General features: G+C 42.0%; 1 protein-coding gene across 1 annotated transcript; it reads left to right on the top strand.

Moving 5' to 3' along the window:
- The first annotated feature begins 22,071 nt into the window (after positions 1 to 22,071).
- hs6st1a (heparan sulfate 6-O-sulfotransferase 1a) lies at positions 22,072 to 109,777 on the top strand. Its single transcript, XM_054797645.1, has 4 exons — positions 22,072 to 22,938; positions 98,522 to 98,744; positions 102,049 to 102,297; positions 103,853 to 109,777. The coding sequence occupies exons 1-4, from the start codon at positions 22,439 to 22,441 to the stop codon at positions 104,216 to 104,218; spliced, it is 1,338 nt and encodes a 445-aa protein (XP_054653620.1). The 5' UTR covers positions 22,072 to 22,438; the 3' UTR covers positions 104,219 to 109,777.
- The last annotated feature ends 252 nt before the right edge of the window (positions 109,778 to 110,029 follow it).

Here is a 110,029-nt window from a genome sequence, read left to right as displayed (position 1 = left end):
TGCCACTGAGTGTTCCTGAGGTGCAGACACCACTTTGTGATGATGTCTCCATGACGTCATGAGGTATCATCCCCTTGCACTGAGCATCTTCACCTGTTTAAAATGCACCAACATGGGCTGCTTACCCACCCGCCAGCAGCCGCCTCTTGCCCTTCCCGGCTTTGCCTGGAAAACTGTTTCATGCTCTGTACTTACCCCTCCCAAACCCACTTCTTCTTTTTTTTTTTTTTTTTTTTTAATCTGTCCTACACAGACACTTACTTTCACAGAAACATCTTTGCAACCAACCGGCGTCGTCACCATTCCTGCATATCTCAGTCCGCCCACAGCACGATTCCCGTAACAAGCCTAACTGATTTGTCTTTGCGCCTCACTCAGCGCTTTTTCTGCCTCAACTCAAGTGAAATTGCGTCTTGATGACAACTAATTTAGCGCCTTTTGGGCCCCCCGCCCCTCGCCGCCAGCATGTAGCGGCACCAATTAGGTGAGACGGGAGCATTGTTAGGAGGAGGCGAAAGAGACGGATATGAATATTTTAAAGTCCAGTGGAAGTCATTTCCTCATTGTAGAGTCATTGATGCTGTGTGTGTGTGTGTGTGTGTGTGTGTGTGTGCGCGTGTCTGTGCGTGTGTGTGTGTTTGAGGTGAGCTTTGCATGATGATGAGTGCACACGGGGGTGGTTGAGTGTTGACATGCAAAGCACAACAAGGACATAATACATGCATTTGGGCTCCCACGTTCAAACGCAACAAGCCAAGCTGTTTACTCGTCTCTCCACAGACGATGTTTCTCTGATTTTCTCATTTCCTCAGACAAGTAGTCCACCAGGTGTGTGAACGAGTGGGCGCAAGTGTTCTGCTAAGTGTGTGTGTATCTGTGTCTGTACAGAGCTGCAAGGCACACAAACTCATTTAGGTTCCAGCCGCAGTTCCGTTGAAGCCCACGGCACCGCTTCCTCCAGGCGAGCCTTTTTAGTCCAGTTATCCAAGCCACCCCTCCCCTTCTGGGTTGACCCCTGCGTGGGAGGAACGGCGGCGGCCTTGTCGCTCCTCCAGGCAAAAGGAAAAAAAAAAAAACGATAGCAAAGCCATCACAGGCATCAAAGAGACTGCTTAGCCCACGGCTTTTACTGCAGACTCGCATTAGCATAGCCAGGTGCGCGCTAATAATCATGCAGCAGCGATACTGGCCGCATGCGTGTGTTAGCACACGCTGGTCTTCATGCAGCAACATCATTTCATCATCCCACCTTCATCGTGGGGACATTTTTCTTTGAGAGGCTGCTTGGCAGAAGGACAATGCGAGGCTCGACCATGGCCACACATACAGTTGTCCCTCGTTTATCGCGGTTTATTGGTTGCAGACACAATCGGCATAAGTGAATTTACGCAAAGTAGGATTCAATATTAATAAACAGAATATTTTCATAGTTAGGGCATAGAAAACCTGTTTAGGACTTTTTAAATACAGTTTTTACCGTTATTAGAGCCGTCTAGACATGAAATAACAATTTTATAGTTACTTCTACACTACGATTGTTTTTTCTTTACACCACATTGTGCAACACCTATGCGCAGGCTATGGGATCACTGTAGGGACATAAGCAACGGCCACCACTCATAGCATGTGGCAAGCTACCGAGCTAACTACTTAGCCTCCAGTTTATTTGTTCTAAACTTGAAGTGTTTCAAATGGCACAGGGAAGAAGGACAAAGTAAGAAGCCAAAAACATACCACTTCCACATGGAACGGGAGAACTTTTTTTCAGGCAGGTAATGTCTTATGAATGGAACAATACTGACACCTATAGTGATAACAACACAGCAGGGTTTCCACTACACGTAATGGATTGTTGCTGAGCGCCACGGCAAAGCCGTAACTCCTTGGAAATGAGTTTTTGTTGTTTTTTTTCACGTGAAAAGCAATATAGTGTGGACATATATGCTATATCAGGGGTGCCCATGGCTGCGCTTTGCGTCATGAACTCTACAATTTGACGAAGAATTGTAAAATGTGCCCATTGCTGAAAGCTTTTTAATATGTTGCCTTGACTAGCTGCATTGTAATTTCTCCTGTACAGTATGTGCATTGTTGCACAGCACATGCTAACTGGACGTAATCCACCATGAACGCTACTTAGCTATTTTCACTGACCTTTTACCCAGTTTATGCACACAACTATTCAGCATTTATGTGTAATTATCTTTATCACCACATTGATTTAAATTGTGAATTGCTGACTGATATCAACTTTTGATGACGTGTAAACTTTGAGACTGTGAATGTGAAATACTAATCATTAGTATTTAGCATCGTACTTGCAAAGTTTACCGCTTAAATTTGATATATGCTATAGGTTTTATAGTAAGAGGTAGATCATTTTGATTGTGTGCACCTGTGATATACTGTACATGTACAACGTACATACATACTCCTATTTATAAATACATACATGTAATAATACATGTGTTTATATATTCTCTAGGTTCATAGCAGGAGGTAGATCTTTTGGACAAAGTAGCCCACAGGGTGAAAAGGTGTGAGCACCCCTGTGCAGTATAGATATGTGTAGCCTGTTATTTACATGTTGACAACTGATTTGAAATAAAATATATATCAAATACCATAAAAACCTTTCACTGTACTTTATTTTGAAAAACACGCACCGGAATCACCTGTCTGGCGCTGTTGGGAAAAGTGCGAGAGAAAGGCATTTAAAAATTCATGAATGCATTTGTTGTTCAAGCCTGTGGAAACGACCCTAATGTTGACATTATTACCGACAGTAAATTTAAATAAATAAAAAAAATAAATCCTACCACAGCGGCGGCAGTCTGCCTCCCATGCAGCCCACCACCACAGCTTCAAAAACCCTGAACAGCAACAAGTATTTCAATATGTTTTGACTAACAAGGGGCCATAGTCTACCACGAAACAGCAAGAATTAAATAATTCATTATTTGTTTGTTTTAAAAACGTGATGGAGCGAGGGAGCGATGCTCGAACCGCGATGTAGCGAGGGACGACTCCACTCAAGGTTTTTCACCATTCGCTGGTGGTGCCGGAATGTAAGCACGTGAAAAGCGAGGACGTACTTGATAGGCTGGGGCTGACGCTGTTGGCCATTTTATTATCCGAACCACATTTATTCCTTCAACGTCGGCGCTGCAGGCATGTGATTTCCTGCATCGTGAAGAAAACGTTTGTACACAGCCTTAATCATGGTAGCTTGTGTATGATTCATGTGAAAATGACTACAGTAGCATCAACACGGCGTGACGTTGTAGCTACAGTACATACACGCAGCCCGCCATCGCGTTTATGACTGCGGGACGTGACGCCAAGGGGATATCGGACTTTCCTTTTTTCAGTTATCAATGTTTCCCCTCCTGATTGATGACCTCTATTGTAATTATTTATTGAAAGGCGAGGGAGCGGGATAATTAGAAAAAGGTCTGCGAGGGGAAGGAAAAGTGCTGATCCAGTGGGAATTCCAGGGGAGGAAACTGGAACGCTGAAGGTGATAAAGTTCGCGGATCTCTTCAGAATTCAGTGTCAGCGAACAAAGGGGAAGAAGGGGGCAGGAATCAATAATCAGAGCTAATGGCATACTAATGATGTGACCGCTCAACTATACAATACAAGGAAGGAAGCAAAGAAGCTGCTGCCTATTTCAAGGTTACTTTTCACCAACGGCCATGTTTCGCCAAACCTGAACCTCCATTTTATGACCAATACAAGCTGCTTTTGCTTTCTATTATTGTTATTAATATTAGTAGTAGTGCAAATGTTTCTGCATTAGCTTACTCATGTGACAGACATAGAGCATCATGGGATGCATCTGGCCCACGGGCCGCCTACTGGGGGTGGTCATGGCTTTATTTGTTTCGGAAGCCGTTTGAATGACCTGGTTTCATAACAGTGCAAACCCGGCGGCTCGTATTCAAATTGCTTGGGACATGCTCACAGGGAATGTGCGGCACTCACCCCAAATCACTCCAAATTCCAAACCAAAAAATATAACACCAGCACCACCACTGGCTGGGCACAGGGGTCGGCAACCTTTAGCATCAAAAGAGCCATTTGGGTTAGTTTCCACGAACTTAAAACCCATTTGGAGCCACAAAACCTTTGTGAGCACTAAATTATAGGTAACGCTACATACACAGTTTACTTAAACGTATTTCCTTAAGCACATTCCTTTCCCGTCTTCCTGTGAGGAGCCACACCTGTTGCCACCTGGCAATAGGTGAGATTTCGTCATGTTAAATGAAAAATGGTAAAAATAGAGCAAAAGGCACAATGACAATGTTGAATCCAACAACATTAAATGCATTTAAAGGGGGCAACATGGCAGTGGTGGAGTGGTCGTCTCCAAACCTGAAGGTTGTGGGTTCCATCCTCCGTCCTCCCTTGGTCATGTCGAAGTGTCCTTGGGCTGAAGATACTGAACCCCCAGTTGCTCCTGATGCTGCGTCATCAGTATGTAAACGGTGTGTCAACGTGCTTTGAGTGCCTTGGAGGTGGAAAATATACAAGTGGAAGACCGTTTACAGAGCTTTAAGTAGCAAATGTATTGGATTTTTTTTTTCTAGGCACACATATCCTGGGGGGGCTCAAAAAGTTTGGTGACCACTGATTTACAGTAAGTTTCAGTGTTTAAAAGTTGCGTAACAGATATGACAACACAATGCAGTGACGCTCACGCCTGTTGTCCCTGGGTCATTGTCGTTATTGTTTTTAATGATGCTGATGGACTTACTTGTTCAGTTGTGCACTTACTTTAACAATAAATGTCTTATGATACCGTTTGACCCGTGAACTAATTTTCCTTTTTTCATTATTCTGGAAAAACTTGTTAGGAAATCCAAACAAAGAAATCAGAAAAACCAGGTAAACTGCAGTTAAACATGGCTGCTAAAATGGTAATTTCCCTGCATGGTGCTGAATCTTTTCGTGTTTCAGCTTCCCGTTTATTAAGATGGGCTGAATACATCACTTTCCCGTAATTTACCGGCACAAGTACAGAGTCGTGAGTATTATTAATAATGGAAACATAAAATCAAGAGTAATGCAGTTGTCATGGCTGCTCGCGGAGCATTGATTGATGTCACATTGGCAGTGCTGAACTGTAACTGTGATAGCTATTTGGATATGCGGGAAGAACGCGCTTCTATCGCACGGTCGCAATGAAAAGTGGAAAGAAATAAAGTGCACACACGCGCAATCGAATGAGATTAAAACAATCGCTGGTCTTTAGAAAGACAACCAGCTCGTAGGACTCATGGAGAAATGTTCTACTTCAGATACAAATAGCCACTGAGTTCAAAGGATTTGTAGTGCACAGTCACAATAATAGGTACACCCAGTCAATCGAAAGATCCAGTGCAAAAAATTCATCCTTTAGGAAGATGTTGATCGGACTCTCTTTATAGGAATACTGCAGATGTGTTTGACTTTGACAAATAGTCCTAATGTTCAGCTTAAACCCGATTACTGTATTCCAATGTCACTTATATTCAAACTTCAGGCCTTTTCCTTCATCAAAGGCACTTTTACAAGTCTTTGTCTCGTGCATACATTATGTTCTACATCACCTTTCAATGTGCAGGAATTTCTAGAAGACTGTCATGTTGCCCTTGCAATTATGTGACCCTGGTTCTGCCTTCAAGTAGACTAAATGTTGGAGAAAACAGCACATTACAAATGCAAGCGTACAGTACACGTGACATCTGAGCGACAAATCCGCGAGCGCCGCAGACGTGTCGCCGTGGGGTTGCACTATTATGAAGCCAGGTTGTTCATTTTCCTGACACTTAATAAAGCAGGTTCCAACAGGGGCCTGACAATACGTTACATAAAAATTACTCACTCTGTGTGCAGTACACCAGTGCCCCGTTACTCGTCCAGCTTACGGCTTGAGCAAACATGGTCAACGTTTGCACGTTTTTTATTTGGAATTCCATACTTTACCACTTAGAGTAGCATAAAAATCATCCGTTCTTCGACACAATGAGTTTTACGCAGCTCTTCCAATGCAGAACACAGAAACAAAGGGCTAAAAATGTCAGGAGGCCAGACATTAAAGGTAAGAATACTTAACAATGAACCATAAGAACTTCAAAAGATACAGTATATTTTTGGCAAGGTTTCTGGCTGTTTTATTGTACTTCAAAGTATGTACAGTTTATCTTATATTTATCAATAATTTTTTATTTATAGTGTATACATATTTTAAAAAAATATATTTATTGATGCATGTCTGTTATATGATGTATTTAGTGTTTGTATTATGAATTTATGAATGTATTTTATTAATATAAATATATTGCAGGGAAAGTTTTTATCATTTTATATTTTTTTAAATACATACTTTTAAAAAATATATTTGTAAAAATAATACTCCGGTTTCCTCCCACATCCAAAAGTCAGCCCGAAGTCAGCTGGGATAGGCTCCAGCATGCCCCCCGCGACCCTCAAGAGGAGGAAATGGATGGATGGATAATATCATTTGTGAAACTGTAAAACATTCGCTATTGTAGACCTACAAAAAAAATCTTTATAATTTTTATAATGAATCCTTATAATGCTACCAAAGTGAACGATGACAGAAACGAGCATGCTGGACTCTTGATCGAGCCTTTTGGACCTCACCCTGTGCGAAAGGCGAGAACGTCGCCAATCTGGTTATGAAATGAACTTTCCTCCGTTGATGTAAAGAGCCTCATTTGCTTGATCCACGGGGGTGCTGTCGTTTTGATTATGTCCTTATTTCTTCCAGAATGAAAAAGTGTCACTTCTTGCTGTTTAATCATACAGTATGATGGTATATAGACTGTCGTCACACACACGGGCACACACACACACACACACACACACACACACACACACACGTACGTAAGATGCTAAAATTAGCAGCTTACTTTCCCGCTGTATTCAGAATAAGCAATAATACAATGCAAACAGTAATTTCCTTTGTGAAGCAGGAAGGTTCCAATGATGATACGAGGAGATACAGCAGAGACTAAACAATACAATATCCTTCAGGATTCATCGAAAAAAAGACACTTTTTAAAGCTTACTTTGCACTGAACAAGATGTCACTGTGTGCACATTTTAACGCTGTGCAACTAAACCAGGGGTCACAAGCTCGACTTAGCCAGGTCTGGTTGGCTAGTGTCTGGGTGCGGCTGGGCTGCATCACGTCATGTCAGACAAAACAAAAAAACAACAACATTAAAAGTACGATATGTTGTGGTGTCACTGGGAGTGCTCTGTAAAAAGTTGCAGAAGTTGCATGTTTAGAGATAACGGAATGTGGATCATGATAACGCAACGTTGCTGATTACTCACCATAGTAGTAGTTGTTTACTTACAGTACCTGTTGCATGTCGTTGTGTATGCACCGTGATTGTCGTGAGTGCTTGTGCCCCCAAGCTCACTGGGAGTTCTGTTTCGTTGTCAATGATAAGTAGCGCTGTCTTCCACTCGGGATTTCCATGGTTGAATCTGATTTGTTAGTTTTTGTCCATAACCGACTAATTATCGAATATTGTTTTGTTTTTTGTTGTTTTAAGAGCACCGCTAATGGCGAGCCCTACAAATAAACAGATCTCAACAACTGTACCTTTATTTTTATTTATTTACAGACACAGAAAGCACTTCACAGAGATGGTTTCAAAAGTTTCTCTCCAAGTTTTATCACCCACGGTTCTGTGGGTGATGTGGAGTCGTAACTTGTCCATTTTATTCACAAAAGACGACACATTAGCAAGGGAAAATGCCCGGTAACGAGATTGTGTGGTGTTATCTTGAGCTTAACTCATATCCCTCCACGCCCTCCTTGCCTTTGTTTACGCTGTCGACGCCGCTTGCGAGCACCTCTGCCCGGCTAGGTGCTGTGTGTGGACCGCGGTGCTCTGGAGAGCTCAGGGACACGTTGGTAAAACATTGGTACTGCGTGTAAGATGATAAATCAGACTTGATATAAGCAAAATAATAAGTACATAACTGCAAATCTGATGCTGGGCTTTGCTGTGTCTATGTGCCACCATCTTGCGTTTTCAGTTCTTTATTAACACACAAGGCTGAATTTGGGTCAAAATAGGCCATTTATGACAAAAACAAAGACATTCTATGTCAAAATATATGCCCAGCAGCAGCCGTGGGCACCCCCCCATGTAGTCAACATGGTACAATCTTGATCACATGACATTTTCATATGATCCAGCGGCGAGAATGATAGTCGAATCAGACTCCTCTGACTATTCTAAGACACTCCTAATGATAAGTTAACAATACTACAGCACGACGACATAAAAACGGACCGATTTTACCCCTTTGGGTCTCAACTTAAGCGGACAGTTTTTAGAAATAAGAAAACAGTGGACCAGGACCTGAGTTGGTCGGCATAGACGAGTTGTCAACATTACCGGGACCAAATGATGGAATGTGTCGGCTAACTTTCACAACTTGCGAGGAGTGATCGCATTACACTGGCCCACCTCTTCCACTCGCACCAAAGGACTGAAAGTGGATTGAATTTGAGCGTGGTTCACAGTGGGCTCACACTCGTATTGGCATTGTATTGTATAACATATTGGACTGTAGTTGTGAAGTGGGCCCGCCCACGGTTCCAATGGTCTAATGTGAGTACGCTCTTAGCGAGCGAGTGAGGAAAATGAAAGTGCTTTCAACTCAGCGGGCTCACAGGGAGGATGAGGAGCGTTTTAAAATGCAGCAAAGAAATTAGATGAGACGTCCCCCCCCCTAATTTAGGTCAGCTCAATTCAATGACTGCTTATCCTCAGTCAACACAGGTTGAAGACGAGCGCTGAGAGAAGAAAAAAATATTCATCGGGGGTGAATTTAATTCCTCAATCTCCAAATTGATTTAGTCGAACTCTCTGCACTGGAGGCGGCACGAGTCGACCTTCTGAATGGAGCTTATTGTGCGTCTGCCGAACGCCCGTCTGAACAGACGGGATTTCAGATCAGCGCAGAGTTATGACCTGACTAAACTAAGATGATAAGATGATTAAATATCTAATTCACTTTAGATCATTTATTTTAATCTGCTTATACTTAGGAGGCAGAGGCGGCGAGCGTAGGGGGGGAAAGGGTGGGGCGGGGGGGGTTCCGGTATTCCGTCTTTCATCATCCATCCTGCTTGTGAGAAAAAATATTAAATTGATCCGTGTCAACAATAGAGAGCCGGGATACACTTTATGAATTGTTTTCTGTTTCCCAGCGATCCATCTGCTTTTGGCTGCGCTGTGCGGATAAGAGGATGCTGGTACAAATAAGCCTTCATCATAGTAGACTTTTAACCCAAATACTGTCAAGCTGCACTCTCAGCAGACATCCAAGTATTGATGGTACATCCCGGAAAACGATTTGCAGTGGAAGTCATTATTGATGTGCTGTGTGCAAAATATGCACACAATTTCTGCTACACAGATAATATTGATCAAGTGCAGGAACTTTGGAAGTCCAATCAAAATAGTTTCCGTAACTTCCGGACTCACCGGTGCGCTAAATATGCGTAAGCCGCAACCACAAAATTTAAAGAGAGAAAAGATTTGTACATTTTTAGGCCACACGGGTCTAAAAGCCACAGGTGTCCACGTTGTAACATCGGATACTGAGTACACAGAGTACACAGACGCTTTTTTTTTCTTTTAATTAAATACAATCAGCCCTTGTTTATAGCGGTTAATTGGTTCTAGACCCGACCGTGATAAATGAATATCCGCGATATAGGATTCAGTGTTAATGAATAGAATGTTTTCATAGTTAGAGCATAGAAATGTTTAGGACTTTCTAAATATGGTTTATAACATTATTACAGTCCCTTCGACATGAAATAACACCCCTATAGTCACCTTTACACTCCTATTATTCACTGTTTACACCACATTGCGCAACTCTTATGCTGTAGGGGAGGGGTGCCCATTACGTCGATCGTGAGCAACTTGTAGATCACCAAGGCTTCCCTGCGGTGTTTGAGCTACACACGGAGATGCAACTTCCAACTTTAGTATTCTGATTACGGATAAACTAACTCAGTGGTAAGATGCCTAAAAGTTACCCATTCACTTGTAGCGGCTGGTAATGTAGAAATAAACGTGTATTGTTGATGGCTTTTCGTGTCCTAAAGTCCACAACAGAAACGAGTGTTTCTACGCTTCCATTTCTTAAACTATTATTTCAGGATGAATTGGAATAAGTGGCCATTGCTAAAAACGTTTTAATATGATGCCTTGACTTCGGCTGCACTGTCTTTTGCATGAGCGTTTTAATTTCTTGTACATCTGTAATGTTTGATAGCAAATGCTAGCTGGACGTAACATGAACGCTACGTCGCGATTTTCACTGACATATTACCGCTACTCAGGTTATGTACACAACTATTGTGGAATTATCTTTATTGCCATATTGAATATACTTATGATAGAAAGTACTTTGATTACCTGTACATTTTGAAAATGTGATTGTGAAATACTAATCATGAAATATTTACAATAGTATTTCAAAGTTTATATATATATACTGTATATATATATGTTTTATAGAAAGTGGTAGGTTATTTAGACTTGCAACTTGCATGCTGAAAAAGTGTGTGCACCCCTGATATACAGTACATGTATACCGGACATAAGTACTTTTTTATGCTATATGATATGAAAGGCGAACCATAAAATTTAGACAAAAACATATTTGACTTATTTTTCAAAATCACTGGTGAAACTTAGAGGATCAGACGCCTTCTTTAAGGAGACTTTGGATGCGAGAGAAGCTTGATGGAGCTCCAGCAGGACACCGGGGCAGTCGGCAAACCCGGTGTCTTCCACTGCCGCCGACGGCCAACCAGTCAGACGAATCCAGCCACTTTTCAGGCTATCCGCCTTTGACCTCCAACTGCCACGCACACACGTGTATGAGACACACCCTCCCAAGTACCCGCCCCCCAAATGCTGCACCAAACTAAAGTTTTTAAGGCTGCAATGGGGGTGGAGCTGATCGACGAAGGTGATCGGCGTAAAAAAGCAAGTATGGGCATATGCCGATCCCGTGCTTTTTCACGGAAATCGGCCGATCAATCGGAGCACCCCAACTGTCTCCATAAAAACACGTTCAACAGCTGTCAAGTGCATTTTGTCCCAGCCTGAAAACTGAAAACGTAACCAAAGCTGACCGGTGCTGTTCAAATCCTGGCACTGCGTAGGTGTGTGCGCTGATGATGCATATGAGTGTGCTCCATTCACCAGTTCTCTTGGTTCAATGGACAAGAAGGCTTTTAACACTTTCAATAAGTGTTCGACATTTCAGGATAAATAATAAGAAAGATTACAAAGTTGGGGTGTCGAGGATGGGGTTGCCCTCTTCGGCCACGCAACCTAAAGTCGGCTTTAAGTTTTGGCCCCCTGTGGAATTGACTGACACCCCTTGAGAAGATCTACTGTATGAGTTTGGATGAGTCAGGTTGGCCCTCTCCATTTGTCAAATCAAACTGATGTTTGCGACCTGCATTCGATGAGACCGCGTCTTTCCCCCCTACTTCTTTCCTCCTTAAAGATTATCCCAACGCGACCTGTGTGTGTGTGTGTGTGTGTGTGTTGAGTGGCTAAAGGCTGTCTTGAAGGCTTCCCCTGCTTATTTACATGTTCTTTACTTACAGTGAAGCAGCATCTGCCTGTCACGGCGCTGTTAAACACATTCATGATTACGGCTTGTGTGCCTCGCCTCTGGCATCACCACTTGTGTGAAGCGCTGCAAAGACTTCCTCTCTGCAACACACGACACAAAGCCGCTGCGACTATTAATATGGTGTTGTCTGTTTTATGCGTTTCCGCCTGTATTTTGTGTGTGTGTGTGTGTGTGTGTGTGTGTGTGTGTGTGTGTGTGTGCATGTGTGAGTTTGTTCCATAATGAGCAGCGTTGCCTAAAGAAAATGGATTTCACCGGGTGCATTGCCCTCTGGCTCCGGTATGAAGAAGTGACAGTTTGTGTATCATCAGTTACTAGTTTATTGTTGCTTCTGCATAATGATCCAGCTTGGATGTGTTTTTCATCCAGTTTGCAGCAGCGTATTATCTTCTGCCTCCAACCAGACTTACACATGCTATTTGTCGTTCTTAATACTGACACCATTGTTTTTTCCTAATTAGGGCCAGGCATATTCATCATCGATGAAGAGATGGCCAAGTGTGTCTTGAATCAGTCGAGACAAAATGGAATGCACTACATGTCTGCAACCAGCGGTCTTTAGTTTACCCAAACTTTTCACAACTCCTTCAGACGTTTATAAATGAAATCTTCAAAAGTAAACACTCTTAATGCACAAAATAATCATCAAACTTACTGATTTGGGCATAAAAATGCACACACAACAATGAAGAAATTTGTGTCTGTTTCCTTTCGTACATACTCCCTTTGCTGGGCAGGCGGCGTTCACATGAGGCGTTCAAGTGCACTACGTAACGGTGTTAGGCACACCAATGCAGTCACGCGTTTTTCAATTTTTATTGGTGTACTCCCTAAGAAACTTTGTACGTACTCCACTTAGGATGTTAGTGATGTGAAGTTACATCCACGCAGACACTTAATATTTAGCATTTTTCTGCCATCTTTCTTCCATTTAACTCATTCAAGACGTCGTTATGTGTTTTTATAAAGCCAAACGCCCGATCCCAACAACGTACTTATACGTCTTTTACATTTTTTTGCGAGAGAGGCAAAAAGAGGCGATGACGCAAATCTCCACTAATCCATTTGGCTATTTTAAGCCATAAAAACGGCCACTAGGTGGCAGAAGTGCATTTTATTAGAGCTCGGCAGAGATCATGTGGCTGGAAATAACACACGACAGGAAGGAGGAAGTGGGAGAGCTATCGGGAGAGTTATTATATTTTGTAGAGCACGAACCCGGAGGCTTATTGAATAGAGGAGTTCATTGGAGAATTTGCAGTAAAAAGTTGACTACACACACAAAAAGTTGACTTTTTTATATAGTAAGTGGTACACAAAAGTACACAACATTCCTGTCTCTGTTGCTTCAATGGACTCTTAATATTTCTACATCCTGGAAAGGGGACTATAACCAGAAGTGGGGACGGTAAATGTTTTCCTGGCTTAAACTTAAGACAAGTATGCAGCCTCAAAGTTAATGATCGCAGGGACTTGGAAGCGAGTCCCCTCAGTGTAAACGATCCCCGCAACACAGTCAATATTCAGTACACACATTTTTCACGGTAGCGTGACTCTTTGCAAGTTCCTCGGCGGCGGCACCAAGATATTTGTTTGTTCTACGTAAACAGACAAACGTTGCGTCCAACGAATTAGCAATCTGCTTTTCATCACCAAGCCCCGCAAAATTAAAATTCCCAGAGCTCGCACCCGTTTCAGACGCAAATATTTTCTTTGGATGTGCCCAGAGGTGGGAAGTTAGTAAGAAAACTACCGGCCGGCGTGTATTTCCGACATTCCACAGTCTGTTCCTGTTTGACTTAGTGTGTGTGTGTGTGTGTGTGTGTGTGTGTGTTTGCGTGTTATGTGAGGATGTTTTGGAATGTTTGTGTATGTTTGCATGTCTGTGTGGATGTACAGTGTGTTTAGTAGTATGCCACCGAGCTAACGTCACCCACCCACTACTGTCATTACAGACATTATCTGTCTGGCCGTGTATCCATGGAGAGTCACATAATTGCCACCAGCTTGTGTATAACGCAAAAATAATTTTGTACCTCTAAGAAGAAAGTTTGCATGTCTGCTGATGTGTTTCTTAGCAACATTGTGAGGGTCACTTAAATTAGTGGCAGGCTTAGGCAGGGTTTAGACTAATTTGGTGGAGAGGCGGATTACTCACCAATGAAAATCCAATCTCGGAAATTAAATCTATGCATTTTTGGGGGGTTGTTTTGTTAGTAGTTATCATTTTCATAGTAGCTGTACAATGTTCACTTCACAAAAAATAGTGGCAAATAAAACCTTGCACTCACTGAAATACGTCAGTGGTAGCACTCATGATGACTGGATACCACATGATTTGTAGATATCCATAAATAATTAACTCAAGGTTGTATTCACATGGAGTAATTTGGCCCCATAACTATGGCCTACAGTAGCTTCTTGCTTTGCAGCTGGTGTGCCGCAAAACAGAATGCATTCAAGGCGCTTCCCACGCTAATTAACACACGGAAATGAAATTGTTATTGGATTTATATAATTTCACATAATAGTTTCACAATTATTATATTAGGTCTGCCTTATGCAATAGTGGTTATGGGTGAATGTATATTGAGTAAACATGTTTTCAAAGGTTTACTCACTCTTATTTCAAACTTCCATTAGATGAAAAGCGATGCAAATAAATGTAGGTTGACTGGAGGTTCTGAAATATAATATCACGGACATTGTTTCCACTTTTGAATCAACTAAAAGTACCGTAATTTCTGTACTATAGATCAGTGGTCCCCAACCTCTTTTGACCCACGGACCGGCTTGTGTTCCCACCAATCTCCTGCGGATCGGGGGGTGGTTCCTACATTATAGCAATGTAATTGATCTTATTTATTATGTATTGTGTAAAACGAAGACATGAATAACATCAAATTAAAAGCATAACATGAATGCCGACCCACCATCCACCAGTTCCAGCCAAGTTTTTCCAGAAAGATTATTACATCTGTTTGACGTGTGTGGGAAAAGGCAGTACGCTAGCATGAATTCACTTGAGACAAATGTGCACATTAGCACTCAATAAGTCATCAAGACTTACCTTTATGCATTCCCACATAGTATCAGCATTTGACACCAAATATGAGGTGAAAGAAAAAAGGTAAAAATACAGTAGTAGTCTATCTGTGCGGCATGAGATAAAGTTAGCACACCCACAATGGACATGCGTCAAGTGAGACGGATGGAACAGAGAGAATCCGGCCACTTTTCAAAATAAAACATTAAAAAAATGAAATAATGGAAATTATTTTTTTTTTTCTGTGCGGCCTGGTACCAAATGACCCCCGGCCCGGGGGTTGGGAACCACTGCTATAGAGCACACTGGCAAATAAGCTGCACCCACTAAACTTAAAGAGAAAAAAAGATTTGTACATACAGTACATATAGGCATATATATACATATATATATATACACGTATATATATATATATATACGTATATACAGTATATATATATATATATATATATATACGTATATATATATACGTATATATAGGCCACACTGACCGGTCGATAAGCCGCAGGTGTCCACGCTGTAATGTGGGATATTTAGTACACACAAAGATGTTACACAGCAAGATTTTTTCAACTTTTGATGAAATAAATGCTTTGATTGCTTTGATAAATGCATGATTTTTTTAAACTTTTGATTTTGATTTTTCCAAACAGTTAAACAGTAGCCTACCAGAGAAGTCATTCATCGCCGTCTTCATCCTCCTGGCAATTAAAACCACTAAAGTTTTCACACTACAAAACATTCCACGAAAAATATCTTGCGGGCAAAGCACGTTAAAAAGCTTTGATTGAATACGGCATTTCAAGAACAAACAGCTGACGGAGCACGGTGAGCGTTTTGCAGTTGTATTGTATGCACATGGAACACTATTCATTACACATAATGATAGCATAGCATACACACAAAAGCGCTGAAATGAATCAGCACATTTGGACTTTTTCACCCCACCTTCGTGTTTTTAAACGACATTAGAACGCCACACCGAGTTCATTGCAAAATCATCCCCCCGGGCTCAACCCCTCCCCTCGTGTGATTCGTGTAACACCACTGGAACATTCCTCAGTGTTTATGCGTGTGTGTGTGTGTGTGTGTGTGTGTGTGTGTGTGTGTGCAGTCGTGTACTTTCCACCCCTGCCGCCTTGTTATTTTCTAATGACAAGATGACCTTTGAACCTTTTTTGTTTTTGTTTTTGCCAGAGGACATATGTTTTCAACGGGCGTGTCGACTCTTCCACTTAATTCTCTCACACAGACATGAGGGATTAAAGTCCATCGGCCAGTGGCCTTCGGGGAATTGGATTATCATGAGTTGTTAATGATTAAGGCTTTATTTCAAATGCTGTGCAGAACCACTGTCTACTGCACGCTGGCCCCTCAGCGACTCCTGGTTATGTGGGGATTACTCAGGCTCGGTGTCGGATGAATGTGTTGTAAAAATGTCCAAATCAAAGATTACAGTTGCTTGATCTTCAGTACCGTGGAAACGCCCCACGTGTTGTTGGATAGTTTGAAGTTTGATATGAAATGTCCGCAAATCTTGTGACACTACAGCTGAGTGTACACTTAAACGGAGGCGGGGGCCATTTTCGGCCCCAGCTGTTTTTTTCTTTTTTTATTGGCCCTCCACATGTTCTAAAACTAAAATGAATGAATTATTAATGATTAGGGGAGTCACTAGCCACACGAGACAAGACGATACACAAGATTGGCTCGACGAGTTGAGATTTTAACATGACTTTTAAGAAAAGTACAATGAAAATATACTACAAATATACTGTATGACAATGTACTGCAATCTACTAATATAATTGCTACTACGTTACACTCTTCTGCACGCCATGTGTATGCTACCGGCCCAGCCTCCACCCACCGAGACAAAGAGACTGTGTGACTGACAAAAGGGTTCACTCCATTCATGCCGTTGTTCTATGGAACAAACGTGCCAAGGCGCTGAAGCCAACACACAGAGTGAATCCTCTGGAGACGAGGAAAACAGACTCATGCACATGGCAATGTATTGAGGCCGGCAAAATGATCAAATTCATTTTCATTTGTTGTGTGGTTAATTTAATTTATTATCGTCCCAAGCCTAGTGCCCACGAGTCAGGTTTTTCTGAACCAGAAATCTCGTCATGTTTTAATCTCATGAGATCTTGTGACACCCCTATTAATGATGCATTATTAGATATGGCACTGATTTGCCACTCATAGGTATGAATGTGAGTGTGAATGGTTGTTTGTCTAAATGTGCCCTGCCATTGGCTGGCAACCAGTCCAGGGTGTACCCCGCCTCCTGCCTCTCGCCCATAAGTCACCTCCTTTTCTTTAACATTTCAACTTTATGCTACAAAAATTACATTATCCATCCATCCATCTTCTATGCCGCTTATCCTCACTAGGCTCATGGGCATGCTGGAGCCTATCCCAGCTGACTTTGGGCGAGAGGCGGGGTACACCCTGGACTGGTCGCCAGCCAATGGCAGGGCACATATAGACAAACAACCATTCACTCTCACATTCATACCTATGGACAATTTAGAGTCATCAGTTAACCTAACATGCGTGTTTTTGGAATGTGGGAGGAAGCCGGAGTACCCGGAGAAAACCCACACACGCACGGCGAGAACATGCAAACTCCACACAGAGAATACCAACGGAGATTCGAGATTCGAACCCAGATCTTCCCGATCTCCTGACTCCTGGCCAACATGCTAACCACTAGGCCCCCGTTATTCACGTAAAAATGACTACTTTTTCTCATTAGATTACAACTTTTTTTTTCTCTTAATGTATGGCAGCTTTTTTTCCATTTCTGTTGTGGTGGGGTTATTTTTATTTTCCACATATTTCAACATTCCTCTTGTAAATCTTCTTCTCATAATTATGACTTCATCCCTGTAACATTCTTACTTTATTCCTGTAATATTATAACTTTTTCCACAACCTCAGAAACAACAACTTCATTTCTCATAATATTATGACTTACAAAAAAAAACATATTTTTTCTTTAATATTTCAAATTTCTGCTTTTTGCTTTACCTCATAATATTATGACGTTTTCTCTTAATATTCTTGTAAAATTACTATTTATTTTTCCAATTTTTCTGTTTTCTTTTTTTTTACTTTTATTGTTACATTATATTTTTAGAATGTGCTGTCGGCCATTTAAAAAAAACGAAAAAAAAAACAGCCGCAGACCACAAATGGCCCTGATCTGCACTTTGGACAACCCTGCTTAAAAAGTGTTGGTCAAACTCTAAAAATTGTATAATTTTTGGGGCATTTTATCAGCCTAATTCTCCGATATGACGTCAATGTATGCACTCTTCAAGCTCATATTAATGTGGTTATGGTTGAAGCATTGTGTAGAATCGTGTCATTCATGCTCAGTATCAATTTTCTTTGTCAGCGTTTGCCTGGGGAGCTGCAAGCTGTGACAATGCAAGAGTACTCGAATAACCAAAGCTCTTTGTCTGAAGCGAGTGCAATCTGATCTCAACGGCCGCACCGCTTCTTGGAAGACAACCACGGGCTAATGGAAGTAACCTCACACTCTCCGTCTGTCCTCTTTTCTCTTTTCATTTCCACCACCTTCCGTCTTTCATCGCGAGCCACACGGCATCAGGTTCTTACCGCAGAGAAATCCACGCCATACTCCATCAAAAACACTTAAAAAAAAAAAAAAACAGTAATTACAGGTCTGTTGGTGGTGTTTACCTCAAGCATCCCATCGTAGCCGTCACTCGTGTCAACTTCACTTGTTTCATCAAGAGAACCACCCCCCCCAAACCCGTCACCCTTTTCTGACCGCCATCTCAACTCTCCCACTTGCTCAATATTGGCAGGGCTTGTTCAAAAATACATTATTGTTCCTTAGATAGCTCCAGGATCTGGCTTGGAGATTGTGTGTGTGTGTGTGTGTGTGTGTGTGTGTGTGCCATTAGGAGATTGCAGATTGTAAAAGAAGCTCATGTTTCATGAGAGAGGAACTGATGGGTGGCGAGATAAAGTGCACCTTTACATTTCAGCAAGCGCTTCCTATTACTGTATATTTTCTCAAGGGAGGATGTTACAGACTGCAATCTTGGAAAAAACTTCAGAGTAGTCAGTGTACAGTTTGTTGAGCCGTATACCTTTACTATCCACTGCAAATGAGTCAACACACAGCCATTATTGTCTAAATAGCTAGACAATTGGTGGGGAGGCTACGTGAGTGCTCCCAGCACTAGGGTAGCTGCGGTTCATTGAGGAAATTGTGAAGCGGATGTGGGGCCAAATGGCAGTTTTTTAACATTATAAAGAGCCCAAATGCCTCCAAGACGACAAGTGCCTCGCTGGGGAAGGTGAAGGTGGTGGGGTGGCCAAGCATGTCTCCTCCACACTGTAGTTTTCAGCCCTGAATTCTCATTTGCCCTCAGTGAACCGCTGCTCCCAACTGCCAGCAGCACTCACTCAGCCCCAGCTACCACCGCCAAGACACAGCTATCCTACTACACACACGTGTGGTGCCATCTGCTTAGACAGTGGCTGCCTGTTGAGTTATTTTCAGTGGATGGTAGATCTACACTGCAAGCTGTACACTGAGTACTCTAAAGCAGGGGTTCTCAACTGGTCTCATCCTGGGACCCACATTTACCCATAGACGTTAAAGTGTGATTAAAGCATGCTAATTTAGCTTTAGTTAAAATTTGCACCATAACACATGCATGTTGGGTTTTTTTTTAAACCAAAATACACTCAATTATATGTGCACAATGTATTTCAGAGCACAATATTAAGGGGAGGAATGTCAATTACAAACATCATATCATATTTGTACAGTGTATACCACGCCAGATGCCAAGCTAATATATTCTCAAAATATTTGTATTTCAAAATCAAATGAAATGACATTATTTTACTACAATTTAAATACATTACAAAATTAATTTAATTAATTCAATTAGTCTGAATGTGTTTTTATATTTTGAAATACAAATATTTTGAATTCTTTTCATTTTAAAATACAAATGCATCAAAATTCTAAGCAAATTTTGTAGTGTATAGTAATTATATTAAAATATTTCATGTAATTGTGTGACAGTCCTACGTATTTTTTTTATTTTGAAATACAAATATTTTGAAAATCTTAACATTTAAACTAAAAAATACAGTTCAGACTATCAGAAAATTATATTAAAATATAATACAATATTGTAATGTACTGTATTTGTTTATTTTTAAATACAAATATTTTCAAAATTTGTTATTTTGAAATACAAATTTTAAATTACTTTAAATATTTTAATGTAATTATCTGATAATCTGAGGCATGTTTGTATGTTATTACTTAATCTTATAGTTGAATTTATTACTTAATCTTATAGTTGAATTTAAAATAATTTATTTTATTTTAATATATAAATATTATGAATTAAATACAAATATTGTAGGAATATATCTTTCATTTTTGGGTCCCAACCCACTAGTTGAGAATCACTGCTATAGAACGTAAACTTGTATCTACTTTAAAGCAGTGTTTCTCAACTGGTGGGTTGAGACCTAAAAGTGGGTCACAGAGGTGTTTTCAGTGGGCTGCGGGGTCTATGCCTGGGCAAAAAAAATGTATTGACCTGATGTCTGTAAATGCACCTCACGTTCTTGTCTGTGCTATTGACCTGCTAAGCCGCCACGGGGTGCATAACATGTTTCTGGGCGACTCTGTCAATCTTGAGCGAACGTGTTGCCTGTCTGACACACAGCTACAGATACCTGCAAGAGATGTTTTTTTTCCAACTGATTGATTGTCAATTGTCTTTTAGATGAGTATATTGGCATCCTGCCATTCAGTTGATTGATTAGAGTTGATTGATTAAGCATTAAATGACCAGGTGCAACAACCAGTTGTTGTGTTCAAATGTATTGACTGTATATGGTAACACGTTTACATCCTGGCCACGTTTGTGCAAACTGGTCTTCTCAAGCAAACTGGAGCGTTGTGGAAACTGTTGGATTGTACAAAGGCCTTCCATGACAGCCAGACCAAACACACACCACCATCAAACAAGTACACAGGAAGTATAAATACTATGCATTCATTTGAAATCAGCCACAAACACTTGGCATTTGCAGGGATAAACAATATGGCGTCAGCTCCTTCAAGTTCACAACACTAATGTTGCCCCCATGTTCAACCACAACATATGCAAACACACGGAGGGTGAGAATCTGTCCCCCAACCTTCAGTGGCAGCAGGACACGCTGTTAACTCGACTGAGGTGACTTTTATCTGAACGTCTATTGCGTGAAAGGCTGATTAGAAGCCAAAAGATGCCCAGCGTCAACAGTAATGACTGCCAAAGCTTCTAGCCAAAGCTACTCACTGCTGACTACCAGCGGCAGCAAACAGAAGTGCAGGCTTGGAAGGTGGACTGGTAGCGGAGGGGTTGATCTCATGGATGTCTGTCGTTTGGGCTTAGCAGTTAAATCAAGGATAGAGTTGCGAGTAAAATGTGGAAAAGAAAAACACAATTACGTAGATATAAAAAAAACAAAACAAAACTATATGACAGAAGCACTGTGTTGTTTTTAAGCATCTACTGCAAAAACACGACCAGAGATCCTCCATGTGACAGGAATGCTCTGCTGTTTGTCTGCTGCAAGACCTACTGTAAAAAGTAAGTCAAAGAGCATCTATAGTAGATACAGTTCTTAAAAACAGCAGAGCATTCATGTCAAGGAGACTCTATATAACAGGAAACCCCTGCTGTTCTTAAGAACAAACTGCAAAAAAACGAGTCAAAGATCCTCTGTGTGACAAAGCGCTGTGCTGTTTTTAAGTACCTACTGCCAAAACACAAGTCAGATATCCTCTACATGACAGGGGCTTTTAGGCACATAGTACAAAAAATTGTTAGTCCAAGACCCTCCATAAAACAGGAGTGCACTGCTGTTTTTGAGAACCCACTACAATAAACGCCAGTTAAAGATCCTCGATATTACAAAAGTGCTCTAATACAATGAAAACAGCTTACAATAATCAAAATGTATGTTTTTTTTTTCAAATCAATAACGCAATGTGATAACTACATGAGAATGTAGTTTGGGTTAAATGGAAATATATAGTGCAGGAAATACAGTAGTTAAGCTCTGTAAAGACATAAATGCCATGTATTGGTTGTAATGAGAGCTGAGTGTGTTGTTGCCATTTTGGTTAATGGGTTTTTACAGGTTGGTTACGTAAAAGGGGCGGTCGTTGCATATGAACCAATAAATTAAATAAAGAGAGCGAGTGAGGAGGGGTCGAGAGAGGTTGAAAAGGCTGGAGGCGTGTGCCTCCATCCGGGGAACACACAGCTCCATAGAGATGCGGCGAGCCAGTTGTGCTGGCCGGCCGAGCAAAGTCAAGTAACCCCGGGGAGGGTCGCCAGTCTGAGCGGTGAGAGAGAGGCTAAGGGGGGGGAGCTCGCCTTTGAGTTACAATGCGTCTTTCACATGCTATCCAACGATGAGACAACTTCGCAGGGAGCTTCTTCGACGCCGTACGAGCCACTCCTGAGCCCCGGGAAACGAGTCTCTACAGGCGGCGACGGTGGTGGGCAGGCGGGCGTTTGCGAGCGAGCATGAAGAAGCCGAGCGCCCTGCTCCCTGCTGGCGCCGTGACCGGGAAATGGTAGCGTACTGTGGGTGCAACTGGGAAGGAACATGGTCGAGAGGAGCAGCAAATTCTTGTTGATCGTGGTCGGATCTGTGTGTTTTATGCTGATTCTTTATCAGTACGTGGCGCCCGGGGTCATCAATTTCGGATCCCCGCACGGCTACTTCACGGAGGAGGACGAGGGGGACATCTTCCCCACTCCGGACCCCCACTACGTCAAGAAATACTTCTTCCCGGTGAGAGACCTGGAGAGGACCATTGATTTCCAAATCAAAGGGGAGGACGTGATCGTGTTCCTGCACATCCAAAAGACCGGCGGGACAACCTTCGGACGGCACCTAGTGCAGAATGTCCGCCTGGAGGTTCCCTGCGACTGCAGACCGGGCCAGAAGAAGTGTACCTGCTACCGGCCCAACCGCAAGGAGACCTGGCTCTTTTCTCGGTTCTCCACCGGCTGGAGCTGCGGCTTGCACGCCGACTGGACCGAGCTCACCAACTGCGTGCCAGGGGTCCTCAACAAGAAGGAGAGCAAGCAGAAGAATCTAAGGTAAGACCTGGAACTATTTGTTTTGTTATTAGACTACAAAAACCGACAGTGGTAGATGACTTATCTGCCTTGATTACATCACTGTAACTTTTCCAGGTGATAAGGCGATTGTTATCTGATGGAACACTCAGGGCTTCTTTAAACCATTGTCTAACATACTTGAACTGCAATTATATCGAAATATGTATTGTTTGTAGCTTTATCTATAGCTTTTACACAGCAAACACAGCGTTGCATGTTTACTCATCTTTTTTGCTCAAATTTAGCACCTACTGAAAAAACGTTGGTCCAAGATTCTCTGTAAGACCGGGGAACTCTGCTGTGTTTATGCCTTAATACTAAAACTCAAGTCGGTGATATGGCAGGAGCCCTCTGCTGTTTTTAAGCATCTACTGCAAAACACTAGTCAAAGATCCTCTATACAATATGACAGGGGCATGCTGCTGTTTTTAAGCACTTGCTGCAAAATCACTACTCAAAGGTCATCTATACATCAGGAGTGTTTTGCTGTCTTTAAGCATGTACTGCAAAACCACGAGTCAAAATGTGACAGGAGCTCTCTGCTGTTTTTTAAGCATCTATTGCAAAAACACTATCCAAAGATCCTCTATATCTGACAGCAGTGCTCAGCTGTTTTTAGGGCACCGACTGCAAAAATGCTCGTCAAAGATCCCCAATATAGCAGGAGCGTTCTGCTGTTTTTAAGCATCGACTACAAAAATGATAGTCAAATATCCTATATACTGTATGACAGGAGTGCTCTGCTGTTTTTAAGAATTGATTGCAAAAATACTTGAAAAGATCCTCTACGGTATATATGACAGCAGTGCTATGCTGTTTTTAAGCACCAACTCCAAAAACGCTAGTCAAAGATTCTCTAAATGACATGAGTGTTTTTCATGATCTCATGCAAAAGTGCTCGTCAAAGATCCCCTATGTCAGCGGACCGCTGCTGTTTTTAAGGATCTTCTGCAAAAATAAATCCTCCATATGAAAGGGGGTCTCTGATTTATTTCTTTTAAGTACAGACTGCAAAAATGCTAGTCTAAGTCCTTTGTATGACCGTGTGTGATCCCAAGTGTTCAACAGATTTTTGCCCCACGTCGAAAAGCCCTGGCATAGACTCATAACTGTTGGCCAGCTCAAATCCAATGTGGAGCAGCACAAAACACAGGAGAATCCTTTTCACCGCAAGGGTGCTGTGGAATGGAAGTTGATATGACTGTCAATACTGTATGTCTGCAAGAGGGAAGCAATGAGTTGGGATTATTTGTCACTATAAGGCCTGACTGGATCTCCCCTCAGAGGGCGGGCCCCCCTGGATGCTGGCACCCATCAACAATTGTCAGCGACACTGCGGAGCTCTCGAGGCATTTGTGACAGCTCACTGTTGAAATGTCAATCACAGTTTGCCTCCCAGGGTCTATTATCTGCACACTATTTTTGAGGCAAACAGCCATCCTTCTTGCCATTCCTTTTTATTTAAATGACGCTACCAACCACCCGTTTGTTAGATTGATGTATTTGAACATTTGAGCATGTTCATTTCACTTCAGTATACATCACATATCACAAATCCACATGTTCAAAAGGAGTAGGAAGAAGCAGAGCTTAGTCACACCCATGTATGACAATGTGGACATCAACAGACGTTTGCAACTTCATATATCATAAAAAGGGGTACATTTTATGCCAACTAATGGGAACATTAAAAACAGCAGCAGGTTCTTGTCATATAAAAAATGCTTGACAAGCATTTTTGCAGTACTTTCTCAAAAACAGCAGAGCATTCATGTCATATAGAGGATATTTGACTAGCATGTTTGCCTTTGATACTTAAAAACGGCGGCGCACTCCTGCCATGTAAAGGATCTTTTGACTAGCGTTTTTGCATTAGATCCTTTAAAAACAGCTGGGTGCTCTTGCCCTTATGGAGGATCTTTGGCTAACACTTTGCTGCTTTTGTGCTTAAAAATAACAGCGCACTCCTCGTACGCAGGATCTTTGGCTCGTGTGTTTGCAGTATATCCTCAAAAACAGCAGAGCGCTCACATCACATAGATGATTTTTGACTAGCATTTTTGTATTTGATCCTTAAAAACAGCAGAGTGCTTACATCATAGAGGAGCTTTGAGTAGCATTTTTGCATTTGATGCTTAAAAACAGCGGAGTGCTCATGTCATATACAGAACCTTTGTAAGTGTTAAGAAGTGTTTTTGTAGTAAGTCCTTAAGTCCTTAATGTTTGACAAGCATTTGTGCAGTAGGTCCTCAAAAACAGCAGTGTTCATGTCATACAGAGAATCTTTGACTAGCATGTTTGCCATTGATGCTTAAAAAACGCAGATCGATCCTGCCATACAAAGGATCTTTTTATCTAGCGTTTTTGGAGCAGATCCTATAAAAACAGCAGGGTGCTCTTGTCATACGGAGGTTTTTTGACAGGCACCTTTGCAATATGTGCTTAAGCAGCAGCGCATTCCTCGTACAAAGAGGATCTTTGGCGAGTGTTTTTGTTGCATATCCTCAAAAACAGCAAAGCGCTTCTGTCATAAAAATTATCTTTGACAAGCATTTTTGCATTTGATCCTTTAAAAACAGCAGGGCGCTCTTGTCGTATGGAGGACCTTTGACGAGCATATGTGCTTAAGAAAAGCCAAGTGCTTCTCACACAGTATAGTGGATCTTTGCACGTCTCCATATGGAGAGACTCTTTGGCTCGCATTTTTGCAGTAGAGCCTTTTAAAACCAGCAAAGTGCTCTTGTTCTACAGAGGATCTGTGACTAGCATAAACATGTGGCTTTTGTTTAAATGCCTAACATTGTCATAAATAACAATGTTAGGCATTTGGTACAAATGTAACAGTATGGCTGAGCTTTGCATCGACATTATACTTTGTACACAAATTAAGAATAATAGCGAAGGAATAAATAAGTCCACTACACCTGGCCCTTGGCTTCAAGGACTACACCCTCGTGGTGAAAAGGATTCTCCTGTTGGGTGTTTTCTTTGTGTTGCTCTATGTTGTATTTAGGCTGATCAATAGGACAAAGGGGAGAGGACAAAAACAACCCCCCCAAAAAAGTGTCCTGTCTGTGTGCCTCGCAGCCAAACGAGGCGTCGTCCGGCTGTTCCGCTTCCCATGGCTTTCCCAAAGTAGGGTATCAGGGCTGACGCTTCGGCAGGACCAGGCAGGGGTGAGGCGAGGCGATGCAGGCAGGCAGGGGTGGTTGTGGGGGTGCCCTGCAGGGGTTTGGCTCCGCTCTAATCCGGGTGATTATTACTGCTGGGACACACACACACATACACTAATGCTGCTGGCGTCAGTCCTCACTCCCCCCTCATGCCGGTTGGAGGTGATAACGTGATAAGCGACCATTGGAGCTGAGATATCAGCGTGGATGCAGGATAATTGGCCTATATACTTGTTTTCTGAGGAGATGTCCAGGTGTGCGCGTGAGAGCTATAGGCTCACTATATGCTTGTAATGGACCATCCTATATGTCCTGACAGGGCAAACACTGGACTCTAAGCTTAATGGGAAGAAAAATGACTTCAACAGGAAGATAAATGAGCGCTTTCAATTCCTGTTTTTTGTTGTTTTTTTTAGCTTTTCATGTATGGTTACCTCTTCCTGGCTACTTTTTTGAGATTTTATACTGGGGTTTTTTATGGTTCAAGGTTTCTTTATTTGTCCCATGCATGTCTATAATGGACTCTAATAATGCGCAGTGATATGCAGCCTCTGTGTTTTGGTTCCTGGGTCAGTTTTTTTATTGGTTCGCCCATTGTGCAAAGTAAAATGAAAGCTTATTGAGGCACGCATTTTTCATGGCCAAATTGGAGTCTTTTATTGAGAGGTAATATGAATAATTATGCCATTGCATTATGTATTTTTTTCCTGAGAGGGATCACATTTTGTAATTGGAGTCTTTTAGTAGTGCATTTGACTTTATTTCCTTAATCAACAATTGGGAAAAATGAGCAATTAATTAATGTATTAATTGCAATTAAAATTTTAAAAAAAAGATTGTTTCTAGAGGGTTGAGGGAATCTTACTTTGATTGTTCTGAAGTCGTGTGTGAAGTTCAGTGTTATTTGAGGAACTGAAGCTGACTTGTGTTCTCCAGACTTCTTTAGCATCAGTCAGTCTAGCATTCTATTTTGCCCCATTTCAAGATGTGATTAATCATCATCGATAATGAGCAAATAATCAGTTAAGCCTCATGTAATGTTTTTGTTCTTCAGACAGCAAACAAGTTGCAACTGAATCAGCAGCGCCTCTGCTGGTTACAGCCAAGTACTGCGTTGCCCCATTATGTCCCAACTGCATCAAGATGTGATTAATCAATGCCGACAGCCACTAATTAATCGATTTCATCTGCTATTATATAACTGACAATAGCTAAAGTCATGTTATTCTACTTCTTTAGACAAACAGTGCCTCTGCTGGTTGCAGCCAAGTATTGCACTGCTCCATTTTGACTCAAATGCTTCCAGACATGATTAATCAATCGATTCCACACATTCGACCAAATTCTTCAATTAATCGATTATGCCCATCCTTTGTGAGATGTCATAACAAAGTAAAAAAAAAAAAAAAAATTATATACTGTATTATAAGCATCTGTTTGTAATTTGTCATGCTCCTGCCGGATCCTATTATACAGGGTAATTTATATTCAGTGCTGGATGAAAGAAAGTCTATCCCCTTTAGAACTTTTAAGACTGTGGATCATAGCTGTTCACGCATTGATCTTTGCAGGTGGAAGCGGAAGTCTGTGTCCCTCTTTTGCCACGTGTGTTTTCCACATGTGCATCCATCTGCAGCATATGTGGGTGTTCGCATTTCTTTTTCCTCACATCTTTTGTGTACAGGAACATTCGTCCTCAGGGTACTCACACCAGAGTGGTAGAGACCAGGCCAAAGTGTGACAAAGTTCCTGTGTGTTTACACAGCGAGCAGCAAGGGATTTCTTGGCACATCGTTGTCGTCCGCATAGTTTTTAGCTTCTCAGCCGGGCGTATGTTCAGCGGGGCGGCGTTAAAAACAACCCTGCGGGCAAGGTGACTGGTCTTTTTTGCTGTCCAAGACGTATAGTAGCTAAAATGTTTCCGAGCTGCTTCATTGTCTGCGATGGAGCTTCAGAAGTAGTGGCAGCTGGCCTCGCTGTCCAGTTTTCACTCGCAGCCGCTGTTCTCATCCGGCTGTCAAAGTAGATTTTACACACAACCTTGCAGAGATGCTGCAAAACTAACATGAATTACTGCCATCTTCAGTATGTCAGTTGAATGGGGGCACATGAAAGGGGCCTCCTTGAAGGTTTAAAAGGAAGAAAAATGTCCTTTTTCAGTGTGCAGTAATACAGTAATACAGTGTACAGTAATATGTGCTTTTATTTGCGCATATAACAGAAATTTGCAGAAATGGAGAAGTACAGTAATCCCTCATTTATCACGGTTAATTGATTCCAGACCGGACTGTAATTTTACGTGAAGTGGAATTTCTTCTTTATAAATGGAATATTTTCATAGTTAAAGCATAGAAATCCCGTTTACGACCTTGTACATATAGGTTTTAACATTAGAGCCCTCTAGACATGAAATAACACCCCTACACTGTAGTCACCTTTTACACTTGTATTACCCAATGTAGTAGATGCAATCAGAGAAAATAAGCCATCCATCCATCTTCTATACCGCTTCTCCTCTTTAGGCTCGCGGGGGCATGCTGGCGACACGCCAGGCACATATAGACAAACAACCATTCACACTCACATTCATACCTATGGACATATTAGAGTCTCCAATTAACCTAACATGCATGTTTTTGGATGTGGGAGGAAACCGGAGTACCCGGAGAAAACCCACGCGGACACGGGGAGAACATGCAAACTCCACACCGAAATGCCCGGGGGAGAATTGAACCCAGGTCTTCCCGATCGCCAGGCTGTTACTGTGTTGGCCAACATGCTAACCACTACAAAGAAAATAAGAGAAAATAAGCCATTTAATTAAATAAGACTAATATCAGTAGTAGTTGTTGTTGTTGTTATTATTATTATGCCTGCTGTGAGATAATTCAAAGCTGCCTGTTGTTCCAGCGTTCAAGTCTGGTGCTTGTGTTACGAGTTACCTAATGACCAGTGCAGAAAACTACATTTCGTGAACATCCTTTTAAAGGAAAACTGCACTGCACTTTTTTGGAATTTGGCCCATCATCCACAATCCTTATGTGGGACATGAACACATGTCTTTCTCTTTTCTGCGCGTACTAATGATATAAAAATAGACGGTACGAGCAGCTCCATTCATGATAACATGTAAGTGTTTCCGGACGCTTGCAGCGGGTGCGGTTCGGAGTTTACGCTCAGCCATTTTGGTAGCGTCTTACACTTAGGTGCACCACCATAAACTGTCCGGGCGGCACTTCCGCTTTCCGTCTATTTCGTTTTTTTTGTTCCGTCAGCATCGACTATTGACATTTATGAATCGATTAATAATCATCAATGTCCGCATCGTGATGCATGTAAGAATTGATTATTTCCCCACCCGCAATATACATACCTTTTTAAATTATAAAAATGATTGCAGGGCAGTTTACATAAACTCAAGAAGACGAGGCGTTAATTGGAAGCAGGCACTAGAATATATATGTTTTTTTAATAACGATTTGACCTGTGTGAGCAAGTGGGAGGAAAGCGTAGCTGTCTTTCGCCACATGGTAATTTACTAACAAGCATACTGCACAACACAGCAGGAACAGAACCAAATTTGTAATAGCAGTCAGGAGCACACTGCTCAGCCAACATTCATTGTAAACAATTGTACAACATGTCTGACACCAACAGCTGAGTTAAAGTGCAACCAACTTTTTAACGTGCTTGTAGAGGTAAATACAGCTGCTGAATGCTGACCACTTATGATAATTAAAATGTAGCCACTGCCATCCTGTGGAGTTCATAAAAAAACACACACACAACCACAGCTGTTAATGCCAATGTTTTCTGCTAATTGGAGACCCTGATGGTTATGGACCCGTTCGCTAATTGAATAGAAGCGTTAATTGGAACATGAATGGTAATCTATCATAGACAGTTGGCTCATGTCTGCTGGGATACATTGTGGTTGTCTACATGCAATTCTAGCTTTCTAGGGGCTGTGTTTGCTCGCCATTTGCCCTTATAATGACAGGAGTAAGACTGGCACCGTGACATTTGCGAGATTGTCTAAAGACGAGCATTGATCTGTTGGCTATTGAAGTTGTAACAATTACGACCTTTAAAGGGCTTTATTGTTTATTGATTTCCTAAAGACGTCTCTGTTGGAAGAGAGGAGTTTGGGATGAGGACTCTCCTTTTTCTTGGGTCTGACATCAAGTGTGTCAGGCTTATCATATGGGGCTGTGAGTTAGCTAGAGAAAGAGGAGGAGGAGACAGGTCTCTCTTTGATCGCCGTTGATGTGGGGACAGAACGGAACGCTCCGACAGCGCTTACAATTACTTCTTACCTGATCCCTCGGGACCACAATTAATGAACAACATGTATAGCACAACTGCAACAGAGCCAGTGTTGTGCTAGCGGTAAGGAGCAAACTGCTTAGCCAGCATCAATACTTCTGACGAGTTCAGTGTAAACAACACCGACAGCACGTGTGCGTTTCACACCGACAGCTGAGTAGCTCAACTGATTATTAAAGCGCATGCAGAGGTAGATAAAGGTGGTGGGTGCTGACCGTTCATGATATTCATACACGGTAGCGGGAGGAGGAGGAGGAGGGTCCATCTTTGGTTGCCGTTGATATGAGGACTCTGAGCACAACACTTAGAATTTCCCCCTCATCTTATCCCGCAGCACCACAACAAACATATGACATGTACCCTACATATGAATATACTGTATGTAGTAGGGGTGTAACAATTCATTCACTACATCGATGCATCGATTTATCTTCCTATGATCCAACTACATCGTTCTGTGTCCAGCAAGTTTCCATTCCGGACGACATATATCGATCTAACATCGTTTAAAAGGTAATCAATCGATTGAATTGATCCTAGGCAATAAAGCACTGGATTTAAACATGGCAGGCTTTATATGGATGTGTTTTTTTTTTAACACTTTTAATGATAAAGACGTTAAACGTTACTTGTGTAACAGTTTCATTTGGCGTAAGTTGATTAGTCATGTCTGTTGAGTGGGGCGCACGGATGACGTCATGTAAAGGTGACTGTCGTGGTTAACAAGCGTTACAGTGTGGTTTGCACATTGAACAAACGGAGCTGACACGTCTTCTCCAAAGAGCAAAAGTTTGAGTTTTTGTCCAGTAAAGAGTGACTCTGGGCACCCTACACCTCGGATGCTACGCTCGATTTAATCTACCTGTGATGTCATCGCCACGCTTGATACTGGATTTATACTTACATACTTTATATTTATATAGTGTTGGACCACTTCGAGTCACATCCAAAGTTAAGTCCGACTTTAAGCCTTTCAAACTCATAGATCCGACCTTCAGGACACGATAAACGGTATGAAGGATATAAATTCACTTTAGTATCTCTCTGCAGATGAAGTTTCGTTTAAAACTGATGGTGCGAAATACGTTAATTTTGCCCTGGAATTACTGTGTGCGTGCAATTTGGAGTATGGCGTGGGTAGTGAGGCCTACATGAAATGACACTTGATTTTCTTCCCCGGACTTTTTGATTGCAATGCAAATGGCTACTCTGTTGACTTTTAAAACCAATCTCACAGTCTCAGTTATTATATATTTTGTAGTACTGTTGTCCTTGCCAAGGTCCGTGGGTCGATCACAGCTTTTGTCTTGACTCAATGGTAAAGCAATGGGAACCAAAGGCACTATTTCCCGGTATGAAATTTGCTCTAACTTTTTTAATACTCGGGGTAGAGAAGTGAATTAAGTATCAAATTAAAGTTCAAGTCATGTAGATCAGATAGAGTTAATCGCAGACTTGATTTAATTCAACCTGTTAATTTATTTATTGTTAATTCAACCTGAAGTGTTGTTTGCATTTTATTCAAACAAAATGTGAATGCATTTGCCATTAATTGTTGTTTACTCATTTGTTTTTATCCATTAATTAATTGATTTAACTGATTCCCTTGCAAAAAATGTTGGAAACTTCACCTGCACTGTCCACTATGCAGGCATTTATTTCACAGTCAGGCTGATCGACTTAAAGTTAGTGAATCGGATCGGATCGTTCTAAATGAAACAATATCGTCCTTGAATTGAATCGGCAACCACGAATCGTGATACGAATCGAATTGTTGTTAAAACAAATTGTTACACCCCTAGTACATAGTATGTATGGGCCTTTTTTAATTGGTTAAGGAGCTTTCTGTCACTAAACTCAAATCAAAGCCACACTTTCAGATGGACGTTGGACACCATCTGTCCTGTGCATGCATCTCATGCTTGTCTGTGTGTTAATCCCACAAGTAAGATAGGACAGGACTAAATTTTCTTCTCTCCGCCTCATCCTCTCTTCCCGCTGCCTCCATGGCGGTGTCACTCCCTAATCAAACAGCAGGCCCGCTTTTTTCCGCTCCATGGCTTTATGGCTGGGGGGGGGGGGGGCTTTTTCTGTCTCCTTCTTTCACGTTTTTCCCTCCCCCTCTCTCTCTTCCTCCCAAGCGTGGCTACTGCATTAGAGGAAATGTCTTTTTCATGGAAGATTTGCCGCAATTTCTAAAATGTCCGCTTTGCCTAATGGACAAGGGGCTCGGTTCTAATGAATGATTACATGTGAGAGCATGAGGCTGGAGTATGAGTATGAAGGTGGAGATGAAGAAGAGTGGGATGAGGAAGAGAAGGGCTGTCGGAGAGGCGGGGGGGGGGGGGGGGGGGGGGGGGTGGGGTGGGGGGGTGATTGAACATAAAAGCCGGAGGGGCGAAAATGTTTAGTTTCATTGCCGGGGAGGGGGCTAGTCAATTAGCACGGTTGTCAAGCGATGGGCATTACTCTTCTTTCAATGGGTCTCTTTTGGATTCTCAGCACAAATCACTGCACTCGCCTGTGTGTGTATGCATGTGTGTGTGTGTTAGCGCAGCATGGTTCCATCAGCATGGCAGCACATCCCAGAATCCACATGAACTCCAGGAAGCGGCCCCAGCTGATTGGCACGTTGTGTGTGTGTGTTTTGTGTGTGTGTGTATGTATGTAGCCGGGCAGGTCGGTGTTAATCCAATCAGATTAGCTGCGTATAAGCACTGGCGGCCAGCCGTTCCAAAGCTGGTTACGTCCGCTCATCCCGCCAGTGCACGGCATTCCAGCATGGCCGGGTCAACCAGCCGTCTATGGACGGGTCCGTTCAGATTGGGTTGATTGCCAGAGGGTCCAAACACTTGCAAACAACCTGCTTTTTGTGTCTGTTTCATGATGATGAAGTTGGCTCTGGTTAATAGCCTCTAATCCCATTTTTGCAGCATTCTGCAGTACCACTCGTATATATATTTTGGCCACTAATTGGTCAAGGCCAATACTAGAGGCCATGGGTCTCCAAACTTTTTCTAAGGGCCACATACTGAAAAGTCAAAGGATGTGGGGGCCACTTTGATGTTTGTAAATGTAGATTTTTATATTTTGTAAAAAGCTTAAACAAAACATACAGTATTGCAGGCAAAGCTTTGTGTTCTTATTTGTTAACAGTGTCAGCATGCAAGCTTTTCCCCTTTACATAGTTCATTTAGCGCTATTTGCCACATTTTTGCTGAAGTTTTTTTTGTTGTTTATTAATTTTATTTCTACCATGTGCTGCGGGCACGTGTTGTACTAAAAACAGTGCATTGGTTTGTAACTGTTAAGCATCATGTACTGACTGCTTATTAATGTGTGAATTATTGATTTGCATTTTACATAAAATGTCAGTGTTGTGCGCTGCCAGTGTTACTGCTACTACTACGAACACTACCGTACTACTACAGCAACAACTACTGCAGGGTAGGGAAGTGATGCACATGCGCACAAAACAGGACATCGCTCGTGATGCCGTGTGTTTACAGAAGTAAATATGCTTCGATGTGTGCTCTCCTTGACGTGTTTGTGGCAATTTCAAAGATTCTGTGCAACCGGAGTCAGCATTTGCTGAGCCAAATTCTTTTGCAAGGGAGATTAAGAAGGAAGAGGGCAAGAATTTGGGTTGGTGTGGGTGGATGTTAGAGGCAGAGGTGCTGGGAAAATGATGTGAGCGATGTCGCTGACAGATTTTAAAAATCATTTTTGGGTGACAAGAACAACACCCCTGGACATCCCTGCTGTAGGCTCATCAATAGAGGCTAATCCAGATGGAAGAGCCCGTGTATGGGTTATGGTTGATATCTGTAAAATAATCACTACTGTTGTTTAATCGCATCTTGAAACAGTTGAGGCAAAATGAAGTGCACCACACTGGCATCGAAGCAGGAGTTCAGAACATGGGCATTTACTTGGTCAATGAGTCTGGAAAATTAGACGGGAATCAAACAAAAACACATACAGTATATAACATTTTAATGATTGACATAATGATAACAGTCAAGTAATTATGCCTAGAGATGAGCACTTGACAAAATTTCCTTGCTCTATTACTAGGAGCCTTTCTGTGAATGTTCTGAGCTCCTGTTTCCATGTTAGTGTCACACTGAGCCAAACAACGCTGTGGAAATCAACACCATCCAAAGCTGACGCGACGTCCTTCTTTAAACAGCAAACTAGTTGAGACTGAATCAACAGTGCCTCTGCTGCTTGCATTTGACTACATTTTAGTGATTGACTCTTACAAGGCTACATCAAACACTAAATAAAAATTCATTTAAATTGTGCAAAAATGTAATTTTGCTAAGATGGGTATTTCTTGATTGACTATTGGGTTGTAACTGATTGATTAGACAATAAACCAGCTGAGACTGTTCATCACAGCCAAGTGCAATCCATTCAACAATCAATCAATGAATTTATTATTATACCCATACCTAGTAGAAACATGCCACGCATTAATTTTTGGATGCCAATAAATCTTCATTGATACTCACATATTGTAACTGTCAAGGGAAGAAACAACAAAGTCTGAAACATTCCGTTTTCCTTTTCAAAGTCGCCCAGTGTCTCACGACCCTTAACGTTTCTGTCATGACCCCTCGCTGAGGTGCTGACCCAAAGGTTGGGAACCATGACACTAAAACAATAAATTAATCCATTAAAAAAGGGATTGAAACATTTCATAGTGGATCCTTATGGGGTTGAGGACTCCTGAAACTGTGTTTAGCCAATGACTCTACAAGTGTTGCAGCATGTTCTCACATTGTAGTGCAAGGAATGGCCGTGACATGAAAGGGTGAGATAAGACACCCATGTTCCTGCCTGTCAGTATAGCTTGAGGCTGCGTTGACGGGCCTCTGCCGGCTACACGGCTGCTTCATCTCATGGAGTTCAACTCAGGTTCAGCCTCAGGTCACCCACACTTTTAAGGGAGTAAAAGCTCAAGAATGGCTACCACCGTTGCTTGACATTGCAGGCTTTATTTTGACTCTCATTTTGACTTCTGCCCTCTGGAACGATTCCATACACGTACGCAATGTAGCAGAGTCATAAAATGACTTGCAAGTTCTTCATGATGGAACGGACACATTTCATCATAGAAATAAATAGAAAGACTCAAAATAAATGTAAAAAAAATCAAAACCCACGGCACACTCGCTCATCCACGACTACATTTGTGAGCGTACTAAAGAGGTCTCATTTAATTAATGTGAGTAATTACTGACAGTGTCCACCTTGCGCAAAAACAATCAGAACAACACAAAATGAGACTGGAAATAATGCTCTAAATCAGAGAATTGCAGTAGCACAGCACTATGCAAGTGATGACACAAATGTGAGTGTAATGGATGCCATCTGGTCCAGCTGTTCAAAAGTACTTTTGACACTGAGTTGACAGCTCGGGCCTAGCGCTCTTGACTCTCATTCGGTGGACCGTGAATCAAGCCCCGGGCGTACGCCAGATTGGACCAGACGGGTTACATTGGTGTTGTGAAACAAATGAGAGTGAGGTTTATGAGGGTGAGTGTAACGGATGCCAGCTGGTGCAGCTGTACGAAAGTACATTTGTAAACCTGACTCCCTGATGCCTTAAGAGCGGTGGACACTCTTGCGTTCTCGACTCCCAGTCGATGGACCGTGGTTCAAGCCCGTGCGTCGGCAGCCACGGAGCAGACGGGTTACATTGGTACCGTGACCCACATGAGGATGAGGTTTATGAGGGTTAGTGTAACGGATGCCAGCTGGTGCAGCTGTGTGAAAGTACACTGGTAAAACTCACTCCTTGATGTCTTAAGAGTGCCCCGTGCATGGGCAGGGGTGCACCAGACGGGTTATGGTTGTGCCGCGACCTGAATGAGTGAGGTTCAGCGGTGTAAGTGTAACGCTTGGTAACACTTGACACCTTAAGAGTCGCGCTGGACACTCTCACACTCGCACGCTCTCGACTTTCAGTCGGTGGACAGTGGTTTGAACCCCATGCGTGCGCAGGCGTGGACCAGACAGGTTATATGAGTAGGCCTTAAAAGGTAATTGCCGGTGGTAGAAAAAGTTGAGTTGAGCTTGCGGTCAAGTTGAGTTAAGGCCATCATTGATTTTTCTCAGCGGTGTCACCTCAGCGCTTTGTAACGACAGGACAAGCCGGGGAATCCTCTCGGCTTCTGGGGGGGGTTATCTCGACTTGGCCTGCCAGCCTTCACGATTGACTAACCGTTATGGATCTGCACGGCTTTTTCATTGATTGATAAGCCTTGAATGATGCTAACACGGAGCTGAGCCTTTCCTCATCTGAAGAAGAGAGAGAAGGAGAGAGAATGCTGGGAAGAAAAGCAAGAGTGATTTTGTTAATCATTACGCAGCATCCCTGACTCGCTGTGTCACCCTTTCTTGTCCTCCCTCTCCAGCCGCCCGTCAAACTTCCACCCCCGTTGCTCGCACTTCTGAAGCCCCCGTGGACAAATAACAGATGATTAGCAGACGTTTCTATGGTCTGAAATGAGGGGAGCTTCCAACAGGATTAGCCTCTATTGATTAGCCTATCCTAGCATTGGCCATGCAAGTGAAAAGCCACTGATTAGCGGGCATTTCTATAATGGGTAATGAGTGGTGGCGCGGAATGCTACGCTGTGCCATGAGAATGGGATTAGAGAGCTATTAATCAGACAAGAGGTTAGCACAAGTCATTAGCCAGCCCGGCGGCAAAGTCAGCAGATGATTCCAGTCCCCTGTTTCTAAATTAGGGTTGTTGTTGTTTGCTCCCTTGCTACAAAGTCTTTTAATACCCTCATTCCTTGACGCCGCTACCCTGTCCTGCCCCATCTGACATTCCCAGGAACTTTCTACTCGAATCTACACAACGTCTCCGTCTGAGACCCATCTTATTTGCAACCAATTAATTCAACGCATCCATTTAGCGTTCGCGTCTGTTTATGGATAAATACGTCTATTCAAGACGCTGACGGCCAGCGTGGACATGTGAACGCAGAGGGAGAGGCTGACAAGCATGTTAATTGAATTGTGGGAAAAAATGCAAATCCCGCACTGCCTCTTTGAATTAGTGGGAGGAGTTGGAGCTGATTGGGACACAAACACACACAGACAGTATGCTAACTTTAAGCGACTCCCGATTAGGACTTGAATGATAGTGTTGTCTCAGCATCTCACCGTTTTTCTTCCCTATCTTAAGCATTTTTGGCCCGGTGTCTATGCCATTCATGGAAAGACCAGGGATATTTTCATTCTGCTACACTTAGATAGTCAGCCTGGCTCCAGGGCAGAGCCTGTAGTACAGTAGACCAACACAGCTTCAGTCCTCCTTTCAAGCTGCATGCATTGTCTTTGCTTTGTGCATTCAAGCATAGACTGTCTGTCACATAAATGTGCTAGTCACTACAATGTTTTGACGTGTGTGTTTTTCGGTAAACCACAGACTAAATGTGTCCGCCGTGGTTACGTTACTTGCGCAACATTGGTGTTCAGTGGTTTGGTGGAAGGAATTGTGAAAGTGCATTGTCTATCTTGAAAAACATCCTGCTTTTATAGTCTCTGTGCTTCTTTTTGTCCCATTTTTGCTAATCATGCAATGGTGTGGCATTCATACATTTTGTGGCCAAAATGCCTTGGAAGACATGCTAGCATACATGTAATCCAGATATCCTTAATTGTATCATCATTAGACAAATGATCAATACTGTAACTTATGGCCCGTTAGTTACAAAGTTGCAATGTTTTGCTTAATGGCAGCCATGTTTTTCAATACATTTTGCTCAGATTTTAAGCATAGGTCACAACCGGCTGTACGGGCTCCTACGGCCGGTCGGTCTACGTGCAATAAAAAGTAAGAAACGCACAGAGTGCGTGCGTGTAGACTGGCCGCAGACCGACTGCAGACGTTCTTTGTCATGTCAAACATACTCTGGGCGCTTAGGTTTTTTTTCAGGTTGCAAGACAAACTTACGCACTTCGTACGTCTTTGTGAGTTGTCCGTATGGCCAACGTGTGTCTTTCGTACGTTTTGCTGGTGTCAGGCTTGGAAAGAATGTACATTTTTTTATACGTATGTGGGGTGCACATATGTAACTAGTGCACCCAACGCACGTTTAGGTATTTCGTACGACCTCCATGCGTGTTACTCCTTCATGTTCAAAACAACAACATTCGCCACAAACAAACAAAAAAAAACGCAGTGATTTGGGGACCATCAAGAAACGCACGGCCAAAAAAATCGGGACACCCAGTTTTGACCTGGGCTTTACAGATACGTGCTTGTCAATCTCATATCCAAACAAGCAGTTGTTGCAAATGAGTGTAGTAGCGCTTCTGCAATACTACTCTCATTTGCATTTGCATCTACTAGCCCGGCATGCATATTGCAGTTTTCTGTCATTTCTTTGCAGTTCTGTGTCTCTTAAGTCTGTGTTTTTTTAATTTTTCATGTACAAAGTTCCCAAGGTTGTTGTGGTGTAAGTGCACCGTGAGAGCAGTAGATCAGAGCAAATGAGTGTCACATTGTTGAATGAGGGTCATTGTTAACGCTAATCCAGTTATACTATTCTTAGAGTGTCTTTACCTCTTTGTCCCTCCCTGATCTGGCTCCTCACCCCACATGGATCTGTGGCTCCTGGCCTTGGAGGATGTCGATTTTCACCCCCTTTTTGTCGCCCTCACCTCTGCTGCTCGCCCATGCTGTCCTTTTTTTCCTTTTTTTCCTCTCTGTTACTTTCTCCCCAGCGCCTTTTTTTTTTTTTTTTTTTTACACTGTCAAAAACCGCCTCGTCCATCCGCCACGATTGCTGCTGCTGTCATTTTGGGTTCTCGCTGTGTGTCAGCTTCCTCCTGAGAGAGGAAGTGATGTGCCAGGAAATGCTTTTATCCGCCAGTGATCTGATCCGATGTGAGATTGAGATAAGCACGGGAGTGAAGTCGTCTCCTGCTCGCCCTCAGGGAAGTGTATGATGGAGATGCGTCATCCTTCCTCTCCATTTTTTTGGATTTAATATATACAGTATTCGTTTATACTGTATATCTATCTAACAGACATTTAAAATGTCAGTCTTGTGATTGGCTAATTAATAAAAGGAAGACTGGCAATTTGGGCTGTTAAACATTCTGACAGCAAATAATCGACATTAAAGCTGTCCAAGTTAGGGATGCTCCGATCAGGGTTTTATTCTGCCCATTCCGATACCGATTGTCCATGAGTGAAATCTACTGATACCGATACGAATACCAATCACATGGCTTAATTATAAATCAAATTAATAATGTAGTCTTTTGAACGCATATTGTTTTAAGAAGCCAAAGTCTTTACTTAAGTGGCCCCACCAACTAACCGGAACTATGTTCCTCATCACCGAAATCCTACTGGAACTCTGTTGATGGGACGAAGTGGGGGGGGCAAGTCACTGTTGATGCACTACACTGACGATGGGGATGTCATACAACTTCATGCAAAAAAATCCGATCTACCCCTTTAAGGAGACTTTAGATGTGAGGTTGAGTACATTGGTGGAGCGCTAGCAAGACTTCCAGGTAGCACGTAGGTGGGCTCCAAGTAACAGAGCTGTCTGCGAACCTGGTGTATACCACCACTGGCAAGGGCTGGTCATCTCGTTTTCGGGTTATTTGCTTAGCTCTTCTGACTGTCACACACATAAATGGTGAGTGTTGTCCAGCGTTTTGGCTGCGTTAGCTGCCGTTTGACTGATGATCACACCGTGAGCCTCAAAAACTCACCATACTCCGTCAAGTGTTTGTTCTTCAAATACTGTATTCAGTTAAAGGTTTTCACGGTGCTACCCCCACGAGGTGTTTTTCATGGCATGTGTTGGCAGGTAAGTTCCACACGGCAGACATGTTTTTTCTTTTGGCACGCCTGCGCAGTGTGAAGAAAAGTAGGAGGAGGATGCTACCCATGACGTTAGGAGAAGACACCTACACTGCATGCAGGGATCGATCCAGTTGAACTCTTAATTTAAGACAAATATTCTTCATCTGTTGCTGAATAATTAGCACAATTAAGTTTTCAGCTTGCTAAAAGAAAAAAACAAATTTCTGGCAAAAAAAATATCTTCATAAGAATTGATTAGATTTACTTAATATATTTTTTTCTTTTTAGGAAAAAATATTTGAGACTGTTGCTTAAAATGGGACATTTTTACTTTCTTGAAATGTAGTATCATGCTGTATCATATGCACGCATATCGTGATACTATTTGTGCCACTGGCAAAGTGATTCCCACCAAAAGTCTACAAGTTTATGTGCCAGCCTTGATTTGTTTGTGTGTCGACAGCTTTGTATTGTCTATCAAAGAAAGAAAACAAACCTCCACCTGCTCCCATTTTTTTTTTTTGGTTGGGAGAGAAAATGTTTTCCTCGTGACTGCATCAGAACAAGTACACAGAATCGATAAAGATTATGTGAATCTTTCAGAATTTGCCTCACGTTGCCCTAACAACAACATAGATTGTCTATTTTCGATTTTAATAGGAAAGGAAAACCCCGTCCCACTGAGAATAGGAAGCTATTTTCAGGAGCCAATGTAGGATCTATCATCTGAAAGCCTTCTGTCTATTGTAGCAAGGCTAATTCCCATTCATCCACCGCTCAAACCGAGCTACATATCTGGGGGTTTTTTTAAACACAAGATGGTGTTATTAGTGAGGATTCATAATTATCCATGAGATTGCACAGCACAGTGGTGAGTAATATTGTAAGGCATAGCAACTACACCAATGTCTGCATTTAACCCAGAAAAGTTAGGATACAAAAATAGTTATTTAGTGTTGGCATGTGTTTAGTGTGTGTCATGGCTACGGAAATGTCTGATCATGTTTAAATCCCCCCCGGGGGGTTGGGATAGGCTAAGTATGATCACATCCACTGCATAAAGTGGATAAATGTTTAATAATCAGCATTCACTAACCACGAACTATGTTCAGTGTGTTTTCTTTCAAGAGAGCTCTCTATTTCTTGCATCAAGCAAACTCAAAACAGCAATTCCTATGAAGTGGTCCAAAGCAGTTGCCTGTCTAGATGTCTCTGTCCAATTCCGTGAGACTGGTGTCATTCTCCGAAATGTATCACACAGCATAGTGGTTGCTAACACAACTTTCCAGAAAACAACCCCCAGGCAAAGGCTTTTAAATCAATCTGGAGCAAGCGAATGCACGTCAAACTGTTCTTAGATGTGATGGAGTCACTTTGAGGCAGAAAAAAATTGCAAAGTGTGATGATTGTGACAGCTATCTGAGTCACTGCCATGACATAACGGGAGCAGGAACAAGACCCGGGTCACTCCATTACGAAAGCATCCTTGATGAATTGTGTGGCAATTCAACTGCGTGGTCAGCTATAATATAAAAAATAGTAAGTAAAAGTAAAATAGTGAGTCGTCTGAGAACTTGGCACCATAACTACCTCATATGACAATCATCATAGTATAAAATAGACATAACAGAACATAGTTGGATACGCTTTTTACGCTTCTGTGACAAGACGTGTGAGGCCCATCTTCGACGCAAAACAACTTTGTCATTTTCTGATGTATTTTTGTATGACGGTTTCCATTATTTCCAATGGGATAAACAGAGCTGTTGTGTCCTTGCGCTTCTCCTGTGTGAGTAAACTTTCTAAGAACAATTAGAACAGTTCCATCATTGCAAGGCAAATGCATTTAGATGACAAAAACTGAAAGCCACTAAAAGTAATTAAGATAGTCTAGCTTGTTGGCGGCGATGGTGGTGGAATGTGTTTTTGAAAATGCACCCCAGAAGCATTGTATCGATTTTGATGCTCACAACAAAGAACTGTGGGAGGCATGTGAAGCCCCTCAAAAGCCAAAACGCTCCAGGCGGTCCCTACAGCCCATCAAGGGCCTGTACCAGAAAGTCGGGCAAGCAGGACTCGGCTGTCCCCCCCCCCCCCGGTGTAATTTTAGGGTTTTTGCATGTTGAGTGCCGCAATGCAAATACACTCATGCAAAATTGTACACCACACTAACCCCCTCCACCCACTCTTTGCACTTTCCTCTCTGCTGTCCCTCGCTGACTCTATGGATGTTCCCTGTTTGACATTTTGTCTTGTTGAATATACACCCCCCAACCCTCCCTTCTCCTGTCCTCCCCTGCCAACCCCTCTCTCTCGCCGCCGTCTTTTGTCCGGCATCCCTTAACGCTTGACCGGCCGCTGCTGTGACTCTTGACTTCAAAGAGCTACTTCATTCATCATTCACTCATCATGGAGAGAGCGGGACGCTAAAAGAGAGGGAGGATGCAGAAATGGAGTGTATTAAAAAACAAGGAAAGGGGGTGGCAAGTGTTTGAAAAGAGGGCGAGAGAAAGAGGATCCCCTGCAGTCAAAAAGAGACAAGTTATTGTCCTGAAGGGTGTGATGCTGCAAACTTGATCCCTTGCTTTTTTTTTTGTCTTTCCATCTCATCTTTCCCACATTGCCGCACTACAAAGCCTTTCAGCAAGCTGCACCTGGTTGTTGTGCTCACTGACATTCCCACTATGTTTTTCTTTCACATATTGCTCTTTTTCTGAGGTGGCTTGCTGGTTTTCAGGTCATTGGGAATCGCTATTGCTTCCCCTCTCAGCGTCAGTCCGCCTCTCACCAAGAAAAAAACCCACAAATATGTCGCCCTCTTTGTCCGTACGGTGCCTCGTTCTATCCTTTGGTCGCTTTTTTATTATTCTGTGGTTGATTTGTTTCACTCCCTTAAGTAATAAATCAGTCCTTTTCACACTCATTGCACTTTTGTTTTTTTTGTTTTTTTATTTTTGCCGGAGAAAAGCACTGGTCTATGACTCACCGCCTGTTTTCAGAGCAGGTATGCGACCTTTTACCCACGTCTGACCAACTGGAGGGAATTCTTGTTTATTGCTCGCTGGAAGTCTGCTTCATTGTAGGAAAGCATATTCTGATCAGATTGTGAGAATTTTTTTTTCTTTTCCTGTGTGATTTTTAATATAAAAGTAAATACCCACACGTGTCCACCAGTTACAGTATCTCACAAAAATACATATTTCATCATTTTCTTACAGTAAGTGACAATACTAGAGAAGTAAACTTGGGTATACATTAGAGTACTCAGTGTACAGCTTGTATTGCAGTTTTGTATTTATTATGCACTGAAAATGAGTCTACACACACTCACAGTCCAAATTGTGTCCTTGGTGTGAATATTTATTCATTTATTCATTCATTCTGCCCCTTCAGCAAGGCACTTGACGATCTTTGAGGTGTGTTTTGGTTCCTTATCATGTTGCAAAATTGCCACTCAGTTTCCCTTGAGAATGTCAAAGTACATGTTGGAATTCATATTTCCCCTCAATGAACCGCAGCTCCCCAGTACCGGCAGCTCTCATGCAGCACCAGACCAGGACACCTCCAGCACCACCACAATGCTTATCTTGCTACTCACTTGTGTTGTCAGCTACTCAGACAACAATACTTGTTTGACTCATTTTCAATGGATAGCAAATCTGTACTGCTATACAAGCTGTACACTGACGACTCTAAAGTATGTACAAGTTTCCTTACTATATTACTGTACGTTGGGAAGATGTACTATAGTAAAAATGCGTGCTGAAATGTGAGATAATGTTTTTGAAATGTTTTTTGAAATATATGCTCAATTTTCTGCACACATTTTTTGCCCATTCACAACCACAAGAAATATGGCTGCCGGAAGATCTGAAGTTGAATGCCTCCTTAGATGTTAGATTAGATTTTGTGATTGTTATGACTAGGGGTGTAACGATTTGTTAACGATACGATTCGTATCACGGTTTGTGGTTGCCGATACGGTTCAAAGACAATACTGGTTCATTTAGAACGATACGATCCGAAACAATTAGGTAACTTTCAATCGATTCAGTAACTTTTCAGCCAAAAATTCAACCAGTGTGACTGTGAAATAAATACTTGGACAAATACAATAGACAGTGCATGTGAAGTTTCCTCAATTCTCAATGTTTTTTGTAAGGGAATCAGGTATAAATTATTGACGATGCTGACATACTTAAGAATAAATTATCAATGAGTACAAAAAATTTGTTGCAAATGCAATACAAAATCAGGATGAACAGAGGGTGGTATAGCTTGCCATGATTAATTATTTACTTTAAATCGTGCAATCCAGACCTTAAAGAACGGTGCAGCAACTAGCAAGAATACACAAATGACAGATATTTTGCAGCGCACATATGTGTTTTGACCTGGACACGTCGCGCTGGATGATTACATCACTAAGCGTCACTGCTACTAAACTACCGTCTAGAAACGTACAAAACGTCCGTGCTTTGCATATTGTCCCCATAAATGTCACTTAAAAGAAGTTTCAAATAAGGACAGATGAGTTAAATATGAATACTGAATGACGTGAATCAACTGAACAAAAGAAGAAGCAAATCAACTGTATTCCACGGGTCCACTACAACTCCCATGACCAACACAAACCCAGAAGATGATGACGATTACCTTTTAAATGATATTAGATTGATATATGTCGTCTGGAATGGAAACTTGCTAAACACAGATCGATGTAAAAGGAACATCGTAATATAAATCGATGCATCAATGTAGTGAATGAATTGTTACTTATGACCCGCTATTTGCTCTGTGAAAAATTGCTACAAAATCTTTTTTAACAGCAGCACTTTATACTTTACCTGCTTTACCTGGTTTGATTAAAAACAGATTATCCTTGAATTTAAGTAAAACTAAAATAATGCTACAAAATTTGTTCTTGATCAAAAATCACTCCACACTCTTTACTGCTCTCTGGTATTACCATATCTACCTTATTGTGTGGAGATATGGGGTAATAACTATAAAAGCAATCTTTACTCGCTGAATGTACTGCAAAAAAGAAAAAAGGGAGGATAATCCATAATGCCGCGTATAGAGAACACACAAATCCTTTATTTTTAAAATCACAAATATTAAAATTCGCGGATTTAGTACATTTTCAGACAGCTGAAATAATGCATAAAGCTAACAGGCTATTACCCAAAAAAGTCTTACAGTACAATACTTTTGTACAAGAGAGGATAAATATGATCTTAGGGAAAAACTAAACTTGAGACACTTATATTCGAGAACAACACTAAAAACCCACAGCATTTCAGTATGCGGAGTCAAATTATGGAACGGATTGAGTAAGGAACTCAAACAAAGCACCAAGATGAGAAAATTCAAGAAACAATACAAGCAGTTGATGTTTGCAAAATACAGGGAATAAGAGTCATATAGACATCGACCATGGCACAGTGGGGGAAATGTCTACGTTGTATGAGCAAAATCATTTACCTGCAGAGCCTTTTTTTATGGGAGAACATCTTTGGCCATGTGCCACCGCACGCGAGCGGCCGTGAGAAGCTTCGACATTGCAGAGAGAGGGTGCAGCTGTGCATGAATCACAGGTCTTAATTGAGTTGTGGAGGTGTGAAGTAGTTAATGAAACACCTTGTCCCTTTTTTTCCCGTCAAATTGTGATTACCAGAGAGAGGAAAAATTAAGTGTTATTGCTCTTCTTTTGTGGCGACACGTACATATGCTGTAATTACTCACTAGCTGGCTGTGAGCGCCATGTGTCAATTATGTCAGCAGATGAGTTGAGTTGAAAAACTAACTTGCTGCTGCATCTCCACGACACACACAGAACAAATGAATCTTAACAGAGGCAGGATGATGTGGCAACGACGCGATAAAAGAAAATTGTCCTCACAAAAAGGGTGAAAGGCCAGGGAGAGAGAATGGAGACGGACAGACCAGTTGGAGGTCAAGCGTCTGAATGGGAAGCAGTGGACAGAGTGCAAATGGGGAGGGGAAAGAGAGGGCAAGAAGGTGAAGGAAAGTATCTCTGAGTTCCACATCCTCCCCCCTCGATGGAATGTTAATCAGCGCAAAGAGGTCTGGCCTTTTGGTGTTTGAAAAGAGGGAGCGCGGGCACAAGGCAGCAGGTCTTCCTCGTGTTGTGGGGGACATAAAGCTGTTTACACAGGGTCCCCCAGAACGTCAATCATGGAGTGGACATCTCCTTGAAGGCCAGCATTGAGGCAAGTGGCGGTTCAATGTTTTTAAGTGTGGAAGTCAATGCCATAACCGTTCTGTATAAAAGGCACATCCGGATAAATGCTGGATCAACTATGACTTTCTAGTAGAGGCTTCTGATAATACTTGAAATGGGGGAAAAATGCTTGGCCCCCACATGCTGTGTTGGTGCCATTTATACAGAAATGCGACACTGTGTGAAAGGGGATATGGATGTGACATCTTGAAGGTTAACAGGGACCGGGATGTGAAATGTAACACCTGACACTCAATTCTTTTACCGTGTCTACCGTAACTATGTGATTGCTGCATGCCCAGCACTGTGTGATAGCGGACACAGTTGTGGAAATATTCTGTTTCACTGGGTTCTGTATGAAAGGTACTAGCAGTAAATGCCATATCAAATGTAACTTTCTAAAAGAGGCTTCTGATAATACCTCAAATGGCAGAAAAATGCTTGCCCCCCAACATTTATATCGAAATGCGGCAAAAAAAATGTAAAAGGGGCTATGGATATGACGTCTCCTGAAGGCTTGCTTAAGGTTAGCTGGGTTAGGGGTGTGAGGTTTAACACCTGACATTCACTTCTCCTGCCCTATTTACTGTAACTATCGGATAGCGGCATGCCCTTCTCCTGCCCTGTCTACCGTAGTATTCCAAGCGCTGTGTGAAAGCACTAATTTGCGACAATGTCCCACATCACTAGGTTCTGTAGAAAAGGCGCACATGGATAAATGCTGGTTCAGCTTTGACGGCTGTGATGCTGCCGGATCTCCATCCATCCATCCATCCTTTTTCTATGCCGCTTATCCTCACCAGGGTCGCGGGTATGCTGGAGCCTATCCCAGCTGACTTCGAGCGAGAGGCGGGGTACACTCTGGACTGGTCGTCAGCCAATCACAGTGCTGCCGTAGAACATCTGATATCAGAAAGTGGGGGGGGGGGGGGGGGGGGGGGGGGAAGCCTGGTCAGCTCATTTCTACCATTCCACATTGGTGCCATCTATACTGAAAAGTGACACTGTGAATGTTATCATTGATGGAAGTAGTGAATGTAAAGTCCTCTGAAGTGAATCCACACAAGCTTGTGTGTGTGTGTGTGTGTGTGTGTGTGTGTGTGTGTGTGTGTGTTTGTGTATATATTGGGGTGAAAAGGTCAGACATGGTGTCCTGGCTTGTTTGAAAAGCTCAAAGTGAACCAAGTACACATGAGGGTGCATTGTTGTGCCTGTATTCATTACTTTTTCACTGCATTATTGGCGTCATAACTAGGTCTACTAGTAATTTGCTTTCCAGTTGTCCTCTTTTTCTTGTTGCGCCATTAATGTATGCTTTCAGCATTTCAAGGCTGTTTTTGTCGTTTTTTCCCACAGACTTCAGAGGGGGAATTGTGTTGCTGGAGGCTGGCTTTGGCAGGCAAACAAAGGGGGTTTTAGATCACACAACAGGCAAAAAGTCAGAAAGTGTCAAATATTTAGAATGCGTTGTTGTGCAATTCTTGCTTTTATTAAAGCTTTTATCTGAGAGGTTGGCTAGAAAAGGGGCGCCCCACGCTGCATTCACAAAAATTAACATTTGCTCTTAGTTCCGGAATTGGGCAGTCGTCCCAAGTCGGAGCACACTGTGAGCGCAGTTTGCCACTTTCTCGTTAAATTCACTTATTAAAGACAGAGAAAGCCACAAAGACAAACAGGGTGTCATAAATAATAGCCTGCTGAGCTATTAGTTAAATAAGCTCCAGTTGTTTTGGTTGAGGACATTCAGGGCAAAAGCAAGAATCATCTGTACTGCAGCTATGTATGTTTAATATGGTATGTTTTAATGATGCTTTGATCAGTTTGTTGGATAGATTTTGTATCACGCGCAAACTATGCAGCAGATTTCCACAAATATTTATAAACAGGTGAAAGAATCCATTACATGTTGGAGAAAATCGGGATTAAATTAGCATACGAGGGATTCTTTTCTCTTTTTGAAGTTCGTCACAATCGAACCCTTCACAGACTGCAAATGGCCAAATCCATCTGTTTATTTACTACACCATTCTGTATCCCCCATCCTGCAAGTGGTACTGTCCTGTCTGTGTTTTGGTAACATTTTGTTGCATGTTTAATAAGGGTGTCCCAATACAACTTTTTCACTTCCCATACGATACTGACATTACAGCCCTGAATATCGGTCGATACTGATATCAATCCGATCGGATGTCAGCGCCTCCTATACATACTTTTATGACTTATTTGTACTGTGGAATGTTCGAATTGATCAACTATACCTCTGTGGTGTTGCGAGCGTCCTCGTGTTTTTTGTGGTGCTGCAATTTTTTTCACTTTCCATAGAGATGCTACATTTCCGTTTTTGCTGTTTGAGTCACAATGGAACCGCTATTCGTCACCATTCCTTCTGCCTAAGAATCAAAAAAGGTATGGTCCGTCATCTTTGTTTGCCCTTTGTTAACCGAGTAGTGGCTTGCTGATGACTCATCCGAGACAGACATCAAAACAAAGTGTTCCAGTCAACGTTAACAAAAAACATGACCATGACGACCATACTATGTTATTATTCTCACTCCCTAGGACCGCCACTACCACTCCCACTATCAGTTGAAAAAGTCCAGAAACATGACCTACAGCTTCCAAATTTACAGCAGGACAGATCTTTTTTTTTTTTTTTTTTTTTTTTTTTTTTTTTTTTTAATCAGTGGTTCTGAAAGTTCCGGATAATGATAATGATTATTATGACAGGCTGGTGATTTCTGGTCTACAGTAAATATTGACGGAGTAATAAATAACTGTGCAGTCATAACATCACATGTTAGGACTGTTGAAATCACATGATATGATTTAATTTAAGGTGTGTATGATGCCACCAAAGAGGCCTTCCAGAAGCTAGGGACTGAAACAGGGTGGTTAGAGAAGACAGTTGCCATTTATTGTTCAAGTATTTATCAGAAATACAGTGAAACTGAGAGGTAATGTGAATATTTACTTTGCAAGTTAATTTCGTTGTGCGCCCCTAAATTTTCTGCTTGACGCCGATGTTAACACTTATGTTTAGCTAGTACATAAACGTTGAAGCCAAAGAGGGTAAACAGTAGCAAGTAACAACGTCCAAGCAAAGGCAGTGCTGCGTAATCAGATTTATTTATTATTTATTCCCTAATATTGGAATCAGCATCAGCCCCAAAAAATCCATATCGGTGGGACCCTAGTAAATGCAACATGCTACACTTAACAAATAGTTCAAGCTTGACCGAAATGTGCATTCATGTGAGTGTCATTCTCGTTCTATTATGGATAATTGGGAAATATTCTTTGTTAGTGAGCCGCATCACTTCAAACTGTCACTGCGCAAGCATGCCGCTAGCTTGTCCAACTGTGCTCTGGAGGTTGTGTGTGTTACCTTGATGGGACGGTTGCATTTTAATGCGTCGATGCATATGCATGGCACTACACGCGTCGGCTGTCAGCTCGGCCACTCGTCTTTTGATTAATTTAACTTTGGTGGGGGAGAATGAAAAGGCCCCCACCGCATGCTCACCTTACACCGTGCACCCGTACTAACAGGGTAGAAATATGCTTCCTGACAGATTTAACTACCGTCTCGGGGGACACCACCCCCTTGAAGTAAGACAACACCATCTCACCAATCTCTCCCTCGCTCTCTCCATGTCTTACCTTTTCCCCCCACCCACTGTTGTCACATCCCTTGTACGTCTCTCCCGCTCGTCTTCTCCCATCCGTCAGATGGAAGTCGACAGCTGCCAGCAGGCTTCTATCGGTGGCGCTGGCACTCGCACACCCGCCTCGTTCCTCTCTTTTGGCGCCTCCCCTCAGTTTGTCACCTCTTGGTGCAATTTTCGCCATTCCTCCTCGGTTCTGAGCGCCCCTGCCTGTCGGTGCCGCTCCAACTTGGATCGCCATCTAAAAAAGCGCGTCCCCTCCTACCCGCCCGGGGGAAGATTTGGAAAGCAACGAAAGGGGGGAAAGTGGGAATCACTCTTCTGTGCAGTTTCCTGTTTCTACCTGTCCATCTGGTGGCCTCCGCCGAGGGAAGGGCGGGCGTTCTCTCTGTGTTTGTCTCTTTCTCCCCTGAGCTTCAGCTTCTTTGAGCACATAGCTCTCATTCATTTATAATGAGGTGTCAAGCCATCCTCACCACCAACAATACATTTTTTTCCCCCCCCCGTTACACAAAGTCATGGATTTTGGCACGCTGTCTCCATATCAGTCCCAACATGTCATGTATACCTCACCTGCCAATTTATACTCCTCTGTTTGCTGGCCTCCCCATCACACCTTTTGTCAACTAAATAGGTCATCTGCCGTCTTTTTGACCTCCATGTCCACCTCTCCTTGTGTTATTCTGCCAGGTTTAAGCCTGGCCTGTTCATGCTTCATCGCTAGAATGGGCCAAGGCCTCATAGCGATGGGATCGGTGTTGTTTTATTTGTTTTGGATATGCTTAACAAGTTGCACTGAGGAACATCACATACTGTATTTACACTTGCACAATTCAACATATCTGGAAAGGAAGATGAAGGAGAGCATATTGTAGTCTTCTGCGCTATTGGCGCTTCCATGAGGTTAGATTACATGTGTTTGTTATGTACGTTCGACACTAGGGGTGTCACGAGATCTCGTGATACGGGGTTAAAACGTGATGAGATTTCTTGTTAATAAAAACTGTCCCAAGGGCACGAGACTTGGGACAATAATAAATTAATTAATCACACAATTAATGAAAATGAACTCAATAGGTTTGCTGGCCTCGAGATATTGCCAAGTGCAGGCGTGTCTGTTTTCCTCTTCTCTCGCCTCAAAAACAGGCAGGAAGAGGGTTTACTCTGTGCATAACAACGGCATGAACGAAGCAAGACCTCTTGTGTCATACAGTCGCTTTGTCTCTGTGGGGGGAGGCGCGGTCACGAGCATACACACAGCAAAAGAGTGTAGCCTTGTGAGGAGCAATGCAAGGTAACGTTGTAGAAATTTGGAGGAAAAAAGATGCTTACAAAGGCAAATTCCACAGCCCCCTTGCGGGAATATTTTGGCTTCAAACCAAATGATAAAGGTGAGTCCATCAACACCATGAGTCAGTATGCCGAATTTGTCCGAAAGTGGTGGCAACTAAAAGGAAATGCAATGAATTTGCCCATCAAAAACGTAACCACCAAATGGTGTGTGCTTACAGACAGCGTAGTTTACTACATTGCAAAAGAAATGCTGCTCTTTAATACAGTTGAAATGTCAGCATTTCAAGAAATGCTGCAAAAATTTGACAGACAGTAAGGAAATGCATGAGAAAACATGCGACAATAAAATGTCAATACAACTTTACAATAGTGAATGTTGAACAATAAGTGTATATGTATGTATATGTACAGTACGTGTATTTTAGTATTTATTCGTGTGTGTGTGTGTGTGTGTGTGTGTATACAGTATATGTAGATATATTTGTGTGTGTGTATATAATATGATATAATATAATATAGTTACAGATATCCGATATTGGCTTTTTTGCAGATAACCGATATTGTCCAACCCTCAATTTCCAATTCCGATATCAACCGATACCGATATGTGTACCATCACATATATCTGTCATGAAATTAACACATTGTGGTGACCAACAATATTGTTTTACACATTTTAGACATTTCTTTTAGAGAGTAATAAAGTATCCACCAACCAACCAACCATTTTCGGGTAATGAGGTTGTAGCCACTTAGCTATTGCTGAAGAATTGTTGCTTGTTGTTGAGTTGAGTGGAGAGTAAACTGATTGGTGCCACCTACCTCGACTCCTGTCTCCAAATTTGGTGACCTTTGACATTGGTAAAAATGTCGACTGACAACAGTGACAACGAGACCATGCCGGCGTCGCTACACGCTAAGGAGTTAGCTAATGTCGGTGCTCTCTGTGCTCTCTGCGCTCTCTGCGCGAGGAATAACACAGGACGTGACGAAGTATTTCCACGTATTGGCGCCACTGGATGCCTCGATGACGACAAGTACGGGAGCCTATAGGCCTATATACAGCAGCTTTTTACTATCGTTTTTCATTATGGGGAAAAACCCAATACTGATATCAACCAATATTACATTCGATAGATATCGGGCTGATATAAATATATACGCAAGAATTTGCAAGAATTTACTAATCCAGCACAGCGTGGACGCACATTTTTTTCAATCCGCCAAGAAAAAAATCTCCGGATTATTCCCATGCGGACGGGGCCTCACAGCCGTAACAGAGGCATTGCCTGTTAGAAAGCCAGGAGAAGGCAGGACTGCTTAGGCATAACTTCTTTCACAGTGCCTGTAAAAGCCGTAAATGGTGGGAAAGCAGGACTGGGGGGCAATTTTTCCCCATGTTGCAGTTCTTTATAAATGGCACTGACACTAAATTCAGGGATGGAGTTGACCTGGCAATTGTCTTTGTCTTTCTGCTTTGAACTGTCAAGGCAGAAAGGCACAAGTCAGAGCCTTAGCAGAGGTGGGACACTGACTGTGTTCAAGGAAATATCGCAATGCCGACACTCCCTTCTTACCACCGTTTTGCTTTTTGTTAATACGTCACGCATTTAATAACAGTATGTGAATGCTGTGTGAACACTGTGTTTTTGCTGCTTAATTTATTGGTATATATGTTTATGTGTTTATGTTTCTTATGTTCTTATTCATTCTTGTGTTTTCTTTCTTTTTGTGGGAGAATGAACAGAATAAGATTTTCATTGCATGGTATAACTGCTGTTTTACCATGCACATGACGATAAAACTCTCTTGAATCTTGAAAAAAATCCCACCTTAAATGAGGTCTAACATTGAACGCACAAATACATTTTTTCCATCCCTGCATGTGATAGGGAAATGTACCAAGTCAAACAGTAGTTCGGGGTGTCAGTGAACCACCCCCTTTAGTAGCTTAATCCACTCATACAGTATGTATGAGCATTTCAGTCGTGGATTTGCATATTAAAAAAGGCAAGCAATCAATGCTAATGGACGCCTGTGCTATCTGAGCGCCCTTTTAGTTCAGACATGTTTTGCCCGCCCCCTCATCAACGTGCCTCATTATTTACCTTCCATGTTCTCTTCTTTTCTTTTGTCTTTTTCATGGTCGCCGTGCCATCCTTTGCTGAACTCTTCTGCACCAGGTAAGACCTTTTTCTCTCACGGTTCTCTTTGTTTTTTTTTGTTTTTTTATACACACGCTAACTGTGACGGTGTTGATTTACTAAAGTAGTTAAACGTTAGCTTGACTTTTTGAAGGGCCAAAGGTCTTAGTTTTCTTTGTTTGTTCTTTTTACACAGTGTTTGTGTGTGAGAGTGTGTGTGTTTGTTCTCCCCCTGTTGGGACGTCTGTGTTATTCCAGACGGGATTGGCCTCTTCCTTCCTTCCGTCCATTCATGCTGCCCTTAGGCCCGTTTGTATTCTTATGATTTCTTCATAAGTATGAATGTGACTCTTCTACTCCTGAAGCGCTGCACACAAAAGGGTGGAAATTTGTCAAAGCATGCACCCCTACTGTGTGGCCTGTGCTCTTATCTGACAAATACACCACATGGTGGCGCTGTTGTTAAACCCCAAAGCCTGACCCCCCCCCCCCATAAGTCGGATTTAGTTGAAAGTTCTCACACAGCTCAGTGTGCTCAACATTCACTGTAACTTGAATCAATGCAAAATTTGGTATACACCTTTAAGAGGTTGAGAAGCACATGTCTGTAAAATTGAGCAACTAATTGTCCATAAGTCACTGAGCATTTTAGAGCTGCAACAATTAATACGTAGATTAATCAGTGATTAATCGATTATCCAATTAATTGACCACTATTTTGGTTTCCGCCTCTCAAACGTAAATCTTTAAAAATTTCCTTAGTCATCGTGTTTGGTTGATTTTGATCTGGTCCGTCTAGGTCCTAACCAATTACGTGATTAATTGAAACAACAACTTTCAGATTAATTGACTAAGAACATAATCGTAATAATCGTTGCAGCCCTACAGCATTTATCTAATGCTGGGGTGTCCAAAGTGTGGCCCGGGAGCCATTTACAGCCCACGACTGTTTTTTTAATTGGTCCTCGGCACGTTCTTAAAATACAATGCAACAAGAAAATTAAAAACACAACAGCAAAAATGGAAAGAAGAGCAGTAAAGAATAAAGACTAAAGTCACAATATTAAGAGAAAAAATAGTATTACAGTCGTCCCTTGTTTATCATGGTTAATTGGTTCCAGGCCCGACCGTGATGATGGTGAATTTCCAAGAAGTAAGATTAATATTAACGGAAATAACGGAGTATTTTTGTAGTTAGAGCATAGGAAACATGTTTATGTCTTTCCATATATAGTTTCTACCATTATTAGAGCCCTGTGGACATGAAATAACACCCCACAGTCATATTTACACGTTATTCTTTGTTTACACCACATTGCGCATCACTAATGCGCAGGCTACAGGATCCCTGCAGGGACATAAGAGATGTCCGCTGCTCATAGCATATAGCAAGCTACCAAGCTAACCAGTTATCCTCCATTTTATTTGTTCTAAACCTAAAGTGTTTCGAACAGAGTGGCAAAGAACAACAAAGTAAAAAGCCAAAAACCTGCCACTTCCACAGTGAATGGGAGAACTTTTTTTTCACTCAGTCATGTCAGACATGCCATGGCTGACTTCATGACTTCATGCCGTGTCCCAGTGTTAAGGTTGTGTTATTATTGTGACATGAGTTGCAAGATTAAGAACTGCATTTTATTTTCTATTTATTTAGAAATAATTCAATTATATTTTGTTATTTATTTTAAATACATATGTTCCACTTCCATCGTGTTCTATTATATAGTTTAAAAATGGCTGTTCAACATAAAGGTTTTTTCTCTACAACAGTTTAAATGCGTACGCATGCTTAGATAATGCATGCATAAACATAAGCAGCCTCAAGGGCAAGGTGTGTAACATCGACCAGCTCCACCAGTGATGTCATCATGAAGAGGATTCCAGTAACAACCTGTGCAGCTCTGGTGAATTCTATGCCCAAAAGGATTAGGGCAGTGCTAGATAATAATGGTGCTCAATATTCACACCAAGGACTTATCACTTGTGTTGTCAGCTATTTAGACAATAATGTCTGTGTGTGACAGTAACTCTATACTGCTATACAAGCTGTACACTGACTACTCTAAAGTAGAGCCATTTTAACTTTATATAGCATTGTCCCATAGAAAGATAGGCTGTCATAAAAATGCTGAAATGTGAGGCGTGTACTCACTTTTGAGTGATATTGTATATATTTTCAGCTCAGTATGAATATAGGAGCAATGGAGGTTCTAGCATTGGCCCATTATGCATCTGTTCCCCAGTGGTGCGTGTCTGTACCCGCGACCATGTCGCCGAATTTTGTCGTCGTTCCCCAACAAAAGGAAGCACTGGGTCGCCGTTAAATTAGCGAGTTTCATTCCATCAATGTTCATCATTATTTCATGGGTTCCTGAATATTTTATATACTGTGAGGGAGCGTGTGTGTGTGTGTGTGTGTGTGTGTGTGTGTGTGTGTGTGTGTGTGTGTGTGTGCACACGCAAATGTTTATACCTACACAAGCTCTCCTACTCCAACTGTGTGTGTGTCTTTGCTGCAACATTAAGTATTAACTGAGCTAGGGGGCTCAGAGATGAACGTCCGGGTCCTCTTCTCTCCCAGCATGCTCCGCCGCACTCCTGTCTCGCCTTTCCAGGATAGGAGCCTGGGGAGCTGTCAAGGCACACTGCACTGCTTTTGTGTGTGTGCGTGTGTGTGTGCTGTGCATTAAAAGTGTGTGCGTATTGTCTGACAACGCGACACGACTCCAAAACCCAGATGAGTTAATAATGCTGTTTGAGAGTCTCTCTTGAAAACCACTATCAAGCTGACACAAAGGCGCCCCTCCCTGCCTGCTGTGTTCCGTCTGTCCTTTCCTGTTCCCTCGTCCTTTTGTTTCCAAAACAGCGAGAGAGAGCGAGTGAGAGTGAGGAAAAGACAAATTGTGGAGGAAGAGGAAAGAATGTTTTGATGGAGCGCCGACGTCAAACAGGTGTCGGCTTGTAAATCTATCAACCTATCAGCCCCCTGCTCTCTGTCTCTCTCTACATTCATTTTGTCCTATCTGGGTCATCCTTTCTTCTCCTTCCCTGCGGGTGTACAGTAGGGACGGAAAAAAAACATTAAGGATAAAAAGATGGGTTTGGCGTGGGGGGGATAAAAAGGACCTTTGGATTTTTGTCAAAGGATGGCTACAAGTCTCCACAGCTCCTATTAGTGATAAAGTGTGTGTATGTCTGGCTGCTTTTCCACTGCACGGGACCTACTTGGCTTGGGTCTACTCACTCGACAGGGTTCCAAATCTGGCAAGCCGATTCCATTCCGACTGATGCGTTCAAAATGGTGTGGCTTTCGTTTTTGTGCAGCGGAAGTAGTGATGGAAGCGACTCTGTATTGCCTGTGATAGTTGACTTTTTACAAGCTTGGAGCAGAACAAGTAGAAAACTGACTTCAATGTTCGTCAACATCAGTGGTCTCAACGAGCACACACAGCAATGGGACCCCATCTCATGCATCGGAGAACAAGGACACACATTCAGACGCTTTATCCAGACTGATAACTATAAACACACACGCACTTAGTTGTGTGGGAGGAAGCAGGACGCTCGGCTGGAAAGACAGATTTTGAGCAGATTGTGAAGCTTAACGCTGCTTCGGGGAGAGAAGGGGAAGAGGCGTTCAGAGTAAAAGGAAAAAAGGTGCAAAGGCGCGTCAATCATAATCAACGCAAACTTACCAACACTGATTTATAACGTCCCTAGCTTCAATCAAACAACACACTGCTGTTGTGCAATTAGCAACTACCTGCCATGCAGTATCGTCCATATGATTAAACACATGATACATTGGAAAAGGATATGGAGGACAAACCTGAACTCCAGTAATTTCACGAAAGGGAAATAACACTCAGTAGCGAGCAGACCTCAACCAAGGCAAATATTGTCAAAATTCTCTAATCTGGATGAAATAAGTTGGGTTTTCCCACACCTCCACAAAGTCTGGTATAAAGCAGTTGAATAAATGTTGTGGCATTCTGCTAACAGGCAACTAAACAACTGGCAAAAGAAAAAATAATGCAGCAAGGAGAAGAGGCATGGGCCGGTATGAGATTCTGACGGTATGATAACATTGGGCAAAGATATCACAGTTTCACGGTATTAATATGAATTAATATGAATATAATTAGCTAAAAATGATTAGTTAAACTAATGACGGCAGTAGTAGCTGCTACTACTAATCATTTATGTTGATGTGTAATTATGTACAGATTCATGTAAAAGGCATTGCAGTAGATTAGCTTTATGTTTACACTAAAAGACGTAGAGTTCCCATGATGCTTAGAGTGCTAAAGAATAAAGTTGGTCCGAATTAGACTTTACTATCATATGTTTTGATAGAAATCATATGCAGCAATCATGTTTTAATCTGACAAATCTGAAGTAACTTTGATGAAACGTACAATTACTACCGCTTCTGCTTGGACATGTAACAGCGGTAGCTGTTGAACTCCGACGAAACAACAGTCACACATGGCGAGCTAGTGGCGCTGGGAATACTGAGTGCAGGTAGGATTGCAAGGATTATAGTGTGGGTGAAGCACTTAAATGTGTGATTCCAATCCTGCCTGGTGCGCTGCCACTTCCATGTTATGTGTGTTATCATTCACAGTAGTGATGCCATAGCTCACAGTCTGATAGACTTCTGGCTGCCCTCTTCCTGTGAGATAACTTTCTCTAAACGAGAACGATCAGCACATTTTAATCTTGCGAGATCTCGTGACATGAGATCTCGTGACACCCCTAGTATACGTGAGTAAACCCTTGACATGTACTGTAAAAAAAAAAAAAGTGGCTCAAATGTGAGGCATACTCACTTTTTTGCAATACTGCATTTGGTCCACACTGCAAAAGGGTACCCATGATGATCCGACCTGAGTCCCAATCAAGCCATGAATACCAGAACACTGACACACGCCATCAGAGAAGGAATCGCAGTAGGAGTGCAAAAGTGACAGCTTGTATTCACCACTGGGACAGTTTCCGAAACAAAGTGTGTGTTTTTATGAATTTATTTATATATATATGGTATCTGTCCCATCAAGCTTGAAGCATGCTGATATGTGTGAGTATAAGTGTGTATAAATATAATATGCCGTGTAAGTAGGGCAGCAGCCTCGGTGCAACAGAGTGGGGAAATGCAGCCGTATTGCCACAACGATTAATAATGCTGGCTGCTGTTTGTAGTATTGCAATGAAAGTTTTGCTAATCAGTTAATTAAATCAGCTAATGAAATCATTGTTTGGAGGCGAGGGTGTTTTTCACATTCCCACCCCCCCCACCCCCCGACAAGCAGGAGGGAAGACTTGTGAGAGAACACAAGGGACCGTTGATATTTCAACGAACCAAGTGTGCAGGAGGCGAGGAAATGTGTGTGTCATTGCTTGTGTTTGGCTGCGTTCACACTTGTGGTTCGGTAATCTGGTCCGGACCAAAGAAAATTGATAATTGGTACGCACTGATTTTTTTGTCATGGGAATGTGCAGTAGAGAACATATGAATAGAGTAAGGACTGGCCAGCTTTTGTGATTTGCAGGGGTGCTGCCTGCCACCAGGCAAGGCAGGCAACTGCTTGGGACAAACTATGAACTTCTGTAGCAGTGGCACTATGCTATGGGGCCCCCTGTGAATTTTGCCTTGGGCCCCGATAGAGTCTAGAATCGCCCCTGATTACGTGGAGAAGGTTATTTTATATTCTGCTATATTTACCAGCTTAAATTTCACAAAACTTTTTTTCATACGCCCCAGTTTTTGACAAAAATTATTGCCAAAAATATGTCTCTGTTTCTGTCTCTGTTCACGTCTCGGTTATTGTACGGTCAAACAGTGCGCCTAATAAACTGGATGGTGAATGGATAATGGTTGTTTTATAGTCGGGACACTATAGACAGATTCCGGCCATGGCATCTTTTAATCATCTTTACCGTGTGTCCTTATTTGTCTCCTTCTTCTTTCAAGCACTGCGTGCCCTGCGCTGGTGAGGCATTCATGCGCACTGCGTATTTCTGTGTGTTTCGACATTCTGTGCTTTTTCTGTAATTGCGTACGGCTGCGAGTAACCCACTATGGCGCCAGAAAAAGTTGCAAGTGCCAGAACTTGGATAAAAAAGATGAGAAACACTCTTGAATTTAAGAAGGAACTTTTTTTTATCACGGTTAGTTAGTTCCAGACCTGACCTTTTAATATTATTAGAGCCCTGTAGGCATACTATACAATAGGACCCATACAGTTAGGGCCTGATGAAATCCATTTTATTTTTTCCCAAATTCCATTTTATTTTTTTCAAATTCCATTTTTTCCATTTGTGATTTATGGGTTATTGAATAAAATGTCCGTTCATTAAATGCAAAAATCCTTATATTTATTGATACAATACATCAATGGACAATTTTGCACAGTAATTGAGAAATGGATGTAGCCTGACAAACTTCTAAAGGGATGCCCTCCTCTGTACACATTACTACAAAATCATCAAGAAACTGTAATGCCCATGCTTGTGATTAAAGAAGATGTAGTCACCAATGCAATTCCAACAGCATATGTAAGATATTTTTTATGACAATCTTATTTTGTTTACACAGTTAGACGACATGGGGCAAACGGCACTCTGAAGGCCGGAAGTGTGTTCTTGTGTGTGCTGAGAATATCTGTAAGACGAGCCGGGCGCAAGAATAAACATGCTTTTCATCTTTTTTCACTCAGAACCTGCACGTCGTCATCGGGCATTGTAGAACGCTCTTTACATTAAAGCGCTAAAAAATATACTCATCCAGCCCGAGTTGCACACACACAACCGCACTGGCATGCTAAACTAAGCTAACCCCGCTAGCTTTCATTCACGCTCCGTAAGAAAAGGTTCCGCCAACTTTCGCCGGTGTTTATCGCCATTTCAACATGTTTAGTTTGGGAGGAGGCGGGTTAGTGTTTGTAATAAGATTCCGCCACGATTGAGCGGTCCGCTGAGTAAGTATCAAGGACTGGTAAATACTTCCCCACACGAACGTTCCTTCTCCAGCATTAGTTCACATAAGGTCAATTTCTGCAAAATTCCGCTTTCAACAGTAAAGACATTTTTATTGGCCAATTCCGTGATTCCGAGGGTTCGGATGATCGGAGTTCCTAACTGAACTAAACGTGACAAGTGTGAACACACCCTTTGTCAAAGCGTTTTTCTGCAAGTGTGCAGGGATTTTTGCTTGAGTACACTAGCGCACTTGTGCCTGTTCTCATCAGTTTTATGAAGTCATCTGGATTCCTTTCCCCTCGCTCTTACGCACACTTATTCCTGAGCGAGTTTCCAACATCAACATCACATTTCCCAAGTGTCGAATTATAAGCGTGTGTGTGTGTGTGTGTGTGTGTGTGTGTGTGTGTGTGTGTTGCATATTTTCCACTGATGTCAGCATTTGGATGCAAGATGACCGTCTATGGAGCGTTGTTATGGCAGAATGCTTTCTCACCCCGTTAACAATCTGCATTAATGTTGCATTATCCAGCACAGTTTGTGCTCCTCGCCACTTCCAAGCTGCCAGACGCCACCGTCGGCAGGGGCGGACGGGAGTGTTTCTTCTGGTACACGCATGAATTCCAGTCTAAACAATTTACATGACAATTATCTGAATGACTTTCATGGTCGGTGTCAAAACACAGCGAGGCGCTACTAAATGGCAGGGAAAGGAAGACGCCGCGATTGGGAGTGAAATTGCTGCGAGTGAGTTAAAAGCTGGGAAGTATTAAGGCGAGAAGCAGCTGGAATTTTAATAAGAGCAGCACCCAGAAGAGTTCGTATTACCTCCGCCATGGCTTTGTCACTTTTGGTAAACCAGGTCGCGGTCAAAAAGTGGAAAGTTGATGCTGTTCCCCTCCAGTCCTCTAGGAGGCGCTAAGGCACATTATAAATTGTGTTCCAGCTTTCAAGGAGAAAAAGAAGAGTGACCCAGATAAATTTGCACATTAATAAACTAGAGCAGACATCCCCCAAGGCTGAGCAATCGTAAATATGTCCGTCTTTGATTGAAAAGGCTATACAGTTCATAGTCAGCCACATTAGAGCAACCCTCAAACATATCAGGGAGAAGCAGGAGACACGAGACACGAGGCAGTTGTCCATATTTGTGCAATCACTCAAAAATGAGTGTGTTGTTTCATTGAAAAATAATTATGTTCCGGGCCATACAATTCCACTTTGGTCCTGTTGGAGGCCTAAACACGCTTTACGTAATAAAGACGTTTTGGAATATTATTGTGGTTAATTGGTTCCAGACCCAACCGTGATAAGTGGATATCCGCAAAGTAGGATTACTTCTCTATAAATTGAACATTTTCATAGTTTACGACCTCCTACATGCATTCATTTAGCATTGTGAGAGCCCTCTAGGCATGAAATAACACCCCTATAGGCACCTTATACTCGTATTAGCCAATACAGTAGATGTAATAGAAAATATGACATCTTAGACAGAAATAAGACATAACATAGACTCACACGTTAGCATTGACAGCGTATTTCCTGCGGTGGCTATTGTCTTATCAATGTAACTTTACGGACACTTAGTGACCAGTGTATAATACTGTTTGTGGATAAGGAGAGACTCACGATTCACTTCAATTGCTTTATTAACAAGCAGAGAACACATGTACAGCAAACATTCACACAGGAGCTGCTGTCGGACAGAACTCACGCCAGTTACTCGCACTCTCCACACTGCTAAAACTCAGCTAAACACAGTCAGCACAAGCTAGTTGACATCACACACCTTACTTCCCAGGGCCCTCTCCTTAAGGCGCACACAAATCACAGGTATTACACCACATATCACATCTTCTGAATGTCGTATATTTGTATTTTTGTTCATTTAGCCATTTTTATCCTTAAATGCTTAACTTAGCCCAAGAATACTCACAATTTCCTTAAATATGCATACTTTTTTACTAATAATAGGCCATATTTAGGCATGGGCCGGGTACCGGTTTCGAGGTTTACCATGGCATGAAGAAGTCACAGTTTCAAAACAGTAGACCGCACTGAGAACTGCATTTTTATTTTATTTTGTAAGAATTCTGTTATTTTTTTGTTATTTCTCTTAAATACATATGTTCCACTTTCACCGTGTTACATTACGTGGTTTCAAAACGACTGTTTTGACTTGACTTTTTTTTCTCTTTTTAATAAAGTTATTTCAACATAACACATTTTAGAGCTGTAATTATAATACCATGAAACCGTTAAATATATTTTTACCCAAGGGTATCATACTGTCAGAATCCCATACCGGCCCATGCCTAGCCATATTCAACCACGAAACAGCGATCATTTATTAACCGTTTTTTGAAAAACCGCCATAGAGTGAGGGCGTGATGTTCAAATCGCTATGTAGTGAGGGACGACTGTAATGGCATATTCTTATAATATCTTGTAGAATGTGGAATTGTCATGCATAATCAAACAAACTGACTGCTGCTATGCTTGCTAATACGCAGTGCAAATATTAGCTCAACGCAGTGAAGCACATTATTTTTTGGCTTTTGTGGGCCACAGAAAAGATACCCGTGTTTTTTTGTAATGTTTTTACCTAACCAATTAACCAACCAACACAACAACTGTTGATCAAAACATAGCCTCTCCCTTCTCATAGGTTTTTGGGTATTTGATTCAAGAGTTTTTGCATAACATAGTAAAAAAAAAAAACAAAAAACAAAACAACCCTATATGTCAGATGGACTTGAAATTTCTCACACAGACTGATGCAAAATACCCACTATAACCTTTAGGTCAAATAGTCGATTCACTGCAAAATTTGGTACACACTTTAAAGGGCCAGACAACCATGTGTGGGAAAAATTTGAGCAAGATTGATTGGAAAAACATGGCCGCCATCAACCAAAAACTTTTTACGACTTGTAACGTGTATGCTGGGGGCCTCACGGGGGGGCCACAAATGCCTTTCAGCCCTGAATATCGCACTCCGCAGACATTACATCCAGGCCCTAAAGACTTCCTGTTCCAGCTTTGTACACCGCAGCCCAAGTTTAGATAGCAAAGTTTAATTTCCGCATCACTCTGATTTGTTCTGTCAGGACTCAGGGCTGTTTAGCGAGGCCTGGATGGTACGGGAAGAAGAAAATTACGCAACTAGCCTTTTGGTGTAGATGTGATTGTTCATAACAGCGAGACGTGGGAATTTGAAAGAATGTGACATCGCCTCCTGCGCCGACCCCGGATGGATGGAGAAGGATGGTGGGCGGGAGTGGGGTGGGGGGTCCCCTGCTGTTCGGCAGATTGGCACTCCAGATCTCTCATTACTTCTCCCTTTAATCTATGCCCCCCTCCCCCCGCCTCAGTGTTTAATCCCTCCCCTGCGGACCCGCCGCTGACAGGTGGAGGCTACGCTGGGTTGTCCTTGACCACCGTTTCATGGTGGCCTGGTGAGAGACTGGATCAGGCCGGATCAGAGCCGGCTCACCATGAGTCCGCGTAAGGTCTGAGTGCTGGAAGTATCTGCTGGTATCAAGAGAGGCTTTTGGGGGATTTCAGGGTAGTTCTGTAGATATCAGCAGCGCTTTCATACACAAGTATATTTTTCTAAAGGGAAACATTCCAAGCAGTTCTGGTGAAAAATGTTCTTAATCATCACTGTTGTTGCAAACTTTCAGCTTTTTGCAGCCTGAAAGAGCAAACACATGAACCGGGTTTCTAGAGTGGATCTTTTCAAAAAGGATAGCGTTGCCATTTCCATGCAAATAAAGTATGAAGATGTTCCTGTTTTTACGAGGTGGTTGTTGTGCTGAAGGTCCCCGATTATGCAAGAGTGACTTTTTAGTGATGTTCCAATAGTAATATGCATCCCAAGAGCCTGTTTATGAGCACCAAACGTGATAAAAATCTATCATCTCCCTCAACTCTTTGCTCCACCTTTGAGAATGGAGGCTCACAAACGGTCACTTTTGAAGTCGTGGGTTTTCCTAATGTCCTGAAGGGGAAAAAAACGCTTCTTCAAGGACATGATGTCACCTGTGACCCGCCCCATGCAAGATGGGCCCATCCTGTGTATACGCCAGGGGTGTCCAAACTTTTTCCGAGGGCCACATAGTGAAAAATGAAAGGGCCACTTTGATATTTTGTAAAGCAACACATATGCTTCTTAGATATGCTAAGAAGAAAAAAATGCATCTTGCATTTTCCAAAAATTACAACTTTATTTTGTTTTGTTTCTCATATTATGACTTAAAAAATGTTTTTTTTCTTTAATATTTCAACTTTAAGCTAAAGTCTAAAATGTTTTTTTTTCTTTTTCTTGTTAGATTACAACCCTTTTCTTTAATATTTTGACTTTATGCCTGTAAAATGATTTCATTTTTGCTGCTGCTGTTTGTCTTTTTTTTTTTTTTAGCTCTCGTGTTAAATGATATTTTTAGAATATGCAGCGGGCCAATAAAAAAAAATAGCCATGTGCCGCACTTTGGACACCCCTGGTATACGCCCACCACTTCATGAAGGACAGCTTTCTAAAAAAAAAAAAAAAAAAAAAAGGGAAAGAAAGACAGAAAAGGCTTCACTGCAGATCTTAAAATAGAGCTCTGCCAGCTATCCATCAGTTAGTACGACATGGGAGCTGTATGTTTGATCATTTAGCATTTCTTCAGTGAATAAACCAACTTGGCATGATATTGTTGTTAACATGTGAGTTTAATGATAGCACAGTAGCTCACACGGCTATGCTAGTGTTGCTAATGTGTGTGTCCTCCTGTCCCACTCTTTAATGTTATGATGTCGTATGCGATTTACTATGGCATTATGGATTTACTATTCTGTTGCAGAGTTACACTGGATAAAGTGCACAATAGTGCTTCTTGGAGACACACAGCTCATTAGCATTAAAGCTACAGACACACAAAATGGCGTGTTCCCAGTAGGGCTTACTAAAAGCACTTTAAGAATGTCTACATTCCAGCATTGAGGTAAGATTTTAGATAGCACTATTGTGGGCCCTCTGAGACATATTTAAAATTGGTGAAAAATATTATAATATGGGTCCTTGTAACAAAAACACATTCAAGAGCAATTGAAGTCATTTTCACACACTAGTAGCCTGAATTCTCAGTAACAACATCCTTGCCTCGGCTAAATGAAGACATTGACTCTTTACACCTTCATAGAAGAGAGTTAAATGTGCCAGCAGCTAATTTGTTCAAAATACAGCTTTTTGGTACCAAGCCCAGTTCAAGATTTACTCCCCCACTCCGTCCTACCGCCTTAAAGATGCCTCTGTATAAGAAAAGTCGTTTTGCAGTGCGCATGCCTCTTTTCCTGACTCCTGCATTCATGGGAATGTCAAGTGACTGACAGTTAAGCAGGGGAAAGGAATGCGGCGGTCCTCCAAATCTCAGGCACAGTGAAATAACAATAACTTGCAGAAGAGAAGCTGGCAGAATTAAAACCTCATGTTGTTCGTCTCACTCATAAGGAAGGTTGTTTTCCATTCTACGTAAAGTTGAATGGCAGCTAATGGCTTCTGCTGAAGGTAGGGAATTGGGCACTGAATGACTGTATTTTACGCTTGCTGTGCTCACATGTTGGCAGGGGATGTACAAACATTTGAGAAACAGCCACAGTTTACTGACTCGTGAAAGACGAGGCAGCGAGGGCGCCCCCTGCAGGTCTGAAGAAATAAGACATTTAAATGTACGGCTCAACTTCTACCTGCTGCTTACAGTATATGTAAATGTCATGTACTTCAGTGCTACTTTGTTAAGCATATTAGAAATTACCAAAAATTAAAGGAAAACTGCACTTAAAAAAAAAATTTTTTTGCCCATCATCCACAGCCTTATGTGAGACATGAATACACGTCTTTTCCTTTTCTATTCGTTCTAAAGATATAAAAAGAGACACCTCATTACTGAGCATGTAATGGGACACACCTATGCCGCCTATAAAGACCGCTATTAAAACACCTCCAACAAGGTTTTATGGTTTTATGTACATGCTACACAGTGCTACAGGTACATTCATGCTAACATGTAATACATACGGTATTTTGTCGTATTTTGGTCCTTTTTAAGCAGCAGCAGTAGCAGCAGCTCCAATATGTAGCGTTACGTTTTGGTAGTGGCTTGAGGCACTGATGATGTGGCAAAAAGCGGTGTGATGTGGCAAGGTGTCAATGCACCCTTAACGTAGTTTTCTCGCTGTAACAACATTAATAATAATAATAATAATGTCGCTGTAGCTACGCCTTTTAACTCATCCAAACACGACGTGTGAAAGCACCCTGGATGCCTTTGGCTGTCCTGCACCCGATGAGCTGCTGCCACAGCGAAGCCACAGTGCTCCAATCATCACATCGCGCCGCCCCTGAAGCTCAAAAAAAAGAGATCATTAACATTTTCCACATTTCTCAGATATAAGACTCTACGGCTTACCGTGTACTGAGCTTGTGTGGAAGTGAGGATTTTGTCATCGATGCAAAAAAAAAAAAAAGTACATGCTGTCCTCGTAACCTCTGCATTCATCACGTTGCTTGTGCAATAGCACCCTCACACATGCTCTTTGGCCTCATTTCACCACATTGTGCTAACAAATCCCAAAGCACTGCCTCACAGGGGAAACTGGGACTGGGTCGAAACCGCTGTAAAATCTATTAAGAACATCATCACCATCACCCACCCAAGGCCCCTTTAGCCCTCAGAAGATGCCGTTCATCACAGTCGCCATCTATTTTTCCAGCTGGCCTTCTTTTTCTTCCTCTCCCCCTACAGAGCAGTTCCAGTTGCAAGGCAATGAATCTATGCAAGTCTAGTCAATAATATCTGTGGTTCACCTTATGGCCAGACTGTCAAACTTAGTTATCACACTCGGAGACGACCCCGAGCCATCACAGGGAGGGTTTTTTCGATGAGAATGTCACAAGGCAAGGCTGACATCATCTCTGAGCAGAATTTTCCGGACGTTTTTTTTTTTTTTTTTTTAACAACTGATGTAAAATCCATATTTTTTGTGTTTGAAATGCATTCCAGTTTGAGAGTAATCCCTGTGGTATGCCTTCAACTTTGTATTCGTGATTCTTGTCCGCTACCGGGAATAAGTGAAAAGACAGCAGCGGCTCTACTAGAACATACCGTACTGTACGTTCATAAAATGGTAACGCTCACGGTTCTATTTGGTTCTGACATTCTTAACAAGTTACACGGAAGAACAGCACACGCTTCCACTTTTCAACAATTCAACATGTCCAAAAAAGGAGTAGGAAGAAGCAGAGCTGAAAATGAAAATGTCTTAAAATTGACAGTAAAGTCACATTTGTAGTTCATATATACATACTGTCTTGGCTGATTTCAAATTGGAAAATGTCATTTGCTCTTGGCACATTTTTTACAAAGCAGTTGAAAAGAAAAATGTCATAAAGTTGATCAAATACTGAAGCGTGCAAAGATTTTCAACGGTCCACGTTGGTATACGTTTGTTATTGTTGTGTTACGAGAGTCCACGACATTAGTCTGATTATATATATACCGTAAAATATAACCTATGAAATTCTTTTTGTCCCAGCCTATCCTCATATCACAAATCACGTCGTATCGTGAGGTACGTACCCTGAGATTGTCAGCCCTGCTTGTTCGTACTTTTTTCTTGAAAAAACAATTCCCCAGGATTATGCCGTGTTTGTTGAAAACAAAAGTTATTCCTCTAAAATGACTGCTTTTCTTTTTTTTGGGGGGGGGGGGGGGACGACTTCATTGTCGTTATTGTAAGATTGCGCTTTTCGTAACTGTTAACCAAGCACTTTGTTGTCGTTCCTTGTGTCTTTTTTAAATGTGATATTTTTCTTGTCATATTGCAGCTGCAATCTAGGAAGGTTATTTATCGTACAAAACAACTTTTAATGATAAAAAGAACTTTTTTCTTTTTCTTAATTCATTAAAAAGTTTCTTTTTTTTCTTGTAACGTTACAAATTTAGTCTGGTTATGCTTCTTTGAAGTGTAGCCTCTTTTGTACAATTTATCGATTCTAAATCATTTTTGCACTTTTTTTTAAAGATACCCCCAACCCCCTCGTGTTGATATAGTCATGAGATGTTCTCCTCTATTCACAATTTCTTTTCCATCCCATCTGCTTTGGCTTGGAGACGGTGTGCGAAGTTCATGGTCTTCTGTGGAAAGCACTGTTAAGAAAACTAAATATGTCCAATCATAGCAAAACCTGGAACTCAGTGGACGGATCTTTTGAGATGAGCTTGTTTAATCAGCTGCCATTTTGCCAATGAATGTCCACGTAGACGAAAGCTTTGGTTCTAATTCTCATCGCCTCAGGCCTCCAGGTTCTAAGGTAAAAGGTATGAGGTTGATATTTGTTACAACAAAAACTAGGCTAGGATTTGTTTTCAGTGGACGTCGAGGTGTTTGTCTTTCGATATTCCCTGTGTTTCCTTTTAGTGTACTGATTTATCAAGGGAGTATAAAAGAATGGTAGAGATTAGAGATCTACAGTAGAATCCTAATTCTCCCCTTCTAATGGCCTACAGTAGAGGCAGGGTAATATGAAAAGGATTAACGGTGGGGATGAATGCACGAGAGGAGAGAGAAAGGCCGAGATTACAATGAGAGCTTTGTTTCTGCGACTATCGGGCTTAGGTTTCCGCAAAGATCCATTACTCTTGCTTTGATGCCGCTGTCTCAATGAGAAGTGTTCGGCGGCGATGCATTGTTCCAGCGGCAAAGGGGATATCATTGCGGCGCCCGTTCAGCATAATTTATCCCGCGCCCCTTAACTCATTCCCCCCGCAAGCTTCATTGCGCAATTACCTGCCGTGTTCCATCAGTTTGACAGCAGCGACTAAATATGGAGCTTCTTACTCTACCTATCAAACTTTCAGAGGGGATGGAGGCCCCCTGATACACACCCACTTACCACGGACGCCTCTTCTTGTTAACATTTTTTTTGTATAATTACTTTTTTCTGTATTAATGCAACTTTATCCTCATATGATTCAGACTTGTATATAATAAAAAAACATTTCATCCTCATATTGTTTTTTATGATGATTGTAATACAGGGGAACCTCTGTTAGCGTCATTAATCCATTCCAGCAGGTCCAACTCAAACGGAAACGTACTCTAACCTAATCAATGTTATAGAAATATGGAATACGCATAATAATATGCTGAGGGCACCGGAGGAGGATGAGATTCGGCCAGAGTTCCTTAAGGCACTGGATGCTGTGGGCGTGGGCGTAACATCGGGGGCAGTGGCTCGGGATTGGCAGACCAGGGTGCTGCAGAGGTGTGTCACATCCAGCTATCATGGGATCACACTCCCCAGCCTTTCTGGTAAGGTCTATTCAGGGTGTCTGGAGAGGAGGATCGGAGCAGTGTGCTTTTCGTCCTGGTTGTGGAACTCTGGACAAACTCTACACTCTCGGCAGCGTCCTAGAGTGTAGAACTGCTGTATTGCCCGCTCTCCTTATGTCTCTGGCCAAAGTCGCAACTCACAAACAAATGTGCAAGCGGTGGCTAGTTTTGGTTTCGCTTATGTGGACGTGGGCTCAGCCAGTCTGAGAGGCGTCGACATAAACCGGTTCCACAGTAACTGACTGGTGGCGTACGAAGTGAGTTAAGCAATAATATTTAAGCAAAGGAAAAGCCCTCATACCACCACCGGTACTCCTACCATAGCTTGAGAATCAGTGTAAAGCGGGGGTGACCAAACCTTTTCCACAAGATGCTAAAAGCAATCCAATGTAGGTCAATATATGCTAAGCTAAGCTATCTGAACATCTTAGCTGAGGTGACAAAGCAAATTAGCGTCACATCTAATAATGAATTTATTCTATTTTTAGAATATGCCCATAAATACAAGCTGCAGGACCAAAAATGGCCCCCAGGCCACCACTTTGGACAACTTGTCTTGCTGTAGAGTAGGGGTGTCCAAAGTGCGGCCCAGGGGCTATTTACAGCTCGTGTACATGCTGTATGCCGGCGTGAAGATTAATGCCGTTCTGGTCAAGCTTAAGTATACGTTTGACAAACAAGGAACTACAGTAGTCGATGTTTTTGGCACATTGGTGGTGCTCATCATTAGATAGATAGATAGATACTTTCTTTATTACAACTTTATGAGCTGTAATTTGACTATATTTCTTCCCTTGGTTTTACCAAGTGCAATGAAATGTTCTTTCAGTTAAAAACTCCCTGTAAATGTAAGCAACACCATCTGTAAAGGTCGGAGGTAACCACCCTTCCCCAGCTGGAGGTTAAAATCTCCCTTTTAACTTTCCCCCCTTGATGGTCATACAGCTGGAATGTGTGTGGAGACCTGCGTCAGCTCATGCGTGTGTGTGTGTGTGTGTTGGAAAGAAAGAAAGAAAGGAGGTAAACAGCGGTGGAATGATGAGCCTGTGATTTCCCCGGGGGCCACATCTGCCCTGGTTGAGAAGGGCCGCCTCTAAAAGGCCTCCGTCCTGACATTCCGAGAGCATTCCAGCAGCATTCATCACCCCTGCTCTGTGACCCCCTCCTCACAACCTCTCCACTTTGCCTCCACCTCCTCCTTAAGAAGTTGCATCCAGAAATGTCCAGAATGTCTGCAGAGAGACATCCGCGCCGTTCCTTCTGAGGGTCATTGTTCATTTTCATCTCCCTCCCATCCAAGTTTTTCTTGCACATCCATCGCTCATCTCTTTTCTCTACCTCTGCAGGGATTTGCGCCTCTCTAATAGAGGCATCTAGCACATCCCGCTAACTGCTGGAACAGCTGGAGCCGGGATGCGTGCAGAGCTCTGCCCATTATGCGTGCATGCGTGCATGCCGGGCGGTGCGATGGGGGCGTGCACGTGCAAACATCTGCGCTCGCGAGGAGCGATGGGAAATGATGTCGCGAGCGCCACGCCAGGGATATCTGTCATACTCTGTCATATCAAGTCATCGCACAAGGACGCGAGAATCGCGGCGCTGACCCCTCCCAGCTCAAGCCTCTATTGCATGCCATAAATCAGCCATCTTCTAATTGTCCCTGACTTCCCTGCTCTCTGACAATCTGCTCCTTGACAAGCAGCACGTATAATTGACAAACGGTGCCTTGGACAGCAGGCTTCCGGGGTAACTGGGTGTTTATCAGCGGGGGCCCCATCCCTTTTGGACAAGAGTCAGCTTGGCACATCCCACCAAGTTTGATAGTATGATGCCATATCATTAGCTGCTGGCGTCAAACTGATGGAGCAACACAGGTAATTGCGCCAAAAAGCTAGCCAGCTGTGTGGGATAAATTATGACACCCCCAGCAAAAAAAAAAAAAAAAGAAAAATTATATTTAATTATTTTTTTTTTTAAGTCAATACACACAATTGTCACAATAGTATATATATATATATATTTTTTTTTTTACAATGAAAATGGAATATTCCACTTTTTTCAGTTAAAGAAGTAATAATCTTAGAGCAGCCATCACCAAATGGCGGACCTCGGTCTCAGTGATGGCCCCTTTACTGAGCCGTGACCAATTAAAATGAAGGGGAACTATAACAATAACATATAATCATGCTCGCGGACCAATCACAGCACCAAAAAAAGTGTAATCTTATGACAATAAAATCCTCACGTTATAATTGAAAAGTTTCTGTTTTGTGGGGGAAAACCCCACAAAAACATGAGAATAAAGTTTTTCTGATTAAAAAAAAAATTGTGTAATAGTCATGGGCCAGTTACCGGTTTCACGGTATACCATGGTATGAAAAAGTCACTCTTAGAAAACTATTTTTTTCCGTCACACCGGCTCTGCCGTATGAGGGAAAGTGGAGATCCAGCACGGCCACTATGTGGAAATACTTTGTCATGTCACGTGTTATTCCTTCCAGTCGGAACAGGGCTTCAATACGCGTGTGCTGTGTTGTCCAAAGCCGGCCAACTTAACCATCAAGCGGAGCCGGTGTGACGAGACTTGTGCCCTCGCAGAGTTCTGCATCCCGTAGCGTGTGGATTTTGTGTGTATTTCAGTTAGCTTTGCAGCTATCGAACTAACTATAAGTGTAACGATAGATAGATATTTCAAAATACCACACTTTAAAGCTGTAATTATAATATAATCGTGATATTTTTGGTTATCATACAGTCGGAATCTCATACCGGCCCATGCCTAATTGTGTAATCCCATGAGAATAACGTCGCAATATTACAAGAAATACATCATACGACAAGAAAAGGTTGTTGTTTTTTTTATTTTTAAAAACTCTTTTTTTTTTTAAAGCCATTTTTTTTAAGTCATAATTTTACAATGTTACAAGTAAAAATTGTTTTCCACAAATATTAACATTAGAATGTAGTCATTTTTTTATGTTAATAAAGTTCTGAAGATCTTAAAAGTTGTAAAATTACAAGATTCTTAATTATCAAAATTTTGTATTGTTGACTTTTTCCGAGAATTATGTAAAAAAAAATTGATATTGTTATATTATAATATTATTCTCATAAGGTTACAGCTTTTCTTTAAAAAAAAAGTATTCATCCAAAATTATTACCTTCTTGGAGAAAAAGATACTTTTATGACTTTTGTAATTTTTTTTGTAATTTTGTAACTTTCTTCCTGTTATGACTTTTTAATCGTAAAAAAGGCCTTTTTATTATTATGACTTGAACAGGGATTATTTTTTCCTGCTTAAATGACTTTTGTCATGTAATATTATGACTTTATTCTCATAATATTGCACCCTTTTGTTAAAAAATAAATACATAAATAACGTTGTTCCTCTAAGATTATTACATTTTTCCTTGAAAAGAGCTACTTTTTTGTTGTAATATTATGACTTTATTCTCATAAGAGTCCAAGTCCAGCGTTCTTTACTCTGAGATACTATTAGGACTTTTTTCTGAGAAAAGGAACTTTTTCCTTGCTATACTGAAACTTTATTCTCATAAGGTGATGCCTTTTTTGTGTGTGTAAAAACACCCTGGTTGCTGCTGGATAGCTTTCAGCGAGAGTTCTCATGGCCAAACCTCCTCAGACGTTCACGGACATCATCTTTCACTTGCGCAATCCTTCCAGTAATTTGTCTATCGTTTCCTTTTGCGGCCCCATTACTCCCAGAGGTGCGTGAACTTTGCCAGGCGAGATGAGACCACTTTGGGTTAGATGAGCAGACTGGTCCTGCAGGCTTTCTGGACCGGTCTGGAGGTCAGCAGTTTGTGTTTACTGTTATTCTGAGAAGAACCAGTGTGGGTGGGTGAACACATTAGAAGCAGCGGAAAGAAGAATTGGGGGACGGAAACACCAGGTGACCCAGCGTAGGCGGCATGCAGACCGGCCATTCATAAGGGTCAAACAACTAAATGTTTGCTCCACTTCGAGCAGAATGTAAATCAGCACAACACGTGGCTTGCTTCTCTAATTTCCTTTATTGAGCCTCTTCCTTCTCGCCATCCATCTCCATCCTGTTTTCCTTCCCCTCCTATCTCCAACTGAGCAGCACTACATCGCTTTGTGCATTTAGCATGAAAATATGGGGAAAAGCACTGGGCCCTCTGTCAAGGACTCGTTTCTGTGTGTGTTGGCTCCACTCGCCCAATGGAGGAAACTCATTTGCATGGTGTATAGCTCCCCTGGTGCGTGGTCCTTTGTGACGCAATATACCCTGTGACCAGCCTATCATCTTCATCGATCGTCATCTCTGCCTTTCCAAACCCTTTCTGAAGTGTATAGCCCCTGTGCGGCCTGACGTAATACATCATTGGCCAATTTTGCCCAGTATTTCAGAAACTGATGTAGCTTGGCCACCTTTTTTATGGGATGGCAGCCTCTGCACACACAAAATCCTCAAACTACAGTATAATGCCCGTGCTTGTGGTGACGTAGTCCTTATTTCATTCAGAATTTGCACAACGCCAGTGGGAGAAGTAAAACGCTTGTTTAACAAGCGGTAAAAAAAAGTCGCACACACACAGTCGCGCCAGCATGCTCTGCTAAACTAAGCTAACACCGCTAGCTTCCATTCACGCACTGTAAGACGAGAGTCAAAGTTTTTTCGCCAACTCTTGCCGGTGTTTCAGGTCGCTGCTTCGACATGTTTAATTCAGGAAGGGGTGGCCTAGTGTTTGTGATGACAATCGGCACGATTGAGCGGTCCACCGGGGAAATACTTCCACACACAAGCGTTCCTTTTCCTCACAATGACAGCATTTCATTCACATTATGTCAACTTCCGAGAGATCCCGCATTTAACAGTAGATTCCGTTTTTACTGGCCAATTCCATGATTCTGTTAATGCGGAAATCATAGGGCCGTAATCCATGTCTAAATGGCTGGCTACGCAAGGGAGTCGTAAGATTAATTAAAGTGTCTTGGTGGTGGTAGAGTCATGGTCTGGGGCTGCACGAGTGTCGCTGGCACTAGAGGAGCTGTGGTTCATTGAGGTGATACATTATATCCAACATGTGCTGTGGCCTTCCAAAGCAGAAACGGGGCCACATGTCACTTTTACAAGCATGATAATGAGCCCAAACACTGTTGTGACTTGACGAAGTAGTCAAGTAGGTCTCCTCCAGATCTCAAATCTGGGGCTGCATGAGTGCAGCCTGCACTGGCAGAAGCTGCAGTTCGTTCAGAGAAAAATGAAATCCAACTTGGGATGCTCCGATCGATCGGCCACCTATCAGTATCGACCAATTTATTTATATACCAATAAATGCCTTTCAACGCCGATCACAAAAACCGATCACCTGTTGCAGCAGTCAGCGATCCCTGCATTCAGTGTAGTGTCTTGTCCTAACGTCTTGGGTAGCGTCCTCCTCCCACTTTCTTTCACACTACACAGACGTAACAAAACCAACATGGCTGCCTCATGGAACTTACCTACCAACACATGCCACAAAATATATCTCGTGTAGGTAGCTTTAATTTAATACGGCATTTGAAGAACAAACACGTGACAGAGTACGGTGAGTTTTCAAGGCCCACGGTGTGATTAGCGGTCAAACGGCAGCTAATGCAGCCCGTACAACAACACTCGCCCGTATGTGCGTGACAGTCAGAAGGCTAAGCAATTAACCCGAAAAAGAATGTGGTTTGTTGAGCGTCTGACTCATGTGTCAGTCTCTATTGTTATATGTTTGTGATTTGCCAATGCAATTTGACTGGTCCATGTCTTGACTTCTAGAGTTGTGCTCAAGAGACCCGAATCACACCAACAAATCATTAAGCTCCTCTTTTTTTTTTACACCTAATCCCAACATTCTTTGGGCATCTTTTAGATTTCCTCCCTCACTGCGCTGTGTGTGCTGCATTCACACATGTTGGTGTGTTCTTGTTTCTTCTCACTGGGCACATGAGTTTAATTACACATCAGCCTCCGCCCACAACGTCTTTGATTTCTTCTGAGGAGACAAAATCTGCTATTGTTAGCCTCACCGAGACGAAGAATCGCATTAGCACATGTTGCTGTTATTACACTTAATGTATTTATTACATTCAGTAACAGCTCCAAAGCCTTTTAAGGCCTGGGTATGTTGGATAACAGCCAGAGCACCACACACCAGGTGGTGCTTGATAGAGAATGTATGTACTACATGGACGCTTAGTTGTGTTGTTTTCATTCTCAGTCTGAGGTCAAAGCTAATGTACTGTACATGGCCATTAAAGGAACATTTACTTCCTCGGAGTTCTTGCGTCTCTTGATGGAGCGCCCTTGGTTGGGAAATGGCAAAATCCTCCAGCTTCATTTGTGCTGCACGAACAGGGACTGTATGCCTCTTTTGGTTTCATAAGGCAAATGAGTTCATCTCTTGCCAAATCCAACCAGATGGCAAAGATGCTAATTCAGGCTCCGGATTTTTAGATTTATCCCGCTTTTGAATTTTGAGGTAATTTGGTTCCGGTTGGGGGGGGTCCTCAGCCTGAATGACGACATAATGGTGGTTATTAAACATTGCCATGTGTCTTATCCTGCTTGGCAAGTCTCGCTTGGTCGCTGGGCAGTGTTGCCAGGCCAACAGCTGCTCAGACTCCACATTCCTTTGCATGTCTTCCAGGATTGGGGACTAATCTTAGCGCTTTACCTTTTTATATTATGACTTTTCTTCAAAAATAGCTACTTTTTCTTGTAATACTAAGACTTTATTCTATGACTTTTATTGTCATTTCAGTATACTAATGAAAAATAAAGAAATAAATATATCGTTCACTGTAATATTGCGAGTGTCTTCTAGTAAAAGTTAAAGAAGGACTTAATTTGCATATTTTACGTTGTTTTTTTTATTGTATTACAACATCATTTATTTAAATTTGTCTTTAGGGTATTCTCTGTCAGGGCTCGCCGCAGCAAGTCAATCGTATGTTTGATTTGACTGGATGCCCTTCCCAATGCAACCTTCCCAGTTATCCAAACCAGTGACTGGGGGTTGGGGAATTGAACCAACGCCATCTGTACCGTTACAACTATGATAACTTAATTATATACAATAAATACAGTTTACTCATAACATTACACCTTTTTGTTAAAAAAAAAAAAAGAAAAGAAGTCCAAAGATTAATAAAAACCTCTAAGAGTCTTACTTTGTTTTTCCTGAAAGAAAGCAGCTTTTTGTTATAATATTGGGACTTTATTCTTGTAAGATTGTTCAAGTACTATTATGACTTTTTTTTCCTGAAAAACATGTTTTTTTTCTTGCGATATTCCAACTTTATTCTTGTGAGATTATGCCTTTTTTTTTTGTGCAAAAACCCCAAATCTCCTCCGACCTTTGCAGACATCATCATCATCATCATCATCAACCGTTCCGGTTGGGGGTTCTTCAGTCTGAATGATGACATAATGGTCCTTATTAAACGTCGGCGTGTATCTAATCCTGCTTGGCGAGACCTGCATCGTCGGCAGGGAGCATTGTCAGGCCAGCACCTGCTCAGACGCCGCATTCCTTCGCATGTCTTCCAGGATTGGGAGATGATGCAAGGGATGGACACACACACACACACACACGCACACACACACACACACATACACATATGAATGAAACACATGTTCTAGAGGCTATGCAATGGTGGGGGGTGATGCTGTGCGGAGGCTAGATGTCACAGGCCTTATAATAGAGGGATGGCCTCTTAAGCTGCACCACTCCACAACCCGGAAAATCAAACTGTCATATCAATGAGCAACTGGCCCAAAAATAAATACCGACTTGCCCTCCCCCTTCCCTTCCCTCCGCACTCACATCGCTCTGTCTTGAAAAAGCAGTTTTGAAATTCTGCGGCCGCCTGAGAGGGCTTTTCAATTCTTATGGGCGTCATACGTAATGGTATAAGAGTGAGAGGCTAGCGAGGGGGAAGCTGAGCTGTTGGCGGCGGGATAAACGGAGATTTAATTCAATCCCAGCGCCCAACCCAAAGGCCAGGATTCTTTTTTTTTTTTTTTTTTTTTTTTAACTAAGTGCCTGTTTTGATCAAATGCAAACATAACATCAGTTTTGTTAATCCCTTTCTTCCTCTCATCCAAAGAGAGGACCGACCACCACCTCTCCTCCCCCGTGTGGTTACATTTCTCTCTCATGTTTTTTTTTTTTAAACACGTTTTCAGGGCTGCTGCACTGTAGAATTAAACAGGCTTTTAAATCTGGGAAGCGTTGTAGTCAATATGCACCTGGCAGATGGTGCTCGGCTCCACTGCTTTTCTTCTTTTTGGATTTACTTCACATATTTATTTATTTTTTTTGTCCCTCTTCACGAGCCAGTGACAAAATGCTGCTGCTGCTGCTGCTGCTTGGTATACGTTTGCTATTTGTTTGTTCTGCTCCCCTTTTTGTCGCTCTGTCACAGATGCAGTCTGAAATCACGTCTGTCACACTGGACTTAATCCTGAGGTTAGCAGCTGCCAATTGTGTGTGTGTGTGTGCGCGTGTGTGTGCGGTGAGCTCGAGAGTGAGAGCTTCTGTGTTCATTGAATGGAATGAGCAATTATGTGATCCTCAGTGCACTGTGTTCACCTGAATGTGTGAACCTGTTAACCATTCTACCACACACCTTTTAGAGCAGCCATTTGAATAATGGGAATGAAAACGCAAGCGTAATTGCAGAAAGACATTGGGACCAGCCTCAATGAAATCGTGACAAAGTGGTTCCAACTGAAGCTGCTAACGTTAATTATATTCTAAACTGTCCAGATTTGTAGTTGGGACAATTTTATTTGAATGATGTTGACATTTTGGACGCTCCAAACAAAGGCTGCATGCACCCTTCTGCCTGGGACAACAGACCTAATTGGGCATTAAACAGTGCCGTCATACTGTACCTGGTAGTCTGCATTGAGGGCAGAATTTCCACACACAACACGTCTGTTTTCGCTTAATGCCGTGCTCTTCCCCAGCACATACGTATCTAGCTATCTAGCTGTGTGTTGGACAGACGGCACCTTAAGTCCACTCTCTTAATGTCCTCCCCTCCCGCTCAACTCCACTAAGTCGCCCACACACTCGTGGTGGCGTAGCAAGCGAATAGCACCGCCGCACGTACGTTATCAGTATTTTTGGGGGGAAGACCTTGCGACCCCCTCAAAACGTCTCCAGTGACCCATCAGTTGAGAATCACTGATATAGAGGATCTTTGACAGGTCTTTTTGCAATAGATTCTTAAAAACAGCAGAGCGGTTCTGTCATATACAGTAGAGGATTTTTGATTAGTGGGTCCTCAAAGGAAAACTGCACTTTTTGGGGAATTTTGCCCATCATCCACAATCTTTACGTGAAACATATTAGTTTTTCTTTGCATTCTAACGAGAGAAAACAAGTTAGCATGAGCCAGCTAACATTACACGTCATGGGAGGTACCTATTTTGACGCTAAAGCCCCCCCAAAATACCTTCAAAAACGGCACCAGAGTTCCATTTACATAACTGACCTGTAGAGTAAGGTACAGCGATGTTGTTACTGTAGCAGCTAACACCAAAAACGATATTTATCCGGCAAAGTAACACGACGCCTTGCTAGCCGCTAGACTCAGCGTCACTCACAATGCCACTGCAACGGGACAAACGGAAGAGTGGATACTACTGGCTCTCAATTTCTCAACAAGATGCTCGTTTGCTGTCAGTATTTTTCACCTGAGGACTGGAGCACAAGTCTTGTGCTGGAAGACACAGCCATCCCAATGAGAGCGGACATTGTAAGTGTTGTCGCTGTTCCTATGCTGCTGTTGACGACAGAAGTCACGTTAGCTCCTATGGGCTACGTCAAATCAGTGCGCCTAGGAAAGAAGTTTTGGTAATGTTTACTGTAAGTATTACATGTTATCATCAATGTACCTGGTAATGTACCTGGTAATCACAGCATGGATATAAAACCATGACATGTAGCTTGAGGTTTTTTAGAGGGCTTCTTAGTCGAAATAGGTGCCTCCCATGACGTGCAATGTTAGCTGCCTCATGCTAACTCGTTTCCTCTTTTTAGAATGCACAGAAAAGGGAAGGAAATATGTGTTCATGTTTCACATAACGATTGTGGATGATGGGCAAAATAAAATATATATATACAGGGTCAGGCAAAACGATCTGACACATTTGTAGGTTAAATAAAAGGCAAATAAGGTAAAGAAACAAGAAAGTGTTTTTATTTTGGAAAAGTACATATAATGCCATTCTGTTTCATTATGTTTGAAAAATGAAATCAGTCAAATGGGATCCATTATTGTCCACACACTCAATGCAGATCCAGTAGCTGTGAAGTTGGAAACCATAACAAGATGGTGTTTGGAGCTGCTACGGGATCATGTCTACCAAGATTGAAGCGCAAACGGAACGCTCGTTGTGTTGCAGTTACGGACTCGTTTGTTTTGATAAACGTTTCCACAATGAAAGCGCGATGCTCACCAGTCCAACTCATGGCAGCAACTAAAAAAAGAAACGAAAAACAACGGCATTATAAAGAAACAAAGCAAAATGTCATTATATGAAAAAAATGGCATTATATGTACTTTTCGAAAATAAAAACACTTTTTTTGTTTCTTTACTTTATTTGCCTTTTATTTAACCCACAAATGTGTCAGATCATTTTGCCTGACCCTGTATATACTGTACATTTAAATAGTTTCCACACAGTAGTGCAGTTAATTGCAGTGGACATTATTTGCTTTTGCAGCGATCGTGAAGGCTACTAAAATAGTCCCACATTTGGCAGGTTACACCAGCTAGTTGTGCTGCAATGATGTCACACTATTTACTCAGGTGATGAAGTTATCCCCATTTTTCCTGGAAACGAAAGCCAGAACAAGCACTTACCGTTCCAAACCACACCATTGTGGACTGAACTGAACTGTACCGCACTCTGCTAGCCATACGTTGTGCTATCTCGTTGGAACAGAGAAGCCAGGCGGGAGCAAACGAGGACAAACGAGGGCAGGGCAAAAAAAATGATGTCGCGGAACCACGGCTCGCTCAAAGCCAAACGGGGGCCGTGAGTTTGAGTCGTCCAGACAATGAGCTTCTTTGAGCCGCGCTCGCATGCACACCACACAGAGGGCGTTCTGTCCCTAAAAACTGTTGTCGTGCCTGGTGCACAATATTTGGCTCTCAGCGTCCCATTCGGGCCTCTCTCCATCCATGTCTGCTTTTAATTGTCTCAACTGCTTGGTGGTTTCTTGTTGCGTGTGCGCCGCCGTGCTGCATGATGAAAGCTTATTTTGGAACTGCTCCTAACATGGTGCCCAGCTGCATAACGACGTGGAGGATGTTGTCTTCATGCTGTGCTTCCCTGGAACTTCCTTTGCTGTCTTCTTTCCTCTGCTTCTCTGAAGGCCCCCCACCACCATCACCCCCCACTACAGCAGGCAGTGCTCATTAGCCTCTTGGCCTTGTCTTAACAGGTGGGCCATGTTTGGCACGGCTCTCCAACACGCAGTCAGCCTTAATTGGACTTGGAAGACCCCTTAGCCCACACACCATACATACAGCACTCATATCAACACCATTCCAACCAACCGCCCTCCCCTCTTCTGCCGGGCTTCACACTTGCTCCTCCATTCCTAAAGAGCTAATTGTCCCCCTTCCTGTTCCCCAGGGAGAGAGCCTGTGGTTCCTGGGCTGGTCAGTGTAAATGGTAGCCCCGGCCCTGGATGACTGACCCTTTTTCCTACTAAGGTGGCACTCAGTTGAGTGCAGACCTCCACCAAGGCCATCCTAATTTGGAATGTGCATCGGCTCCAAATGCTGACGAGTCACACATTTTACTGTGAAGTTGGGAAAATGTCAGCAAGCGCCTTAATCCTCACTAAATCTGACTCTCTCAGTCTCTTGGAAAGCTAGATTGGATGGCTTTTATGATGCTTACGCTGTTTCAGGGGTGTCCGGACTTTTTCCAGCAAGGGCCACATAGTGAAAAATGAAAGGATGCAAGGGCCACTTTGATATTTTGTAAAGCAACACATGTATACACTTCAAGAAAAACTGCATCTCAGCTTTGTGACATTGGTGAAAAAATCGATTGCTAATATAAATGTGGCTTTTTTTCCCCATTTTTGCTGTTTTTTTTACTTTCCATATTTCAACTTTCTTCTTAATAATCTTTGTAAATTTCTTTTCATAACATTATGACTTTATTCCCATAATATTTTGACTTTATTGCCATAATATAATTTTTTTCCCCAGCCTAATTTAAAAAAAATTCCGACTTTGTTTTATTTGTCATAGTACAACTTTTAAAAAATAATGTTTTTTTTTAAATATTTCAACTCTGTGCTGCTAAAAATGACATTATTTTTCCTTATAATATTCCCAGTTTATCCTCGTAAAATTGCTACTTTGTTCTTGTTAGAATACGACTTTTTTCTCATAATATTTTGACTTAATTCTCGCAAAATTACAGTTTTTTTCCATTTCTGCTGTTGTTTTTTTATTTTCCAACTTTTTTAACGTTCTTCTTGTGAATTTTCTTCTTATAAATTATCTCTTGCATATTTTGACTTTATTCGACTCGTATTAAAACCTTTTTTGCAACCTAATTTTCCAAAAATTACAACTTTTGCGAATAAAAAAAACACAGCCACGGGCCACACTTTGTACACTCCCGCCCTATTTTCTCTCTGCTTTTGAAATAGCATCCACAAAAGTGTACAGATGCCAACATTTTAACAGTTTTTAGCAGGGCAGTTTGCCAGTGGAATAGTCTAGCTTTAGTTTGGGGTGTCCAAAGTGTGGGCCATTTGCAGCCTGCAGCTCATTTTTAATTGGTCCTCCATATTTTAACAATAAAATTGATACATAACAAACAGAAATAGCGCAGATTATTGCAAAATAACTAACTTCATCTTAAAACTGTTATTTAAAACACGTCGTTCTTCAACTTGCACTCTTGGACGTCATAGTTCCACAACAACACCACTTTAACACAAACCGTCCCTAGAAGAACAGCCATGCGGTAATCAAGAGTGGGGGTGGGGGGAGGGGGTGGGGATTGAGAGATGGCAGAAGGACAAAGACTTAAGCAGAAGAGGAGAAATGTTAAAGTGGAGCTTTTAGAAGTAATGATTTTTGAATCAGGGATCAGGGAAATAGACCTCCTTCCCCCCTCCCACGCTCCTCCTTGACCACAAGGCAGTGTTTCCTCTTGATAAGTTATCATATCACGTTATCATATCACAGTATCAACTACGGCTGCAAAAAAGGTCTGTCACGATTTCCTGGGATGATTTTTTTTCACATGCACGTACACCAGCGCCATGTTTGAAAGAAATCTGATTTTTTAAATAATTATTTTTATATATGGGCCGCACGGTGGTCTAGTGGTTAGCACGTTGGCCAACACAGTAACAGCCTGAAGATCGCGAAGACCTGGGTTCGATTCTCCCCTGGAGATTTCTGTGTGGAGTTTGCATGTTCTCCCCGTGTGCGCGTGGGTTTTCTCCGGGTACTCCGGCTTCCTCCCACATTCCAAAAATCATGCAGGTGAGGTTAATTGGCGACTCTAAATTGCCAATAGGTATGAATGTGAGTGTGAAAGGTTGTTTGTCTATATGTGCCCTGCGATTGGCTGGCGACCAGTCCAGGGTGTACCCCGCCTGTCGCCCGAAGTCAGCTGGGATAGGCTCCAGCATGCCCCTGCGACCCTAATGAGGAAGAAGCGGTATAGAAAATGGATGGATGGATGGATTTTTTTATATTTTTATAAATGTTTATTAATTCTTACTTTTTACATATTTTTTAAAATAATTTTCATATATTTTTTAAATTGTATCATTTTTTTATTCATAAATTTTTGCTCACTCCTCATTAGGGTGGAGTATGAGTATGAGTATGAGACGTGTCAGTCGAGTCCTTGAGTAAAATGGCAGCATTTGTTTGTGATGCAGCTCGTTAAGTACTTCTTTTTTATTGTCGTCCTTTAGAAATTAGATTGCACGTTAATTACTTCAATGTTTTGTGTGCAGCCGTATTATAAAAATATGACAAATGTTTTCCTTTCTACCTTCAGAAATGTAGTGTCAGGGTAAAAAAAAATATGCACAGAAAAAGTTGAGGAGGAAAATAGACTGGATAAGGCATAGTGTGTGTTATTGTTATTATTATTATTATGATTATTCTGCCACACTGCTAGTACATTTAAGCCCATGCTTACAGGATTTGCTGCAGCACAAAAAGGAGCGAGGAATAAGCGGCACTGAGTGGTGGATCAGACAATAGCTGCATCGCACTCCTCCATGCCAAACACCCACTTCATTATCAGGTCTTGTCTGCAAAACTACAAGCACTGTGAAAAAAAGATGAATCAATACGCTAAAGCACCGGCTGATTTGCTTGACACCTCACACACACATCCACTCACACGTACACTCTGTTGCAGAAAAGTACAAAATCATTTACAAATTGCTACAAAAATCTCAGTTGAATGACTCAGACTCAGTCTGCAGCACATGAAGTACATTGTCTCCCTCAGACGTAAGCATTGCATTTTATCTTCCTAAGGGACAATAGTGTATAAATGACACTTTAGAGTAGCCAGTGTACAGCTTGTGTCGCATTATAGCTTTTACATTGAAAATGAGCCAACAACAGCCAGCGTTGTCTAAAAAGCTGGCAACACAATTGAGTAGCAAGATAATTCTGTCTTGGTTGTGCCAACGTCATGGTATGGGGCTGCATGAGTGCTGCTGCCACTGGAGGAGACTGGGCCACAAGGCAGTTTTCCAACATAACGAGCCCAAACACACCTCCAAGGAGGCTAGCAGTTTAGACAATGATAGATGTGTGAGCCATTTTCAGTGGATAGTAGATCTGTACTGCTGTGCAAGCCGTCCACTGGATACCAGTAAAGCAGGGGTGTCCAAACTTCTTCCAGCGAGGGCCACATACTGAAAAATGGAAGGATGCAACTTTGCTACTTTGGTTTGTAAAGCAACACATGTAGATATGCTGAGAAGTTCTGTATTCCAATATCGCACACATATTTATATACTGTATCTGTGTGTGTGTGTTATTACACTTTTATGCCAATATCGGTGGGCTGATAATATTGGACATCCCTAGTCACATGCTTACTATAAGGGATGTGTGTGTGTGTGTGTCTGTGTGTGTACACGTGTGTGTGTGTGTAAGTGACCTTCTAGCAGACACTTTTTGGCCAGCGTTTATTCTCATTAGCCGAGCTCCCACGTGTGCACGTTTGCATGTGTTATTTATTTATTTGTGCCGGCTAATATGCTCCAGCCTTCATTATAGCTGCAGCCATAACTTTGATAAATCACTTGGGCTCGGGGCCCTCGCTGCTTTCACAGTATTAGAAAACTAATTGAAATTCGCTTCCGCCCCCCTTCTTTTCCTCTCTTTCTTTTTCCTTCTTCCTTTTTTTTCTTGCCATCACGTTCCCCTTTCTTTCCTTGCGTCTCGCTATCGCAAGCGCCAAACCGTGCCATGTTTTTGCAAGGGAATGGAAGCCAAGAGGGGGGAAAATGTCATAGCTGATTTAATAGGCGTAGTCCTGCACACACACAAGCACACCCGGGGCACTCAGCGGAGTGTTAGGAATGGTGATAATGTCATCATAGGAATTTCTGCAATGCACCCGGCTCTCCATGCAGGCTCCCGTTTGATTCTGTCTCCTTTTTTTTGATTAGATGGCAGGATGAGATGTGAGGTTTAGACTGATGGGATTGAGAGTTTAGATACTTGTTTCTATGGTTGTCCCCTGGATGGAGGGTGTGTTTGGTTCGTTGCCTGGGATCTCCCAGCTGCCACTGGATTTAGAGCTTACTTGCTTCATTGTTCATGATCCCTCCTGCTGCCTCTAGCTTTTTAGACTTGATTCATTTGCGGGGATCTGCTGATGCACCGTCGCGGGTTTTGTTGTCGGGGATCTCCCCGATGGCGCTAGATTTGGGGTCCAGGATGTGCTGACTGCCTCTGGATTTGAGGTTTTTATAGCACTTATGAGACAATCGCTTCCTCTGCTGCAATTGATGCAGATTTTAAGCCCGATACTGTTGGTTTTTCTGTCCTGCTAATGACCTCTCCTCTCTCTCAAGGCCAGTGCTTCATTGGCCATATGTTATGTTTCATCTTGTGGTGTGGACACGGACATATGCGTGCACCTCACATTTCAGCATCCTTTTTAGTCCGCCTAATCTTCTCAAGGGACAATACTATAGAAATGATATGCATTAGAGTAGTCAGTGTATAGCTTGTATAGAAGTCCATCCATCCATTCATTTTCTATGCCGCTAATCCTAATTAGGGTCGCAGGGGGCATGCTGGAGCCTATCCCAGCTGACTTCGGGTGAGAGGTGGGGTACACCCTCGACTGGTTGTATAGAAGTCATTATTGTACAAATAGCTGGCAACACAAGTGTGTGGCAAGATAGTTATGTCTTGCCTACAGTCCAGCATGGTCAGGGTTTTTTGAAGCTGTGGTAGTGGGCTGCATGAGATGCGGACTGCCAGCGCTGTGTCATGCCACTGTGGCACAATTTGTTTTTAAATATTAAAAGTTACTGTCAGTAATAAAGTCAACATTAGGTTCGTTTTCACAGGCTTGATCAAGAAACACATTCATTAACGTTAAATGCCTTTCTCTCTGTCTTTTCTGCCAACAGGGCAGACGAGCGATTCCGGTGCACATTTTTTCAAAATAAAGTGTGGTGAAACATGTTTATGATATTTGATATTTGATTTGATTTTTTACAGTATTTTAAAGTAATTGTGGTCAATAAATATGTAAATAAAAGGCTAGACATGTATCTATAAAGCATAGGGGTACTCACACTTTTTCAGTCTGTGGGCTACTTTTATATATATCTATTTATATATCACCATGTCCCAAAGATCTACCTTCTACTAGAAACATGGAGAATATATACTGTATATTTATGAATTATGAGTATTTATGCATATTCTACATGTATATCAGGGGTGCACACACCTTTTCAGCATGCAAGTTACAAATCAAAATGAACTACCTCTTACTAAGTAAACTTTTAAACTACTATACTAAATACTAATGATTAGTATTTCACATTCACAGTTTCAAAGTTTACAGGTCATCAAAATAGTTGATATTCAATAATTCAAACCTATATGGCAATAAAGATGAGTACACATAATTCCTCAATAGTACATAAACTGAGTCGTATGTCAGTGAAAATAGCTACGTAGCAATCATTACACATACACTTCATGTATTACCTCCAACTAGAATTTGATATCAGACATTACAGATACTGTATACCAGAACTGAAAAAGACAAGGCAGCCGAAGTCAAGGCAACATATAAAAAAGCTTTCAGCGATGGCCACATTTTCCACTTAATCATCAAATAATCGTTTGACAAACTTGTCGAAAACACACATTTCTACAGTGGAGTTCATGACGTGAAGCGCAGCCAAGAAACAAATTGACTTTTTTTTGGATAACTTTTGTTATAAATATAGGCATACATTATAATTGAGTTAATCTCTAATAAGGACAATAAAGATAAAAAGTGCATCTCCGTGTGTGGCTGTGGACATCTGTTCTCCACTTTTCTTTTGCCGCGGAGGCACAAGAGCGAATCAGGAGGGGGCCTAATGTCAGCTGACTGATCTCATATGACATCTACAAAGTGATGTTTATGATGTCAGTGACATGCAACCCACACTACTTTGGCGATCGCCGTCATGGGAACCCCTGATATCATATATCCATTCATACAGTGTAGTACTTAACATTGTTTTCACGTAAAAAAACAAAAAACAACTCATTTTGAAGGTGTGGCAGCTTTTGTTTTGCTGTGGCGGTGCGCCACGATCAGTTACTTGTAGCGGAAACCCTGATGGTGGTAGTGTCATGGTCTAGGGCTGCACGCCTGGGGAGCTGCGTTTTATTGAGTGGAAACATGAATTCCAACATGCACTGTGACATTGTTTTCCTTTAAGGAGCCTGAACACACCTCCAAGATGACAAGTGCTTTGCTGAGAAAGGTGAAAGTGATGAAGGATGAAGGAGAAGAAGGTTTTACTTGGTTGATGTTGTCCTCACTAAAGTAGTATTGAGGCCATCGTGAACAATTGGAGGAGCTTTGCTGCAGCACAAATCACCAGGAGTTTGTGGGGGTGGTGGTGATGTGTTTAAATTTAAAAGTCTAGCTTACAGGGTGACATGCACACATACCAGACCCGACGTGTAAACACTGACGCCGGCAGCAACCCGACATGTAACGCTGCAATTTATTAATAGTGTGAGAATGTTTGTTGAAACCGAATCTGCTCGTAAAAGCAGCGGGTAGCAAAGTTGACCACCTCAGAGCGGGGCAGCAATATGACAAAGATCAAAATAGGTACACATGAACAATCAAAACCTGCAGCCATTTTTGGTTGTTTGGTCATCATGACATTCTCACATTTACCTTTTATTCCAGCATAATCCGCCTTGGTTTTGGAGATTGTTGCTACATGACTCACCATTGTTTTTGGAATCTTGCAGGCAGTATGCCCCCCATGTTTTTGGAGTGTTGCAACGTGTCCGCTATTGTTTTTGGAGAGTTGCATGCAGTATGTCCACCATATCTTTGCAGTGTTGCATGCAGTATGTCCGCCATATCTTTGCAGTGTTGCATGCAGCATGTCCACCATGTTTTTGGAGTGTTGTATGCAGTATGCCCCCCATGTTTTTGGAGTGTTTCAGCGTGTCCGCCGTTGTTTTTGAAGTGTTGCATGCAGTATGTCCGCCATGTCTTTGCAGTGTTGCACGCAGCGTGTCCGCCATGTTTTTGGAGTGTTGCATGCAGTATGCCCGCCATATCTTTGCAGTGTTGCATGCAGCATGTCCACCATGTTTTTGGAGTGTTGCATGCATCATGTCCACCATGTTTTTGGAGTGTTGCATGCATCACGTCCACCATGTTTTTGGAGTGTTGCAGGCATCACGTCCACCATGTTTTTGGAGTGTTGCAGGCATCACGTCCACCATGTTTTGGGAGTGTTGCAGGCATCACGTCCACCATGTTTTTGGAGTGTTGCATGCATCACGTCCACCATGTTTTGGGAGTGTTGCATGCATCACGTCCACCATGTTTTGGGAGTGTTGCATGCATCACGTCCACCATATTTTTGGAGTGTTTCATGCATCACGTCCACCATGTTTTGGGAGTGTTTCATGCATCACGTCCACCATGTTTTTGGAGTGTTGCATGCATCACGTCCACCATGTTTTTGGGGTGTTGCATGCATCATGTCCACCATGTTTTTGGAGTGTTGCATGCAGTATGTCCGCCATGTTTTTGGAGTGTTTCAGCGTGTCCGCCGTTGGTTTTGGAGCTGCGTCATGTTTTTAAGAGCGTTGCATGAAGCATGTCTAACATGTCCGCCATGTTTTTGGAGTGTTGCATGCAGTACGTCCGCCATATCTTTGCAGTGTTGCATACAGCATTTCCACCATGTTTTTGGAGTGTTGCAACGTGTCCGCCATTGTTTTTGCAGTGTTGCAGCATGTCTGCCATGTTTTTGGAGTGTTGCACCGTGTCGGCCATTGTTTTTGGAGTGCCGCTTTGGCACTCAACTTCCTTAGTGAGTGAGACAGAACTTGTGTGAAATGGTGGCGTTATTCCAGGCAGAGTTTGTCTCTCAACAAATACCTCAGCTTTATAAACCAGAATCCAGACCAACCTTCGAACTGGTTCTTGATACCTTGGATTTTTTCACAAATGTTGCTACAATTGAGGGTTGGCAGAGTCAAGTAACTGGCATCACGCTAACAATCACAGAGACTGCCTGAGTCCAACTCTTCCATCTGTGACTCTTTTTAAAATGTATAATGCCCTGAGACTATTTGCCCATTAAATCTGCTTCATTGTGAATCATCTTATTTTCATACGCTTACGAGCAGAACGTAGTGCAGACCTCCACCCAGGCCCCGTAATCCCAAATATGACTCATTTTATTGGGAACCAGGATGATACTTGTACCCTCCAATGCTGTAGATGGGGGTAATGAGCAATACAAAGTGGGTGGGTCACCGCCCCCACTTGGCCCCAAAGCAAGTGGACTGTAGCAAAAAATAAATTCTTGAACTTTAGTCTTTGTCCAGCCAAAATCTTTGATATCGCCCTTCACGCAGGGAAATTATCAATGCTGATGCTCGCCTTGGGAGACATTTCCCTTGAGGAGTCCTTAGCAGAGGCAATTGCTCAAGGGAAATGCAGTTGCCAGGGTCACAGGGAGCATCTGGATAAGGTCATGACTCTTGGCCAGGGAGGCTACTGAGATGCTGGATGCGGCCACAGTGCTGCGTTGGAGTCGAAAAAATCTGCAGCTGAAGAAAACCGAAACGATCAAACTCTGTCTCCGTCTGTCATGTACAGACGGAGACAGAGTTTGATGCTTTTGCTAGTTGGCAGAATGTCTGGCTATTTTTAAGATGTGTGGCGAAGCCTGCTCTTTATTGTTATTTTGCAGTACGTTCGATAAGGGAGTGATCAAACACGCTGGCATCGATTGGCAGAGCCTGTGTCAAGACTAGTTTTACAGACTAGTTTTGATTGTCGCGGAGATACGGGACAAAGTGCGTCTCTTGTCTGCTCAATATGAGTGTTGGCAACCCTACGGGACACGGCACACTTGTAGTATTTGCCGCCGCACACTGATCGGTTTTTGTGATCGGCTTTGAACAGCATTTATCTGCATATGCCGATCATGTTTTTCTGGAAATCGTCCGAAATTGATAGCTGGCCGACCGACCGGAGCATCCGTAGAAATAAGCCATTTAAGAGAGTTTACCTTGTAGGGGAGCAGAATCGAGTTTTAGCTTGTTGTGTGCCATGGCCACAACAGTAACGCATTCCATTCCATTTTCTTTCGCTTATCCGGGTCCGGGTCGCAGCATCTCAACTGGCTCCTCTCGATGTGAAGGAGCAGCGGCTCTTCTCTGAGCCCATCCCACATGACCGAGCTCCTCACCCTATCTCTTAGGGTGAGTCCAGCCACCCTACGGAGCAAACTCATTTCAGACGCTTGTGTCCGTGATGTCGTTCTTTCGGTAACGACCCAAAGCTCATGACCATAGGTGAGGGTGGGAACATAGATCGACCGGTAAATCGAGAGCTTTGCCTTCCGGCTCAGCCCCGAGGGAGGGAGGAATGACTGTACCCTAATTGTAATGATTTACTTACTTATAAAAGTACTTAAAATATAAAATAATGAATATATCTGAATGTTTTATATGCTAAAATATATAATATTGTTGGAATATAATACAAATATATCATGTTAATTGCTATAAAAATGTATCTGTACAATTAAAAGATAAAATAGCTTAGCTGTGAGCTATTGTGCGAACATTATAGTCACATTTTAACATGTTAGGGAAGCTTGTTCTCTCAAAAGTAGAGCAAAGAAGTGAGGGAGGCTTTGGGACACATATTACTGTTTAAAGCATTAAAAACTACTTAGCCTAATAGGGGACCTTTTAATATATTGTTTAGCTAACTTCCACGTTTTCTTTCCTGTATACGGAGCATCTGTTTATGTGTAAGTATAGCATCGTTTTACGGGAAAGCCCTCGGACTCCCCCTCTGCTTCCCGAGGAATAGCCTCATGGAATGCATTGGCTGTAAGTGCAGATGATATCAGCCGTGTGTGTGCGTGCGTGCGTGTGTGTGTATGTTTTGAATTGAGAGGGAGAGTAGCAACACGTCTGGACTTGATTCTAAATGATGGCTGAACCAACATGTAGACTTATTTCTACCGTCAAAGGCGTCACCGCTTTGTGGTGGCCGGACAAACGCTTCATCCTGTCAGGGAAGTGAAAATTGGAGACAATATCACCGTCTTATCATTGTATCATGACCGCTTAAAGAATCAAGTCCCGCTGTGGTTCTAAGCACCCCTCATGTGGCCCCCCGGCCACAATAATGAGGCACTGAGACAGACAGATGGATAGATAGAAATAGACCCTCCGCTTCAGAAGAGCTCTGGGGTCATCTTTTCCTCCTCCCTTGCTCCACTCGGACTCTCTCTGCCTTGCGAGTCGATCGATGGCAGCCTACAGGCTCAGACAACTACCTTTTAGATTTTTTTTTCCTTAAACACAGACGATGAACATGAGACAGAGAAGGGAAAAGCTGAAGGCACTGTGGAGCTTCAGCAGTACAGATGTTTGCATTTTCTTTGTATTACACATAAGTCCTGACTGGTTCTAAAGTCCAACGCCCCTAATGTTCTACGATTTCTTATTTCGCCACAATTTTCTTTCATTGCTGCATAAGCCATCTATCCATTGCTACTGACAAACAGTGACACTTAAACACAGGAAGTGAACAAAGTAGGATTAAATAACCTCTGCTTCTTCCTACTTCTTTTCGGACTTGTTTGGCATGTCGGAAATAAATAAACCATGGCCATTTTTTATAAAAAAAAATATATATATACCTCTAAAGTGGCCCAAAACGTCCAAGTTCAAACAGCCGTGATGCATCATATCACGTGAAACATCAACGTACTTACCAGACCTCAGTTCTACAAGTATCGTTAACTTCTCTAGCTTTTTCTTTGGCTTTTCTGCGCATGCACATATTCCAAAAGAAGGTAAGCGCTACAGACCACCACCTAATGGATGGTTTATGCCCGAGATTAATCGCACTGATAAATACGGGGTTCTCACGCACGTGTGGAAAGTATTGAAAAGTATGGAATGTGATTTTATACATTTCCAGGTCTGGAAAGTATGGAAAATGTAAAATCAAGTATGGAAAAATATTCATGTTTCCACTACTTTTACCAATTTTATGTTTTCTAAAAGATAAAATGATGAATAACTTAAAAAAAAAAAAAGAAATAGATGGAAAGATCAGATTTTCCTGTCATTTATCTTTTTCTTCATAAAATACAGCAAAAATTGCCATAATGCACACATAATGGCAATTGGTGATTAATCGTGATTAATTAATTTGAAAACTGTGATTAATTTGTTTAAGTTGTTCAATCATTTGACAGCCCAACGAAAATGTAATGATTATTGTTTGTGTATTTTCAAAAGTGCTGCTTTACCCAAAGAAAACAGTGGAAAAACTAGTAAATCCCACCCACCCATCCCAAAGAAAAAATGTTTTAGAGTTACAAATTCGGGTATAAAAAGATGAATGTCGTTGAGAAATTCCTAACAAGTTGACAAGTTTGGGGAAGATTTTTAAATGTGCAATTTTTTTAATAGATATTTATAATTGATGTGTTTTTTTTTAGGACAGGGGGTCTAATAATACATTTGCAATACATTGTTAGGTGAAGTAAGCAAACTCAAAGTTACTCATTATTGTATGTCGTATTGCAGGTAACTTCCTTTTCTCTGTGAGGCTCTCAAGTTCAATATTTTGCTGTTTTTATGTCGTGATATTAGCAGTAATTGACTTTTCTTGCCTGAATGTTAAAACGATACTTTCCTAACATCCAAAAAATGCCTGTACCGTAAATAAAGGCTTCAAGATGACCCTGGAACAATGTCAAAACATAGCATCATGTTCAACCTGCTTGCCGCATCCACTAGTATAAAAACATCCAAATCGATATGAGTTTTAAAAGTAACAAATAATGCCTATCAAAGTAGTTATTGTCCTCTTTTATAGCAGGCAAGAATACATGCTGCTTTAATCTCGTAATAACGCTGGAACAATTGGTAACACTCGTATCACTGTGACCAAATTGATCATTAATGCTTAGGCGGGCGTAGCTTTCCTGAAGCTAATAAGCCAAAACTATCAATGCAGGATATTGCCTAATGGACTTAGATAATGGCACCATTCGGTTCAGCTTTAAAAATCATAAAGCTAGCCCCGATGGCTGGGATGTGCTCATTGTGGGGCGTTTTTAACACCATTGCTTCAGCTCCAGTCCCAGAGAGACAGTAAATTAAGGCCTGGCATTCCCTGCAGTAGCTGCTCTGCCCTACACGCACACACACACACACACACACACACACACACCGAAAAAAAAGTGCAAGTTGGCAACATGAGCATGTATTGTCATGCAAACACAACAAACCAAAAAAAGTAGCACACAATAACAAACTGCTCGTTTCACCTCAGAATCCAAACAAAGCATCTTCTTCTCCCATGATTGCAGACGATGAGCAGATATAAAAAAAAATAAAAAAGAGTGTGCCCCGCAGCTACAGTCGGATATCACAGCGCAGGAACAGGCCAAAAAAAAGTGGGGAGGCGGGGAGCGAAAGCCTGGAAGGAGCCCCCCTGTGAGTGCCAAAGATATGCTCGGCAGGAATGCGCCCTGTTCGCTCATGTAACGTGGCTGGCAGGAGACCAGCAAGCTTTGGGCTGGGAGGGGGATTGTCCATGAGGTCATCACAGATTATTTTGTGTCTTTCTCATGTTTTCACTTACCTGTAACTGTAAAGGACAACCCTATGCTAAAATAGGGTATGCTGGCTTCATGTAATACAGTTGAAACACACTCAAGTAACAGTGGGGAGTTGTGTAGCGCGTCTTGAGCTGTGTGAGAAATTTCAAGTCATGAGGTTCAAGAACGGTACCACCACGTGGTGTATTTGTCAGACAACAAAATGAGTATTATCGTTATCTCCTATCGAAGGAATTGTAAAAATATCCAATTGTCTGCTTGGAACCGGTTGTTGATTAATGGCGTCTTGAAGAAATTGAGACAAAGGGGATGCACTGCGGAGGTGCTGAGTGCAGAGGCGCTGTTCAATGTCCAAAAAAGTTCAGTGGATTCCTCAGTTTTTGTTATTCATTTGTTCTAAGAGGTCGCATGAAAACAAAAGCTATGTTTCCCACAGGAAATAATGTACATCCAATTAATCTGTCTGCTCCAGACACCTACAAATACTAATAAACGCTACATTTTATATGGAATCATTACAGTTTTTTGGGGTAAAAAATAATACAAAATGATTATAAATGGCGAATGAAATGGATACGTCACTTTATTACTGTATTGAAGACGTTTGTTGGCAATTACAGCAAGGAGGTGCGTGGACGCCGTCCTCGTACTTTGCCCCATGGCGGGTTATTTAGCAGTCGCACTCAATAAAAAATGCACGGATAGGGATTGTAACGTGTCAGGTTACTTTATTTGGGCTCTCAATTCTGCAGAATGATACAGTACGGGGCAAACGGACCAGCTTGTTACTCTGAATATTGTACGAAAATCCAGAAAGTACGAACATTTTGGTGAAAATCTTTGAGCATTCAAAAATCAAGGTTTGACATCACTCTCCCGGTCACAAGCTTTCTCACGGGGAGAAGAGCTTTCGTTGTTTCTAGGCAACCACTTATGTCCGTTGTGTGTCCCAGAGGGGAGACGTTTGTTGTTGGATTAATGTTAAAGGTAACAACTGGAAAGATAAAACATAAGAAACTATCAACATTCCAAAACCTCAAGACCCAAGGAGGTGAGAACGACACCACCTGTCAAGTCAGCTACAATACTTAAAACAATAACTCACCCCTTCACTCACACAGGTTAGAAACTGAACAGGCAATATGCAGTACTATCAACCTTTCAGGCCTCCCATTCATCAGCCAAACAATCAAAAAGCACACCTGCTTTAAGAACGTCTCCATGACCTCAGCTCTGACAGCTTGTTGGAAAACGTTTCGTATCGAAGGCTCCATGGTTGCACTATCCACTCACTCACCAATTAGGAACAACCCAGACATTACAATAAATAGGAAAGCATTGCACTTCATGTCATGGACACACATGTCCACCATATTGTACAAGACTCCAAAATCATCGGTTTTCAAGAATTAACTCAGAAGTTGCACGTTCGTAGCAGTCAATGAACAAACTAATGAGGAGACAGGTGGCCCTGAATCTGAGGCAGCCACACAAACACACAGAACCTCCCCTCAAGGCTGGGATTAGAGCGGAGGCAAGTGTGCAACACCCCCCCTCGCTAATCAGTCGTCGCATACGAGACTGGAGGCAACAGGGTTTCTCTCCGTGTGTGTGTGTGTGTGTGTGTGTGTGTTTGTGTGTGCTTGTGTGACTGGAGGAGAGAGTGTGAAATTAGAGTGATAAGGTAGTTAACATTCAAACCTCCCCACCCACCCCTTTTGCACCCCCACTGAACCTAAAACACACACACTTGCTTCTTTCATTCTGCTCATGTCTCTGTATGTGTGCATGCGTGTGTGTGTGTGTGCATGTGTGCGTGTGTGTGCGTGTGTAAAAGATGCTATTTATTACAGGAATAATGAGATTCTGCCAGTTAATAAAATGTTATTTTTGTGTCTTTCCTGCTAGTGTCAGGTGTTCCCCTTCCGTCTCGACGCCCCCCAGTACCCCACCCTGCCCCAGCTCCCCTAAACTGGCAGCTAATTATACCGCCACAGTAGGGCCGATGCTTCGTATTCACGCAGGGAGCCCAACAGTCTCAACAGATCCGCAGCAAAAACAAACAAAAATGCGCCGTCACAGGAGGCTTCCTCTCAGTGGGGGCGTATCCTTGAAAAGTACAAGCAGGGAAAAAGGGGGGGGGGGGTGGGAGTCAAGAGGCAAGGAAACAAAGAGACACTGGCTCATCGCCTACAGTGACATTTACCTGTCTGTATTCTTTTGTACTGGTTATTATCTCCACAAAAGGAGGTGATGTTTTCATCACTGCTCAAGGTTCTGTGCCAAAGCCACCACTATGTTTCTTGCTCTAAAGACCTTTTCATTTACACATACAGTATCTCACTAAACATTTTTATTATATCTTCTCAAAAGTGATATACTGTACTTTAGAGTAGTCCGTGTACGGCTTGTACAGCAGTATAGGTTTACTGTCAACACACTGCTATTATTGTCTAAATAGCTGGCAACACAAGTGAGGAGCAAGCATTGTCAGGGGCTGCATGACTGCTGCCGGTACTGGGGAGCTGCGGCTCATTCAGGGGCAACATGAATTCCAGCACGAACTGTGACATTGTGAAGCAGCACCTGGGCCACATGGCAAATTTTATTACAGTATATCCTCTCAATGGACAATACTATGGAAATGAAACTTGGATATACTTTGGAGTAGTCAGTGTACAGCTTGTATAGCAGTGTAGATTTCCTATCCCCTGAAAATGACTCAACATGCAGTCGTTATTGTCCAAATGGGTGGCAACACAAGCGAGTAGCAAGGTAAATGTCTTACCAATAGTCAAGCATGCGTGGTGGTAACATCACCGTCCGGGGCTGCACGAGTGCTGCACGCACTGGGGGGTGCTGTGGTGAATTCCAAGATGTACTCAAACATTGTGAAGGGGCGTTCATGTTCCTTTCCATTTTAAATGGCAAAGCGGAACCTCTAAAGTTCAACCTGCCAAAAGTGGTACAATTTGGATTAATGCAATCCAGATATTCAGGAAAAATGTACCTCGGAACCCAAACAAAACCCTCATTGTGCACGATGGCAGCAAATCTTATGAGACTTCATCTCAGTGAGCATCTATGGGATCAACGCCACAAGGTTCTTTTGCTTTTTCTTGAGCAGAAAGATACCTTTTATGGCAAGGAGGGGAAGCGTGACGGTAACCATAGAGCAATACAAGAAATTAAAATATAACAAGGCTTTCTTAATTCTTGCAATAGGTGTCTCTGTTTCCTTTTGTGGAGGCCAGTCAGCAGACCGAATTCTTTTTGCAAACATTCCTGTAGTGTGTGTGTGTGTGTGTGTGTGTGTGCGTGTGTGTGTGTGCACAAAGATAAATCCATACATCACTGGCAGGCACACACACATCCAGGATGTGTGTGTGTGAGTGTGTGTGCTTAATGAGTATGTGTTGATTGATTAGACTGCAGTAATTAGGTGGAGTTGGAAGGCATGGAAAGGTCTCTGCTCTGGTGGGAGTGTCCCTTCTGGAGGGACGGCGGTGGATGTGATATGCACCATTATGTATAACACACACTCATACACACACACACTCCCGAGAAGACAAAATCTCAGATGCGGCATGAGTCATCCCTCAGGGGGCAGTCCCGATACTTGCGACCGGAGGAAGGATGTGTGTGTTGCGGAATGAGATGTGCTTGTGCCAGCATTTTTTTTTTTTTTTTTTTTGGTGGTTCTGCTGGTGACCGGATGGAGTCTTTCTCTCATGTTGACTTCCTCCCTGCTGCCCACACTTCTCACCTGCATGCCTTCTTTTTCATAAATGCAAATAATCTTCTCACCAAGTGCATGAAGCATCCACCTCCAATTTGGATGAGATGCAGTCATGTTGTGCAGCAAACATCCCCACCGCTTGGTCATCGGCGGTACTACAGCCTTATTATCGCGTCATCTCAGCGTGGCAGCACTTAATTTAAACACTTGTTTTATTCCTTACGCTTAAACGCAGACTTTAGTCATGGATTAACCTGTGTCAGAGGACATTTTCTCTGCAATTAAGGTGATCTCTTCTTTTTTTTTTTTGTCCACTCCCAGGAAGTTCTACTACATCACGCTGCTGAGAGACCCTGTGTCCCGTTACCTCAGCGAGTGGAGGCACGTCCAGCGCGGCGCCACATGGAAGACCTCGCTGCACATGTGCGATGGACGCACGCCCACGCCCGAGGAGCTGCCCTCCTGCTACGAGGGCTCCGACTGGTCGGGATGCACGCTGCAGCAGTTCATGGACTGTCCCTACAACCTGGCCAACAATAGACAGGTACGGACGATGCGTCAGATGTCTGGGAGATTGTTGTTGTGAGGACTTGGGAGAGGGCCTGTTGGCTCACAATCTCAATTTGGTGGGGTTGTTCTACACCAAACTCATCCAAACATGCCTTTTATGGCACTTCCTTTTTCGCAAACTGTTCCCACAAACCTGGAAGCATAAAATTGTCCTATATATTATATTGTTATAATTATTTATTTCTTGTTTTTATCATTTTTATTAATTCATATTCTATACTTATATACAGGTATATGTAATATAATTATAATTATATATTATAAAATAATGATTATTAATTCTTATAATAATTAATCATTTTTATATATTATACATTTTATAAATATTCATTCATTTATCGATCTTCCATGCGGCTTATCCTCGCAAGGGTCACAGGGGTATGCTGGAGGCTATCCCAGCTTACTTCGGGCGAGAGGCGGGGTACACCCTCGACTGGTCGCCAGCCAATCGCAGGGCACAAAAAGGCAACAACCCACGACCACTTACAGTACGCTCACATTCCTTCCTGTGGACAATTTAGAGTCTCCAATTAAGCTAACATGCATATTTTGGAATGCGGGAAGAAACTGGAATACCCAGAAAAAAAAACATTTTATAAATATATAATATATATTTATCATCAAATATATATTCAAATTCAAATATAATAAGAATAATATACAGTATATATTTGTGTATACGTATACTGTATATATACATATATATTTATATTTTTAGAACATACTTTAACATTGTTCATTTTTATTATATTCAAATGTATTATTATATTGTATTATTAAAATTATATTTATTATTTGATTTTTTTTAAACACTTTTCCCCACAAATAAAAAAAATATTAAAATTAAATGAATGACTGACCACAGACACAAATCTTCAAGAGTTACAGCGTATATGTAAAAACTGGATAATACAACTACACGAATAACAGGCTTCTCTACACATCTTAAAATAAACACCAGCGCTCCGCCAACTATCAGTCAGTCAACTACAGATGTGGCAACTCCAAGTTCGATCATTTTGTCTTTCTTCAGCAAACAGGCTAACCTAGAATGATGTTGCTGTTATAGCACCTTAGCTTACATAGCTACGCTATTGTTGTTTCATGTCTGTATCCTCCTGCCCCGTTCCTTAATGTTACGTGATTGTATGTGATATGTGACCTTTATGATGTTGGACAAGTGCAGGGCTCACTAAAATCACTTTAAGACTGTCTAAATTCCATTCAGTTAGTTTGAAAATACTTCCATATTGGACCGTCATTAGTCGTCGGTGTATATGTGATATAGGAACGAAGTCTTGCTTTTGGTGCAGTTAAACTACTTAGAATTCCTGCGAGGCCTGTTGTACCTGGCCAGGATAAAGCACTTTGCACTGAAAGATCGCAATGTGCATTCAGTAAGTGTTGTGTTACAGTAGAGAAGAGGCGCCGCATACTGATGCATTCGCACCGTATGCACCTGCTGGACCGCCAGGATGCTTCAAATGCGTGCATCTGTGTGTGTGTGTGTGTGTGTGTGCGCGCAACACACATTTATAAGTCACAGGACCCTGAGTAATAACACCCTCAGGCTCAGATGAGATAAGCTGGCCAACACATTTATGTGGGAGTCTGAGATAGGAGGAGAAAAAAGAAGGTGTGAATTGGGAGGTGTTTATGGCCGGCGGGCAAACTTCTGAGCGAGTGCAATTCCTCCTTGTAGCCACTTTTGCGACTCCCCAGGAAAAATTAGTACACGTCTGTTGGGTTTGCTTTTGGAACATCTGACTGATAGTTCAAGTCAACTGTCAAAGCTTTGTTGCAGTTGCCAGGTAGGCTTGGTATGTACCGTAACATAGCATACCTGATGCATAGAAAACTTTGATTTTGAGACTAGTTTTTTAAAGCTTGCATTGTTATTCACAAAGGTGTTTTTAGGAGTTTTATGAGAAAATGAAAGCAGTCTCTGCTGATCAACCCCTGAGACCTGATGTGTTTGCAAGCTCCGTAAGGTAATTATCATGTAAATAAACAAAATAATCAAACTTAAAGCTCCCATCTCTGTAGCTGAATGACGAGTAGTTAGCAGAGCTCCAGGCTTTATTTTAAGCTGTGTAGTGAAGCCTGTTTTTCTTTGTTTTTCTTTTTTCTCAGGGCTTTGTATGCCTCATTGTATTGTCTGGTCTTTTTATCCCCGTTCCTGTTGCTTGTTTTTCTTGCCTCTGGTGTCTCCTTCTTTTATGTCAGAAACTTCTCCACCTCTCATTTTTCGTCAGCTGTTCCTGTGCACTTTTTCTGCCCGATTGAATATGTTGATTCATTTGAGCACTGCTGCCACCTAGCTGCGGGCTTGTATATCATTTAAGCATGACTTCCATGTGTGCAGGCAATGCAGGAAGACACAGATACTGAAGCCCTCACCCCGCCCAACCCCACCCCATTCAATTATCCTCCATTGTTTGCTCTACTAAGCAGTTGTGTAGTTACTGTTTCTTTACAAAATGACATCGCCAGCTAGTGGTCTGTGATGCGTATTAGAGATGGTAGTAGTGTTTTCTTGGGTTTTTTGCAGGTATAATTGAACAGGGACTGTTTTAACAGCATTCTGGTCTGTAGTTTGTAGTCTGTAGTTTCAAAAACAAAACAAAAATGTGCAAAAAAATAAAACCCTCCAAGGGCCTCTTTACACAAGCACGCAGGGGTTTTTGTTTCTTTGTTGTTGTTTTTTAAAGATCCTGGGCCGATAACACGTACAAATGTGCAAACGTTTTGGAAAGGTTGTGTAGAAAACTTAGAACTGAGTCTAGTTTTTAAAAGTTTGCCTTGGTACTCACAAAATTGCTGTAGACAAGCTGTGTTTTTAAAGTCGGTCTCGTTAAACAGCCCCTGTTGTTTTTTTTTTCAGGCTCCTTAAAGGAAAACTGCCCTTTTTTTGGAATTTTGCCCATCATCCGCAATCCTTATGAGACATGAACACACGTCTTTCTCTTTTCTGGGCATTCTAAAGCTATAAAAACAGATAAAAAGAGACAGCTCATTACTGCACGTAATGAGACACACTTATGCCACCTACAAAGACTGCTATTAAAACACCTCCCAAAACATGCAACAAGGTTTAATGGTTTTATACACATGTTGTGACCATGTAGTAACATTGTAGTGCATTCATGATAACATGTAATACTTACAGTAGTTTGTCATGTTTCGGTCCGTTTAAGCACTACAGGAACTTCTGTTTCAGTTGAAAATGGCGTCTTAGCAACCCCTCCACTAATTCCTTGTTGTGCGTCCTGTCCTAGGTACGCATGTTGGCCGACCTGAGTCTGGTGGGCTGCTACAACATGTCCACCGTCCCCGAGAAGAAGCGGGCCCAGCTCCTCCTGGAGTCGGCCAAGAAGAACCTGCGAGACATGGCCTTCTTCGGCCTGACGGAGTACCAGAGGAAAACCCAGTTCCTGTTTGAGCGCACCTTCCGATTGCGCTTCATCAGACCCTTCATGCAGTACAACAGCACCCGTGCCGCTGGGGTGGACCTGGACAATGCTACGGTTTGTTACTTGTGGCTCTGTAACGAACTTGTTATGCATCTCCAACTAGTCTACAGGAACCTGAGTGGGAACATGGTGGTGGTCTTACGATGCTGTGAGGCAACTTGGTGTGACTCCCCTGTTCAAAAAAGCAGCATAGCTTTAAAGATGCTCCTTTGATTGGACCACTGTGGGAGTTCTGAGGTTCACTTTCCAGCAAATAAAGAAAAAAAGAAAGTTCTCTGGCAGACTGTTGACTTATACATCAAAACCCCCAGCAGAAGGGACGAGAGAAAATAAGACAGCGGCTGAGTAAAGGTGTTCTGATGGTTATTGTCACTATAAAAAAAGAGCAAGCCTGCAGAGCGTGATGTGGGTGGGAGGCAGTGTGGGCTTTTAAAAAAAAAAAAACACTTTCCCATTTTTGCTTTCAAATCCAAACTTCTAAAGGCCTAGTGTTAAAATTACTCTAGTAATATTCAAAGAAAAATATTAAATTACCACTTTGGTTGGCCTCTTTCCATGTCCTGTCCAGTCATTTTTGACTGGCGACTAACAGATGATGTCTTTGTGCCCCCACAAAGTACTATTTACAGTACCAGGTCAGCCCCAAATTGAGTGTCCTAATTTGTGTATCTGTTGTGTATCTGTTGCTGTAAGCAACATTTTTGCCCCTGAACTGCTGCTCACAAAAGGGTAAACATTTGTCAAACCACGCACGCCTACCGTGTTGCCTGAGGTATTTTGCAGACAAACATGCCGCGCCCCTAAGTTTGACCCCCTAAGTCTGATTGACTCAATTTCTCACACAGCTCAATGTACTCAACAAAATTGTTTTGAGGATATCTGTATTGCATGTATGCTAGCATGTCTTTATAAGCATTTGGTCATCAGCCCACAGGGGGTGCCACAACAATGTCACCCATGGGATGCCCTAAGTTTTTCTCAGGACTTGTATGTGTAAGCCACGGGTGTCCAAAGATTCGACCGGGGGCCATTTGCAGCCCATGGCTGTTTTTTTAGCAGCACATTCTAAAAATATAATTTTACAACAACAACAGCAAAAATGGAAAAAATCAGCACTAATTTTACAAGAATAAAGTCAAAATATTCAGAGAAAAAAGTTTTCATCGAGATAGAAAAAGTCGGAATTTTACGAGAATAATGTTGTAATATTATGAGGAAAGATAATGTCATTTTAGTAGCACAAAGTTGGAACATTAAAGAGACGTATTTTAAGGAGTAATATTTTGAGAAACACGGAAAACAACAAAAAGTTGTAAAATTATGTTTGTGAAATTTGAGCAGGATTGGTTGAAAAACATGGCCGCCATCAAGCAAAACGTCTTTTTTTTGTCATCAGTATATGGTGTCTATTTGGGAGGAGGCCTTTATTTTTTGTATATTTTGAATACAATGAAAAATAATATAAATATATATATATACATTAAAAAATCTGTTCAAATAGTATATGTAAAAATAATACTGTATGTACTGTAATAAATATATTTCATATTGTAGTACAGCCTAGTTGTTCCTTGGTGCAGGTAATGACAGGTTACGGTCTTCTCTCCAGGTTCAGCGCATAGAGGAGCTGAACGAGCTGGACATGGAGCTGTACGACTACGCCCGGGACCTGTTCCAGCAGCGCTATCAGTACACCCGGCAGCAGGAGCGGCGGCTACAGCGCATCAAGAACCACATGCAGCAGAGCCACCAGGGCCTGGGCCTGGGCCTCAATCTGTGGCCCTCTCACAGCCGCCAGACCTCCGGCCCGTACCCGGAGAATGACGAGGAGAACCGAAGGGAGCGGAATGACGAGGAGGAGGCGGGAGGCAGGACGGAGGAGACGGGAGGCGGCGGCAGCAGCAGCAGCAGCAGCAGCAGCAGCAGTCGGCTCCCCACTGAGGACTACATGAACCAGATCATCAACCGCTGGTAGCAGCAGAACTTATGTAACAAAGATAAAAAACACTATTTTGCATTTAAAGAGTCGACAAAAGAAAGACCCCTCCCCTGGTGGTTAACGGTTGCCTTGGCGACTGGGGCACGCCCATTTATCTGCACCCTCTGTGTCTCCCGTCTTCATTAGAGGGATATTTTTAAAGTTGCTGACATCAGACATCCTTTTTTCTCCTCATAAAGATTGAATTCCGAGTGGGGAAGGATCGGTGTATTTCCTGGACAAATTCAATGATAGCAGGAAAGACGGACAACGACAACACTTTTTAGGATGATTTAGCTCATAATGTTCCCCTCTTTTTGTGTTTATGCTTTTTTAAAAGCAGAATTGTAAAACACTGAGACCAACGTTGCTGCCTGAAGATTCCTTTTACTTCTCGTGAACCTTTATTATTATTTTTTTTTTTAGCTCAAGCATCCGTGTACAATGGACCATAACCATGACTGAAGCCTTGCATCACGCTGGCGGCTGCTGAAAGGAGGGCGGTCTACTTCTATGTCCCCCCACCCCCCCACCACACACCCTCCACCCCATCCAACGCTCCGGTTGCTCAACAGCCATTTGCTTCTTTCTCCTTTCACACCTTGCAGACTTTGACAGCCAATTACTGGATCTCACACAGGTTTGGCCGAGGCGTCAAAAAGTCAGGCGAAGTGTGCTTTGAGGCAGCCGACAAACGCTGCAGACGGGGTGGAAGAGCAGTGGTCACCATGGTGATACGAGGCCCTTCATTTGGCAGGTGGCATTTACAGTTTGTCCTTCACAAAAAACAAAGCGTCATACATGAGTTTGACCGTTGTTTGACAGTTTGGGGTGAGGTTGCAGTGCCTCCACATGCTGGGATAATAGTCCACATCAGGGTTTCTCCAACTTTTTCAGCTCCAAATCCAAATTTAGGAGCCAAACTTACTGAAAAACACAATGTATTGCCATAACAGCCATAAGATAACATTTGATACTTTGACAGGTCCTTAAAATTCACTCGCATATTTGACCCCAGTGACAAAACTAAAATGTCAGCTTCCCAAAAGCTGCTAATGTATTTTATTTTTTCCACTTTGAAAGAGTCAATCTTTTAAAACTACTTCATCCAGCATTCTATCAAATGTGAATGTGATCTTAACACGTTAAAGCCAGTATGTTTACGTAACTTTTTGCCCCGAAAAAAACCAAAATTGTTTTCCGTGCAATACATTTCAAGGATTATTTGTTTTTTATTCTTCTTCTTACTAGATGGGCTTTTTTTCTTCTTTTTTTTTTAACAGTGTAAGATTTAAAACTCACAAGGTTCTCAGTACCAAAAATGTCCACTTCCCAAAAACTGCTCTGGTATGATATCTTAAATGTCTTAAATGTTTTTTTTTCTTCCACTTTCAAATAACCTATTAAAAGCTAGTATGTTTACATTAAAAAACAACACCAATACATTTCAGGGAGTATTTGTTTATTATCATTATTATTATTGATAACAGGTCCTTATTATTGCTTGGCATTTTTTCTAGTTTCAGATTTAAAACTCAGAATCGAGGTCCTCTGGACTTTTGCCTCCCAAAAAATGCTATTTTTTCCCCACTTTAAACAAGTAAAAAAAAAAGTGCTCAAAAAGTATGATGTATTAATGGGGGGGGGTTACACTTTAAACAAGTCAATCTTTAAAAATCTTCAGCCTGAAATATAACCCATTAAAGGCAGGTATGTTTGTATAATGCAACTGTTTTTTTATGAAGAAAAAAAAACGTTTTCCATAAAAAACAATTTGAGTGGTGTTTGTTTTTTACTATTATTACTATTAGGCCCTGTGATGGGTCAATGATTGGCAGCAACATTGATATTCATGCATTGTTATTTTTTTCTACAGTGCCACATTTAGAACTCACACTCAAGGTCCTGAGGACAAAAAATGTCCACTTCCCAAAAACTGCTCTAAAATATGATATAATGGGGTTTGTTTTCCAGTTTAAACAAGTCAATCTTTTTTCTTTTTTTTTTAAACCTTCAACCCGAAATATACCTAAGTAATAACCCATTAAAGGCTGTTTTTTTAAGGGGAGGGGGCAAAAACAGTTTTCCATAACATAAAATGCAATTCAAGGAGTTTTTTTGTTTTTTTTTACGAGTATTATGATTAAGTCCTGAGATGGGTCATTGATTGGCTGCAACATTGATTTTCCTGCATACTTCAGCCTGAAATACACAAATATATTCCATTTATTGGGTTTGGGGGATTTGAAAGGCCAGTATGTTTACTCCAGATCTTGCAAAAAAAACAGTAATAGGTGAGACATTTTGCTGCATGCTTTGAGTGGGAAAAAGTAGCACCGTCTGGTGTACAAATTGAGGCCAGTAGTCCAAATTGAAATCCTTAACGGAAATGACTGCACTAGTTATGATAAATGTTGGATCAAGAATGTCATTTTCAGCAGGACACGAGGGGCAAATATGTCACTTTTTATGTTGCATTACCATTTTAGGCTGAATTAAGGAACTGAACTGTTTAAAAATGAACCTAAATGCTCTTCATTGACGCTCAGTACGTTTGGGAAGGTTTGGGAAACCCTGGTGCGCATTGCCAGTAAAAATCTGCAATATAAAGTCATTTTTCTTGACTAGCCATGTGTGTGGATGAGTGTGTGTGTGTAACTACAATGTACAGTACGCCTCCTACTGGCCTTTGTAAATAGTGTGCTTGAATGGATGACAGACTTCCATGACGAATAATAACGTCATTTCATTATTTGTTTTTTTTTTGTTTGTTTGGTGGGTTTTTATTTTGCCATAACAACCAATGCTCACTTCCCCCTTCAAAGTGATTGTACTGCGCTCATTATCTCACATCCTTATTTATTTGTATTTTTGTTGGTGGGAAGTCCTCCCCAAAATGTCAGCACAGGGTTGGGTTCTGATGGCGGCCCTCCAGTGTTCAGTTTGTGAGGAATTTTCATCTATTTTACAAATATAGCATTCGCGTGTTTGGGCAAAGCTGGTACCAAACACAGAGCGTTATCTAGTTAGGGTAACACCTTATTTTTTTAACTTCAAGTGTACAAAAAAAACATTTGGACCGTCAAGACATTTGGGGTGAAATGTCATTAAAAGAACACATTTTATTTTCTTTTTTAATGGAATGAATGAAGCTGCATTTGTGGGAACCAGTCGCCGAGGTCGTGAACACATGCTGTCCAGGACACGTGGGGGCGGAGCTAAAACACAAGTTCAGGGTTGACAGAATTTGTCTTTAATGCTAACTTATTTGTCTACAGTGTTTTTTTTATTTGTAACAAACTGTTTAGCTAGAAACTTGTCATTTCACTGGGTACACAAACAAACAGGTATAGACATTTTGTACCTAGTTGAAGATAAAAGCCTAGGTCACAAGCGGCCGTACGGGCTCTGTGTGCCAAAAATGCAAGAAACGCATGGAGGGCACGTGTGACGTACTGATTTTCGGGCACAGAGGTTCTTTGTCCACAAACGACGGGCGCTTATGTTTTTTCTGGTTGCGAGACAAACTTACGCACTTTGCGCATCGACCGTACGGCCAACGCGTGTCTTTCAGGCGTTTTGCTGGTGTCAGGTATGGGCAAAATGTCAATTATTTTCGTACAGCGCACTTCGTATGTGTGTCATGCACCACATACGTAAAACTGTGTTCTTTATGTATTTTTAGCGCAAAACGTCCTAAGCTAGCTTGCTCACAACCGGTAGCCCGTCTTACGATGTCATCAGCAGTTGACTCTCAAAAATGTTAATTTTTGCATGCATACAACAATTCTAAATGCATATAAATGTTGAATGAAAGGGTTAAATGAACATTTAAGGTTACTTTTACCTTCACTGAAGACGTGATTCTTGATGAGAGCGTTCCCAAAGACACGCGTGGCAGCGAGACACCACACAGACACCACCTTTCTGCTCATTTCGTTTTGGGTTATTTAGGTGAGAAAAACACTTGAAAACAGGAAATAATTCATGGCAAAACAGGAAGGTGGTATCCATGTGGCGTCTGGCTGCCACAGGGTGTCTTTGGGAAGACTCCATCAAGAATCATATCTTCAGTGAAGGTAACGGAACCTTAAATGGTCATTTGTTCCTTTGATTCAACATTTATATGCATTTGGAATCATTTTCTGCATGTAAAATGAAAACTGTAAAACTATAAAAACTGTTTTCAGAACATTTTTGGCTTTCTGCGACGGATTCATTGGATTTACATGATTTCTTATGGGAAAAATGTATTCGGTTAGCATCCGTTTCGGAACAAATTAATTACGCTAACCAAGGTTCCACTGTATTGTATTATAAGATTGGAATTTATCTAACAACAAACTGATTGATGATTTTGTGATGTGTGTGTTAATATTTGTGTTAACCCAAAATGCACAATTTCAGTTTATTTAAATGTAATACCAAAAAAATCATTCAAACTTATGCGGTGGTTTTTTGCTCATTATTCTGTGCACGTTGCATCATTTTTGCTACCTAAACTTGCCATGACAGTTAAGCTTGGAATACAAGTGTCGTGTACTACTCGTAGTACTCGTACCGCTGTTTTAGAGTCAACTGACAAAAACATTTACAAGCTAATATTTTTGTGGCTATCTGACAAAATACGATTGTATGCGACTTTTTGACATCGAAACACCATATTTAATACAAATAAATAAATCCACCTCATATTTTGTTCAATTAAGAAAATAAAATGGCATGAGGTCAATTTGCATAAAAATATGAAGTTCTACTTAAGTTGATGTTTACATTTCTTTTTCCCGAGTGTACCCAACCCAAATTAATCGAGAGTTTTCGCTCCATTTGTTCCTTTATCACTAAAGCAAGTGGAGAGGACGCATATGAGCTGTCACAACCCAACCCCGGCGTCAAGCAAAAGCAGCAGACATGAATGAACCAATGAGAGGGAGAAGAGACTATAAACGTGGCACGGCGGCGACGTCATGGCGTAGTTTAATGACACGGAATGTAGTCCAGCTTTAGTGTCAGGGGTCTGTGTTATTTTTCCGTCTGTGTCCAGTTGTGATGACGGTGAAAGGACGCACCCGGAGTGAAAATATGCTGCTTTTTGTGTAGCCTTTGCTGAAAATGCAATAGAAGCCGAGGGAAAACGGGGAAACTAAGTCATTTTTGTTATGTTTTGTATTAACTTCCAATTGTGTGTCACAAAATGCAGCTCCGCATGACATCACTGTCACACCAACCCCTCGGTAGAAATATCCAGAACTCACTGAAATGATTCCAGAATAATATCTGATGTCTTAACAAGAGTTTCCATCGTGACAGTAAAGCACCCCAAGTGTGTGATACCCAAGTGTCCTGTTATTTTTATTTTTATTTTTTTCAAAGCTGTGTAGAGCGTGAGTGATAGAGACTTTTTTTTTTTATTTTGCCGTCTGTCTCTGGCTTCTTGTGTGTGTGTGTGTGTGTGTGTGTGTGTGTATGTATGCGTCATTCTGGGCTCTGGTTCTTATGATTGCAGCAATGAATCATCATCATTGTCAAGCCACCAATTAAAATATTTCATTTTTACAGACTTGACTGTGTCTTGCTTGTCACTGCCAACCGTGTGACGTTTATACGCTATGATTATTACACACGAACAGTGGGTTCAATCCACGCTCAAACGTTTAAAGTTGAAATGAAGGCATTACTTTTTACAATTTACCACTTCAATACATTTTAAGCAGGAACATAGATGGATAGAATTGTTCAGATTACTTTACTGGTGATGCTACTCGTTGCTGTGCACATTTCACAGGGCACAACATTGTGGGGTGATGT

The sequence above is a fragment of the Dunckerocampus dactyliophorus genome, chromosome 13, assembly GCF_027744805.1.
Source record: "Dunckerocampus dactyliophorus isolate RoL2022-P2 chromosome 13, RoL_Ddac_1.1, whole genome shotgun sequence".
Classification (NCBI taxonomy): Eukaryota; Metazoa; Chordata; class Actinopteri; order Syngnathiformes; family Syngnathidae; genus Dunckerocampus; species Dunckerocampus dactyliophorus.
This window is presented reverse-complemented; position numbering and strand designations above follow the sequence as displayed.

Bases quoted from the DNA above. Each gene is read 5' to 3' on its own strand.
- hs6st1a (XM_054797645.1), top strand. From the start codon at position 22,439: ATGGTCGAGAGGAGCAGCAAATTCTTGTTGATCGTGGTCGGATCTGTG. The intron at 22,939-98,521 runs GTAAGACCTGGA...GTCCACTCCCAG, and splicing joins AGCAAGCAGAAGAATCTAAG to GAAGTTCTACTACATCACGC. The intron at 98,745-102,048 runs GTACGGACGATG...GTCCTGTCCTAG, and splicing joins ACCTGGCCAACAATAGACAG to GTACGCATGTTGGCCGACCT.